Source organism: Xenopus tropicalis, chromosome 3 (assembly GCF_000004195.4).
Source record: "Xenopus tropicalis strain Nigerian chromosome 3, UCB_Xtro_10.0, whole genome shotgun sequence".
Classification (NCBI taxonomy): Eukaryota; Metazoa; Chordata; class Amphibia; order Anura; family Pipidae; genus Xenopus; species Xenopus tropicalis.
This window is the reverse complement of record NC_030679.2, coordinates 105,392,736-105,520,693: the sequence shown is the minus strand read 5'-3', so window position 1 is coordinate 105,520,693 and position 127,958 is coordinate 105,392,736. Positions and strand designations below refer to the sequence as shown.

At 38.7% G+C, this 127,958-nt stretch overlaps 5 protein-coding genes across 12 annotated transcripts; 3 read left to right on the top strand and 2 right to left on the bottom strand.

The window, feature by feature from the left end:
* Positions 1-15,682: 15,682 nt before the first annotated feature.
* Positions 15,683-44,928, top strand: hdgfl3 (HDGF like 3). 2 transcript variants are annotated; one of them, XM_012958473.3, is made up of 7 exons: positions 15,683-16,187; positions 28,339-28,415; positions 30,030-30,168; positions 32,328-32,486; positions 32,903-33,046; positions 37,223-37,309; positions 43,229-44,928. In XM_012958473.3, the coding sequence occupies exons 1-6, from the start codon at positions 16,104-16,106 to the stop codon at positions 37,280-37,282; spliced, it is 663 nt and encodes a 220-aa protein (XP_012813927.1). In that variant the 5' UTR covers positions 15,683-16,103; the 3' UTR covers positions 37,283-37,309; positions 43,229-44,928.
* Positions 44,929-45,314: 386 nt separating this feature from the next.
* On the bottom strand, positions 45,315-113,345 carry tm6sf1 (transmembrane 6 superfamily member 1). Of its 3 annotated transcripts, none has more exons than XM_031898089.1 (10): positions 113,262-113,345; positions 54,101-54,204; positions 52,944-53,041; positions 50,243-50,346; positions 49,388-49,470; positions 47,512-47,633; positions 46,706-46,810; positions 46,403-46,495; positions 46,110-46,229; positions 45,315-45,952 (listed from the first exon to the last, which is right to left on the bottom strand). In XM_031898089.1, the coding sequence occupies exons 3-10, from the start codon at positions 52,962-52,964 to the stop codon at positions 45,761-45,763; spliced, it is 840 nt and encodes a 279-aa protein (XP_031753949.1). In that variant the 5' UTR covers positions 52,965-53,041; positions 54,101-54,204; positions 113,262-113,345; the 3' UTR covers positions 45,315-45,760. The 3 variants fall into 3 exon arrangements, with proteins under 3 accessions (XP_031753949.1, XP_031753950.1, NP_001072826.1); NM_001079358.1 differs by lacking the exon at positions 113,262-113,345 and adding an exon at positions 62,774-63,084 and having other exon boundaries at positions 45,327-45,952; XM_031898090.1 differs by lacking the exons at positions 50,243-50,346; positions 54,101-54,204; positions 113,262-113,345 and having other exon boundaries at positions 52,944-53,021.
* On the top strand, positions 65,811-105,317 carry btbd1 (BTB (POZ) domain containing 1). 3 transcript variants are annotated; one of them, XM_031897678.1, is made up of 9 exons: positions 65,811-65,986; positions 95,724-96,125; positions 98,549-98,705; positions 99,632-99,737; positions 102,433-102,630; positions 102,966-103,158; positions 104,129-104,216; positions 104,315-104,461; positions 105,058-105,317. In XM_031897678.1, the coding sequence occupies exons 2-9, from the start codon at positions 95,731-95,733 to the stop codon at positions 105,214-105,216; spliced, it is 1,443 nt and encodes a 480-aa protein (XP_031753538.1). In that variant the 5' UTR covers positions 65,811-65,986; positions 95,724-95,730; the 3' UTR covers positions 105,217-105,317. The 3 variants fall into 3 exon arrangements, with proteins under 3 accessions (XP_031753538.1, NP_001123674.1, XP_017947438.1); XM_018091949.2 differs by lacking the exon at positions 65,811-65,986 and adding an exon at positions 94,852-94,943; NM_001130202.1 differs by lacking the exon at positions 95,724-96,125.
* A 131-nt stretch (positions 113,346-113,476) lies between the features above and the next one.
* c15orf40 (chromosome 15 open reading frame 40) lies at positions 113,477-117,073 on the top strand. Of its 2 annotated transcripts, XM_012958825.3 has the most exons (5): positions 113,477-113,628; positions 113,786-113,987; positions 115,148-115,274; positions 115,392-115,519; positions 115,834-117,073. In XM_012958825.3, exons 2-5 carry the CDS (start codon positions 113,910-113,912, stop codon positions 115,927-115,929), a joined length of 429 nt encoding a protein of 142 aa, XP_012814279.1. In that variant the 5' UTR covers positions 113,477-113,628; positions 113,786-113,909; the 3' UTR covers positions 115,930-117,073.
* On the bottom strand, positions 116,897-123,924 carry ramac (RNA guanine-7 methyltransferase activating subunit). 2 transcript variants are annotated; one of them, XM_012959161.3, is made up of 3 exons: positions 123,408-123,924; positions 119,960-120,128; positions 116,897-119,352 (listed from the first exon to the last, which is right to left on the bottom strand). In XM_012959161.3, exons 2-3 carry the CDS (start codon positions 120,115-120,117, stop codon positions 119,160-119,162), a joined length of 351 nt encoding a protein of 116 aa, XP_012814615.1. In that variant the 5' UTR covers positions 120,118-120,128; positions 123,408-123,924; the 3' UTR covers positions 116,897-119,159. The 2 variants fall into 2 exon arrangements, with proteins under 2 accessions (XP_012814615.1, NP_001037960.1); NM_001044495.1 differs by having other exon boundaries at positions 119,061-119,352; positions 123,648-123,866.
* Between the last annotated feature and the right edge of the window lie 4,034 nt (positions 123,925-127,958).

Genomic DNA, 127,958 nt, shown 5'->3' with positions numbered 1-127,958 from the left:
AGTGGATGGTGGAAATTACTGCTAGATAAAGAGCTGCAGGTTTGACTGACACAATGGGGTCCCAAACAGAGCTCTTTGAGGGATTTTACAAATGGGTGTTTTTACACGTGTTCCCATTCAGTATTTTTCTTTTTTTTTTTTTTTTTTTTTGCACTTCACCTCAACACAAAGCCCTTTTCTACTGTGCCTGAACCCACAGCACTGGACGCTGTCTTTTGCATTGTATCTTACCTGTATTCAGAAGTGTTGGTGCAGTGCCATGTACAATAGATGGGCTTTATTAACTCATGTGTTGCTGTGTTAACAAAGCCATCGGATTGGAGAACATGTGTGGAAACCCTAGTTTATGGGCCCTAACCCAGTTCCCTCCAACTTTAAAAATAGTCCTATGTGCTCTGCCTTTGTGAAAGTATTGAAAAAGAATGTTTTCTGTTCTAAATGAATTCCTGAATTGTGTTAACCTTTATTTTGTAACTGTCCCTTATTGAAAAAGGTTTTCTCTTTTTTTTTTTTTTTTTTTGTGGCCCATCAGAATATTTATTCTGACATTCTGTTTTCAAGGCTGTCAAAAGTTTGTCATTGTTTATCAAATAGCTGGAAAAAAACATTTGTACATTCAAATTTTTTTTTTTTTTGCTTAATAAAATACAAACATCTGTATTGATTTTACTGTCCTGTTCCATTCTTTTTAAAATCATTTAGAAAATAAAAATGGAAGGATGTGGTTTTTTTTTTTTTGTATACAGGTATGGGATCTGTTATCCATTTTAATCAAATTATTCATAATTTTATAACACATTTCCTTTTTTCTCTGTATTAATAAAACAGGACCTTGTAATCGATCCCAACTAAGATATAATTAATCCTTATTGGATGCAAAACAATTCTGTTGGGTTTAATTCATGTTTTTTATTGGGTTTTTTTTTTTTTTTTAGTAGACTTAGGGCAGTGACACACGATGAGATTAGTCGCCGCACGACATATCTCCTCACAATGCCATCCCACTGGCTAGAATGTAAATTGGGGGTGGGATGGCATCACCAAAGTTGCCTTGAAAGGAAACTTCGGGCGACTTCGGCAAATCGCGGCGCCGCGTATGCCATCCCACCAGAGATTTACATTCTAGCCGGTGGAATGGCATTGCACGCTGACTAATCTCCCTGTGTGTCACTGCCCTTAAGGTATGGAGATCCAAATTATGGAAAGACCCCTTATACGGAATACCCTTGGTCCCGAGCATTCTGGATAATGGGTCCTATACCTGTACCAGTGCCTGCAATGTTTGCTATACTGCTCCCTGCAAACACAGCCTTGTGGATCCCAGTAGTCTTAATTCAGGATATTTTTCTTCTATAGCCAGAATCCAAATGCTTTTTGTATGTTATCCATAGCCTTTGAACCCCAAGGTAAAATACAACAAATTTTTTTGGAAATCTTTTTCCCTTTGATTTATTTATTTATTTTAATTATTGGAGATATCATTTTGTTGAAACCGTTGTTCAGATGCTGAGGTATTACCTGTAATATGATTTAAAATCACCTAACAAGTTCAGTTGCTATTTGAATCTTGATCTATCATTTTTATTTTCTGTTTTATCTCCAAGAACCTTGAGGTTTGCGGTTTTATAGGTTATAATAGCCTGTTCTACCAGGCAAGGTAAATATTGTGATGGCAGCCCCTTGGTTCCTGCCTTCTCCAATGTTTGTGGTATCCCTATGGATGTTATAAAATTACGCCTGGGTTGTACTCGTAGTTTTCAAGATAATTTTTATGGCTTTAATGAACTGGAAACAGCAGTGCCACCCACTGTTCACTTTGCCTGACTGGACACAGTCATCAGTTTTAGTGATATGCAAACATTTTTTGCCCTGATAAAAATGCCCATAGACTCCAATGGCTGCAAAAAATTATGGAAAAAGTCACCACGAAAAAATGCCCATTAGCTTCAATGCTTTTGTGAATTTGTGCAGAGCCACAAGATTTTTAACCAAAACTGGACAAATTCGCTGATCGCTATTTCGAAAGAGGCATTCTCAAACTGTTGCCACAAAAGAAGCATAGAACTATCAATAATGTCATTGTAGCATTAGCTTTAACTGGAACAAGTAGCCCGAGCCCAAACTATATATAAGAAAAAAATTCTTCTCAAGCAACAGCGCTGGATTTCTGATGAGGGCGCCCATAGACCACCTCCCCCCCCCCCCCCCCCCCCCCACAGAATCGTGCGCATGTGCTTCCTTGTAGCTTACCAATGGAGTACTGGGGAAAGGATGCGCTGAAGTTGCCACCCCTAAATTTATGCCGCCCTGTGCCTGGGCCTTTGTGGCCTCACCACAAATCCAGACCTGTCAACCAATTTTACAGCTGCCCTTATCAGGTAGCATTCTCTTGGCATCTCTCAAACATAGCTATGTAGTGTACTTCTACAAATATTCTATAGGTTTGTTTGTAAACCCAGATCAGCGTCCCTCTACAAGGTTTAGAAATGTTATATGCCATCATAACCATTGTAATAAAATGCTGCAAAACTTTGTGTTTCTTGTTATTTTAATTGATGTCAATGTGAATATTCATATCTTCATTACTTTTTTTTTGTTTGTTCTGATTTATTAAATCCGAATTCTGTAAAACAGATGGTGTTGAAAAGAAATAAATGCACCCAATAGGACCCACCATTGAGGGTGGCAGGTGTCATACAACTGTAAACAGATATATTGTATATTTTTGATAAATTTTACTGGAGAAAATACAAAAACTTATATTCATGCTGGTAAATTCTGTTGCCTCAAGGGCATTATGTTTATTCATAGACAAATACTGGAAGTATGTGTTTGAGAAGTCTAAGCCAATGATTTTTTCCATTTTTGATGAATTACTGGGTTCTGACGGTATCTTTGACTTATTTATAGCTAAAAGATTTTACACTAATAGCTGACAATTCTATTTCCTCTCTTGTATTGGGGAACCAATGAGAAAATAACTTATTTGCAATACAGAGAAATGGAGTCTGATCCTGCAGCATGTGCTTGGCAATGAATCTAGCCTGGGATTCACACAAGTAGCTGCATGCATGCTGAAACCCACCCACATACCATTTAGTGCATCTGCATAAAGCTACAGGATTAGCCTTCGTCACGTGTCAGTACTTCAGGTCTCATAGAACCAGTTTTCTTCCCTCCTAGATCACCTAACTCTTATATAAATATGAATCAGTTGAATCTGATTAGTCCCAGCTAATAATACATTCCATGGCACAATGTTTAGGTAATGTACTGGCAATGGATTTATATGAAGCCCCCCTGACACTTCTTTTATCTGGGACAGGTACCCTCTGTGGGAGAACACTATGCCTTATGTACCATCTTAACACACGACTTGTTCTGTGTTTAACCTATTAACTTAAAATTGAACCACCTGTTATCATATTGCTAGCAACTTTGCAATTGGTCTTCATTTATTCAATTATTTTTAGAGTTTAAGAATTATTTGCCTTCTTTTTATACATCTTGCCAGCTTTCAAATGTGGGTCACTGGCCCCGGTAACTTGCTTTGTGAGCTTACAATTTTATTTTAACTGTTACTTTTTGTATTCCTTCTATTTTCATTCATTTCAGCCCCCCTCCTATTCATATTCCAGTCTCTCATTCACCCCACTGCCTGGTTGCTAAAGTAAACAAGAGCCTAGCAAACAGAAAGCTGTTGAAATTCCAGACTGGAGAGCCGCTAAACAAAAAAAAAAGCTAAATAACTGATAAACCACAAATGAAAAATGGAAACCAGTGGCAAATTGTCTCAAAATGTCACTCTCTTTGTCATACTAAAAGTTAATTCAAAGGTGAACATCCCCTTTAAACCACCAAAGCATCCTACATCTTTTACTGTTTAGGCCTGTAGAGACCCATGGGGTTAACGCACCCTGTGGTCTTAGGCTGATGCCAGACGTGGCGTAGGGCTGATATTTTCGGCAAGCGGAAAAATGCTTGACGAAAATACAGCCCTACGCCTGCTACTTGTGCCTGCACCCGAGCGTATCTCATTCATTCAGGTGCAGGCACATGTAGGAGGCGTAGGGCAGAATTTTCAGCAAGCGCTTTTCCGCTTGCCGAAAAAATCCACCCTATGCCTCATCTGGCATCAGACTTAGCCCTACACTTCCTGGTCTGCTGAGCGAATGTTATGTTTCAACTTGGATATTTACATCTGTGCAATTATTGGCCCTTAGATAGGATAACCACACTGTGCACACTGTAATATAGTGTTATGCAAGGCATGGGCACTTCCTCTTTGGCCTTCCTCTCATCAACAGAAGGTGGTGCACATTGAGCCTGGGACCCAACTAGGCCCAGAAGCCTGTGCCCTAGAGGAAGCCATCCATCTAGTGATTCTAAGTCAGGGAGCAGGGACCCCGTGAGTGAGGTGAAGTCAATTGCAGGTAATACTCTGTCACAGCACGCTCTAGGAGTGTGGCTTAGTTCAGGGTTATTTAGCAAGAGCAGCTGTGCGCTCCAACAAAGGAGAATTTAGTGGGTTTAGTACACTGCCTTATTGTAGGGACCCCAGTTCAGACATAGGATTCGGGCTATTTCTAAACCCTGAACCACTGTTGGGTGTAGGGATCCGGTCCAGTAAAGGTAGACGCCCTTGGGACTCCTGTCTATTATCCTACATCTGTCTCCACCGTGGTGCTACACTGTTCTGCTACCTTGGGACTGCATTTGACATTTGTGCTATTCTACCTTAGTGCTGTGAGTATTAACCCTGCATATGCTGTGTACCATCAATAAACCAAGTTCTAGTTCAATGCAAAAGAACCTCTGGCGTCCATAATTACATTATATACGTCTTTGGCAGTGGAGAGTTGCAGCAACATCTCATAAGTGCATTTCTTCCATTTTGGGAAGGCCCAGCCTGAGTGTTTGAGTCACGTGTGCCCGTGCTCATACCCACTAGCTGGAATTTGCAAATACTGGCCAAAATAGGGGTACAGGCCCATACACCTGTTTCACCACATTAAGATGGAAGGAGGTGCAATACCAGTCCATCTAACCCCGAATATGCAATCGGTGTAGTTTTTAAAACAAAATCAGGTACATTTAGGGATTCTGTGGGTGGGATATTAAGAGGACTTGATGTCTTTCTTTTACAGGTGATTTCTAGGCATTATGTTCCCTGACTGCACATGTGGTACAGCTACTGATACACCTACAGGATTACACTAATGACCTGACTGGATGGGATTGTTTTCTTTGTAAAAATTATATCCATGGCAAACTATGTGGTTGAATTTCAGAAGGAAGCCTCCATCACTTTATACATTGCAACATCTGCATGGCTATATTCAGATCTTATGAGTAAGGTTGCCTGGCACGCTGGATATGATCCTGTTAACACCTGGGGACATTTTCCCCATGAAAATTTAACAAGATTTTACGGCTTGTGCTGCCAACTGCTTGTGCGATAGCAGGAGGCAGGTGCAACCAAAAGAGGGTAATTCAACCAATAAACATCCCTGTTGTCCCTGCTCTGTAGGGAACAGCTGGCTTCATTACTAGATCACTGAGACTAAATAGTGTGGGGTCAGCCAGAGGAATGTTCACCATGACGGCACCGTCATCCAACCCTGGAAGATGGCTCTGTACAAAACCTGGCTATGGGTTAACTCATTGCCCTGTTCATGTCCTTTGCCTTTTATATTTCATTGTAAATGATATATATACAGTATATATATAATCATTTTTTTTTTTTTTTAATAAAAACTTTCCTCTTTAAAGTATGTTTCATCTTTGATTCTGAACTGCTAGAGTTTCACTGCTCTAGAAATACTTTGTTTTCTCTGATCAGCAACCGTTTTACCCCCTATAAACGTTTTTATTCAGTTTTACTGTAGTCCACTTTTGTAAATAAACTTGTGGGGATTACCTATACAGTGCTGACTGTGTATGGCCAAGAAATATCAGTGTGGAGGTGGCATCCTCAACGAGCATGTCTAGGGTGGCAGTACAATTTAGCCCTGTAAGTAAAGAAGGAATTTTGCCTTAGGGCTGTAGCACACGGGGAGATTAGTTGCCCGTGACAAATCTCCCTTGTCACGGGCGACTATTCTCCCCGATATGACATCCCACCGGCGAAAATGTAAATCACTGGTGGGATGTCATACGCGGCGCCGTCGATTTGCCGGAATCGGCAAAATTATCTCGAGAGGCAACTTCCGCGATTGCGGCGCTGCGTATGCCATCCCACCAGCAATTTAAATTCTCGCCAGTGGGATGTCATATCGGGGAGATTAGTCGCCCGTGACAAGGGAGATTTGTCGCGGGGCGATTAATCTCCCTGTGTGCCACAGCCCTTAAAGGAACAGTGAACCCAAAAAATGTTTCATGGCACACAGGTTTTATAGTGAATAATAGATAAGCTCAGTAAAATACCATTATGCTGTATCTGTTATCTGCTATGTACCCTTCGACTTTTCTCCTTTTTTTCCAGCTTAAATGGCTGCCCCCATGGCTACACAGCAGCTTTGTTTATATAAACTATAGTATTCTTTCTGAAGCAAAAGCACAACTTTTACCAGTGCAGGACAACAGTATATTATATTTTAATTGTTTGATACACTTTTGGTGGTACTGTCCCTTTAAAGATCTGTAGTTAATACTTTTTTTAAATGTATAAGTGAAATCATTGGTGTTGCACTGGTGTCCAAGTTAGTGTAATGGGATCTTAAATGAAAAGGATTAAAGGAGAAGGAAAGGCAAAGTCACTTGGGGGTGCCAAAATGTTAAGCACCCCCAAGTGACTTTAACCTCTTACCTTGTACCCCGGGCTGGTGCCCCTGTTCGGAGAAAATAGCACCAGCCCGGGGTAGCTGGAGCGCAGCACTTCCTCCTTCCGCCGTCAACTTCCTAAACTGCCGGTGGCCGGGCATGCACAGTAGAGCGAAAAAGCCGACTTAAATGTTTAAGTTCGGCTTTTCACTCTACTGCGCATGCGCGCGAAGCGAAGCCGGAAGGAGGAAGTGCCGACAGCTACCCCGGGCTGGTGCTGTTTTCTCCTGACAGCGGCACCAGCCCGGGGTAAAAGGTAGGCGGTTAAAGTCACTTGGGGGTGCTTAACATTTTGGCACCCCCAAGTGACTTTACCTTTCTTTTTCCTTTAAAAGACCAGAAAAGCCTAATTTATTGGAGAATGTCAATATGTTAGGTGCGCTAGGGTTGCAATCTTTTCCATGGCCCCTTACTGGCCGATGACATGAGGGTAGGAGGTGGACTGAGACGGGGTAGGGCTGTGGGCAGAGGGGGCAGGGCTTCTTAACTGGAGGGGTGTGCAGGCTGGAAGAGGTAATGCAAGGCATGAAGGGGTTAGTGCGGGTGGAATTGGAAACATTAGAGATTCCAAATTTACCAGCAAGTACATTGCCAGACACTGAAATATCCAGGCCCAGATTTGTGGCAATGCACTTAAATTTGCTCATATACGGAGCATGGGGGACAGGATTCGCAGAAAACTTCAGCACACCTCATCCCGAGTGCCCTGTATGTGAGGTGTAAGGATGTGCGCTATCCTAAGAATGGAGGGGGCGGAGTATGGGGGCGGCCTCTAGGCACCTGAAAGACAAAACCAGCGCTGGAAATACCGGCCAGGTGACAACTCTGTTTGGTGCCCACTAGTAAAAAGTTCTTCCTCAGGCTGGAACCAACTTTCAGAAAATCTTTCCAAAGATGTCATTTTTCAGGGATCCCTTACATGAGCTTAGTTTTTTGCATGGGCAGAATACTAAAATATTTTCTCATCCTTTAATTTCACCCTGGATAACACTGATCCATTTCCTTTAGTCCTTTAATACATGCAGTACACAAGCATTACCTATGCAGAGATAATGCCAAGATTGCCTGATGGGCTTGCTCCTGTGCTGTTCCCTTGCACATTATTATTATTAACACATATTTATTTATATAAAGTGTTCTGCAGATCTGTACAATAACTGGTTGTGTACATACAAAAACAACTAGTAATCAATACAAGAGGTAAAGAGGGCCTTGCCCAAAAGAGCTTGCACATTCTCAGACAATATACTCCCCAACTGAAGTTCATAAAAAAGAAATACAGCAAATACTGTTTTTTTTAACTTAAAGAATAGGAAGAGCCCAACTTTTATTCCTTTTGCTCATGTGAAAAGGGAGATGTTTATAGGTGTATACTGCTCTGTTCTCTGAGAGGGCCACATAGTTATACAGGAACAAAGAAGGAGAGATGGGGATGGATAAAAGGCTTAGCTGAAGGGCTGCAGACTGCATGCCTCTATCATTTGTCACTGAACTGCAGCTCCCCAATGTAATAACAGCTGTATATACATATATTCCAAAGTACTGGTTTTACAATAAAACATGAATTTTGTTATTTTACCAAGAAGCCCTTCATACTCAGGTCCCAGATAAAATACCCTTACACCCATTAAAACTGGTCCTGTGGGTTCCTATTGCAACCTTTCACAGCATACAAATATCTCTCAGGTAACTTTTTGCTATAGGTTTTTAATGGAACAAAATGTTGATTATTAAAAAATAGAGGCCTCTAGTGGTTGATTGTTATTAAAGCAATAATTTGTTTTTGACATTTTAAACCCAGTTAACTTTTAGTATACGATATAGAGTAATATCCTGAAACAATTTACAATTGATGTTTTTTTCATTATTTCAATTTTTGTATAGCAGCTCTCCAGTTTGGAGTTTCAACAGCTATTTGGTTGCTAGGATCCAAATTACCATAGCAACCAGGAAGTGGTTTAAATTAGAGATTGGTATATGAAAAGTAGTGGACCTGAACAGATAAATAAGTTATAAAAATTAGCAATAACAATAAAACTGTAGCCTCACACAGCAATAGTTTTTTTGGCTGCTGGGGTCAGTGACCCCATTTGAAAGCTACAAAGAGTTTGAAGAAGCAGGCAAGTAAATCAGAAACAATAGGAATTGGCCATTCTGTAACATACTAAAAGTTAAATTAAAGGTGAACCCCGCAAGATCTGTTTCCTCTATAGTTTTTGAAACTGTAGTGCCCGGCCCCCACCCTGTTTGTGTCCCCCACTCCCCAGCCACTCTCCTACCTAAATGTGAGTGGGTGGCACAAGCTGGTGGGAAGCAGGGAAAGTGAGTGGGGGCAGGTGGGTTGCTGGTGCTGTACACACTAGGCCCTTTTGGTGTGAGGTAGTTACGCCACTGATAACAGATACCGTGTTTGAAAGGGATTAGTACTTACTCTGTTGTAATTAGAATGGATGTTGGCTGAGGGCCCCATGAAAAGTTGATCTGACAAAAGAAGGAGTGTGGGACTAGATACCAGACCAAGATTCAAAGCGCCCAATGGGTCTAATAAATAGTGACAGCATCCTACAGCAGCCACTACGGCATTTGCCAGAATCTACAGCTTGCAAGTCCGGGCCTGCTGTATACTGAAGAGGGCATCGGGAATTTTTCATAGTGTCTGATGAAGCCACATGCCAGCTACAGACACTATTACAGGATACCATATAGCAATAATGGCCAGAACAATTATATTTCAGTTGAGCCTTGTACTAAATTTCAACAAAGCAGATACTTCACAGCCACCCTGGCTTTTAGCTAATGTGCTTATAGAACTAGGTTTCAGCCCTTCCACATACTATTAGGGAGGAGCTGGATAAAAGTGAGCACTTTTGTGCGACAGTGATACCTGAGACATAATGGTATAGTATCAGTGATGGGTGTATATACTGTATGTTTAAGGCAGACCTCATGCAACAAAAGAGAAACAAAGTACACACTATTGCAAAGGGAAGAAGGAGTAAAAAGAAAGTTTATTAGTTTTAAGAGAAAAATATAGAGAAGTTTATTATGTAAACCCCAGTTGGACTGTGCTGAGAAATGAATAGCATAATGCCTAAACCAAGGCTCTTGGGTGTTTTCCGAGACATAGCTGACTTGTTAGGTCAATGCCACACAGGTCTGCCTCTGCCACACAGCCGTGGCCTTAACACCCCTGTTCTTCTGCCTTTGAGTGCTCCTAATGCCCAAGCCAGTGTTTTTACACTGAAGTCCATATGTCTCTATGTGCATCAACCAGACACTCACCATTAAACAACAATGGGAGCAGTAACAGGAAGGCACAGGCTCCTGTTTTTCAGTAGGATGAAAGCAGCAGGCAAAATGCCCCATTTGCCATGACCCTTAAACTAAGACTTTCTTTCTTCTTTGTCAAAGAATTTGAGCTAATCCTTTGCTCTCAGTATTCCTAAACCTCAGGCACTAATGGCTCATATATAACATATATGTATATATATATATAAATATTGTGCATTACCAAAGCAACCACCCAAAGCATCTCTTGAATTCTTTACCTAAATACCAGATGTTGAGGGTGGTATGTATCGATAGTGACATTGAGCCCATGATCTTGAAATTATGGGTAACTAATTATTAGCAAGAGGATATCCCCAGAAGTTAGTTAATGATACCAAAAATTGAGTCCAAAGTTTAGATTGCAAGGCTGTACTGTTTGAACATAGTGAAAATTCAAACAGAAAAAATAAAGGTGTCACTAATGATATTTACAATGTCAGCAAATATGGTGTCCAGACAGGTCACATGTGCCAATATGTATTAAATCACTGACCAATTGTATCTAGCGATGACAATCTAACCAAAAAATGACCAAATAAACCTAAGTTTAAATAAATAAGTTTTATAATGGAGAAAATATTAAAAAAATGTATCAGTATTGAAAAATTAACAAATGGAAGAATTTAGGGGTTTTACCAATGTACTTTCTTGTACCACTGTCAGGTCCTCGCTTTAACCAGAAGCCAGAAATCTAAAGTAAAATGTAAGCCCTTCTGATACATTAGATAAATATGTGAAAGTGCAGAAGCAATACTTCCTAATCCAACGCCCCGGTGTAGAAATGTGGTGGATGTGTGATGTGTAGTAGCTTGATAGCAGGAAGCAGTTTTACCCTTCCACAAACGGGAAAGAAATATGTCATTCTAAAGGTCGATAACGCTTATCACATGCTTTTTTGCATTAAAAAGCATGCGATAATGAAGTCCCGATTCATCAAAGTCATTTTGCATGCGTTAGTCTGTGCGAATATTAACACCTACTTGGGGCAGGCGGTGCTTAAAGAAAATTGTGGTTCCTGAGCTTTTAGCAACACAACATGGACTTTACAGTGGGATTTTTTCAAGTATGTGTTGGCCCTAGAGTGATGCATCCTTCACTTTTCAAGGAAACGGTCATTTTCAGAACAGTAGTTTTCCGAAAGTAATGGTTACGTGCGTAATATTGTGCGCTAATATAGCTAATATATCGCGCGCGTCGGGAAATAACACAAAAAAAACGCTCATCATAAGTTAAATAACACAAAAAACATAGCTTCTTAATTATTACACGTGTCCTTTTAGTGAATCTAGCGTTAAGTCGCAAAAAATAAGAAGCGATAAAATTTTTAACGCATGCTATAAATAGTGCTCGTTTTATCGACCTTTAGTGAATCGGCCCCTATATGTCTTAATAGAATAACAATATGTTACAATGAATATCTGTCATTTCTGATACTTAGTATACAATTTGTATAAATTTCACAGATCCCATGGCCGGAATGTATAAGAATGGGCTATTATCACTTTCACTGTGCACCAGTGACACCATGTGGTGAGAATTATATTACATGTAATATGTTATTTAATAATGAAGTTTAATGACATCACATTTGGGGACAGTTTTGAAATAGGGAAGTACTGGGTATAAATACACTTAGTGTACTTCTGTCATTTATCCTTGAGAAAGGCTCTAAAGTGGGGCACAGACGCAATTAATAAAAACTATTTGATCACTTCAGATTGCCAGTCCTTTTGAAATTTTTTTTATACCATTTTGACCCTGCATGGGCATATATATATATATATATATATATATATAGTACACAGAGAGGAGCACACTCTACACAAGTCCAAATGCTCTTGGTGCAGGTCAATAACAAAAATATAATAGAAAGAGTGCCGCACACACAGGGACTATATATATATATTTACAGGCAAACTAAACATAATGAACAAATACAAAGGGTGAAGATATGAGATTGACATCTCCTGGCCAGATAGAGTTGTGTTCTCCCACAAGCTAACTTTATATTGCTGATTTGCAAAGTGGTTTGATGTGGTTCATGGGTGCAAGTATGTTTTATAATGGAGAAAATATAAAAAAAAGTATCAGTATTGAAAAATTAACAAATGGAAGAATTTAGGGGTTTTACCAATGTACTTTCTTGTACCACTGTCGGGTCCTCGCTTTAACCAGAAGCCAGAGCCACAGATACTTATCCACTAGGGGAAAACTGACACCTAGTGATCACAAACAATGCATGTTCACATACATAATGACACCAACCCTAAGGGCAGTGGCACACGGGGAGATTAGTCGCCCACGATAAATCTTTACTACCGCAGGCCAGTAAAGGTGTCACCAATTATATTTACAATGTCAGCAAATATGGTGTCCAGACAGGTCACATGTGCCAATATGTATTAAATCACTGACCAATTGTATCTAGCGATGACAATCTAACCAAAAAATGACCAAATAAACCTAAGTTTAAATAAATAAGTTTTATAATGGAGAAAATCTAAAAAAAATGTATCAGTATTGAAAAATTAACAAATGGAAGAATTTAGGGGTTTTACCAATGTACTTTCTTGTACCACTGTCGCGTCCTCGCTTTAACCAGAAGCCAGAAATCTCCACAGGCAAAATCGTAAATCGCCAGTGGGATGGCATACGCATCGCTTCGGTTGCCTGAAGTTGCCTTGCAAGGAATCTCGAGGCGACTATGGGAAACCGAAGTGATGGGTATGCCATCCCACCGCGATTTACTTTCTTGCTTGTGGGATGGCATTTTGGGAAGATTAGTTGCCCGCGTAGTGAAGATTTATCTCCCCGTGTGCCACTACCCTAAAACACAAACCTTTTTTGATCCTTTGTCTTGGAAATCATGAAATTTACTCACATAAAAGTACCATCATACCAAAGCTGCGCAGTCTACATCTCTGGGATGCTAACTGATGTTGGCAAAAGATGCAATGGCACTCAGGGGCTGCAAACGGGACAAGCCCTTTAAATCAAACTTTATTGCGGTAGTGCAATACTCAATGGATCCCTGTCTTTTTTTCACTTAAATTACTATGTTGAAAACAAATTTACATAGTGACAAATAGAGTTGCCACCTGACTGGTATTTTACCTGCCTGGCTAGTGAATGTTTTCATGAAACTGCAGCTACATTTTGCAAAAAGTTTCACCATGAGAATCCGTTGCACAAAATAAAGTGCACAAAAAAAAACAACTGACTCCAAAGCATTTTGCATGAAAAATGCCTATGGACCTCAATGTATTTTGTGCAGAAAAAAAAGTCCCCATCTCCTTCAATGTATGTTGTGTGGAAATAACCCAGCAAAAAAAAAAACGCCTGTTAATTTCTATGCATTTTATGTGTTAAAAATGCTCATTGACTTCAATTCATTTTACAAGTTTTTGTCGGGTTTCGCAATTTTTGCAATGGCTTTAAGAATTTTCTAATACATTGAAAAGGAGCATATGATTATTTCCTTCCATCCATATCTCTATTAGTTGCTACAGTCAAAGATAAAACTCATTTAACTGCAGCGCTGCTGAGTTGTGTATCTCTGCCCATACTGAATATGGTGTCTGGTATGCTTCCTAGATCAGTTTTATAAAAGCACTTGGTAGTCTGGTTTACTATTTCTTATTTATTTGGCCCTCATTTTATTTGCTGTTATATCCAGAGGCCACAAGATGGTGCTATGAGACAGTTTCCTCCTAGCCCTCTGCAATTTCTCATGCCTGAATCAGGAAAATAAAAATAAAAAAATAAGATTTACTGTGTAAACAGCAGGCCCCACAGTCACAGGGGCACCCAGACCGCGGGGTCTGTTGTACCGTGGTCCCCCCTCTCCAGCCCTTCTCCTACCTTTAAATATAGCAGCGCGGTTGGGCGATGCAACACGAGAGGACCAGGTTGGTGGGGGGTTGGGGGAGAAGGGACTGGTTGTCCCTTTACCTAGACTATGTATTAGAGCTAACTGTATGTATGTATATTTTTATTTATATAGCACTACTAATGCATGCAGTGCTGTACAGCAGAGTAAAACATTAATAAACAAATAGGGGGTCATTACAATGATAGATCAATAAATACAAAGTACAATAAAGAATATAAATAAATAAAGTATAGTTGACAGAAAGACAAAAGGATGACAGTCCCTGCCCCACAGAGCTTACAATCTAAATGGGAGGGTAACTTACAAACAGAAATAGGAGGATATTATTGCTGCTGGTTACTGTGGGTGACAATATAAGTGCCAGTTCCCAGTTCAGCTGCTATGCGAGTGCCCCAAGAGGTAGTCTTTGAGCTTAGTTCTGAAGAGACTAAGGGGGGATTCTCCTAATCATCTGTTCAAAAACAAACATTTGATTGGTTGCTAGGGGTTACTGCTCCTGGGCAAAGTTAATGCCTTTTATTGCATATGAGGGTATATGTATATTAATGTTGCTATTATATTGTTATCTTTTATAGTCTAGTTATATTTTATAGTTGAAGATAAGGGACAGAAACAAAAGGTCATGGTTTGGTACAATGGATAATTGGGAATGTAAGATTCATGACATACAACTTGATTTCATGTAAAACATATAATGTTAGCAGCTGACATTGAGTTTCATGGGACTGTAATATTCCATAGAGCTCTAAGGGTAAAGACACACGGAGCTCTGCTAAAACACATGTAAAGACAATTATCAGTAGATGACCAGGTTTACTGAAAACAGAGGCTCATGTAGACTAGGGACTGTCAAAAAGCCAATCACAGTCATTATTTGGCAGCCCCAAGTACTTTTTGAATGCTTTTGTTCTTTTTAAATGTGGCTCACGGGTCAAAAAAGGTTGGGGACCACTGTTCTAAACAAAAGGAGTACCCCCACCCCAAATGCTGTATTAGAGCTAATTGATTATATTTAGAGAAATTCTTATTTCGGTATAATGAAGATTATATCATATTTATATTCTTGTGATAGTTCCCCTAGGACTACACAGAGGCCCAAACAGCCCCCACCAACCCTAAAAATAGTGACTGACTATGACAACTTACAGCAGCCCCACAGATTGTCCAGTTGTCCACCCATATATACTCAGTCAGATTGTGTTTGGCCTTATTATCGGGTCATTAAATTCCCTAAGAGTGCAAAAGAAATGTGAATGGTTACCCCTAGGGAAAGCAGCCTTTAGGGCATTAGCACTATACCTGGTATAGTCACAGTATGAGGCCATGATTCTAAGCAGTGATTGGTGAGCCTCAGGCACCCATAATAACCAAAATGTACAGACTCAGTTGAGTTTGTGAGACGCCTCGCCATGATAATCTCATACTGAGGATAATTTTATGTTTATTTGAAAGCCAAGTCTCAGGTTAGTTACCATCTTTTTTTATAAAGAGTCATTTTTTATTATTCTAGTGGAAAAGTAATAATAATTAATGCAAAGAAAGAACGTTAATGATATAAAGTTAATCTCAGGGAAGCCGCCTCCTCATTACTTTTGTTATCTATCCCCCACAGACATAGGAAAAATCTGTAAGAAGCACGGGGCTCTTTGCAGGACTGAGGCATACGTAAACCGAAAGAACAAGCTGAACGATACACTATTACCTACTCTTAACTAAATCCCAAGCTGCACTGAATATATTTGTGTTAGGTCGCTGCCCGCCTTAAAATGAAGCACAGAGAAGTCACGTTGTGAGAGATCCAGTGCTGGGTATAGAGAGGGAGCTGTGTTCGCGGAAAGGACCAGGGCATCCTCTGTTCAAGCTCCCTGAGACAAAGGCCTCTTCGGGAAACCTCAGTGTTTGGAAGTGGAATCACAAAAAAGGAGGTGGTGCCCGGGCCTTCCTGCCCCCTGTGGTCGTTTTAGGCTCCGCACGTCCCCCCATTTCTCCGGCTGCTGCCGCAGAGCGGAGGGGGGCGGAGGAGAGGGCAGCTACGTGTGTGTCGTTGTGAGGGAACAAGATGGCTCGGCCCAGGCCCCGGGATTACAAAGCAGGAGAGCTGGTCTTTGCCAAGATGAAAGGCTACCCGCACTGGCCTGCCAGGGTAAGTGAGCGCTGGGCACGGCAGCAGTTCTGGGAAGGGGGGTGTCAGTGTGTAGGGAGGCAAAGCGCATGGAGGATACTGGTGAGAGGCTTCAGAGCTGGGCAGGGTATGGGGCTGTGATGGAGGCTAGCCCATATTGTACATTACATTGCGCCCAGGCGGTGGGGAGATTGTATGCGAGCTGCTACTGATGGGCCCATAGGTGGATGAGAGACATGGGTGCCTCACTCCTCTCTGTATCTTCTGTATCCTCACTCCTCTCTGTATCCTCACTCCTCTCTGTATCTTCTGTATCCTCACTCCTCTCTGTATCCTCACTCCTCTCTGTATCTTCTGTATCCTCACTCCTCTCTGTATCTTCTGTATCCTCACTCCTCTCTGTATCCTCACTCCTCTCTGTATCTTCTGTATCCTCACTCCTCTCTGTATCTTCTGTATCCTCACTCCTCTCTGTATCCTCACTCCTCTCTGTATCCTCACTCCTCTCTGTATCTTCTGTATCCTCACTCCTCTCTGTATCCTCACTCCTCTCTGTATCTTCTGTATCCTCACTCCTCTCTGTATCTTCTGTATCCTCACTCCTCTCTGTATCTTCTGTATCCTCACTCCTCTCTGTATCCTCACTCCTCTCTGTATCTTCTGTATCCTCACTCCTCTCTGTATCTTCTGTATCCTCACTCCTCTCTGTATCTTCTGTATCCTCACTCCTCTCTGTATCCTCACTCCTCTCTGTATCTTCTGTATCCTCACTCCTCTCTGTATCTTCTGTATCCTCACTCCTCTCTGTATCCTCACTCCTCTCTGTATCTTCTGTATCCTCACTCCTCTCTGTATCTTCTGTATCCTCACTCCTCTCTGTATCCTCACTCCTCTCTGTATCTTCTGTATCCTCACTCCTCTCTGTATCTTCTGTATCCTCACTCCTCTCTGTATCCTCACTCCTCTCTGTATCCTCACTCCTCTCTATATCTTCTGTATCCTCACTCCTCTCTGTATCCTCACTCCTCTCTGTATCTTCTGTATCCTCACTCCTCTCTGTATCTTCTGTATCCTCACTCCTCTCTGTATCTTCTGTATCCTCACTCCTCTCTGTATCCTCACTCCTCTCTGTATCCTCACTCCTCTCTGTATCCTCACTCCTCTCTGTATCCTCACTCCTCTCTGTATCTTCTGTATCCTCACTCCTCTCTGTATCCTCACTCCTCTCTGTATCTTCTGTATCCTCACTCCTCTCTGTATCTTCTGTATCCTCACTCCTCTCTGTATCTTCTGTATCCTCACTCCTCTCTGTATCCTCACTCCTCTCTGTATCTTCTGTATCCTCACTCCTCTCTGTATCCTCACTCCTCTCTGTATCTTCTGTATCCTCACTCCTTCTCTCTGTATCTTCTGTATCCTCACTCCTCTCTGTATCTTCTGTATCCTCACTCCTCTCTGTATCTTCTGTATCCTCACTCCTCTCTGTATCTTCTGTATCCTCACTCCTCTCTGTATCTTCTGTATCCTCACTCCTCTCTGTATCTTCTGTATCCTCACTCCTCTCTGTATCTTCTGTATCCTCACTCCTCTCTGTATCCTCACTCCTCTCTGTATCTTCTGTATCCTCACTCCTCTCTGTATCTTCTGTATCCTCACTCCTCTCAGTATCTTCTGTATCCTCACTCCTCTCTGTATCTTCTGTATCCTCACTCCTCTCTGTATCTTCTGTATCCTCACTCCTCTCTGTATCCTCACTCCTCTCTGTATCTTCTGTATCCTCACTCCTCTCTGTATCCTCACTCCTCTCTGTATCTTCTGTATCCTCACTCCTCTCTGTATCTTCTGTATCCTCACTCCTCTCTGTATCTTCTGTATCCTCACTCCTCTCTGTATCCTCACACCTCTCTGTATCCTCACTCCTCTCTGTATCCTCACTCCTCTCTGTATCCTCACTCCTCTCTGTATCTTCTGTATCCTCACTCCTCTCTGTATCTTCTGTATCCTCACTCCTTCTCTCTGTATCTTCTGTATCCTCACTCCTCTCTGTATCTTCTGTATCCTCACTCCTCTCAGTATCTTCTGTATCCTCACTCCTCTCTGTATCTTCTGTATCCTCACTCCTCTCTGTATCTTCTGTATCCTCACTCCTCTCTGTATCCTCACTCCTCTCTGTATCTTCTGTATCCTCACTCCTCTCTGTATCTTCTGTATCCTCACTCCTCTCTGTATCTTCTGTATCCTCACTCCTCTCTGTATCCTCACTCCTCTCTGTATCCTCACTCCTCTCTGTATCCTCACTCCTCTCTGTATCTTCTGTATCCTCACTCCTCTCTGTATCCTCACTCCTCTCTGTATCTTCTGTATCCTCACTCCTTCTCTCTGTATCTTCTGTATCCTCACTCCTCTCTGTATCTTCTGTATCCTCACTCCTCTCTGTATCTTCTGTATCCTCACTCCTCTCTGTATCTTCTGTATCCTCACTCCTCTCTGTATCTTCTGTATCCTCACTCCTCTCTGTATCCTCACTCCTCTCTGTATCCTCACTCCTCTCTGTATCCTCACTCCTCTCTGTATCCTCACTCCTCTCTGTATCTTCTGTATCCTCACTCCTCTCTGTATCCTCACTCCTCTCTGTATCTTCTGTATCCTCACTCCTTCTCTCTGTATCTTCTGTATCCTCACTCCTCTCTGTATCTTCTGTATCCTCACTCCTCTCTGTATCTTCTGTATCCTCACTCCTCTCTGTATCTTCTGTATCCTCACTCCTTCTCTCTGTATCTTCTGTATCCTCACTCCTCTCTGTATCTTCTGTATCCTCACTCCTCTCTGTATCTTCTGTATACTCACTCCTCTCTGTATCTTCTGTATCCTCACTCCTTCTCTCTGTATCTTCTGTATCCTCACTCCTCTCTGTATCTTCTGTATCCTCACTCCTCTCTGTATCTTCTGTATCCTCACTCCTCTCTGTATCTTCTGTATCCTCATTCCTTCTCTCTGTATCTTCTGTATCCTCACTCCTCTCTGTATCTTCTGTATCCTCACTCCTCTCTGTATCTTCTGTATCCTCACTCCTCTCTGTATCTTCTGTATCCTCACTCCTCTCTGTATCTTCTGTATCCTCACTCCTCTCAGTATCTTCTGTATCCTCACTCCTCTCTGTATCTTCTGTATCCTCACTCCTTCTCTCTGTATCCTCACTCCTCTCAGTATCTTCTGTATCCTCACTCCTCTCTGTATCTTCTGTATCCTCACTCCTTCTCTCTGTATCCTCACTCCTCTCTGTATCTTCTGTATCCTCACTCCTCTCTGTATCTTCTGTATACTCACTCCTCTCTGTATCTTCTGTATCCTCACTCCTCTCTGTATCTTCTGTATCTTTTTTGTCTCCTCACTCCTTCTCTCTGTATCCTCACTCCTCTCTGTATCTTCTGTATCCTCACTCCTCTCTGTATCTTCTGTATACTCACTCCTCTCTGTATCTTCTGTATCCTCACTCCTCTCTGTATCTTCTGTATCCTCACTTCTTCTCTCTGTATCTTCTGTATCCTCACTCCTCTCTGTATCTTCTGTATCCTCACTCCTTCTCTCTGTATCTTCTGTATCCTCACTCCTTCTCTCTGTATCTTCTGTATCCTCACTCCTTTCTGTATCTTCTGTATCCTCACTCCTCTCTGTATCTTCTGTATCCTCACTTCTTCTCTCTGTATCTTCTGTATCCTCACTCCTCTCTGTATCTTTTGTATCCTCACTCCTTCTCTCTGTATCTTCTGTATCCTCACTCCTCTCTGTATCTTCTGTATCCTCACTCCTCTCTGTATCTTCTGTATCCTCACTCCTCTCTGTATCTTCTGTATCCTCACTCCTCTCTGTATCTTCTGTATCCTCACTCCTCTCTGTGTCTTCTGTATCCTCACTCCTCTCTGTATCTTCTGTATCCTCACTCCTCTCTGTGTCTTCTGTATCCTCACTCCTCTCTGTATCTTCTGTATCCTCACTCCTTCTCTCTGTATCCTCACTCCTCTCTGTATCCTCACAAATCAAATCAAATCAAATGAGCTTTATTGGCAGGACCAAATACATTTAGCATTGCCAAAGCAGGTATAGGTTGTAATGGGTGGGGTTAGGGGGTCAGTATATGGGAATGGGGGGGGGTTTAAGGGGTGGGGACATGGGGTCAGTATATGGGGACAGGGGAAAGTCCTGTCTCTCTCAGTCTATGACAGTCAGTTACATATTGTGCTGCCATTGTTGCTGTTGGTGCCTCTTCTCCCAGTAGGATGCAGAGTTTTCTCTTTTCTTCTATAGATGGAAAGTCTGGGATGTGATGGGAGAGTCTCTGGCAGTGGGTCTCTAATTGCTGAGTATTTGGGGCAGTGTAGCAGGAAGTGGGTCTCATCCTCTACTGCCCCCTGGTCACATCGCTTGCACAGCCGGCTCTCTCTGGGCCTGTAGGTCTGACGGTGCCGACCCAGTTCAATCTCCAGGCTGTGGGCACTCAGTCTGTACTGGCTCAGGATCTGTCTGTCTTTGGGGTTCTGTAGCCTGTATCCTCACTCCTCTCTGTATCCTCACTCCTTCTCTCTGTATCCTCACCCCTCTCTGTATCCTCACTCCTCTCTGTATCCTCACCCCTCTCTGTATCCTCACTCCTCTCTGTATCCTCACTCCTCTCTGTATCCTCACTCCTCTCTGTATCCTCACTCCTCTCTGTATCCTCACTCCTTCTCTCTGTATCCTCACCCCTCTCTGTATCCTCACTCCTTCTCTCTGTATCCTCACTCCTCTCTGTATCCTCACTCCTTCTCTCTGTATCCTCACTCCTTCTCTCTGTATCCTCACTCCTTCTCTCTGTATCCTCACTCCTCTCTGTATCCTCACTCCTCTATGTATCCTCACTCCTTCTCTCTGTATCCTCACTCCTCTCTGTATCCTCACCCCTCTCTGTATCCTCACTCCTCTCTGTATCCTCACCCCTCTCTGTATCCTCACTCCTCTCTGTATCCTCACTCCTCTCTGTATCCTCACTCCTCTCTGTATCCTCACTCCTTCTCTCTGTATCCTCACCCCTCTCTGTATCCTCACTCCTTCTCTCTGTATCCTCACTCCTCTCTGTATCCTCACTCCTTCTCTCTGTATCCTCACTCCTCTCTGTATCCTCACTGCTCTCTGTATCCTCACTCCTTCTCTCTGTATCCTCACTCCTCTCTGTATCCTCACTCCTTCTCTCTGTATCCTCACTCCTTCTCTCTGTATCCTCTTTCCTCTCAGTATCCTCACTCCTTCTCTCTGTATCCTCACTCCTCTCTGTATCCTCACTCCTTCTCTCTGTATCCTCACTCCTTCTCTCTGTATCCTCTTTCCTCTCAGTATCCTCACTCCTTCTCTCTGTATCCTCTTTCCTCTCAGTATCCTCACTCCTTCTCTCTGTATCCTCACTCCTCTCTGTATCCTCACTCCTCTCTGTATCCTCACTCCTTCTCTCTGTATCCTCACCCCTCTCTGTATCCTCACTCCTTTCTGTATCCTCACTCCTTTTCTCTGTATCCTCACTCCTCTCTGTATCCTCACTCCTTCTCTCTGTATCATCACTCCTCTCAGTATCCTCACTCCTTCTCTCTGTATCCTCACTCTTTCTCTCTGTATCCTCACTCCTCTCAGTATCCTCACTCCTCTCTGTATCCTCACTCCTTCTCTCTGTGTCCTCACTCCTTCTCTCTGTATCCTCACTCCTCTCAGTATCCTCACTCCTTCTCTCTGTATCCTCACTCCTTCTCTCTGTATCCTCACTCCTTCTCTCTGTATCCTCACTCCTTCTCTCTGTATCCTCACTCCTTCTCTCTGTATCCTCACTCCTCTCTGTATCCTCACTCCTCTATGTATCCTCACTCCTTCTCTCTGTATCCTCACTCCTCTCTGTATCCTCACTCCTCTCTGTATCCTCACTCCTCTCTGTATCCTCACTCCTCTCTGTATCCTCACTCCTTCTCTCTGTATCCTCACTCCTCTCTGTATCCTCACTCCTTCTCTCTGTATCCTCACTCCTTCTCTCTGTATCCTCTTTCCTCTCAGTATGCTCACTCCTTCTCTCTGTATCCTCACTCCTCTCTGTATCCTCACTCCTCTCTGTATCCTCACTCCTTCTCTCTGTATCCTCTTTCCTCTCAGTATCCTCACTCCTTCTCTCTGTATCCTCACTCCTCTCTGTATCCTCACTCCTCTCTGTATCCTCACTCCTTTTCTCTGTATCCTCACTCCTCTCTGTATCCTCACCCCTCTCTGTATCCTCACTCCTTTCTGTATCCTCACTCCTTTTCTCTGTATCCTCACTCCTCTCTGTATCCTCACTCCTTCTCTCTGTATCATCACTCCTCTCAGTATCCTCACTCCTTCTCTCTGTATCCTCACTCTTTCTCTCTGTATCCTCACTCCTCTCAGTATCCTCACTCCTCTCTGTATCCTCACTCCTTCTCTCTGTGTCCTCACTCCTTCTCTCTGTATCCTCACTCCTCTCAGTATCCTCACTCCTTCTCTCTGTATCCTCACTCCTCTCAGTATCTTCTGTATCATCACTCCTCTCAGTATCTTCTGTATCCTCACTCCTCTCAGTATCTTCTGTATCCTCACTCCTCTCAGTATCTTCTGTATCCTCACTCCTCTCAGTATCTTCTGTATCCTCGCTCCTCTCAGTATCTTCTGTACCGTCACTCCTTCTCTCAGCATCCTTACTCCTCTCAGTATCTTCACTCCTTATTTCAGTACCCTGACTCCTTTTCTCTGTATCCACACTCCTGTCAGTATCCTCACTTCTTCTCTCACTATCCTTCCTCCTATCAGTATTTTCACTCCTTCCTCCTGTCAACATTCTCACTCCTAACAGTATTTTCTCTATCATCACCCTCTCAGCATCATTACTCCTCTTAGTATCTTCACTGCTCTCAGTATCCTCATTCTTCTCACAGCATCCTTATTCCTCTCAGTATCTTCACTCCTCTCAGTATCCTCACTCCTTCTCTCAGTATCCTTACTCCTCTCAGTATCCTCATTACTTCTTTCATTATCCTTCCTTCTCTCAGTATCCTCACTCCATTTCTCAGCATCCTTATTCCTCCCAGTATCTTCACTCCTCCTCTCAGTATCCTCACTCCTTCTCTCAGCATCCTCACTCCTTCTTTCTGTACCAGCACCCTTACTCCTGTCAGTATCCTCACTCCTCCCTGTATCCTCAATACTTCTCTCAGCACCCTTACTCCAGTCATTATCCTCACTAATTCTCTCTGTATCCACACTCCTATCAGCATCCTCACTCCTCTCAGTATCCTCATTACTTCACTCAGCACCCTTACTCCTGTTACCATCCTCACTCCTTCTCTCAGTATCCTCATTACTTCACTCAGCACCCTTAATCCAGTCATTATCCTCACTAATTCTCTCTGTATCCACACTCCTATCAGCATCCTCACTCCTTCTCTCAGTATCCTCATTACTTCACTCAGCACCCTTACTCCTGTCACCACCCTCAATCCTTCTCTCAGTATCCTCACTCCTTCTCTCTGTTTCCTCACTACTTCTCTGAGCACCCTTACTTCGGTCATTATCCTCACTCCTTCTCTCTGTATCCACACTCCTCTCAGCATCCTCACTCCTTCTCTCTGTATCCTCAATACTTCTCTCAGTACCCCTTACTCCTGTCAGTATTCTCACTCCTTCTCTCTGTATCCTCATTTCTTCTCTCAGAGTCCTTACTTATCTCAGCATCCTTACTCCTCTCAGCATCCTTACTCCTGCCAGTATCCTCACTCCCTTTCTCTGTATCCTTACTCATCTCAGCATCCCTACTCCTTATCTCAATACTTCTCTCTGTACCCACACTCCTCTCAGTATCCTCACTCTTTCTCTCAGTATCTTCACTTGTTCTCTCAGTATCCTCACTCCCTCTCTCAGCATCCTCACTCCTGTATATACACATAAAGACGACTCAGTGATTGGACTTGTGAGGCAGAGAGTAGGGGGAGCAGGTGACTGCGTGGCTTCCTGTGTGACTGAAGCCTCTGTGTTCCAGTGGAAGTGCTTTTCTGCTCCAGCCATCTTTGTATTGTTACCTAAATACAGTAACCAAAGAGGAAATTAGCATTCAGCAAAATGCCAGAGGGAGGAAGGATCATTCCTCAAATCTGTGCTGCCGAGTATAACTGGGATGAGCTTTATTGTGATGTACATGCTGAAAGCCATTTTTATAGGAGCTCTTCCTGTCCAGCTGGGGGGATGCACAATCAGCCCCCATACACATGCTAAACTGCATCTCCCCCTGCCTCAAGCATTGCCTCTGCCTTATTTCCACAATTTGTTGAATCCTCTCCTTTTGGAAAATGTTTAATGCACAACCCCAGTGGGTAGTAGGAAAATCCTCTCTTCCTATAGTCATATATGCTGGGGAAACAGTATTCTGATTATGCTCTGGATTCATTCTAACTGAAAGCTCATGGCCAGATTCTTTTCATGTTAGCTTTGGCAAACACAGTGCTCTCCCTCCCATCCCTTGTCTCATATGTTTTTATTTTACATCCACAGAGGTAAAGGAATTTTGCAGTAATTGAAATAATTTTTCTTAATAATAGAATATATTTGTGAGCATGGATATAATACTTTATATGTGTATACAATATATATATAGAGAGAGAGAGTACTGCACGCTCAGTGACTTGGTGCAAAAGAAAAAAAGTTTATTGAAAAAACTCCAACGTTTCAAGTACAAACAGTACATTTGTGTATGTGTTTATATGTATGAATATACAGAGTAAATATGCCTGGGTGTGTTATGGTGACCCTGTATATTATGATTTTTTCTTATGCTAGGTACTTTTGTCAAAATGCACTTCTTGCACTTCTGTATAGTTGCATATGCTGCTGCACCTAGGAGCTATTGCTACCATCTAACCGGGCAGAAGCTTCCCTTCATGCCCAGCATCAATAGGCACAGTACACTTGCACCTAAAGGATCTGCCACTCACACACTGAACTCCGGAAATAAGGCTTGGTGGACTTCTGAGTAATTATAACTAAATGTATGCGCAGTTGCATTCATTTTAAGGTAGGCTCAGTGCAAGCAGATCTCACCCTTGTGGTCACAATGACTCTGGAATTCTGTGGAAAAAAACACTGCATTGAGGGGAAAAAAACATGGGGCCTGATTCACTAAAGTTTATCGCACGCTTTTTTGCGGTAAAAAAGACGCGACAATTAGCGCGCGATTCACTACAGCATTACCGCATGCGATAAGTCGCATTTTCGCATGCGGTATTTCTCGCGCTAGTTTTACCGCATACGTTCATTTCCGTGCTGAAAAGAATATGATCGCATGATTCACTATAACTTTTGCGCGCTAAATATCGCATTCGGCTATGCGAAAATTAACACCTACTACAGGCAGGCGAAAAATTATACAAAAGTACAGTAAATGATTTTTTGCAATAAAATATGGACTTACAGTGTTATTTATTCAAGTATGTGTTTCCCCTAGAGTGACGCAGCCGCCAGTTTGCAGGGAAATGGTCATTGGCGTGTATGGCTAACATGGCGTGCGTTCATTTGCGCGACTATTTCTATTTGGCTACAAGTGATGAAATGTTTCGCCAGGCATGGATTCGCAGCAAATTTTTGGAGGTGCGTTGAATTTTTTTGCGGCGGATTTTTTCATGTGTTTCGCAAAACAATCTGCCAATGGCAAAACGCCTGAAAAAATTTGCCACGCAAAAATTCACCGCACATACAAAAATTTATACAAGCGTCAAAAAATAATAGTCACAGCAACAATTTTTTTGCCGTTTCGTGGATCTTTCGAAAGATTTACTAATTTTCACTAAAGATAACCAGAACACATTTGCTCATCACTAGTGGCTACTATTTATAAGCATCTACTATTTATATGCTACCATTTATATGCTACCATTTATATGTGGCTAATATTTATATACACCATTTATATGCGGCGACAATTTTTATACACTATTTCTAAGCTACCATTCATATGCGGTGACTATTCACGGGCGTAATTTAGCACATGTACCAGCAAATACCGCATTGAAATAGTCTTCGCGAGTTAAATAACGCATGCAATATCGCGCGTAAAAAAGCGCGAGTATGCTTATAGTGAATCGTGCGAAAAATCGCCAAAATTAAGACGCGGTAAAATTTTTAACGCACGTTATAAATAGCGCACGTTAAATCGCACTTTAGTGAATCAGGCCCATGGTGTTTGAAATTATAATGTGCTCACTGCACTTGCTAACGTAAATGAACCCTTCAGTGTGTAGATTTTACCTTGCTTAAGCAACCACTATCTATCTGGCAGGCTAGCCACACATTTACTTTTCACCTCCCATTGGCTTCCTAATGTACAAACAGTAAAGGGGGCTGGTCTAGGGTTCACCACATAAAAAAACGGGGTAACTTTTTTACTCATCTTTCTTAGAGCAACTTCCACTGGAACTTACATGGGGTCTGAAGCATGTAATATAACGGCTTTAAATTTGGCATTCAGATTAAAGAATAAGTAAACTTTTTTTTTCTATTAATAAAATGACTCTAAACAGCTTTCCAGAATTGCCTACCTTTGTCCCTCTGTTCTTTCTGTCCTGGTTCCTGAGTTACAAGCTGCTCGATTCCTCTCCTTCCTTGTTCAGAGTGAAGCACTTCCTGTTTAGGTGTCTTATTACCTCGACTATCTGTAGTCGAAGTGGAGAGCCTTCTGCGCATGCCTGGAAGCAGCAGGAGCCAGTCTTTGCATTAGCAGGGTTTTTTTTCTTGATGAGAGAGCTGAAGATGAAGTGGCGGCGAGGCTTCACTCTGAACAAGGAAGGAGAGGAATCAAACTGCTTGTAACTGAGGAACCAGGTCAGAAAGAACAGAGTGACAAAGGTAGGCAATTCTGGAGGCTGTTTAGAATAATTTTACTGACAGAAAAAAAAGGTTTACTTATTCTTTAAACACACCTTGATAAATTTTTCCATTTATTTACACAGCTTTGTACACCGGTTTTTACAGCGGATTTCATTTTTCACAGCAAGAGGCCCCTTAATGTCATGTCAAAGCTTTTGTATTCAGTTCAGTATTTTAGTCAATATTCTGTCAGCATGGGATGTAGATGTACGGAGAAAGTGTGAGTAAGGAAGTAGGCCAGTTAGGGGTGCATTATGAGACATCTCAGTATCAGACTTGCTTACAATTGCAGGTGAGTACCAATTCCTTTGTGCTAGGAAGCATTTACATTCTGGCTGGTGCGAATCATGTTGAAAAGGACTAGTCAGCAATCATTATATTAGGGATGCACCGAATCCTGGATTCGGTTCGGGCCAAATCCAGCGTTTTTTTTGAAGGATTCATTTTCGGCCGAATAAATGGTCCGGGCCGAACTGAATCCTAATTAGCATAAATTAGCATATGCTAAGTAGTATTCAGAAGGGTTGAATGGTAGGGGGAAAAAATTTCAACACGCGCAGCAATTTTTAACCCTTCCTGATCCTAATTAGCATATGCTAATTTGAATTCGGGTTGGGATTCGGCAGAATCCGTTGGGGTGGGTTCGGCTGAACCCAAAAAAGTGGGTTCGGTGCATCCCTACATATTATATTAAAGAAGGAAAACTGTTGGATATATACTTCATGAAATGCTCATCCTGGATTAAAAATGATCATAATTAAGGCAAAATTAGTAGATATCCAATATCAGTGCATTATGGCCTTCTGTATTGGCAAATTGCACCAAACCAGGTTGCCAGTTCCATTACAATCACAGATGAACATGCAATTCAGTTGAATTCCAAGACATATCTATGTGGCTACCAGGTCCGAACTGGGATTCAGAATAGGCCCTGGCATTTCAACAACCCCCACCAGCCCAATATAGTGACTATGGCATCTTATAGCAGCCCCTCTGCCAGAATCCACAGATTGCCAGTCCGGGCATGGTGGCTGCAGCTTTTATGATCTACCTATTTAAGATATGAATAATTATTATAGATCAGCAGCAATTTATAAAGCTAATTTTAATACATGTATCCATTTATTGGATGCATGTAATACTGTTTGCGCTATATACATTTAATAAACAATGTGCACTTTCAATTCAGCAGCACAATGCCATTTAAACAAATGTAAACACATTTTATTTTAAACAGATTGATGAACTCCCTGAAGGAGCTGTGAAACCACCAGCAAACAAGTTCCCAATTTTCTTCTTTGGCACCCATGAAACGTTAGTATTTTTTTTAAATATGCCATTTTTAGTTATACATGTTTTTACACTTAATAAAATTATTAGCATTATGATTATATGTGCATTGATTACCAATCATTAGGATCCAAAATTTAAAGGGATAGCATTGTCCCTATGTGAAACATGCTGCTTAAAGTTAATGTAGACTAGCTAACTTAACAGGGATGTGTTTGTGGGACAGTGTTTACCGTATAACTTTACTTCCAGTAGTAATTTATTAACACCGGGCATTGACTGATTACTAACACTGGGCAGTTATACATGGAACCTAAAAAAAAACTCATCACTGACTGGTTTACTGCCCAGATACATATTTGTCCTGCCATTTTATGAGCCTTACTCGTTTCTTGACACAACCAGTGCAGGTTAATGACCTGTATTGTGGACATTCCAAACATTTTAACTCCTATATATATTCCAAGGGTGTCCGTTTTGTTGCACCCCTGATCACAGGCTTTTGCTTTCCAACATGTGTTTCTCAAAAGGCTCCCTTTATGGTCCAACACATTCTTATAGCAAACAGGGCATTTTGATGCCTGTGGGAAATGGTAGCAACAAAACATTGAAAATACCCTTCCATTGTAAATTATTTTAATTGATGCAAGTACACCAATGAAATCATGTAATTATGCAGAAATGTGGTAATCAGTAAGCATGAGCCCCAATACTACTAAGTTAGCAGGGTCTTCCAGCCCAAGATTCCTCATTTATTAGCCCACAAGTCACCTGGACCCCCTGGGTTGATGGACCCTTTTAGCAAGTAGATATGGGCCCCAGCAGAAAGAAAATTCCTTTGCACACATAGGTATACCCTGATCCACACCTTCACCCCCATTGTGCTAAACCCTTGACCATAATCTGCCCAAACCCTACCCCCCTGCTGGCCCCCCCACTTTGAGGCCAGTGATTCACATTTTATTTCTTGGTAACCCCCCATAACTACAGGTTGGCTTCAATTTCACAAAGGCAACAACATCCCATTGCCCTAAAGCCTTGTCACAGCTACAAACCTTTTTAGCAGTTTTTAAATACAGTAGATTCAGTAGAACAGTAGAACAGCTTATCAGTATGTTCTGTCAAGGTACAGGTATAGGATCTGTTATCTGGAACCCCGTTACCCAGGAAGGCCAGCTCCCATAAACTCCATTATAATCAAAAAATTGAAATTGAAAATTATTTCCTTTTTTTTTGTAATCATAAACAGTGCTTGTACTTGATCCCATCTAAGATATAAACCTTATTGGAGGCAAACAATCCAATTGTGTTAATTAACAGTTTATTTAATGTTAAAATTATTTTTTTAGTATAATTTATATTAGTATAATTAAAACTGGACAAAGACAAAAATTATGCAGTTAAAAAAAAAGTGTATTGTATTTATGAAAAACTAATCTCAAGCAGGACAAGCCTTATCAGGATAACCCCAGGTCCGGAACATTCTGGATAACAGGTCCCTTACCTGTATTATTCATATAAACTAATATAAATGGTTATTTACAACTATTATGCCAGTTTTAGATATGCTTTGTAAATTACTTTGATCTGACAAATGTAACAATCTCAAGGTAACTTCTATCTCTTATTTTTCTGCAGTGCATTTTTGGGCCCTAAGGATCTTTTCCCTTACAAGGAATATAAAGAAAAGTTTGGGAAATCAAACAAGAGGAAAGGATTTAATGAAGGTTTATGGGAAATAGAAAATAATCCTGGTGTGAAGTTTACTGGATATCAGGTAAAAAAAACAATTAAGAAGGAGATGAGGAAAAAGCATACAGTGCACCTTGCTCATGCTCTAGCTTAAGCAAGTTGTCAGTGGCTCACACAGGATATAGTAGTTAAATGTTTAGTAAAGATAGCGTTAACAATATGTGTTGTATAATAATGTGACCAGGGCTTGTTGGAATTTAGCTTACGGTATGGTGACCAGATCACTTGAAAATTAAGGGACATGAATAGACAATTCAGCCAGCAGGGCTGAACTGATTGCAGTTTAATTAAATTGCAATCTGTGATGCCCTGCAGCATGTATTTATTAGATGTGTCCCTGAATTTTCAGTTGATCTGGTTACCCTAGCTTAAGGTATTTAGAGAGTTTAGTTGAGTTTAAGGGGTTCTAAATTCAAAAATGAAATGTTTGTTTGCAGGTTCTCCTTTAAAAAAGAAAGTCTTCAATATACATTCATTAAAAAATCCATACAATCTGATTAATGAATCCACTACTTACCCAATCTGTAAATCTTTTAAGAGCAATTGGTTGCACAGCTGTGATATCATCAGCACTACTCTGTGCTCTGGTGACATGAAAGCAGGGTTTGTATGTTTTTGGTTCTCACAAAAGTTAACTTGGTCAGAAACAACTCTGCATGCTGCTTTCCTGCCGTACAGATAACAGAGAAGCGTTAATGTTTGGAAGTACAACCTGCAGTTGTCTAACAATTTGTGCAGAGTAGTCAAAGAGAGTGGAGCAAATAGGGGTGAATTTCTGAAAGAATAGTACATTTTTTTATCGAAACCATATAGATTTCTAAATGATTGTATATTGATGACAGCTTTATTTTTTAACATAGAACCATTAAACAGACTTTTCATTTTTTACATTAGAACACCCTTTTTATTTTAGCCAGGCCACTCTTTGTGCTTTTTAGTCAGGCCAATCCTCCAGCTTTATTCCCTTCCATTTGCTTTTTATTTGCTTCAGATAGGGTTTGGGCTAGGCAGGTTTCATTTGGAGAAAAGTTTGAATTTAAGTGACATGCGTATTTTTCATCTACCATCCAGTTCATAGGCCAGTTTGGTCTAAGAAAGCAAAATTGACAGCCAGTATCTGCAGGCTTCAAGAGTCTGCAATTTTAATTAAGAGTTCAAGTTTAATTAAACTTAAACATGTATTTATGGGTTTAAGTTTCGTTTTATTCAAAATGAAATATAATCTATCACCACTGCTGTAAAGTGTCTTTGTATACTCATAGAGGGGTTGTTCACCTTTTAGTTACATTTTACGGTGGTGTAGAGAGTGCTATTCTAAGACAATCTGGTCCCGTCTTCATTTTTTTATTATTTATAGTTTTTTAGTTATTTTACTTTTTGTTCTGTGACTCACCAGTTTTGAGTTTCAGCATCTGTTTGGTTGCTGTGGTCCAAATTACCTTAGCAACCAGGGAGTGGTTTGAATGAGAGACTGAAATATGAATAGGAAAGGACCTGAACAGAAAGGTAAGTTATAAAAACTAAAAATAGCAAAAGAACTGTAGCTTCACCGAGTAACAGTTTTTTAGCTGCTGGGGTCAAAGTTGCTTAGAATTGGCCATTTTATAACATACTAAAAGTTAACTTAAAGGAGAAGGAAAGGCTAAATCACTTGGGGGTGCCAAAATGTTAGTGTTAGTGTTTATCCTGGGCTGGTGCCCCTGTTAGGAGAGAACAGCACCAGCCCGGGGTAGCAGTGATCGCTTCCTTCTTTCTGTTTCACGCACGCAAGCATGTGCAGTAGAGTGAAAAGCCGAACTTTAACAACAACGTTGGCTTTTTACTCTACTGCGCATGTGCCTGCCCAGGGATTTTGCCGGCAGAAGAAAGAGGAAGGAGGAAGCGCTCGCTACAGGTACCCCAGGCTGGTGCTGTTCTCTCCTAACAGGGGAACCAGCCCAGGGTACAAGGTAAGTCACTTGGCACCCCCAAGTGACTTAGCCTTCCCTTCTCCTTTAAAGGTGAACAACCCATTTTAATTCATAGGCCGCTGATTCCAATGTAGTATTTATATGGATGCCTATGCATGGCTAAAGTAGGTGTCTAAGCTAATCTCTGACAGAGACCAGCTGTGATCCCTCTGAGAGATGCAGAGTAAAGAAACAGAAGGGGCTGGTAGGCTAGTGCACTTTCTCTGTGTTAAAGGCTATACAGCAGCAGAGCTCCTCAGAAACCGAGGGAGAAGGAGGCAATGCAGCTGATGGCAGCAGTGAAGAAGAGGGAGACCGTGTGGAAGAAGACGGAAAAGGCAAAAGAAAGAATGAGAAAGCAGGTTCCAAGAGGAAGAAGTCCTATGCTTCAAAGGTTATCTAACTCTACATAATATATAATTGGGTCAAGTGGTTTATTAGAATAAATGTAAAGGTTAGGCATATATCCTCACAACAAATTCTCATAAAACGCTTCTGGCTTGTATTTTGACATTGCAGTTTTATTTTTTGATTATGGGGTAAAAGGGGTGAAGGCAGTGGCACTGAGAGGGGTCCAGCAGTTTCCTATTATACTACATATCCTGACTTTAATATATGTCAGAGGATTCAGTATTAGTCATAAATCAAATAATTAAGGGATCATTAAATCAATGAAATTGTATTGGACTGCTTTGAAAATTTTCCATTTTATTCTCAATGATAGCAATAGGCAGGGTAGTAGGAGGGTAGAATTGTTTTTGTTCAGCTTTATCATCGCTTTTAACATTTTTATTTATTTCATTACTTTAGAAATCATCCAAGCTGTCTCGGAAATCTTCAGCAGACGATGGGGAAAAAGACAGTAAAGATGAAATGAATAAGAGTGGTTCAGAGGCAGGCGATGTGGACAACGATACAAGAAATGCTTCAGAAGTGCAGAAAAGCAGTGCGGGGGTATGAATGAAAATGTTTTGTTGTAATTGCTACAGTTACTCTCTGAAGCTATAGTCACTCCATTAGTAACAGATTTTGTCTAAGACGTAATTTGAGGAGTCAACAAACATGCATTATGCGGTAGAATCTCCACACCAATCAAATTGGCTTAAGGCTACAGTATGCTCACTGTTCTGATTGATCATCTCGGGAGAAATCGCAGCAAACAAAATTCCCTGAACCTCTGGCTTACAGTTTATATGCATGGGAGTGCACTAAGTTTGGCACACAAAAGTGAGCACTGGACAGGTAACTGTGGTAAACGTGAATGTTCACATTCTGTCATTCCCTCCATCCAGTTGCATCCCATCCATAGAACATAAAGGGGCTACCAGATGTTCAGAGCATTTTGATTGCCACAGTTTTCTCTTCAGAGGTCTTTCTCATTGTATAAAACAGCACTGAATGGTTTAGTATCTAAAATAAAATAAGTTCATGTTGCAATTGAAGTTTCATATTATGCAAGATATGTGAAATGATATCCAGTTTGCATGTTGGTAGCCAAAACCAAATGTATGCAAATATGTTCATCCTGTTGTATGATATGAATGTGAGTTGGAAAGGGAAAGTAAATTGATAGTAAATTCCACACAATTGTTATATTTTCCTAGACTTGTTTCAATACAGAGCTCAAAGGAGCTAATTCTTGGGTGCATGTTTATAAAAGTAACAGTTACATTTAAAACTTTTTTTCAAGAATAGTATGTATGTATGTATAACTTTATTTATAAAGCGCCACAAGGGTACGCAGCGCTGTACAGTCTTACAGAATACAAAATTACACATAGGGAGGACAAGTGTTATAATAAATAAATACAATAAATATATATAAATGCACAGGGAATAAGTGCCATGTGGTATGAGACACAGTGGGAAGGAGGTCCCTGCCCCGTAGAGCTTAGTGTTTGTGTAACATACAGGCACAAATTGGAAAGAAAGAGTGCATCAGGTATGGGCATTTGCCCTTAAGCGCAGGACTAGGCAAAATAATGTTTTAGTGCTTAAGGATTAACCTGTTATTTCTCACATTGTGCATAACATAAGAATATATATATATATATATATATATATATATATATATATGTCAGATTAACTAAGCCATTTTATTCCCGTAATGTAAGTTGTGATGGCTGGTTAGGGCAGCTACAGTGCAGTTTCATTAGAAATTAATTTAAATTGAAAAAGCATGTCCAGAATGGAAATGACTGCAGATAAACTTTGTTATAGTAGAAAGGGTAATAGACATTTGCTGGCTTAGTTTTATTATATAATTTTGTACAGTTTAGTGGAAACCTCAGGGAGCTGTTCTCATTTTGCAGCATTCCTATTATGGCCCTGTTAGCTGACCATGGCATACAAATGCTTTAAACACCCCCTCCTCCTCACCTAAGCCTCACCACCTATCACCTTCTTGTTTTAGGGTGTTATAAGTGAATAGAAAATGAGGCATAATTGTAGCCAGGGAGTCTGAGATGGAAGAAGTGGCAATATAGGAGTGGCTTAAACTGCAACCTTAGCTTTATAGAGATGAGGGTAATCAAAGCAACATCATACTTACACATCTTAATGTTCCTTTACAAATGGGAAATAAAAACAAAGTTATATTGGCCCTTCAACTACTTCCTGTTGATCTTCAGTGTTCCAGTTGCAAAGCATGTTTATCCAAAAAATGGCACCTGTTCTGGTGCTGATCAAAAGATCTGGGGCCAATGCATCTGGATCCAACATTTTAGATGATGAACAATGTACTGAATATAACTTTGGTACTAAGATATTTTGTATGTGCACCCTATGTGGCATTTTCAGAAATCGGTGCCTGAAAATAAATCACAAACCCATGTTTTTTAAATGTTATTATTACAAAGTTTCTCTATATTATAATGTTATCAAATATAAATGACTATAGGTAACACTAAACAGCCTAAAGAAAAAAACATCAGTGTAAATACAAATGTGATAGTGATATGAATATAAAAAAGGCACCACGTTGTTGTGCATCTTTCAGTGTGGCCTTTCTGATAAGTCCAGTTTATTTTTAAACATTGCTGGCCACTTCACACTGACTGTAGGCAGGCATGTATTGGGCAACAGCCAGCTGAGTCCCTGTCAAGGTACGTAACGCTCCAGGGCACAAATATAGTTACTGGATTCAGGAATGCCAGAGACAAAGGTACAAACAATTAAAATTAGATGCACTTAGTTATAAGATTGATATGCACCAGGTATTTAAGGAGGTGACTGTAGTGTTGCCACCAAATACTGTTCCAACAAAAAGTTTTTTTTTTGCTCTGATTTACTTCAGGCATAAATAAACTATTGCAATAACAACAGATATAAACACATTGAGTACAACTATAGAAAACATTAAAAAAAATCACCCTCATTATGTAGGCAGTGATATAATATAAGGTGCTTGAGTAAAATTTGAGATAAAAATGTACAAATGTACACATTTATTGGAGCTCCCATAGATCCTTTCCTTGACTGTCACCCTACAAATAAAACTGCTGACAACTGTTGGCTCTCCTGCACAGCCTGGGCAACCAATCAGCAGAGGAAATTATATGTTCTGGGGAAATTATACTTTTATTTTTAAATAATTTCTGCCACTTTGGGCATAAGTGTATGTGGCCATTGCACAGATAAGGGCCCTTTCGAATTATATGATTCCATAGCCTGCTTCTATTCTTTTATCACAACAGGGTTACTTTTATTTTTCCTTAAGAAACCCCCTTTGTATACGTGTTCTGTCATATTTTTTGGATTGTTAATGTAGTAAAGGTGAGAAATATTCCCGTGTTCTGTTTGCGTGTGAATCTTTTGTGTTGTTGGCAGATGGTGTTTCTTTAGGTTCTCAGACAGAAATACACAAGATGCTAAATTGATCTGTTATTGATTCTGGCATTATATGTTTTGTATTTTTTAAGCTAAGTAATAGAAGAGTAATCTTATACAAGAAATGACTATTTTAGTTATTGTTAAAGTAGAATGACTCTATCAAAGTTTGGCCACTAGAGGGCTCTGTTTCATTACAGACTTTTGTTATAAATAAGGTGTATTTTGTAAGTGACAAATACATTTGCCTGGAAATATGTTTAGTGGTCCCAAACTTTCCTCTTTCAAAGTTTTGTGGTTATATTGTAACCTTTTACTGCAATCAGTTAGATCATAATCTTGTTTTCAAGATGTAGTGAGTAAGGTCCCTTTTTAAATAAAGTCAGGAGTCTGTCTAGACTCTAGAGTCATACATGCCATAGAATTATTTAGGATTTAGAATATAGATGACTACAGCTTTGAAGACAAAGGGGAAGCGAGTCATAGATCTGAGGAGGTACAGCCTAATGTGCTTTAAGTTCTTTGGAACAAAGGTATTTTATAATCATAGCAGAATATTTATATCTTTTAGTTAAAGTATGGATCTTTAGGGCAACAAACAACATAGGACCTGGATCAGGTTCTCTGATGCTTGTATTTGAGAACCTCAGACAAACAGTGTGAAGCACTTGTGTCACTCCTACTAACTATAAGTTATAAATACAAGTATAAGTACAAAAAAGGCATGTTTTCTTGTAAATAAAGCTGACCATACACTGGGCAATCCGCTGAGTTGGTTAAGCAGAGCTTTGGCTGCCCATGTGGTGGAGTAAATCGGCCCCATCTGTGGCTGATGGCTAAATTGGGTCTGTGCAAACCTGTCAGTAGAGGACCGCATCAATGGCTCGTGTACTCCTTATGTGACAGAATTTTACAGGCAGCCCAATCGATGTCTGGCTGAGCCCCAACCAGATATTGGCTGGGATGGCTGACATGGCCAATAACCTGCCAAACCAGTCAGGAGCTACCAAGTCAGCATTAGGGAGAATTGTAGGCCTGTAGGTCCAGGAATTTCTGGTGCAGTGGCACCTTCAGACTTGTCCTTATTATGTGTATTCTTAGTAGTTCTGTCCAGAACAATGTGGTGTATTTTCAAACCTTCTTTTTGTATTACTGTAATGTTTATGATGTCTTATAACAAGTTTTGCAATGTTTAACTGGAAAACCAATGCAGCAAAAGTATTTCCATATTGAAAGTACAGCTTCAAACACTGTCCAGCTAAGAGCAACGTTTTATATGGTTGTTCTGTGATTTTCCCGCAGAATGTTTATGCAAGAGTTGGGGGCCGTAAGAAATGCACAGATCCTAAAGAGAAATTATAAATCTTAGTGGCACACAGGCAAGATTTGGTGAGCATACAGCTACAAATGAATTGTCAGCATCAAATGAACTGTGAGACACTGTAGCAAAATGTCATATGTTGTGTCAGATTTCTCAGGTGCTCTCACACCACTAAAGCACTGGATAAAACTTACTTTCTCACACAATGATCACAAAAGGTAAGTTTGTGTGCTTCTAATTCCAGTGGCATAAGGCTGCTTTTCGTGGGAAGCAGCATAGCAGCTGTGTGCCCTCATACTATTAAAATAATGTTTATCCAGCAATTTACTTGCCCTGTAAAGATATGGCCTTTTCTTAGCAGTTTTTCAGTTGGTCTTCATTTATTATTTTTTTTCTTTCCTGTTCTGCCTCCTACCAGATTGCAATTTAAAATGCTAATGGATTGTTAGGGTTTACTAATTTCAGGAGCCAGAAAACCATTGTTCTGTGAGTCTCCAGTTTTATTGGTGTTACTTTTACTGATTATCTTTCAAGTCATCTTCAAGCCTCTCATTTAAATCATTGCCTGAAATCCAAAAAATAGGAAAAAAGCTTCAGCAGGTTTGCTGCAAAACATCACCACTACCCACAATAAATGTTTGCAGCAAACCTGCTGAAGCTTTTTTCCTATTTTTTGGATTTCTACAATTGTATTTGGTTCTAGCACAGAGCAACAACTAGGAGCTAAAGCTTTTTTTCGTAAGTATTTTATACAAAGTTCACCAATCATTTTTTAATTTTAAATCATTGCCTGGTTGCTAAGGCAAATTGGACCCTAGCAACCAGATAGCTCCTGAAATTCCAAACTAATCTGCTGTTGAACAAAAATATAAAAAAATGAAGACCAATTGCAAACTGTCTACATCATACTAAGAGTTAATTCAAAAGTGAATTACCCCTTTAATTCAGGTATGCTTTCAAACTTTTCCAGCCAGTTAAAAATGGATCTGCCATTTCTGTAAGATGTTATGTACAAAGGTTACTACAACTGCTATACTGTGTATACTGTGTTACTAGAAGGATTTCTTGCAATACCTTTCTTTGTCCTCATTGGAAGCTGGCAAATCTGTTTCATAGGCTGCAACAAAACAGAGATACCAGCAATCATATGAGCTAAGGGCAAACCCCTCATGCTTGCAATGAAAGCCATTTATTCACCAGAAACTGCCGACCCTTGGTTTTGCAGGCTACATTATCCCTTAGGTGGCACGCTTGGTATTGAAAATACTATTATGTTTCCATTATCTTAAGCCCTGTTATAAAATGAATTCACGATATTATAAATTATATTTGCCTTAGCAGAGCAAAACTGCAGAATTTGTGGACAGCAGCAGTCACTATAGTCTTAAGCAGAATGTTCTGTAGCAGTTGACGTCTATGAATTGTTTTGTTGCCTTTACCATAGCCATGTCAAGTTATGTGGCAAAAGATTGATGTCTTCACACAGTATGTTATGCCTTCCTGCTAATTACCTAAATTAAAAATTAAAATTTGCATTTTTTTTGTGCTAAAACTCACAAATTATAATGCAGATTTGCTGCAGTCTAGTTTCCGTCTTAATATGGTCAAGTTTTTTTTATCCAATGTTTTTAATAAATAAGCACACATTTGAGCTTGGTAAGTTTTTGAGTTTACTGGTATTTATATTACAAAAAAGTAAAAATTCACAAATTTTAGGACTCCCTAGTCGAAATTCTGTTCTTTTCTTTCATATAGGCTAGTGAATCCGTCCTAGGCTGCATCTATCAAAGGTAGAAAAGTGTTTCAAGTTCTCATGCAGGCAGACTTACTAAAACTTTTCATTTCCATAAATATCAGGCATTTATCAAAAAATTTGAACTGAAAAATCATGTGTGGGGAAAAGACTTTTTCATCTTGTTGCAAGATAACTTTTTCTACTGTCGCACAAAAGCCAGCATCAAAAATCAAAAAACCTTTCAAAATTTGAAGCAAGGAAACATTTTCCAGTGAATGGAAGCGACATCTGCCATTAACTTCTACATGATCTCGACAGGGTTTAGATGGAGTATCTTTGGATTCGGAATTGTTGCAGTTTGGTCTCATTATAAATCTCGGAAATCATAACTTTTGTTTTTCCGCTTTTCTTATAGAATATAGTAGTTTACAATGTAGAAAACAATATGGCTCAGTAATGGGTGACTCCTGGGGGGCAGTATCCATTGCAGTCTCTCAGCCTGTTGAAATACCAGTCTATGTGCTCCCATGGTAAGTGGGTTGTTCCATACAAGTTTGGTATCATAACATGTAGTGTTATGAAAAGAATAAATTGTTAGTTGCTGTGTTGATCTAGGTAAAGAGGCTAAGTAACTGGACAATGTGAAAAACAATTGGTTGTGATTTGTTCTCTGTGTACCATAGTTTCCAGCCAGTCCATATGAAAAATATAGTGTAGCTTTTATGTCCAGGTCTAAAGATGGCGGTTCTGTTGCAAGTCATTAGTATAAGATGTGAGCAGCTGCCACTAGTTGTTCTGCTAGAGCTAATTCTGGTTTTATGAGATAATTTACTAATAATTTGCTAAAGAGCACCCAATTTATTGTCACTTGTAGTTTCCCTATTAGGTGGATCCAATAATTACTAACCTGTAACATATGTAATTCCATTTCCTGGTTAGAAGTAGGAAATTGCATAGAATGGCTATGAAGTTGAGGACATGCCTGTCCATCTGGCTAAAATCTTTCTGCAAATATAGGGCCCTATTAATTTTGGAAACCTTGAGCCGGACTTCTTAATATGGCTATAAATTCTAGAGGTGTAGACAGCAGAGCACCAGCAGACCACTGGTCACTTGCCACTAGAACTAAATAGAAAAATGATTTTGAACAGCATCACAATTCTTAAATATATTTAAATTGCCTTTATTGCAGAGTTTAGGGCATTACAGCAACATTTCAAGCCCTATTAGGCCCTTTATCAAGCTTGAGTCCCCCAGTTGTAGTATCTGCGGGGTTGCCATCTCTGTTCCCCCATACCTATATGATGGACATAGCTATCGCCCCCTGCACTGCTTCTCTTGCCTCACATTCCTTGTATCCATATACTTTTGTGCTGGTGGGAAGGCAGAAAAGCACCATCCTTAAGTACAGGGAGGAAATGAATAAAAATGGCAGTGTGAAGAAGCAGTGTGTTTGTCTGCAACCATTTTAAAGAGGTAATGAAGTTATTGGAGCTCAGTTATTTTCATACGTGTATTGCATAGGTGTCTGAATGCAAAAGTAAAGTTCTGCTTTATATCATTTGACTCTTTTGTACTTTGTTGCTCTTTTTGGAATATGTAGATGAATAGGTAAATAAAGCATTAGAGATATTTTACATTTTCCCCAGAGTATGGCTAAAGAGAAGTACTAAGCAGTCTACACATGGGACTACAGGATTATGTTATCCTGCAAGGATGGCTGTTTGTACATATCCAACTATGTGGCCTCAGAGAATGAGTTAGGTCCAAGCATTTTTGGGTCTGGCAATGAAGGGATATATGCTACAATTTCATCCCTGACAAGTAATTTTTATATAGGCCGGTCAGATCCGAAAAACCTGTACATCTTGGCCAGCATTACATTCCAGTGTTAACATCAGTATGAATAGCTAAGGCCGTGAGACTAATCTGCCAGAACAGAAAAATATGCAGAAACGCTGATGGGTCCTTGTTCTTCCTTTAAGTCCTTGTGGTAAAACTACAGTACTGAATCATGAACTGGTTCATACAATGAGATCTTGCCAATTACCAAACATTTGTGGAACAGTTTAGTTTGGCTTCAACAAGAGAAAAATATTGTGACCTTTATTTGGGAATGTATTAATCTACCCATGTTGGTTGTTTTTTGGTAGAAAATACATCATGGTACAGGGTGCAACCATTTTGCGCTGTAAGCTAGACAGATCAAGACTTGAGAAAGAACAGATATGATTGGAGCAGAGGCAGCCAAAGGATACTGTGTTTATAAGCAAAAGTGGTTATTTGAGGAGACGCACCAACCAAATGACTTTGAGGATTTTGCCTCACACTCTGATCTGTTATTCAGGTTTTCAGTCTGTAGCAAACTACATAGCTTTTGATTGAGCCTTCATGCTAACTCCGTGGCCAAGCTGCTACTGTGGGTGGAATCCTACAGCCTGCATAGAGGAGGCATCAGAGCTAGCGCTAGGTTTGTTTAGTATAGGCAAGCTACACAGCTACACATCAGGGTCAGAGGCAAAGGTCGGCATATGCCAGGGTCAGAGGCAAAAGTCAAGGTAGATAGAATTCTTTTTATAAATAGGAACAAAGTTCATTGAGAACTCTGAACTCAAATGTGGAACAAATGTGTCAGGCCAGTGGAAATAAATGAAGAGTAGGGTAACCAGATCACTTGAAAATTATGGGATGCACTTAGAAATTGCAGATTGAAGGGTTGAACTAATTGCAGTTTAATGTAAATGCAATCAATGCTGCCCTGCAACATGCATTTATTAGTCATGTCCCTGAATTTTCAAGTGAACTGGTGAGCTGAATCCTCATAGTGATATTGCTCTGGCGTCTCTCCCTATTCTTGATGCAAGTTTGTTTTTAAAACCCATGTTTTTGATGAATACCTTCTCTAATTATCATCACCTATAGTTATTTAGCAGTTTATTTGTTTTATTCTCCATTAATAGTGCAGGTGCAAAGGCCAGAAATAAATGGTAACTTGCATCCATCCCAACGCTACACACAAATGCACCAACTCCACTGTAATTCTGCCTTGTGCAAAAACTCCAGTCGCTTCCCTTTTGCTGAATAATACGGTGTGCATGGCTGCAAGGGATCTTCCTTTGTGCACTTTGGTCACACTAACACTGGTTTCAGCACCACAATTCACACTGCTGTTGACAAAACGGAAACATGTCTTGCCCCTGATTTACTAGTGTGGATGCAAATTCCCATCCTTATACGTAAATCACGTAGGAGTAGTGTCACACAACACAGGTATCCTCAATTTTGCTGTAATTCTGCAAAATAAACCTGGCAATTTAGTATCTGTTTTTGCACATTGCCTTTGTGATAGTAAATGTGTGTAAAGAATACTCCATGATGGCTCCAATTATGTTATATATTAAGGGTAGAACAATCCAGTGGACTAACTATGGAATACATTTATTCCATCACTCTCAGTCCTTAGTTCAGATGGAGCCCCCAGATCTTTGCCGCCCTAGGCCCAGGCCACAAATCCAGGCCTGCATTTAATAAGCACTAGATTAGCAAATCCAAAATATTTTTACTTCGCCCTGCAGTTTTAATGAGGCAATATGTTCAGTCTATGCATTCCTCAGTCTTTACTGTCAAACGAGATTAGACTGTGTGTATTCCAAAACCAAATGTGTTTAATTGCTACAGTAAAGTTGCCCATAGCTAGTTATCAGCTCTTACCCTTCATTTAGTAATTTGGAGTAGACTGATCAAAACTAATTGGTGATTGGTTGCTATTAGTAACTGCACTGGTGCAGTTTACCTGCTATGTTACTAAAATAATAGATTTAAAGTAAGATGCTTGGACTAATTTAGTAACATAGCAGGTAAAAATGATTTATAAAACATTGTCCTGTGTATTTCTTGAAAACAGTTGTGCTGGACAGAATTTACCACCATATTCTATTACATGTACAGGTACCCAGGCCCGGACTGGGATTCAAAATAGGGCCTGGCATCTCAGGTACCCAGAGGCTCAAACAGCCCCAATAGACAGTGACAGTCTATGGCATCTTACAGCAGCCCCTCTAGCATTTGCCAGAACCCACAGGTTGCCAGTCTGGGCCTGCAGGTACCGGAACAAAAGTTGGATTGCCCAAGTTAATCTCTTTCTTATTATGTTGTTAGATGTGAACTTCTAGTGCAGTCATGTTGATTGCCTTGCTTGTACCAAGGCATGTTCCACTTACCTTCTGCTAACTTTGATTCTTTCTATTTTCAGACTTAACAAGGTACTTCATACTGTGGGAAGAGAGGTCTGAATTTCGCTGTGTAGTATTCTTGGATTTGATATAACTCAACGCATTTCATTGTTGCCATCAAGAGATTGTCAGTTTGTATGCATATTACCATGTTCTCTCTGTTGTGTTTGCTGGCATCAGGAGTCCCACCTCTTTCATTTCACATCGTTCTGTTGCATGAAGTTGCCCTTTTACAAGAGAAGCACTTACATAATTCCACAGCCTTTGATATGGAAACATTTTTGAACCACTAAGATCACTGAACAACTCATCTAACAATGGCCCAATCATTAACCCCTGTTTCCAGGGGGCCCATATCAACTTATTTCCTACTAAAGTGAGCCAACAATTACAATGTAAATTACATGTGATGCGTGTGCCTGATATGCCTCAGTGATAATACCATATGAATACTGTATATATTTATATATATTACAATGATGGGCAGAAAAATAACATGGGTTTACAGGGCAAGCAAACAATGTTACAAAGGCCAAAATGGTACAAAAATGTTCTTCTACATATCTTCTATATATCTGGCTGTAACTTTAAATGTCTCTAGTTCTTGGTTTGTCACTATTTCTTTTCTTCTTACCAACACAAAGTAGGTTGAAGGCTCATAGGGTGCTTTCTTGGCCCATATATTTTAGCCAACAGTGAAGCACCAGAAACACCCCTGCCACCTCCCATAAACTATAATGCACCTTTTAAGGCTAAGAATTGTTGGTATTGGGGCAGTCAGGTGGTTCACATGACAGTCAGTGAGAGGCAGCATCACTGCTTTTATGTTGGCTGAAACACACCATCGAAGAAAAAGCCCCATGTGCCTTCAGCCTTAGGTTGTGGCTGTGTTTGGGGGCAGATAGACAGGTTTTTGGGACAGAGCAAATCCTGTCCCTAATATTACAGAGTTGTGTATTGTAGACAGTTTGGTGTTATTTGCTAAACATTCACTTTTGTACATTTTCATTTCAATTTTAAAGGCAGCTAAAGTGCTATGAGGAAGGAGAAAGCTTTTTACATATAATACATACCAACTATAGGAATATATGCTTGTAACAATGCATACCTAACTAACTGAAACAAGGGGAAGAAGCTAAAAAAGGCTATTTGATATGCTAATGGACAAGATACGTAGAGAATGTTTTCTCAGTTACATTATTCTTACTATTATTGCTTACTGAGCACTTTCTTTCTTCATACAATTATGTATATGCCTACTTAAAAAGCCTTAACCCTTCCGCTGCCTGAGGGTTCTGTAACCGTTGCAGGCAGCTCTGACAGTGAAGGGATTGTGAGATGCGTTTTTTTTATTATCAGGCTTAAAATAACGATAGGCTGAAATAGACTAAGAAACCATTCCAAACCATTATTCCTGTGAACGATATTGTTGCTATCGTGATAATAGATTTTATTTATTTTTATGCAAATGTTTTGGTGAACATATTTGTTTTTTTTCAGTATGTAATCTCCTTCTGTTCAGCTCATATGTTAAAGAACCATTTCCAGTGTTTGTAGTTGCAATGCATTACCCTAGAAATTTGTACCGTTGGTTTTTTATACAGTGCGTTATATCTGGATGTGTATTGGACTTAAGGATAAGAATTTTGAAAGAAGAAACCGGTCGCATTAGACTTCATTTATGTATGTAACTCAAATATTAAAGCAAAATGTTCTGTAAGCCTTGGGGTTGCCATTCATTACACACTGAATCTGAAAGCACATATGACTTTCTTACATCTTAAAAACATCACGGTTCAGTACAAAGACCATCCATTTTTTCATGACAAGCATTAAACACAGTGATGGGGTTTGCCTACTAGGACAACCCCCAAAACAGGGGTGCTGCTATCCAGTTGTACCGAAAATTTTACTTCACCTGTCCAAAGTTATTGGGAGTTGTAGTACAACTACCATTCCCAGAGAGACATTCCTAAAGGATACTCCCATTCCCCCATTGTTACAATTAGTTTTGTAAGCTTTAGTTAAAAAACACCATCCTTTGAACGGTTCATTAAAAAACAGTTCATTCTAAAAAAAAAAAAAGGGGGGTGGAAAGAAGGCGACTTTAAAAAAAAGCAACATTTACTTTTTATTTTAACAAGTGCATACAAAAATATCCATAGGAAGTCACATCATGTGGCATTATATTATTACAAACAGAAGTACTAGAGAAAAAATTGAAACAATCAATATGGCGATTCACTATTAACAGCCCTTGGTTGCATGTATTTACCCAGAAAATGGCTATATGCACGTACGTGTGCATAGGGTAAAGCCAATGTATTGGAAGTTTTGCCTTATTACTCTCATCATTTATTTAGTTAATGAACTGGGCTTCATCCACCTAAAAACGCACACATAGTAAGATGCTCTCTGAATTTTCCTACCTATAGTCCCAAATCAGTCACAGATTATAGTACTGTACACTTTTATACAAATTTTTGTCTAATTTCATCTTCTGCCATGTCCATCAGGCTTTAGCATGTTGTTCAGCACAGACCACAAGGTGTTCATTTATCTTTGGCCCCTGACTTTGCCTTCAGAAAGAATTCCGGCTTATTTACACACCTGTGGGCCAGCAGCTGAGAACCAAGGCCATAAAGTATATTTGCCGTGAAGAAGAAGATCCTAGCCTCGTCTGGAACTCTATAGATATAAGGAGTCCTGGCATGAAGAGAAGCCCCAATGTGGGAGAACTGTGCCTGTACAAATACAAAAAGACTCCACTGATGTAGAGACATGCTAGTTGAATTTATGCTAGCTTATTTTTACAACACTTTTAGAAATATGCCCCTTATAATTAAAGTGCTTAAGAAACTTTGAATGCAGTTATGGATAAGTTAAGCCAAAGAACATTACCTGAGCTATTCCACCGGCGCTTATAAGGGATAGGTCTGGCATCCATGTACATTCAGGGACCAGGAGCCCATAAAGCAGGATAAGATTATATGGCACACAGTAAAACATGAGCACCAGCATCTGCAATACACATACTATGATTAAGCACATCACTTTGTGGGCATACTATGCTAAAAAAGTGCTAAATGTTACCAGTGCAGCAACCAATTGGATATTTGCATTCATTATCTAATTATTAACTGTGCAAAGCCTTAGGAAAAAAGGCTTCCAGCCTTATTATATAAATTGTTTACCTGGAGCCTGGGGTAGGCAGAAGGATCTTTGATATATGGCTCTTGGAGCTGAATATAGAATCGACAGGGATCAGCGGGGCAATCTAAAGCAATCTGAAGACAAAAGGAAAAAATGGGGTTTGGATAAATTAGGTTTAGCAAAATAGTGTCTCTCAACCAGCAGCTACTTATAGAGGATGCTGGGGGTTGAAGAGCGGCAAATTTCAAGGGTTGGTGCTACAGTAACGGTGCTAAACAAAATGAGGCCTAGAAAATGATCACATGACGCATGAGTTTCATGGGCAAACAATCTTAGTAACTCACCATCCCTCTAAATATACAAAAGAGAGTTGCCAGAATAAGGTACAGGGCTAAGAGCAAATCAGATGGTCTTCGATATATACTTTTGTGCTGAATGTTTTGTATCTCCTACAAGAAAAGTTAAAACACACACACATGAAGCATTGAAAAGAAATCCTAAAAAATGCATGTCTGTTTTATATACATATAAGGTACGCTTACGTTTTTTTATATTTAGATTCCCGTTTCCATGAACGATTTAAAAAAATGTTTAGATGGTTTACTTTGCCTTGGAAATACTGTTGATTTGTATGGAAGCAATTTCTCCCTACATGATTGGACAGGGAATAAATCCTCAGCAGTCACTTTGGAATACTGACTCCAAGATCATTGCAGTCCCCCCTGAATATAACATGGCAGAAGGCAAAGGCCGGACTGCATCTACCTTTAAATTGGCTTCAAAACGAATATCATCTCATCTGCATCAGTCACTGACTCAAGTGAAATGTGAGGAGCTTTGGCTTTACAAGAAGAGCAGCACGCTAATTTTGCAGCCTTTCCACAATTGGATAATGAAGATGTCTGAATCAAACATCAATATGGGGATTAGACTTCTGATGACTTTCCCCTTTCATCCTACAACCCATAATCCTCTAGCCCTGCATGTGGGATTTAAACATGGCCCCTACAGACTGCAGTTTCCCTTCTGTAGATTTATTTACATGGGACCCCAAGGCTCCTGGGCCTGGCTCAGCTTCTAACTTGCACAATCAGTTCCAATAATGCTGCCCAGTGAATGTTTCAGTAAATGAGCCATAGAAACAGTTTACCTTGGAAGAATAGTTGGGGGTAACTGACGGCTGCTTGTAGATTTTAAATCCCGCCCAGAGTGGAAGGCAAAGATATGGTAAGTTAAGGAGAAGAGCAGAACATACTCGTGTCCCATACTTTCCTATGGTCAAGAGCAGAAGGATCACTTTACAGATACACAGCAAAAATAAAAGGAATAGATAAAATGAAGCAATTCTATCTTATGTGCAATAAAATACATTAATTCATAAGGGAAAATGTCACATGATCTCAAAACATCTTGTGTACATAGTTGGACTGGCTTGGCAGGGTACTAGGGAACAGGGCGACAAGTGCTCTGTTAGTGTTGCAGAAGTGATACCAAAGTTTGTGGATCACAAAGGGTTTGGGTTTGCATTGGGAGATGGGCATAGTCAGTTTATTTCCCAGTGGGACCCTCCTATTACTCTTTTATTTCCACCATAGAGCCATATTAGAGCGACAACACTTAACACAAGTGTTAGGAGTTCAGAAGGACAGTTATTTCTAGGCAATGTCTAGGTTGTTTTAAGGCAACAGTGCCCACTGAGACACACAGATACTTGCCAGTTGTTTATACTCTTTAACCTTGTCCGCTCTGCTAATGTATGCTTCTCTATTGATTTATCTGCACTGTCTTTAGAAGGCTTTGTATCTGTAATTTGAAATTCACCACTTGAAAAATAACCCCTTATCTGTTGAGGCTAAGCAGAAAATGTGGACCCACTGGTGGAGGGCAAACATAAGCCAGTTGTGTTCTTTGTAGTGCAACTGTCTTTCTCCTGTGGAAACTCAGAACTTCAACAATGTAGGACATGAATTATGCAGCAAATAGCACATTGCAGGTGTTTATGGCACAACATAAAACAATGTCATGCACTTTAATAAAGATGGTCACCACTTTGAGATAAAAATATCACAGAGCAACATTGCAGCATAGGATGTATTATTCAGGTTTTGTAAATCTAGAGCCTGTCCCATTTTGTATCATATGAAGGTCATTTGTTCTAGACTGTCAGTGCCCTTAACCACTTTGCCCTTTGGGTAGCCCCAGGAAAGTTTATAAATAGTATGGTAGGTGGGTTAAGAAAATAAGGTTTTCCAGACAACTAACATCATATATTCCAGAGTTCTTCATGGAGTTCATGTAATCACCTTACAAGTGGGTAATTAGTCCTGCCGTTGCTTCGTCAGTAGGTACAGAACCCGTGCTGGCTGTATATCATAGCACTGTATGCTTCGACTTAACAGCCTTCCTCATGTATGCACCTGAGGAAGGCAGTTAATCTGAAACATGTAGTGCTATGATTACACTGATATGATACACTATGATACACTAATGTGAGCTCTCTGGGTCATTTGTATCTAAAGGATTTACCCAATCTCATATGTTGTAGCACTGCTGTACCAAACACCCCAGAAATAGTTTGTACAATATGCCAGAAGCTGGCAAGTGTATCCATAAACAAATAATATATATTTCTAAGCTATGCTGCATATATGATATTATCACATTATGCCAACATTCACATTACTGTGTCACTGCTCCACCATGGCTTCACAGCAGCCACATTTGGCAATGGAACAATCTTTAAATAGCCAGCATTATTTCAGCTCAGTGCTCAGTTATATGACTCTACCCAACTGAGGTCCTGGGAGCCATTCTGATGAGCGGTAACCACACCTCCCTGCTGCCAACTACACCTGTTAGCTGTGTGACTGTCATTTTAGCTCAGTGGGCTGTCTCTCCTGCCCAACCTCAGCCACTACTGCAAGTCTTTCCGAAAAAGCCTGTCTTGCTAACACTCTTTGACATGTACTCTGTCTTTAATTTTCTAGCACTTTTCTATTTATTTATTTATTTATTTTGTTACTTACCCACAATATTTCCAGGAATAAATACTATTGTGCTCATCAGAATCGAACCAACCCAGTAAAGTCCAATTGTCCTGTAGTTTTGACTGTAACAAAAAATATTTAAATATAAAACATACAAAAGTTGTCCATTAAAATCTTGTTGTCTAATACTTCCCTGCCAAAAATAAACCTGATTCTTATTGGATACAATAAAACCCTGGTCAAAATACTCATGATGGACATGAGCTCAGGATAATGAGTGTAACTGTCCCATTACACACCAACCTTTCCCTTCTGTCATCTTGACAGTCGTATGCCAGCTGATAAAGAAAGGAGATTATTATTACTGTTCCACTAGGTAGAGAAGTAAGACTGTCCTCTCATATAGTACTATGCACCTTGCTGGCAGGTTGTCACAGGGGTGGGATGTGAACTTCCCTTGATGCTCAAGGAAGAAGTTACAGGGGATGCAAGGAGCTCCAGAGCCTGTGCTTAATGAATAACTGGTGCAGTTAAATACAGCTTTTGCCCTCTACATATATACTGTGTGTGTGTCTGCTCTTCTGACGCATTAAACTTAAGAAGCAGAATATGCAAAAATTCCATGTGTGGCCTCCAAAGTTATAGTCTCCAGCTATGTATGTCCGTCAGCAACCACTACTCAGCATATCCATCCCATATGGATATAACTGGTAAAATAAATTGAGCTACAGGGGCCACCTTAGGTCTCATGGTGTGGGTTGGATGTGGTTGCAATCCCTTTAACCCCTGCAGCTATGCAAATAAAGGGCCAAACCCCATTTTAAAAAAAAAAAACAGCTTATATACTGGGTATAGACTGAACTGTAACTGTGCAAAATGACAAAACTCACTTACTCCCATGCAATAGCTACCACCATGAGGAGATACATCAAGTAATGGGCAGTGCCATCCCAGTAACAGATCATGTGCCCATAGGCCGTGTTCAGGTAAGGCTCACTCTGAGGAAAGAGCATTTCTCAGCATTAAAGTATAAAAAGAAATTAAGAGTTAAGAAAGTGATGACACAAAGTAATCATGTTGAAAGAAGAGGAGGGAAGAAGGTGATCCATATTTTAAAAATAAAAGGAATACATATTTGTTTATATGCTTGCCAGACCGTCAGTGTTATTTGCTGCTCTTTTGTTTTATTACCAATATATATGGTATTCACATCAATGTATAGGTTACATGCATGGAGTTCTTACTTCTGTAGCATTTAGTTCTACACAAATGATTGCATCTTCTACAACAGATATAAAAAAGTGCAATATGGATAGGGTTCACCAATAACACCACATACAAGGGTAAGGACATACAGTAATTCAGGGGATTAACTAAGATATAGAAAATCACTAAGTGTTTGGGGCATCAAAGGACCTTCTACAGATCTGGCCCCAGAAGTGATCCTCCAGTAGCTGCAGCACTGTGTACATCCTGTGTCTTTCAAATTAAAGACAAGCAAAATAAATATGTGTATAAATGTAATATACAATAACTAGTCCACTTGAGCTGTCAATACTCATAAAGACCTGCTCATTTGATTGTTTGGCCCTTGGAGCCAATGATCAGATCATAAACAGGCAGTCAGATGAGGGATTGAATCAGTGTGCAGATGCAGTTCTCGATCCAACGGGAAAATCAAACCTGCCCAATTGATAAGATATTGGCCAAGTGACCCATTAGAGGGACCCATACTTGGGCAGATAAGGTGCTGAATCAGTCTGAAGGGGCCAAATTGGCAGCTTAAATCTGCCCATATATGACCACTGTCTCTTAGGCCAGAGCCTGCAGAAAACAGTAAATGGAGCTACTGCTGGCATCTTTGGAGGCACCACAGTGCACAGTTTTATCTAAACATGGGCAATGTACTGAGAGCTCAGACATTACCATCCAGCAACAATCTAGCATTAAACTTAACTGATCATTAAACTAGGAAGGTATAAAAATGTGTTTTGGAAATAAACAAGAACTTGATAATATGTACAACTCTTTGGTTTCTTCGATGGGTACACAGGCTAGTTTATTCAACAGAACACACTGCTCCAGCTCCAGCATGATGAGATCCAGTGTTGGGGAGCCACACAAGCATAAAAAAGGGATGCCAAATAAGGGTTGTGATTGGCTATTAGGTAGCCTCACGAGGACTGCCAGCAGGGGGCTCTGCATGTGCTTCCAAAACTTGTCTTTAAACTATAGATTTAAAATGGGCACCTACTTTGAGGCCACTGGGCGCAACATCAATAGAGAGGTGAGTAACATGTTGTTCAGGGACTTGAGCCACTGGCTGGGGATCACTGATATAGATTGTGTAAATGATTATATCAATTTATTATTTTACCCAGCAGCATTAATCTGTACCTAATCTGTGCCAAACCGCCCAAAGTACAAAACTATTTTCCATTCAGCATTAATCTACTAAGAGATTGTCAGATTTATTTTCTGCCCACAAAAGGCTCAACAATTAAAGCTGGAAGTTGGATTAAAATATTTTCCTTTAGACGGAATAAAGTGACATTGGCACAAACAGTTTAGAAGCAGAAATATATGATTTCCATGTAAGGATGCACAATCTTTGGGTTTCTTTTGCTAGGCAGCCGCACTAGGGAAGGTTATGGGAGAACTTCTATCTATATACTGATATAAGGCAATGGGAAGCTAAGACCGATTGTAACCTTCATTGTCCTTCAGCAATGCAAGTAGGAATGCATTTTAAGTAAATCTTATGGTTTGTCTTGCAGTAGAAAGCAGGAGACCATAGCTTATTGCGTGCACAGAAAGTTGGAGGACATATTCTGTTTTCCCACTGACAGACCATCTTTAGATTCCCATATCCCTTATCACCTTCCACCATCTACCACCATCAGAAACATGGTGCTAGTACAACAAGGGCATTTAAGAGCCAGGATTTACAAAGCCCAAGTACAACAACACTAATGACTGTCCTGTAAAACCAATAACTTCAGCTAAAAGTAACTTTAACACAAATGACAATTTAATGCAACCAAGGCCACATTATGTCAAATGTTTATGTATGTGTATTTGTATTTATATAGTGTTATGTATATACTAAACACTGTAAATGAAAAGCCTTAATAGAAGAGGTAGAGAACAATACAGAAATATATATATAATATATATAAAATTCCATTCAGGATTAAGTGCCCAGTGATACACAAGAAGGAAGGGGGTCACCTTCTTACAGACACAAATAGGAGGGTAATAAGTGCAGCCATTTACAGTGGTCAAGGCACTGAATCATAAATGCCATTACAGAATAAGATGTTATGCCAGTGCACCCATGAGATAGCCATTGGGTTTAGTTATGGGTGCCTCTCTATGGAAGAATTCAGGAATAGAATCTCAGAGGGAAAGAGCAATAAAGCAGAAAGGAATACAGCAGTGGAAATGGGCGGTAAGACAAAGCTGTGGCTCTCGAAGGAATGGGGGAGTCCACCAGGAATGTATGGAGACATGAATAAAGAAATGTTCTGAGAAGCAGAGAAATAAAGAGGAGTCTGATCTTTCAGGTAGAAAGAGAAACCACAGAACCTCTTACCTCTTTTAAATAATGAGTCATGAATCCATCAATAATGCCATCCTGCTCAAGGCCTATGATAAGGCCAATTACGCTGGTGAATGCAAACACTGCATAAACTGTAGGGGGGGAGAAAACAGTTTCCATAAAAAATATAATTCGGAGGCCCACATTAATGCATCATTTGAATTTATATAATGTTGAATAATATAATAGTAGAATTCACTGAGGCATTGAATGAACATAAGGCTGCAGGGTACAAGCTTTTAGACAGGTCATGACGATTTATATTATCCATATATTATAAAATAGTGTGTATATTACTTATAATGAACACATTTCATTAAGTCATGTGACATAATTGAGATCACTAAGCACCAATTATACATTACTGAATCACCAAGCACTCTTGATAAAGATACATTTTATGGCCTCTGGATTGAGCCTAGGGTTTTAAACCTTTAGGTCACTGCTAACTAGGGTTTATGATAACCTTGTTGGATGCTTTTAACTGGAAATGCATATTTCATTTTGAAAATATAGTTCTGTTGCATGAAATATGCATGGATAGCACAAAAGCCAGAGGTAACTTGTAAAATATGTCTTTATAAATTAATGCAATGTCATGTCATCCTTTATAATTGCGCTTCTCAATGTCATTTGTGCAATATGATTTCATGAAACTTAAAAGCACTAATATATCCTAAGTATATGTCAGGTCATAGCCTTAATAATACAGTCACCCCCACCCCCCCCCCACACACACAGGAAACACCCTCTGGGCAACCAATTTGTCCCCTTTCTCTGTACTTTACAGCCAAATTTTTGCTGCTGTACTTGGACTCCTGCCATTGCCCTATAATGTGGATAATGACACTTCAGCAACAAGCAAAGCTATCCAGGTGATACCAAGAGGTAGAACAATGCCCTGAAATACCTGCCATTGCTTTACACTTTAGGAGAAGCCAACACTTTGGGAGAAGGCAACATACTGCCTGGTACTGATGGTAGAATGGTTAAAAAGTGACATTATATGGATGAATTCACTGGGGAAACAGCAGGCAAATAGATAACCCATACCAGCTTATCAGGTTCAAAAGCATATATTTAATATACATATATAAAGAGAAAATATAAGTAATGGCTGTAGATAATCCATTATTAATTCATAGGCATACCATAAAATAAAGGGTCTTTTGGTGGCTTCTGAATGACCAGTAGACGTGCTAATATCGCAATCACCAACAGAATCCCAGCACCACCTGCAGCAACGGGCCAGGAGCTGAAAACACAGCATTCATCGATTAGTAACAATGTTATCGCTATGTCTAAGAACCAGAGCTAAAGCAGAAACAATTCTTGCAACAACACTTATTATCCTGACCCAGTCAGAACTGCAAATACAGCGCAAACCAAAATAGGTCCACTCCTTTTGTGTTCCTTTAGCTGCTCAGCATCTGTTCATCATTCAATAAGTAGGCTGGAATTTAATACAGATATTATGTTTTCTTTCAAACAGGTAATATATAAATGCTTCCTGATGACTGGTTGTTACAGGTTACTGGTGAAATGTATTACATAAACCCACTAAAGTATCTTATGGTTTGGTCGTAACACTCTTGCCTAATGAGACAGTGAGAAAAGAGTTAATCCTAATTATCCTATTATCCAGATTCGAATGATATGGCACTCTGATACAGGAAATAAGATAAACTTCAGCAGCTTTTCAGAATCCATAGCAGAACCTGCTGTTTGCCATGGTGTTTAATTGGAAGTGCTTGCTAGATTATTTTATACAGTACTGGTTCTGGATTTTTAGTTACGACTAAAGCTGGCCATACACGCACCGATACTATCATGCGAAATATCGTTTCGTACGATATTCGGTGCGTGTATGGCATGTTGGCGAGTCGATATCTCAGGAAGCTGCTGATATCGGACGACTCGCCGATCGGCCAGGTTAGAAAATTTTGATCGGGCGCCATAGAAGGCGCCTGAGCAAAATCTGCCGTCAGGGCTGAATCGGCAGAAGGAGGTAGAAATCCTATTGTTTATACCTCCTTATCTGCTGTTTCAGCCCTGACTGTGTGTGGCGGATCTGACGATGTTTCGTGCGACCCATGAAAATATTCCCTTCTGATCTACCATGTTACTGTACTACATGAAACAGTAATATAATAATCACAGCACAAGTCCATACAAGTCAGTAGTAAATTAACATGGTTACTGCACGCAATGCAAATTAGTGAATAATTAAGGGTCCCTAGATTGTAAATGTGTGTGTAAAGGTGGCCATACACGCACCGATATTATCGTACGAAACCTCGTTTCGTACGATAATCGGTGCGTGTATGGCATGTCAGCGAGCCGACCGATATCGCAGGAAGCTGCTGATATCGGTCGACTCGCCGATCGGCCAGGTTAGAAAATTTTGATCGGGCGCCATAGAAGGCGCCTGACCAAAATTCTCCCTTCAGAGCTGAATCGGCAGAAGGAGGTAGAAATCCTATTGTTTCTACCTCCTTACCTGCCGATTCAGCCCTGAATGGTGTGTGGCGGATCTGACGATGTTTCGTGCGACCGACGGTCGTACGAAACATCGTGAGATCGCCACGTGTATGGCCAGCTTTATGGAGGAGTAATATTCTTGATCCACTTTTCTATTGGGCAGTAATCCTTATAGCAATTTAGCCAATCAGAGAACAGCATTAGTAGTCACTTGGGTCATCATTTGCTCTTAGTTGGGCAAAGGAAGTTGAAATCACCACTCCCATATCTAAATGTTGAATTGCTTAGTGTTATTTATCATCTTTTAGCGTCACTTTGATTTCTGAGGGTGAAGTGAATAGGACAGGGGACTTCAGTGGCAAAAACATAAGAATGCAACACTAAAGTAAATATATTATTATAATATATTACTATAGTTCTTACAGGTTATTGGGCATACGTATAACACTGAGCTCTTTGGAAGCGGGAGGCCAGTAGCTTTTATCTCTTCTCCCCCTGCTAAGATGACCATAGCTCAGGCCTTTTCATATTTACTTTAAAAGTAGCACCCCAGGAATAGTTATTATGGTTGTTGCCTTATATAGGGCTGGGGAACTTGCTATATTAGCAAATCTACTTCCATGCTGTCAGTCATGACACCCCTTCTCTCAATATTTTTTCTACATTCACTGCCAGTATTCAAATATCATCTTTCATTTGGCAGAAATACCACTTGTTTTTCACTTCACTGTAACTAATTTGTATATTTTAATTTATATTCTTCAGAAAATGGAAGTATGCCTGGCAGTCAACAGAAATGTCTTTGATACCTGTGCTGTTAGAAATGATGTTTGCCTACAAGATAAATATCATCTGCTGTACAATTTATTACATTTTCCTATTGCTAAAATGGAAAGTTCCATCATTATTACATGACCAGCTGATGGGGAGGAGGGGTGAACACAGCGCACCAATGGCTTATGTATGAAAGCGACATTGTTAGTGGCAATATAAAGACAAGGTTTAGTAATAGGAGTGTATTGTTCCCTTAAGTTCTAAGATAATTTGGATGACTAAATGAATCTCAGTTTTTGGAATCCATTTGAATAGTGTTCTTTGTTTTTTCACCCCTGGATCAACAACAGGGTATTGGGAAGCAGTTGAACTGGAGGGACTGGTATCTATTTTCAAACGTCTTAGCAATGTTATTCAAAGATCATATTTAATTTGGCTTTCTCCATGCCCCCAAGGTAAAAAAAACAGTTTAGAAACTGTTGTAATGATGTAAAGTTACCAGATTGTGCAAAAAAAAATAAATAAAAATCAAAGGGACTACAACAATTGCATTCAGTTTAATTTCACTGCAGCCCAGCAACTGGCAACAGGGGGTATAAAATCAGTAGATGCAGAACTTTGCTTAGCATAGTTTAATGCCGATATTCCTTATAGGTTCAGCCCGCATACCTACAGACCTCTACAACAAGCAAACATGGGGGGGGGTACCAGGATAAAAGGGTAGAGGTATATTAGCCAAAAAAAGGCTAAAACCAATTGTAGTTAAAATAAAAACTTAAAACTCTTGCTCAAACAATTTCCTGCCTTGGACACAAAACATGTTTCTGTGTGTTTTTTGGGCAATCATAGCCCATGCAAAGGGCTCTTATTCATGTTAGTAGGAAGGGATGCACTGTGAATAGCAGTCCTTTGTATATGAGGTCTGGGTAACAGGGTGAAACAACTAATATAAAATGAAATAGGTGTAAGGGTTTGTTTACCTTTATTAGCCAACCAAGATGATAATCACAGCACACTCACAAACCTTATCAGTTCCTTTGGAAAGTTATTAGTTTTGAATCAGGAACTGATACCCAGATACCAATTCTCACAATGCCTTAAAGGAGAAGGAAAGGCTAAGTCACTTGGGGGTGCCAAAATGTTAGGCACCCCCAAGTGACTTAAATTGCCTACCTTTTACCCTGGGCTGGTGCCCCTGTTAGGAGAGAACAGCACCAGCCCGGGGTACCTGTAGCGATCGCTTCCTCCTTCCTGCTCCGTTTTGCAAGGACTACACGACAGGCGCATGCGCAGTAGAGTGAAAAGCCGACTTCTCTGTTAAAGTATGGTTTTTCACTCTACTGCACATGCGCGCACGAGTGAAGACGGAAAGAAGAAGCGCTGCAGCTACCCCGGGCTGATGCTGTTCTCTCCGAACAGGGGCACCAGCCCGGGGTAAAAGGTAGGCGATTTAAGTCAATTGGGGGTGCCTAACATTTTCGAGGAGGGAGCAGGAGAGAGCAGAACAAGAAATAGACCTTTCTGATAAAGCTTACTTAGTTTTTACCTTTCTTTCTCCTTTAAACTGGCCATACATGTACAATACTAATGTAGGAAACCTCGCTTCGTACGATGTTCAGTGCGTGTATGGCGGATCGAGGTGATCAATATCGCAAAGGCTGCGAATATCAGTCGTCTCGTTAAAAGATTTTGATAGGGCGTCATTGAAGGTGCCCGAGCAAAATCTATGTTTAGGGTTGAATCGGCAGGTAGAGGTAGGATCCCTTTTGTTTCTACCTCCATATGTGGTGATTCAGCCCCGAATGTCACTGGGGGAAATTAATGATTGTTATTGCTACGTGTATGGTCACCTTTACATGTTCTCTAAATAAGAGACCTGTGACGAAAGCACCATAAGCGTCATGGTTTCCGTTCCCAGGGCAGGGAGTTTTTACTGCCATTCTGCTCCCTGAAAGCACCACAAAACATCAGAGAATGAATTTGCTAAGTGCAGGATGCAAAGTGTAAAAAACAGGTGCAAATTGCCATGTTTGTTACACATTTGCATCCTGCCAGGCACTTTGCTGCCTGCATTCTGCAATGCTATTTTTAAGAGGGATGGGTGGGGGTTGCATATAGGTGTCCCTCCCACTACCCATTTCTTAACATGCACAGGCACCAGTGGGCACATCATGCTGCAGAATGATATCCCTTCCTTACCCTGTCTTGTGCCCAATATGTAATTTAAACTCCTCCTTAGAGAACAAAACAAATCTGTCACGTTCAGCATCCAAAACAATTCCCAAGTATTATTTTGAACTGAATTCATATAGGTTGGAAATAAATAAAATGTACAGGTTTCAGTAAAGTCCTATGCTAGCTGTGATCGAGAGGGTATTTGAGGCCAGCTTCATAAACCACATGTCATAAGATACATTGCAGATAACCCTCATTAATCCTCATGAATTGATGATTAAGTATATGATTCAAGTGCAACCAAGGCATCCCTTCTCAAGGGAAAAATGAAAACATTTAAATGTCATAACAAAGGTCAGAGCAAAAATAACTCTCCAAATTTTTTATAGCATCCAAGTTCTAAAAAGCTTTGTCTAACATGTTACAAATGCATGGTCTTGGTGTTCATCCCTGAAAAAAAATACATGTATAGGATGGGTTTTCCATGTTTTTAATCATATAAAGTCTATATTAAAAACATTTAAACATTAAATACACCCAATAGGGTTGGTTCACCTCCAATATTGATTTACGCAACTTAGTTAGAATCAAGTACAAGGTGCTGTTTTATTATTACAGAGAAAAAGGAAATCAATTTAAAAAATTTGTATTATTTGCCTAAAATAGACCCTATAGGATATGGCTTTTGGGTAATTTGCAGCTTTCTGAATACTAGGTTTCCGGATAAGGGACTAAAATAGATTCCGAACTACTTCCTGTGGATAAGACAGTGTTAGCATCAAAGGAGAACCCTGTGCATTGGCAACAATCATGGGTCCCATCAGAATAAAGGCAGGAGACCTATAACTGGCCTTGAGTTGTAATCAGTTACTGCTTTTTGCTTGATTTTGGCTATTATATAGACCAGGGATTCCCAACCTTTCTTACTCGTGAGCCACAGTCAAATGTAAAAAGACTTGGAAAGAAACACAAGCATCATACAAGTTCATGGAGGTGCCAAATAAGGGCTAAGATTGGCTATTAGGCAGCATCTATGCACACTATCAGCTTACAGGGAGCTTTATTTGGTAATAAATCTTGTTTTTATTCAACCAAAACTTGCCACCAAGTCAGGAATTCAAAAATAACTAGTTTGGGGGCACTGAGCGCAACAACCAAGGGGTTGGGGAGCAACATGTTGCCCCTGAGCCACTGGTTGGGGATCACTGATATAGACAATGAAGGAGAGTTCAACCTGCCCAATATAATTCACTTGTTGAAGTTTTGGGTGCTTACCCGTAATCCGGTAGCACACTAAAAATCTGATGAACTGTAAAGGTGTTTATTTAGCCCATATACACATGTACAAAGGGAAATGTTTCGGGCCCCCCCTGGGCCCTTTATCAAGTGATGTCATTTTGAGTATTATGGCATTTTTCTCTTGTGACTCTGATAAACCTGTCCTGTAGGGCTTAATCAGAAGGTGAATTTCAAATGTCATTAAATCAAACTCTTTGAAAATCTCTGAATCAAACACATTGAAAGTGTTTTAGCAGATCAGGTTCAAACAGGACTTCTTGCAGGTTGCGTCAGCGGGTCCAATATAAAGTAACAGATTATAAAAACTCATATACAATAGAACATACATTTCTTTATTTATGTGAATTGGGAATGAATTGTAAAAAGCCAGAAGGCACAGTGCCTTGAAGTTCATTTGTTTTTATAGTATGTTGTGTTTTTTTCAACCATTTATCAGAGCAGTAGTACTTTTCAAGGTAGAATGACAGCATTTGCTTGATTTTATGAGCCGTGAGACTATGTACAGTACTCTGACAGATCTGCCTCCGAGAGTGAAGCTACAAAGGCATTTTTACACACACTTTGGCAATGTATCAAGTTACAAGACTTAGGGAGCCTTAGGGAGTGGTGCTCACCACAGACAAACTACATGAACAACATTTTGTTTGTGTGCTCTGTCCCTGAGAAGGTAGTGATGAAATAGTGATTTTCTACCTCTTCAAAAACATTAAGCTATAAATATATATTTAAGTGCCCCTTTAGGAGCCATTCATACTACAGACTGTCTTCTGATTCAGTTGGACTGATTTGGACAGCATAGAAATTCTAAATCAGGATCCAACTCAAAACTGTGTGATATCAGTGAAACTTTTGTTAAAAACATTAAGAAATTGACATAAAGGTAAATTGCATCCTACTAACTGAAAATCAGACGCACAGTCAATATTAATGCAACCTCACAGAGATAAATGGGAATCTGATTTTCCATCCAATAGCTTTGATTGGTTGAACTTTATAGCACTGGTCAATATTTCTATGTAATGTGTATGTTAAGATGTATGTGTTCTTCTGTACAACACTAATCTTGCATTGAATTACCTTCAGTATGGGGTATCTTCATTCATTCTGCTTTACAATATATCACTGATTAACTTCGATTCGATTTATTTTATTCATACACCAAAGAAATGTTGCAATCGTTAGTTTTGTATTTAAATAAGATTCTGGGTCTCTTTATTAATAGCCAGGAAGAAATTGCTCTAGAAAAAAACTTAAATCTGAATATTTACTAAGGTACAGTTTTTCCTATTGTCTCTTTTTCTGGCACTTAAAATCCGCACACACAAAGACCAAAATATTTCCCATATATACAAGCTACATAGCTCATTCACCTTTATATATTTATGTGTCTATTAAAGTGCAAAAAGAAAACATGGCACCAGAAAACACACATGTCTGTGAATGTGTGTTTTACTGCTGGGATTTCTTTTTAAATACGTCTGGGGGTGGTCTTTACGGCTAAACAGATTTTGATTATTGCTAGGGTCAGGTAAAATATTTGCAGCATTCTCCAATGGCTGCTGCTGCAAAGTCTTTTTGGTAAGGTTACTGGTAAGTTTTTGATCTACACTGCCAGCTTATGGGCAACAATATGCAGAAATCACATGGGCACTCAAACTTGAGTGAGTCCAGTACAGGTATGGGATCCCTTATCCGGAAACCCATTATGCAGAAAGTTCCGAATTACGGAAAGGCCATCTCCCATAGACTCTATTATAAGCAAATAATTCTAATTTTTAAAAACGATTTCCTTTTTCTCTGTAATAATAAAACAGTACCTTGTACTTGGTCCCAACTAAGATATAATTAATCCAAGCCTACTGGGTTTATTCAATATTTAAATGATTTTTAGCAGACTTAAGTTATGGAGATACAAATTAAGGAAAGATCCCTTATCCAGAAAACCCCAGGTCCCGAGCATTCTGGATAATAGGTCCCATACCTGTACTTGTCTATGATCTGTCAGCAGTGTGGTCAGGGGGGCAGTCACCAATTCTGCTTGGAAGGCAGCATCTGACCAGAGCTAACTATATCAGATAAGGCAATGCCTGTTGACTGTGTAACACCAGCATAGGAGAAAGCTGATCATTCCTGATATTCTGCTACTGACAACTGTCTCAGAAAAAAATCATAGTTCTAAAAATCCAACTCATGTGCAATGTTATGTTTTTTTGCAACTGTCAGTAAAATTGGCTTTTGGGCCATTCTGCAATGTAAACCCCCAACTACTTACCTCTTTGCCTTCAAGGGCAGATTGGCTCACCAGCACTGTACTATTCTGCACTAGGAGACATAAATCTTACAATATGTAAAAGACATTATTTACTGGCAAAGCTGGTGAGCATAAATGAACTGCAATATCCATCAAATGTAAGATGTAGCAATAAAAAATAATAGCCTAACTAATGGCATATTTTCTGTTTTTCATATTTTTAAAACCTAACTTCCTAGAAATGACTATACTTTAGCAAGATTACTACTTTTAAAAACATTTAGGGGACAGCTTCTTGATTATTGGCAGATACCAATTTCTCTTAAGAAGCACTGCTGGCGCAGCAAATAGCCACCTGCAGAACCTGCTTTCCAATGGAGCACATGTAACTTTAAGAGCCAAACTCCAGAATTCTATTCATATTCACCTAACAGCCATTTGAAAGCTAAAGAAAAACACAATAATAGCTAACTGCTGTGAAACCAAAGAAGAGGCGCATGTCCAGGCATAGGGATAACTGCACATGCCCAGTGCCCTGGGCATCAACTCAGTCAAGGAGACAGGGAGAGGTGAAATAGTGATGTGTGAGGTTTGGTATAGTGTTCAAATCAAAGTCTGCATTAATTCTGCATCAATTATTGTGCCCTGATGATACAACTATTTTTATGTTACCTTGTCCTTTAAAAAGATAAACAATAGAAATTAGAGAGCTTAAACTGTAAAATACAAATATAACTAACTGCAATGTACGACACAGTACACAGATCCATCTATCCCTAAAGTGATTTCTCGGTATGAAATCTCTATGTGAAATCAGTGCAGGGGTATCGTGACAGCCACTTACCTATTGAAAGCAAAGAAGAAGTTGAAGGTATAGGTAGCAGGGATGGCTGTGAGAGAGAGAATGAAAACTCCAGTAGCAGCGGGGGCACTCATTATCACCTTTCTGGCTCCTTCAGAAGGTCCCAAGCATCTCCAGATTTTGTTTGATGGGGTTCCGAATCAGATGCAGGTTAGCATTCAGGGAATCTCAGTCTCGCAGGCTGTTTGGCATTGCTGGCAAAGTGTTAGGAGCTGCTAAGTTTCTTGTCAACTGTGCTCTGCCTGACCCAGAGCTTGCTGGAGAGTACACACAAGGTTACAATGGGAGCCGAGTATTGCTGCAGGCACAGGAGTCTGCCCTTGTTCTTGCAGAGACACAGCTGACATCTGTTTTCACAACTGCTTCAGATTCCTATAGTGAGTTCCTGGCTCAGCCCCGTTCCAATACAACACATCCATTGAGCTGTGACCTCGCATAATTGAGGATATCAGGAGCCAATCAGCAACTGATTCTCTTACAAAAACAACCCTCCACTGTAGAGTGGGTGTTGATTCACATGGTAACCTGCTCTCCCTTGACAATGGTATTTGCTTTGCCAGCTCTACTTTTAGCATAATGAATTAAGTGGCTAAAAATAATTGATATTCTTTCCTGTTCATTATTTCAACCTTCCCAGTTGCCTTCTTGGTAAATGCACAGTCCCTTTATAAAATCATTCTCCCTTTTTACCAGCAAACTACTTTTAAAACATGGACCTTGTACCCCCAAGAAGATGGTCTTGTGGCAAGGTTACTGTAATCCATATCCTGCATTTATAAGGTTGCCACATCATTATAATGTAAACAAGCCCTACTGTCCCTTCATTAACAAGTACAACAAGTATCGCAATGGGGCACTTTTGCTGTAGGGCACAACAGGGTAACAAAAATTGTCCCACTGATTTAAAAAGCACCTCTGTGCAGGGTCAGCTACAATCTGCACCTCATGTCAGCACCTGCAGGAGTAAAGCTGGCAATACACACACCGATAAAATCATATAAAATGCAGTTTCGTGAGATTTTTGAACCGTGTGGGCTCCAAATTGTCCCGAAAATTTTCATACCATGGTGATCGGTCGTTTAGTTGATCGGACAGGTTAGAAAATCTCAGTCAGATGATAAAATCTGTGAATGTATTGTGTATTGGACAATATCCTTGGGGGGCCTACAATGCATTTCCAGGAAGTCACTTTTTGGTGTCTTCCAACTATTTCATGTTCAGAACATCGATTTATTATTATTAGGGCTTTATCCTACAATTTCAGTCTGAAAGTTAGTTTCAGATCATTTCATTTAAATGTACGATCAATATCTGAATGATCGTTGGAAGAAGACTAACATCTGAAAGTGTATGGCCACCTTAATGCTGCCCTGTCTGTATGGCAGATGGTAAGAATAGGGTCCTGCTGCAACCTGCACCTGTTGTTGCTCCCTTACTTGCGTGTCTATTCTCATTGGGGGGGTGCGGATCTCTGCACTTATTTTTTTATGACATGCATCAATACTTCTATATGCAGGACAGGGCACACAAGGCAAAAAAAACATGGCAGATTGCCCAATCTTTTGCCCTGAACATAATACATTATAAAGTTATGTCAGTATAAATGAGCTATTGCATTACTGGTGTTTCTGCTATTTTACATTTGCAAAGGACTGTAATAATACAATAACAAAAACAATAACTATTGTTTTGATGTTAAATACTCACCCAGCACACAATAAGCACCCAATGTACAATTTAAAATATACTAGATAGATAGATAGATAGATAGATAGACATAAAGACAGACAGACATATAGACAGAAAGATACATAGACATATAGATAGATAGATAGATAGATAGATAGATAGATAGATAGATAGATAGATGATAGATAGATAGATAGATAGATAGATAGATAGATTTAAGTGGATAGCATTTAAGTGGAAATTGCACTAGTGCAAACCATACCAACCATGGAGGAATTAATTCACAATTAGTTCACATCAGCTTTTTGCAGTTAGGATGTAAAGACTAAATGCAATTCAAAAATGACCAAAGGATGGTGTTACATGACAACCCCCAGCATCTTACTGACAGCAGAAGACTGTATTTGGGATGCTAAGAGAGAGAGGTTTCCCATGCCTAATTTGTAAACTAACAGCTACTTCAGGGCTATGGGTTACTGCACAGGTGCAGGTTTGCATCTGCGACTAAATCCAGTTGTACCTAAATCTGTTTGTTTCTTATTCCAGGTTTATAATGGAAAAAAGACAAAACTTTAACTTGAGCCAAATTCTTCCAAATCCCACTGACTCCTAAGCCATTTCCTTCCTTCCTTCCTTCCTTCTTTGGTCTCCAGGCAAGCCAAACCCTGCCATTTAAGAAACATGCTTGAAAGAAAAATACATTAAATAAAAATGGTAAAATAAAAGATTATATAACAAAAACCAGGTTTCATTGCTACTTTATTTACAGATCATTTAAGTTTTGTCATTCAGGCATGTGTTCAGCTGTGAGAAAAGGAAAGCTTTTATTCTGAATGAAAAGATATGCAATAGACTGAAGAGTAGATTAATGGTAAAGTGTTGTCAAGAACAAATATTTCCAAGAACAAATACTGTATTTCTCATTGCAAGCCAGGATCAGACTAGGGGGTGCAGGGCCCACCAGGGCAGCACCCCAGGGGCCCCTGCACCTCCCAACCTCCTCCCCTGAGAGCATGTACAGTATAGTTACTTTCAGGTGCGCCAGGGGAAGGAGAACAGCAGCCGACTGGTGCTCCAGGGATTAGGTCTGGGACGGTGGGGCCCACCGGGTTTTTTCCTGGTGCCCCGGCAGCTCAGTCTGACCCTGTATCAAGTCATGGATGATGGCCAGCAGCTCTCAGCAGCTTGCACTGTAGAATGCCAGCAGATCTGCAGGTAGAGTCACTCAGCAGGGAACTGTACTCTCTTTCCCTGGATGAAAGCAGAGCTGTGATTGGCTGACCACATCCTACTGCGCTTCTGTGCAGGAAGTGTTAGAACATGCCAACTACTTATTTGAGAAAGGCAGTGGATCAGAGAGGATCTGTGGGAGCTCCAATAAAAACTCTCTGACAGTACATCAAATAAGCCAAGTGACAGTTAATGACAGTTTAGACCGTTAGGACCGTTAGTGCTCACCACTCATGGACAGTGCAGCAGAGAGGATCGATGGGAGCTCCAATAAAGGTTGGTTTTTAATGTTAGCAATCATTGTAGCCTAGATTGAAATTAGTCTAAAAGCACTGTCAAATCTTTGACACTATAACATGTAATGCATTAGCAGATAAATAGCAATCAGATATACAGCTCAGTATTGACTTCAATTTGAGTTGGACTGTTAGTATCCTAATAACCAGTGGGCTCATTTTCAGGCTAATAGACCCCAGCTTTTCTTATCTAACTTTCTGCTGAATGCTAATTGCTTGCATTTCTGATATATAGCAAAGAGGACTAGGGAAAGAGAGCTTGTATCTGCCACTAAGCTATTTCTTACTTTTAAAATAATGGTAAAAAGATCATCAGAAACTTAGCAGAATAATACCTATAAAGCAATGGAAACTAAGCTCACACACTCCACATGTTGAACTGAACAAAAAATGTTGCTTATGTCCTACTACAGATATATAAATATATATATGTGCATTTTTTTTAAACAACTATTCATTCTCTTTCTGACAGTACACCAAGTGATAGTTTAGCCTGCTTTTTAATGTTTAGAAGAATGGTAAATATTTTAGACCATAACAAATGTACATAAAACATTAGCAGTAACAGAAATATAGTCAGGTGACTGAGTACTGATTTCAGTTGCAACTGAAATCTCTAACAGCACACCCCTGCTTTTCAAATTGGTTGAATCCGTTAGCATTGAGTCTCATGATATTACAATGCCAGGCAGCTGCAGCTCTTACAGAGACAAGGCAGATAAGTCCTGACACAGCACTGCTCATCTCTCCAGCACAGGATTTTGCAGCCTGTTAACCAGTTTAGCCAGCAAAAGTGAAAAATGCAATTGAGCTACTAGCAGAAATGTGTCAGATTCTGGTAAGGAGATCTTTAGATATTAGAGAAGTTCAACATAACCATAGATAACCATTGTTACACCTGTAGGCTGTACAGATTAACTTTGTCTTCATCTTTTTTATAGAAATGGTTAAAATATTGCAACAAGTTTTAGATGACCTTGAAACAATTTTCTAGCTAACAGTCTCTACATTTTCTGTTCCTCAGAGCCCCCCGCACATGCACATACACACTTTTTATTATATCATTTTTATCTTTATTTTTTCAAGATACGTATATAAGTAACCCAGAGGGGTTGTGAAATTAAGACATTAAGGAATCATTGTTTATTGAGAATAAAGATTACAAATGGATTACAAATGGATTACAAATGGATTACAAATGGATTACAAATGTTTACGTGGTTTTGTCTGTAATATTATATATGTCTGTTGCTGTTACTGTTGCCTGAGTCAGTTTACAACTATAATGCTACAAAAGCAATATTACAATTATCAACATAGTTATACTGCAAAAAGAGTAATAATAAATATATTAAAGTTTCCAGGCTCAAGGAATGATATACCCCATTTCGCAAGGCCACACAGAGAACTGGCTCCGCTCCTCTATACTTTTTAGGCAGGTGGAGAGAAGCAAATCCCTTCTCTTTTGTATATCCGGGTATCTGCACTGAAAACTACAGCTTTTGTCTGAGTGTTGGTACATGGAGGAAAACAACAGGAGGATTACAAGATGGAGTGGAAAATTACTGAAATTACATGCACCTTTTGCTACAGGTACACCAAATGGAATGTAATTTTGCCCAAGGAATACAATACATATAATAATACATCATAGATGCAATATGCAATTTATTCAATTTCTGGAATACATCGATTTTTAATCTCAAGAATGGAGCAAATGACCATGTCCTGAAGATAAGAAATCATGGCAAGTATCATATGGATTTCTATTATGCCAGGAATACAGTGCTAAACCCATACTTCTTAGGAATACAGTATATCAACCTATGTCCCAGGAATACAGTGCAACTCAGGCAAGGAATACAATGCAGTGTCCCTACTAGCCCAGAAATATAATGTGCAACCTTCCAGGGCTATGGAGTACAAAACAATTCTAATTGCAGGAGTACAAGGTGGAAAGTTGTGTTGTCCATGAAATACAGAGCATATCTACGAGTATGTGGAAAACAAAACTAATTTGTGGATATACAAAGTCGTATCCAACAGGATAACAGTGCAAGGAATAAATCATGGTATCATATTTATTACTATTATGCCAGAAATACAGTGCAAATTCCATACTTTTTAGGAATACAGAAAGTCTGCCTATTTCCCAGGAATACAAAGTATAACATTAGAACCCACTGGATTACAATACAGAGCTTCCTAAGTAGGGTATACTAGGAATTCGATACTGACCTGAAAATATCATGAATCCATGAAAGGAATATAATCTAGAGATTAATACCCCAGGAATACAAATCAGAGCTTTTACATAGAATTACAATGCACAGCCTAACAGGGCCATGAAAAGCAAAATTACCCTAACTGCAGGAATACAAAATAAAATGTTATTTTCTACAAAAAATATGTAGAATACAGTGGAGATTCTTATGATGCCCAAGGATTACAATAAGAAATACAAAACAGTAGATTAAAGTGAAGACTGTCACGTGAAAAGTAAGAAATCATGGTAAGTGAATTATTTGTTCCAACGGATATTAAGCGTAAATGCAGTGTTTTTATGCAAAAAAGTCATATCTCCTATTTAACATCAGGAATACAATACAGGCTTAAAACTCAGCAATCCAAGTTGTGTGACTGCAATAATAATAATAGACTTCCACCCTCACCATGCACAACCATAGGAAACAAAACAATTCTAACTGCAGGAATACAAAGTGGAATGTCATGCTGTCAAAGGAAAACAATGTATATCTTAAAATATGTGGAATACAGTGGGAAATCATATAATGCCTATGGATTACCATAAACACTGAAAAATCTCAGAATACAAAAGTAAGGGTCTTCTTTCTCAGGGATACAAAGCCGTTTCTTATTGGATTACAGTGCAGGTACAAAGCTGTTTTTGATTAGATTGCAGTGCAGATTATAATTTAAGAAGTAGGAAAACATGGTATGTATAACTATATTTTTGTATTAAACACTAAGAATACAATGCAGGCATTAAAAATCAAGAATCCATGTAAGTCAATGGAACACCAAGCAAAGCCTCACACCCTCAAGGAATACAACATGGAGTGGCACATTGACAAAATTACATGCACCTCTAGCTACTAGCACTAAAACTGGAAAGTCATTTTGCCCAAGGAATACAATACATGTTTGAATGCATAATGGAAAAAAGATGCTATCTATTTAATTTCAGGAATATAAACAGTAGGTTTTTAATTTAAAAAATGAAGCAAAGAACCTTGAAGTGAAGACATAAAATCATGGTCGGTATCATATGGATTTCTACTATGCCAGGAATACAATGCAAAACCCATACTTAATAGGAATACAGTACATCAACCCATGTCCCAGGAATACAAAGTGTAAACTTATAACCTACTGGACTACAATATGAAACTTCTTAGGAAGGGAATCAATTAATGCTGATCTAAATATATTAAGAATCCCACGAATATTTGAAACTCAGGCAAGGAATACAATGTAGTGTCCTTACTAGCCCAGAAATATCATGTGCAACCTTCAAGGGTCATGGAATACAAACAATACTAATTGCAGAAAAAAAAGGCAGAAAGTGATATTGTCCAAGGAATAAAATAAACATCTGAAAATTGATGCCCCTCTACCTCCAGGCACACCAACTGGAAAGCCATTTTAACCAAGGAGTACAAAGCATCTTTGAATACATAATGGATACAACAGAATCTATTCAATTTCCGGAATACAAATAGTAAGTTTATAATCTCAAGAGGACAGCGGGCAACCTTATAGTAACATAGTAAGTTGGGTTGAAAAAAGACATATGTCCATCAAGTTCAACCATAATGCCTATATATAACCTGCCTAACTACTAGTTGATCCAGAGGAAGGCAAAAAACCCCATCTTATAACGAAGGAATAAAATCATTTTAAGTATCATCTGGATTTCTATTACGCCAGGAATACAATGCAAACCTCATACTTTTTAGAAATACAGTACCCATTGGATTACAATACAGTGCCTCTTATGAAAGGTATTAAATCATTTTCTATTATGCTAGGAATACAATGCTGATCTGAAAATATCAAGAATCAAATGAAGATCCAAACACCATGCAAAGAATACAATCCAGAGTTTATTACCCCAGGAATACAATGCAGACTTCTTACTAGCCCAAAACATACTAAGCACAGCAATGGGATACAAAATAACCCTAATTGCAGGAATACAAAGTGGAATGTCATGCTGTCTAAGGAACACAATGTATATCTTAAAATATGTGGAATACAGTGGGAAATCATATAATGCCTATGGATTACAATGAACATTGGAAAATCCCAGAAAGTAAAAGTAAGGGTCTTCTTTCTCAGGGATACAAAGCCATTTCTTATTGGATTACAGTGCAGGTACAAAGGTGTCTGATTGGATTACAGTGCAGATTATAATTTGAGAAGTAGGAAATAATGGTATTTATAAATATTTTTTTGTGTTAAACACCAGGAATACAATGCAGGCATAACAAATCAGGTATCCAAGGTGAGTCCTTGTCATGGAATACAAAACAATACTAGATGCAGAAATACAAGGTAGAAAGTGATATTGTCAGAGCAATAAAATAAAAATCTGAAAATTGATGCCCCTCTACCTCCAGGCACACCAACTGGAAAGCCATTTTAACCAAGGAATACAAAGCATCTTTGAATACATAATGGATACAACATAATCTATTCAATTTCCGGAATACAAATAGTAAATTTATAATCTCAAGAGGACAGCGGGCAACCTTATAACGAAGGAATTTAATCATTGTAAGTATCATATGGATTTCTATTACGCCAGGAATACAATGCAAACCTCATACTTTTTAGGAATACAGTACCCATTGGATTACAATACAGAGCCTCTTATGAAAGGTATCAAATCATTTTCTATTATGCTAGGAATACAATGCTGATCTGAAAATATCAAGAATCAAATGAAGATCCAAACACCATGCAAAGAATACAATCCAGAGTTTATTACCTCAGGAATACAATGCAGACTTCTTACTAGCCCAAAACATACTAAGCACAGCAATGGGATACAAAATAACCCTAATTGCACGAATACAAAGTGGAATGTCATGCTGTCTAAGGAACACAATGTATATCTTAAAATATGTGGAATACAGTGGGAAATCATATAATGCCTATGGATTACAATGAACATTGGAAAATCCCAGAAAGTAAAAGTAAGGGTCTTCTTTCTCAGGGATACAAAGCCATTTCTTATTGGATTACAGTGCAGGTACAAAGGTGTCTGATTGGATTACAGTGCAGATTATAATTTGAGAAGTAGGAAATAATGGTATGTATAAATATTTTTTTGTGTTAAACACCAGGAATACAATGCAGGCATAACAAATCAGGAATCCAAGGTGAGTCCTTGTCATGGAATACAAAACAATACTAGTTGCAGAAATACAAGGTAGAAAGTGATATTGTCAGAGCAATAAAATAAACATCTGAAAATTGATGCCCCTCTACCTCCAGGCACACCAACTGGAAAGCCATTTTAACCAAGGAATACAAAGCATCTTTGAATACATAATGGATACAACAGAATCTATTCAATATCCGGAATACAAATAGTAAGTTTATAATCTCAAGAGGACAGCGGGCAACCATATAACGAAGGAATAAAATCATTGTAAGTATCATATGGATTTCTATTACGCCAGGAATACAATGCAAACCTCATACTTTTTAGGAATACAGTACCCATTGGATTATAATACAGTGCCTCTTATGAAAGGTATGAAATCATTTTCTATTATGCTAGGAATACAATGCTGATCTGAAAATATCAAGAATCAAATGAAGATCCAAACACCATGCAAAGAATACAATCCAGAGTTTATTACCCCAGGAATACAATGCAGACTTCTTACTAGCCCAAAACATACTAAGCACAGCAATGGGATACAAAATAACCTTAATTGCAGGAATACAAAGTGGAATGTCATGCTGTCTAAGGAACACAATGTATTTCTTAAAATATGTGGAATACAGTGGGAAATCATATAATGCCTATGGATTACAATGAACATTGGAAAATCCCAGAAAGTAAAAGTAAGGGTCTTCTTTCTCTGGGATACAAAGCCATTTCTTATTGGATTACAGTGCAGGTACAAAGGTGTCTGATTGGATTACAGTGCAGATTATAATTTGAGAAGTAGGAAATAATGGTATGTATAAATATTTTTTAGTGTTAAACACCAGGAATACAATGCAGGCATAACAAATCAGGTATCCAAGGTGAGTCCTTGTCATGGAATACAAAACAATACTAGATGCAGAAATACAAGGCAGAAAGTGATATTGTCCAAGGAATAAAATAAACATCTGAAAATTGATGCCCCTCTACCTCCAGGCACACCAACTGGAAAGCCATTTTAACCAAGGAGTACAAAGCATCTTTAAATACATAATGGATACAACAGAATCTATTCAATTTCCGGAATACAAATAGTAAGTTTATAATCTCAAGAGGACAGTGGGCAACCTTATAACGAAGGAATTAAATCATTGTAAGTATCATATGGATTTCTATTATGCCAGGAATACAATGCAAACCTCATGCTTTTTAGGAATACAGTACCCATTGGATTACAATACAGAGCCACTTATGAAAGGTATCAAATCATTTTCTATTATACTCGGAATACAATGCTGATCTGAAAATATCAAGAATCAAATGAAGATCCAAACACCATGCAAAGAATACAATCCAGAGTTTATTACCCCAGGAATACAATGCAGACTTCTTACTAGCCCAAAACATACTAAGCACAGCAATGGGATACAAAATAACCCTAATTGCAGGAATATAAAGTGGAATGTCATGCTGTCTAAGAAACACAATGTATATCTTAAAATATGTGGAATACCGTGGTAAATCATATAATGCCTATGGATTACAATGAACATTGGAAAATCCCAGAAAGTAAAAGTAAGGGTCTTCTTTCTCAGGGATACAAAGCCATTTCTTATTGGATTACAGTGCAGGTACAAAGGTGTCTGATTGGATTACAGTGCAGATTATAATTTGAGAAGTAGGAAATAATGGTATGTATAAATATTTTTTTGTGTTAAACACCAGGAATACAATGCAGGCATAACAAATCAGGTATCCAAGGTGAGTCCTTGTCATGGAATACAAAACAATACTAGATGCAGAAATACAAGGCAGAAAGTGATATTGTCCAAGGAATAAAATAAACATCTGAAAATTGATGCCCCTCTACCTCCAGGCACACCAACTGGAAAGCCATTTTAACCAAGGAACACAAAGCATCTTTGAATACATAATGGATACAACTGAATCTATTCAATTTCCGGAATACAAATAGTAAATTTATAATCTCAAGAGGACAGCGGGCAACCTTATAACGAAGGAATAAAATCATTGTAAGTATCATATGGATTTCTATTACGCCAGGAATACAATGCAAACCTCATACTTTTTAGGAATACAGTACCCATTGGATTACAATACAGAGCCTCTTATGAAAGGTATCAAATCATTTTCTATTATGCTAGGAATACAATGCTGATCTGAAAATATCAAGAATCAAATGAAGATCCAAACACCATGCAAAGAATACAATCCAGAGTTTATTACCTCAGGAATACAATGCAGACTTCTTACTAGCCCAAAACATACTAAGCACAGCAATGGGATACAAAATAACCCTAATTGCACGAATACAAAGTGGAATGTCATGCTGTCTAAGGAACACAATGTATATCTTAAAATATGTGGAATACAGTGGGAAATCATATAATGCCTAGGGATTACAATGAACATTGGAAAATCCCAGAAAGTAAAAGTAAGGGTCTTCTTTCTCAGGGATACAAAGCCATTTCTTATTGGATTACAGTGCAGGTACAAAGGTGTCTGATTGGATTACAGTGCAGATTATAATTTGAGAAGTAGGAAATAATGGTATGTATAAATATTTTTTTGTGTTAAACACCAGGAATACAATGCAGGCATAACAAATCAGGAATCCAAGGTGAGTCCTTGTCATGGAATACAAAACAATACTTGTTGCAGAAATACAAGGTAGAAAGTGATATTGTCAGAGCAATAAAATAAACATCTGAAAATTGATGCCCCTCTACCTCCAGGCACACCAACTGGAAAGCCATTTTAACCAAGGAATACAAAGCATCTTTGAATACATAATGGATACAACAGAATCTATTCAATATCCGGAATACAAATAGTAAGTTTATAATCTCAAGAGGACAGCGGGCAACCATATAACGAAGGAATAAAATCATTGTAAGTATCATATGGATTTCTATTACGCCAGGAATACAATGCAAACCTCATACTTTTTAGGAATACAGTACCCATTGGATTATAATACAGTGCCTCTTATGAAAGGTATCAAATCATTTTCTATTATGCTAGGAATACAATGCTGATCTGAAAATATCAAGAATCAAATGAAGATCCAAACACCATGCAAAGAATACAATCCAGAGTTTATTACCCCAGGAATACAATGCAGACTTCTTACTAGCCCAAAACATACTAAGCACAGCAATGGGATACAAAATAACCCTAATTGCAGGAATACAAAGTGGAATGTCATGCTGTCTAAGGAACACAATGTATATCTTAAAATATGTGGAATACAGTGGGAAATCATATAATGCCTATGGATTACAATGAACATTGGAAAATCCCAGAAAGTAAAAGTAAGGGTCTTCTTTCTCAGGGATACAAAGCCATTTCTTATTGGATTACAGTGCAGGTACAAAGGTGTCTGATTGGATTACAGTGCAGATTATAATTTGAGAAGTAGGAAATAATGGTATGTATAAATATTTTTTTGTGTTAAACACCAGGAATACAATGCAGGCATAACAAATCAGGTATCCAAGGTGAGTCCTTGTCATGGAATACAAAACAATACTAGTTGCAGAAATACAAGGTAGAAAATGATATTGTCCAAGGAATAAACATCTGAAAATTGATGCCCCTCTACCTCCAGGCACACCAACTGGAAAGCCATTTTAACCAAGGAATACAAAGCATCTTTGAATACATAATGGATACAACAGAATCTATACAATTTCCGGAATAGAAATAGTAAGTTTATAATCTCAAGAGGACAGCGGGCAACCTTATAACGAAGGAATAAAATCATTGTAAGTATCATATGGATTTCTATTACGCCAGGAATACAATGCAAACCTCATACTTTTTAGGAATACAGTACCCATTGGATTATAATACAGTGCCTCTTATGAAAGGTATGAAATCATTTTCTATTATGCTAGGAATACAATGCTGATCTGAAAATATCAAGAATCAAATGAAGATCCAAACACCATGCAAAGAATACAATCCAGAGTTTATTACCCCAGGAATACAATGCAGACTTCTTACTAGCCCAAAACATACTAAGCACAGCAATGGGATACAAAATAACCCTAATTGCACAAATACAAAGTGGAATGTCATGCTGTCTAAGGAACACAATGTATATCTTAAAATATGTGGAATACCGAGGGAAATCATATAATGCCTATGGATTACAATGAAAATTGGAAAATCCCAGAAAGTAAAAGTAAGGGTCTTCTTTCTCAGGGATACAGAGCCATTTCTTATTGGATTACAGTGCAGGTACAAAGGTGTCTGATTGGATTACAGTGCAGATTATAATTTGAGAAGTAGGAAATAATGGTATGTATAAATATTTTTTTGTGTTAAACACCAGGAATACAATGCAGGCATAACAAATCAGGTATCCAATGTGAGTCCTTGTCATGGAATACAAAACAATACTAGATGCAGAAATATAAGGAAGAAAGTGATATTGTCCAAGGAATAAAATAAACATCTGAAAATTGATGCCCCTCTACCTCCAGGCACACCAACTGGAAAGCCATTTTAACCAAGGAATACAAAGCATCTTTGAATACATAATGGATACAACAGAATCTATTCAATATCCGGAATACAAATAGTAAGTTTAAAATCTCAAGAGGACAGCGGGCAACCTTATAACGAAGGAATTAAATCATTGTAAGTATCATATGGATTTCTATTACGCCAGGAATACAATGCAAACCTCATACTTTTTAGGAATACAGTACCCATTGGATTACAATACAAAGCCTCTTATGAAAGGTATCAAATCATTTTCTATTATGCTAGGAATACAATGCTGATCTGAAAATATCAAGAATCAAATGAAGATCCAAACACCATGCAAAGAATACAATCCAGAGTTTATTACCCCAGGAATACAATGCAGACTTCTTACTAGCCCAAAACATACTAAGCACAGCAATGGGATACAAAATAACCCTAATTGCACGAATACAAAGTGGAATGTCATGCTGTCTAAGGAACACAATGTATATCTTAAAATATGTGGAATACAGTGGGAAATCATATAATGCCTATGGATTACAATGAACATTGGAAAATCCCAGAAAGTAAAAGTAAGGGTCTTCTTTCTCAGGGATACAAAGCCATTTCTTATTGGATTACAGTGCAGGTACAAAGGTGTCTGATTGGATTACAGTGCAGATTATAATTTGAGAAGTAGGAAATAATGGTATGTATAAATATTTTTTTGTGTTAAACACCAGGAATACAATGCAGGCATAACAAATCAGGTATCCAAGGTGAGTCCTTGTCATGGAATACAAAACAATACTAGTTGCAGAAATACAAGGTAGAAAGTGATATTGTCCAAGGAATAAAATAAACATCTGAAAATTGATGCCCCTCTACCTCCAGGCACACCAACTGGAAAGCCATTTTAACCAAGGAGTACAAAGCATCTTTAAATACATAATGGATACAACAGAATCTATTCAATTTCCGGAATACAAATAGTAAATTTATAGTCTCAAAAGGACAGCGGGCAACCTTATAACGAAGGAATAAAATCATTGTAAGTATCATATGGATTTCTATTACGCCAGGAATACAATGCAAACCTCATACTTTTTAGGAATACAGTACCCATTGGATTACAATACAGAGCCTCTTATGAAAGGTATCAAATCATTTTCTATTATGCTAGGAATACAATGCTGATCTGAAAATATCAAGAATCAAATGAAGATCCAAACACCATGCAAAGAATACAATCCAGAGTTTATTACCCCAGGAATACAATGCAGACTTCTTACTAGCCCAAAACATACTAAGCACAGCAATGGGATACAAAATAACCTTAATTGCAGGAAAACAAAGTGGAATGTCACGCTATCTAAGGAACACAATGTATATCTTAAAATATGTGGAATACAGTGGGAAATCATATAATGCCTATGGATTACAATGAACATTGGAAAATCCCAGAAAGTAAAAGTAAGGGTCTTCTTTCTCAGGGATACAAAGCCATTTCTTATTGGATTACAGTGCACGTACAAAGGTGTCTGATTGGATTACAGTGCAGATTATAATTTGTGAAGTAGGAAATAATGGTATGTATAAATATTTTTTTGTGTTAAACACCAGGAATACAATGCAGGCATAACAAATCAGGTATCCAAGGTGAGTCCTTGTCATGGAATACAAAACAATACTAGATGCGGAAATACAAGGTAGAAAGTGATATTGTCCAAGGAATAAACATCTGAAAATTGATGCCCCTCTACCTCCAGGCACACCAACTGGAAAGCCATTTTAACCAAGGAGTACAAAGCATCTTTGAATACATAATGGATACAACAGAATCTATTCAATTTCCGGAATACAAATAGTAAGTTTATAATTTCAAGAGGACAGTGGGCAACCTTATAACGAAGGAATTTAATCATTGAAAGTATCATATGGATTTCTATTACGCCAGGAATACAATGCAAACCTCATACTTTTTAGGAATACAGTACCCATTGGATTACAATACAGAGCCTCTTATGAAAGGTATCAAATCATTTTCTATTATGCTAGGAATACAATGCTGATCTGAAAATATCAAGAATCAAATGAAGATCCAAACACCATGCAAAGAATACAATCCAGAGTTTATTACCCCAGGAATACAATGCAGACTTCTTACTAGCCCAAAACATACTAAGCACAGCAATGGGATACAAAATAACCCTAATTGCACAAATACAAAGTGGAATGTCATGCTGTCTAAGGAACACAATGAATATCTTAAAATATGTGGAATACAGTGGGAAATCATATAATGCCTATGGATTACAATGAACATTGGAAAATCCCAGAAAGTAAAAGTAAGGGTCTTCTTTCTCAGGGATACAAAGCCATTTCTTATTGGATTACAGTGCAGGTACAAAGGTGTCTGATTGGATTACAGTGCAGATTATAATTTGAGAAGTAGGAAATAATGGTATGTATAAATATTTTTTTGTGTTAAACACCAGGAATACAATGCAGGCATAACAAATCAGGTATCCAAGGTGAGTCCTTGTCATGGAATACAAAACAATACTAGATGCAGAAATTCAAGGTAGAAAGTGATATTGTCCAAGGAATAAAATAAACATCTGAAAATTGATGCCCCTCTACCTCCAGGCACACCAACTGGAAAGTCATTTTAACCAAGGAATACAAAGCATCTTTGAATACATAATGGATACAACAGAATCTATTCAATTTCCGGAATACAAATAGTAAATTTATAATCTCAAGAGGACAGCGGGCAACCTTATAACGAAGGAATAAAATCATTGTAAGTATCATATGGATTTCTATTACGCCAGGAATACAATGCAAACCTCATACTTTTTAGGAATACAGTACCCATTGGATTATAATACAGTGCCTCTTATGAAAGGTATCAAATCATTTTCTATTATGCTAGGAATACAATGCTGATCTGAAAATATCAAGAATCAAATGAAGATCCAAACACCATGCAAAGAATACAATCCAGAGTTTATTACCCCAGGAATACAATGCAGACTTCTTACTAGCCCAAAACATACTAAGCACAGCAATGGGATACAAAATAACCCTAATTGCACGAATACAAAGTGGAATGTCATGCTGTCTAAGGAACACAATGTATATCTTAAAATATGTGGAATACCGAGGGAAATCAAATAATGCCTATGGATTACAATGAAAATTGGAAAATCCCAGAAAGTAAAAGTAAGGGTCTTCTTTCTCAGGGATACAGAGCCATTTCTTATTGGATTACAGTGCAGGTACAAAGGTGTCTGATTGGATTACAGTGCAGATTATAATTTGAGAAGTAGGAAATAATGGTATGTATAAATATTTTTTTGTGTTAAACACCAGGAATACAATGCAGGCATAACAAATCAGGTATCCAATGTGAGTCCTTGTCATGGAATACAAAACAATACTAGATGAAGAAATACAAGGTAGAAAGTGATATTGTCCAAGGAATAAAATAAACATCTGAAAATGGATGCCCCTCTACCTCCAGGCACACCAACTGGAAAGCCATTTTAACCAAGGAATACAAAGCATCTTTGAATACATAATGGATACAACAGAATCTATTCAATTTCCGGAATACAAATAGTAAGTTTATAATCTCAAGAGGACAGCGGGCAACCTTATAACGAAGGAATTAAATCATTGTAAGTATCATATGGATTTCTATTACGCCAGGAATACAATGCAAACCTCATACTTTTTAGGAATACAGTACCCATTGGATTACAATACAGAGCCACTTATGAAAGGTATCAAATCATTTTCTATTATGCTAGGAATACAATGCTGATCTAAAAATATCAAGAATCAAATGAAGATCCAAACACCATGCAAAGAATACAATCCAGAGTTTATTACCCCAGGAATACAATGCAGACTTCTTACTAGCCCAAAACATACTAAGCACAGCAATGGGATACAAAATAACCCTAATTGCAGGAATACAAAGTGGAATGTCATGCTGTCTAAGGAACACAATGTATATCTTAAAATTTGTGGAATACCGTGGGAAATCATATAATGCCTATGGATTACAATGAACATTGGAAAATCCCAGAAAGTAAAAGTAAGGGTCTTCTTTCTCAGGGATACAAAGCCATTTCTTATTGGATTACAGTGCAGGTACAAAGGTGTCTGATTGGATTACAGTGCAGATTATAATTTGAGAAGTAGGAAATAATGGTATGTATAAATATTTTTTTGTGTTAAACACCAGGAATACAATGCAGGCATAACAAATCAGGTATCCAAGGTGAGTCCTTGTCATGGAATACAAAACAATACTAGATGCAGAAATACAAGGTAGAAAGTGATATTGTCAGAGCAATAAAATAAACATCTGAAAATTGATGCCCCTCTACCTCCAGGCACACCAACTGGAAAGCCATTTTAACCAAGGAATACAAAGCATCTTTGAATACATAATGGATACAACAGAATCTATTCAATTTCCGGAATACAAATAGTAAATTAATAATCTCAAGAGGACAGCGGGCAACCTTATAACGAAGGAATAAAATCATTGTAAGTATCATATGGATTTCTATTACGCCAGGAATACAATGCAAACCTCATACTTTTTAGGAATACAGTACCCATTGGATTACAATACAGAGCCTCTTATGAAAGGTATCAAATCATTTTCTATTATGCTAGGAATACAATGCTGATCTGAAAATATCAAGAATCAAATGAAGATCCAAACACCATGCAAAGAATACAATCCAGAGTTTATTACCCCAGGAATACAATGCAGACTTCTTACTAACCCAAAACATACTAAGCACAGCAATGGGATACAAAATAACCTTAATTGCAGGAATACAAAGTGGAATGTCATGCTGTCTAAGGAACACAATGTATTTCTTAAAATATGTGGAATACAGTGGGAAATCATATAATGCCTATGGATTACAATGAACATTGGAAAATCCCAGAAAGTAAAAGTAAGGGTCTTCTTTCTCAGGGATACAAAGCCATTTCTTATTGGATTACAGTGCAGGTACAAAGGTGTCTGATTGGATTACAGTGCAGATTATAATTTGAGAAGTAGGAAATAATGGTATGTATAAATATTTTTTAGTGTTAAACACCAGGAATACAATGCAGGCATAACAAATCAGGTATCCAAGGTGAGTCCTTGTCATGGAATACAAAACAATACTAGTTGCAGAAATACAAGGTAGAAAATGATATTGTCCAAGGAATAAACATCTGAAAATTGATGCCCCTCTACCTCCAGGCACACCAACTGGAAAGCCATTTTAACCAAGGAATACAAAGCATCTTTGAATACATAATGGATACAACAGAATCTATTCAATTTCCGCAATACAAATAGTAAATTTATAATCTCAAGAGGACAGCGGGCAACCTTATAACGAAGGAATAAAATCATTGTAAGTATCATATGGATTTCTATTACGCCAGGAATACAATGCAAACCTCTTACTTTTTAGAAATACAGTACCCATTGGATTACAATACAGAGCCTCTTATGAAAGGTATCAAATCATTTTCTATTATGCTAGGAATACAATGCTGATCTGAAAATATCAAGAATCAAATGAAGATCCAAACACCATGCAAAGAATACAATCCAGAGTTTATTACCCCAGGAATACAATGCAGACTTCTTACTAGCCCAAAACATACTAAGCACAGCAATGGGATACAAAATAACCCTAATTGCACAAATACAAAGTGGAATGTCATGCTGTCTAAGGAACACAATGAATATCTTAAAATATGTGGAATACAGTGGGAAATCATATAATGCCTATGGATTACAATGAACATTGGAAAATCCCAGAAAGTAAAAGTAAGGGTCTTCTTTCTCAGGGATACAAAGCCATTTCTTATTGGATTACAGTGCAGGTACAAAGGTGTCTGATTGGATTACAGTGCAGATTAAAATTTGAGAAGTAGGAAATAATGGTATGTATAAATATTTTTTTGTGTTAAACACCAGGAATACAATGCAGGCATAACAAATCAGGTATCCAAGGTGAGTCCTTGTCATGGAATACAAAACAATACTAGTTGCAGAAATACAAGGTAGAAAGTGATATTGTCCAAGGAATAAAATAAACATCTGAAATTTGATGCCCCTCTACCTCCAGGCACACCAACTGGAAAGCCATTTTAACCAAGGAGTACAAAGCATCTTTGAATACATAATAGATACAACAGAATCTATTCAATTTCCGGAATACAAATAGTAAGTTTATAATTTCAAGAGGACAGCAGGCAACCTTATAACGAAGGAATTTAATCATTGAAAGTATCATATGGATTTCTATTACGCCAGGAATACAATGCAAACCTCATACTTTTTAGGAATACAGTACCCATTGGATTACAATACAGAGCCTCTTATGAAAGGTATCAAATCATTTTCTATTATGCTAGGAATACAATGCTGATCTGAAAATATCAAGAATCAAATGAAGATCCAAACACCATGCAAAGAATACAATCCAGAGTTTATTACCCCAGGAATACAATGCAGACTTCTTACTAGCCCAAAACATACTAAGCACAGCAATGGGATACAAAATAACCCTAATTGCACAAATACAAAGTGGAATGTCATGCTATCTAAGGAACACAATGAATATCTTAAAATATGTGGAATACAGTGGGAAATCATATAATGCCTATGGATTACAATGAACATTGGAAAATCCCAGAAAGTAAAAGTAAGGGTCTTCTTTCTCAGGGATACAAAGCCATTTCTTATTGGATTACAGTGCAGGTACAAAGGTGTCTGATTGGATTACAGTGCAGATTATAATTTGAGAAGTAGGAAATAATGGTATGTATAAATATTTTTTTGTGTTAAACACCAGGAATACAATGCAGGCATAACAAATCAGGAATCCAAGGTGAGTCCTTGTCATGGAATACAAAACAATACTAGTTGCAGAAATACAAGGTAGAAAGTGATATTGTCAGAGCAATAAAATAAACATCTGAAAATTGATGCCCCTCTACCTCCAGGCACACCAACTGGAAAGCCATTTTAACCAAGGAATACAAAGCATCTTTGAATACATAATGGATACAACAGAATCTATTCAATATCCGGAATACAAATAGTAAGTTTATAATCTCAAGAGGACAGCGGGCAACCATATAACGAAGGAATAAAATCATTGTAAGTATCATATGGATTTCTATTACGCCAGGAATACAATGCAAACCTCATACTTTTTAGGAATACAGTACCCATTGGATTATAATACAGTGCCTCTTATGAAAGGTATCAAATCATTTTCTATTATGCTAGGAATACAATGCTGATCTGAAAATATCAAGAATCAAATGAAGATCCAAACACCATGCAAAGAATACAATCCAGAGTTTATTACCCCAGGAATACAATGCAGACTTCTTACTAGCCCAAAACATACTAAGCACAGCAATGGGATACAAAATAACCCTAATTGCACGAATACAAAGTGGAATGTCATGCTGTCTAAGGAACACAATGTATATCTTAAAATATGTGGAATACAGTGGGAAATCATATAATGCCTATGGATTACAATGAACATTGGAAAATCCCAGAAAGTAAAAGTAAGGGTCTTCTTTCTCAGGGATACAAAGCCATTTCTTATTGGATTACAGTGCAGGTACAAAGGTGTCTGATTGGATTACAGTGCAGATTATAATTTGAGAAGTAGGAAATAATGGTATGTATAAATATTTTTTTGTGTTAAACACCAGGAATACAATGCAGGCATAACAAATCAGGAATCCAAGGTGAGTCCTTGTCATGGAATACAAAACAATACTAGTTGCAGAAATACAAGGTAGAAAGTGATATTGTCCAAGGAATAAAATAAACATCTGAAAATTGATGCCCCTCTACCTCCAGGCACACCAACTGGAAAGCCATTTTAACCAAGGAGTACAAAGCATCTTTGAATACATAATGGATACAACAGAATCTATTCAATATCCGGAATACAAATAGTAAATTTATAATCTCAAGAGGACAGCGGGCAAGCATATAACGAAGGAATAAAATCATTGTAAGTATCATATGGATTTCTATTACGCCAGGAATATAATGCAAACCTCTTACTTTTTAGGAATACAGTACCCATTGGATTACAATACAGAGCCTCTTATGAAAGGTATCAAATCATTTTCTATTATGCTAGGAATACAATGCTGATCTGAAAATATCAAGAATCAAATGAAGATCCAAACACCATGCAAAGAATACAATCCAGAGTTTATTACCCCAGGAATACAATGCAGACTTCTTACTAGCCCAAAACATACTAAGCACAGCAATGGGATACAAAATAACCTTAATTGCAGGAATACAAAGTGGAATGTCATGCTGTCTAAGGAACATAATGTATATCTTAAAATATGTGGAATACAGTGGGAAATCATATAATGCCTATGGATTACAATGAACATTGGAAAATCCCAGAAAGTAAAAGTAAGGGTCTTCTTTCTCAGGGATACAAAGCCATTTCTTATTGGATTACAGTGCAGGTACAAAGGTGTCTGATTGGATTACAGTGCAGATTATAATTTGAGAAGTAGGAAATAATGGTATGTATAAATATTTTTTTGTGTTAAACACCAGGAATACAATGCAGGCATAACAAATCAGGTATCCAAGGTGAGTCCTTGTCATGGAATACAAAACAATACTAGTTGCAGAAATACAAGGTAGAAAGTGATATTGTCCAAGGAATAAAATAAACATCTGAAAATTGATGCCCCTCTACCTCCAGGCACACCAACTGGAAAGCCATTTTAACCAAGGAGTACAAAGCATCTTTAAATACATAATGGATACAACAGAATCTATTCAATTTCCGGAATACAAATAGTAAATTTATAATCTCAAAAGGACAGCGGGCAACCTTATAACGAAGGAATAAAATCATTGTAAGTATCATATGGATTTCTATTACGCCAGGAATACAATGCAAACCTCTTACTTTTTAGGAATACAGTACCCATTGGATTACAATACAGAGCCTCTTATGAAAGGTATCAAATCATTTTCTATTATGCTAGGAATACAATGCTGATCTGAAAATATCAAGAATCAAATGAAGATCCAAACACCATGCAAAGAATACAATCCAGAGTTTATTACCCCAGGAATACAATGCAGACTTCTTACTAGCCCAAAACATACTAAGCACAGCAATGGGATACAAAATAACCTTAATTGCAGGAATACAAAGTGGAATGTCATGCTGTCTAAGGAACACAATGTATATCTTAAAATATGTGGAATACAGTGGGAAATCATATAATGCCTATGGATTACAATGAACATTGGAAAATCCCAGAAAGTAAAAGTAAGGGTCTTCTTTCTCAGGGATACAAAGCCATTTCTTATTGGATTACAGTGCACGTACAAAGGTGTCTGATTGGATTACAGTGCAGATTATAATTTGTGAAGTAGGAAATAATGGTATGTATAAATATTTTTTTGTGTTAAACACCAGGAATACAATGCAGGCATAACAAATCAGGTATCCAAGGTGAGTCCTTGTCATGGAATACAAAACAATACTAGATGCGGAAATACAAGGTAGAAAGTGATATTGTCCAAGGAATAAAATAAACATCTGAAAATTGATGCCCCTCTACCTCCAGGCACACCAACTGGAAAGCCATTTTAACCAAGGAGTACAAAGCATCTTTGAATACATAATGGATACAACAGAATCTATTCAATTTCCGGAATACAAATAGTAAGTTTATAATTTCAAGAGGACAGCGGGCAACCTTATAACGAAGGAATTTAATCATTGAAAGTATGATATGGATTTCTATTACGCCAGGAATACAATGCAAACCTCATACTTTTTAGGAATACAGTACCCATTGGATTATAATACAGTGCCTCTTATGAAAGGTATCAAATCATTTTCTATTATGCTAGGAATACAATGCTGATCTGAAAATATCAAGAATCAAATGAAGATCCAAACACCATGCAAAGAATACAATCCAGAGTTTATTACCCCAGGAATACAATGCAGACTTCTTACTAGCCCAAAACATACTAAGCACAGCAATGGGATACAAAATAACCCTAATTGCACGAATACAAAGTGGAATGTCATGCTGTCTAAGGAACACAATGTATATCTTAAAATATGTGGAATACAGTGGGAAATCATATAATGCCTATGGATTACAATGAACATTGGAAAATCCCAGAAAGTAAAAGTAAGGGTCTTCTTTCTCAGGGATACAAAGCCATTTCTTATTGGATTACAGTGCAGGTACAAAGGTGTCTGATTGGATTACAGTGCAGATTATAATTTGAGAAGTAGGAAATAATGGTATGTATAAATATTTTTTTGTGTTAAACACCAGGAATACAATGCAGGCATAACAAATCAGGAATCCAAGGTGAGTCCTTGTCATGGAATACAAAACAATACTAGTTGCAGAAATACAAGGTAGAAAGTGATATTGTCCAAGGAATAAAATAAACATCTGAAAATTGATGCCCCTCTACCTCCAGGCACACCAACTGGAAAGCCATTTTAACCAAGGAATACAAAGCATCTTTGAATACATAATGGATACAACAGAATCTATTCAATATCCGGAATAGAAATAGTAAGTTTATAATCTCAAGAGGACAGCGGGCAACCATATAACGAAGGAATAAAATCATTGTAAGTATCATATGGATTTCTATTACGCCAGGAATACAATGCAAACCTCATACTTTTTAGGAATACAGTACCCATTGGATTACAATACAGAGCCTCTTATGAAAGGTATCAAATCATTTTCTATTATGCTAGGAATACAATGCTGATCTGAAAATATCAAGAATCAAATGAAGATCCAAACACCATGCAAAGAATACAATCCAGAGTTTATTACCCCAGGAATACAATGCAGACTTCTTACTAGCCCAAAACATACTAAGCACAGCAATGGGATACAAAATAACCCTAATTGCAGGAATACAAAGTGGAATGTCATGCTGTCTAAGGAACACAATGTATATCTTAAAATATGTGGAATACAGTGGGAAATCATATAATGCCTATGGATTACAATGAACATTGGAAAATCCCAGAAAGTAAAAGTAAGGGTCTTCTTTCTCAGGGATACAAAGCCATTTCTTATTGGATTACAGTGCAGGTACAAAGGTGTCTGATTGGATTACAGTGCAGATTATAATTTGAGAAGTAGGAAATAATGGTATGTATAAATATTTTTTTGTGTTAAACACCAGGAATACAATGCAGGCATAACAAATCAGGTATCCAAGGTGAGTCCTTGTCATGGAATACAAAACAATACTAGTTGCAGAAATACAAGGTAGAAAGTGATATTGTCCAAGGAATAAACATCTGAAAATTGATGCCCCTCTACCTCCAGGCACACCAACTGGAAAGCCATTTTAACCAAGGAATACAAAGCATCTTTGAATACATAATGGATACAACAGAATCTATTCAATTTCCGGAATACAAATAGTAAATTTATAATCTCAAGAGGACAGCGGGCAACCTTATAACGAAGGAATAAAATCATTGTAAGTATCATATGGATTTCTATTACGCCAGGAATATAATGCAAACCTCTTACTTTTTAGGAATACAGTACCCATTGGATTACAATACAGAGCCTCTTATGAAAGGTATCAAATCATTTTCTATTATGCTTGGAATACAATGCTGATCTGAAAATATCAAGAATCAAATGAAGATCCAAACACCATGCAAAGAATACAATCCAGAGTTTATTACCCCAGGAATACAATGCAGACTTCTTACTAGCCCAAAACATACTAAGCACAGCAATGGGATACAAAATAACCTTAATTGCAGGAATACAAAGTGGAATGTCATGCTGTCTAAGGAACACAATGTATATCTTAAAATATGTGGAATACAGTGGGAAATCATATAATGCCTATGGATTACAATGAACATTGGAAAATCCCAGAAAGTAAAAGTAAGGGTCTTCTTTCTCAGGGATACAAAGCCATTTCTTATTGGATTACAGTGCAGGTACAAAGGTGTCTGATTGGATTACAGTGCAGATTATAATTTGAGAAGTAGGAAATAATGGTATGTATAAATATTTTTTTGTGTTAAACACCAGGAATACAATGCAGGCATAACAAATCAGGTATCCAAGGTGAGTCCTTGTCATGGAATACAAAACAATACTAGATGCAGAAATACAAGGCAGAAAGTGATATTGTCCAAGGAATAAAATAAACATCTGAAAATTGATGCCCCTCTACCTCCAGGCACACCAACTGGAAAGCCATTTTAACCAAGGAATACAAAGCATCTTTGAATACATAATGGATACAACAGAATCTATTCAATATCCGGAATACAAATAGTAAGTTTAAAATCTCAAGAGGACAGCGGGCAACCTTATAACGAAGGAATTAAATCATTGTAAGTATCATATGGATTTCTATTACGCCAGGAATACAATGCAAACCTCATACTTTTTAGGAATACAGTACCCATTGGATTACAATACAAAGCCTCTTATGAAAGGTATCAAATCATTTTCTATTATGCTAGGAATACAATGCTGATCTGAAAATATCAAGAATCAAATGAAGATCCAAACACCATGCAAAGAATACAATCCAGAGTTTATTACCCCAGGAATACAATGCAGACTTCTTACTAGCCCAAAACATACTAAGCACAGCAATGGGATACAAAATAACCCTAATTGCAGGAATACAAAGTGGAATGTCATGCTGTCTAAGGAACACAATGTATATCTTAAAATATGTGGAATACAGTGGGAAATCATATAATGCCTATGGATTACAATGAACATTGGAAAATCCCAGAAAGTAAAAGTAAGGGTCTTCTTTCTCAGGGATACAAAGCCATTTCTTATTGGATTACAGTGCAGGTACAAAGGTGTCTGATTGGATTACAGTGCAGATTATAATTTGAGAAGTAGGAAATAATGGTATGTATAAATATTTTTTTGTGTTAAACACCAGGAATACAATGCAGGCATAACAAATCAGGTATCCAAGGTGAGTCCTTGTCATGGAATACAAAACAATACTAGTTGCAGAAATACAAGGTAGAAAATGATATTGTCCAAGGAATAAACATCTGAAAATTGATGCCCCTCTACCTCCAGGCACACCAACTGAAAAGCCATTTTAACCAAGGAATACAAAGCATCTTTGAATACATAATGGATACAACAGAATCTATTCAATTTCCGGAATACAAATAGTAAATTTATAATCTCAAGAGGACAGCGGGCAACCTTATAACGAAGGAATAAAATCATTGTAAGTATCATATGGATTTCTATTACGCCAGGAATATAATGCAAACCTCTTACTTTTTAGGAATACAGTACCCATTGGATTACAATACAGAGCCTCTTATGAAAGGTATCAAATCATTTTCTATTATGCTAGGAATACAATGCTGATCTGAAAATATCAAGAATCAAATGAAGATCCAAACACCATGCAAAGAATACAATCCAGAGTTTATTACCCCAGGAATACAATGCAGACTTCTTACTAGCCCAAAACATACTAAGCACAGCAATGGGATACAAAATAACCCTAATTGCAGGAATACAAAGTGGAATGTCATGCTGTCTAAGGAACACAATGTATATCTTAAAATATGTGGAATACAGTGGGAAATCATATAATGCCTATGGATTACAATGAACATTGGAAAATCCCAGAAAGTAAAAGTAAGGGTCTTCTTTCTCAGGGATATAAAGCCATTTCTTATTGGATTACAGTGCAGGTACAAAGGTGTCTGATTGGATTACAGTGCAGATTATAATTTGAGAAGTAGGAAATAATGGTATGTATAAATATTTTTTTGTGTTAAACACCAGGAATACAATGCAGGCATAACAAATCAGGTATCCAAGGTGAGTCAATGGAACACCAAGCAAAGCCTCACACCCTCAAGGGATACAATGATAAAATGATCAGAGGAATACAACATGGAGTGGCAAATTGCTCAAATCCTCTAGCTACTGACAAAAAAAATGGAATGTTATTTTCCTCAAGCAATACAGTACATGTTTGAATACATAATGGATACAATCTGCAATTTATTTAATTTCAGGAATACAAATAGTAGGTTTATAATCTAAAGAGGGCAACTGACAAACTTATAATGATGGAAAAAAATCATTGTAAGTATCATATGGATTTCTATTATGCCAGGAATACAATGCAAACCTCATACCTTTTAGGAATACAGTACATCAACCCATGTCCAGGAATACAAAATATAACATTATAACACATTGGATTACAAAAAGTTAAAAAATCGGGAATCCAAATTTGGTCACCGGAAAACCAAGCATAGCCTAATACCCCATGGCCTATATCCAAGGAATACTAAGCCTATATCCTAGGAATACAAAAAGTAAAAAAAATCAGGAATCCAAGGTGGGTCACTAGAACACCAATCAAAGCCTCACACTCTTACGGAATACAATTATAAAATGATTAGAGGAATACAATATGGAATGGCAAATTGACCAAATTACATGAACCTCTAGCTACTGGCAAAAAATGGAATGCATTTTGCCCAAGGAATACAATACATGTTTGAATACATAATGGATCCAATATGCAATTTATTTAATTTTTTCAGGAATACAAACAGTAGGTTTATAATTTCAAGAATGGAGCAAACAACCTTGCAATGAAGACATAAAATCATGGCAGGTATCATATGGATTTCTATTATGCCAGGAATACAATGCAAAACCCATACTTCTTAGGAATACAGTACATCAACCCATGTCCCAGGAATACAAAGTATAACCCTATATCCTACTGGATTACAATATGAATTTATGAAGGGTATGAAATCATTTTTTTATTACTCTATAAATATAACGCTGAACTGAAAATATCAAGGATCCCTTGAAGATCTAAAACTCAGGAAAGGAATACAATGCAGCGTCTGTACCAGCCCAGAAATATCACGTGCAACCATTCAGGGTCATGGAATACAAATCAATACTAGTTGCAGAAATTCAAGGTAGAAAGTGATTTTGTCCAAGGAATAAAATAAACATCTGAAAATTGATGCCCCTCTACCTCCAGGCACACCAACTGGAAAGCAATTTTAACCAAGGAATACAAAGCATCTTTGAATACATAATGGATACAACAGAATCTATTCAATTTCAGGAATACAAATAGTAAGTTTATAATCTCAAGAGGACAGCAGGCAACCTTATAGTAACATAGTAACATAGTAACATAGTAAGTTGGGTTGAAAAAAGACATATGTCCATCAAGTTCAACCATAATGCCTATATATAACCTGCCTAACTACTAGTTGGGCCAGAGGAAGGCAAAAAACCCCATCTTATAACGAAGGAATTAAATCATTGTAAGTATCATATGGATTTCTATTATGCCAGGAATACAATGCAAACCTCATACTTTTTAGGAATACAGTACCCATTGGATTACAATACAGAGCCTCTTATGAAAGGTATCAAATCATTTTCTATTATGCTAGGAATACAATGCTGATCTGAAAATATCAAGAATCAAATGAAGATCCAAACACCATGCAAAGAATACAATCCAGAGTTTATTACCCCAGGAATACAATGCAGACTTCTTACTAGCCCAAAACATACTAAGCACAGCAATGGGATACAAAATAACCCTAATTGCAGGAATACAAAGTGGAATGTCATGCTGTCTAAGGAACACAATGTATATCTTAAAATATGTGGAATACAGTGGGAAATCATATAATGCCTATGGATTACAATGAACATTGGAAAATCCCAGAAAGTAAAAGTAAGGGTCTTCTTTCTCAGGGATACAAAGCCATTTCTTATTGGATTACAGTGCAGGTACAAAGGTGTCTGATTGGATTACAGTGCAGATTATAATTTGAGAAGTAGGAAATAATGGTATGTATAAATATTTTTTTGTATTAAACACCAGGAATACAATGCAGGCATAAAAAATCAGGAATCCAAGGTGAGTCAATGGAACACCAAGCAAAGCCTCACACCCTCAAGGAATGATAAAATGATCAGAGGAATACAACATGGAGTGGCAAATTGCCCAAATCCTCTAGCTACTGGCATAAAAAAAATTGAATGTCATTTTGCTCAAGCAATACAGTACATGTTTGAATACATAATGGATACAATCTGCAATTTATTTAATTCCAGGAATACAAATAGTAGGTTTATAATCTCAAGAGGCCAACAGACAAATTTATAATGATGGAAAAAAAAGTCTCGTATGGATTTCTGTTATGCCAGGAATACATCAACCCAAACCTCATACTTTTTAGGAATAAAGTACATCAACCCATGTCCCAGAAATACAAAGTATAACATTATAACACACTGGATTACAAAAAGATAAAAAATCAGGAATCCAAATTGGGTCACCGGAGTACCATGCATAGCCTAATACCCCCTGGCCTATATCCCAGGAATACAAAAAGTTCAAAAATCAGAAATCCAAACTGGGTCACCGGAATACCAAGCATAGCCTAATACCCCCCTGGTGGGTAACTAGAACACCAATAAAAGCCTCACACCCTCAAGGAATACAATGATAAAATGATCAGAGGAATACAATATGGGGCGGAAAATTTACCAAATTACATGCACCTCAAGCCACTGGCACAAAAAATAGAATGTCATTTTGCCCAAGGAATACAATACATGTTTGAATACATAATGGTTTCAATATGCAATTTTTTTTATTTTTTCAGGAATACAAACAGTAGGTTTATAATTTCAAGAATGGAGCAAACAACCTTGCAATGAAGACTTAAAATTATGGTCGGTATCATATGGATTTCTATTATGCCAGGAATACAATGCAAAACCCATGTTCCAGGAATACAAAGAGTAACCCTATATCCTACTGGATTACAATATGAATTTATGAAGGGTATGAAATCATTTTTTTATTACTCTATAAATATAATGCTAATCTAAAAATATTAAGAATCCCATGAAGATTTTTAACTCTGGCAAGGAATACAATGTAGTGTCCGTACTAGCCCAGAAATATCATGTGCAACCTTCCAGTGTCATGGAATACAAAACAATACTAGATGCAGAAATACAAGGCAATACAAGTGATATTGTCCAAGGAATAAAATAAATATCTGAAAATTGATGCCCCTCTCCGTCCAGGCACACCAACTGGAAAGCCATTTTAACCAAGGAATACAAAGCATCTTTGTATACATAATGGACACAAACAAAATCTATTCAATTTCAGGAATATAAATAGTAAGTTTATAATCTCAAGAGGGCAATAGACAAACTTATAATGAGGGAATAAAATCATTTTAACTATCATATGGATTTTTATTACGCCAGGAATACAATGTAAACCACATACTTTTTAGGAATGCAGTCCATCAACCAAGGGCCCTAGGCAACCCGGCGTGGTGTGCGATGCAAAGCGGTGCGACGCAAAACTCAACGCGTACTAGGGGTAGGCAGGAGAGCCTCCTTCTTGGTGCCACCCAATTGTTGCGCCCTAGGCAGCTGCCTCTTCTGCCTACCCCTAGTTCCGGCCTTGCTAGGAATATAATGTTGATCTAAAATTTTAAAGAATTAAATGGAGATCTACACACCATGCAAAGGATAAAATCCAAAGTTTACTACCTCAGGAATACAATGCAGACTCCTTACTGGCCCAAAACATACCAAGCACAGTCATGGGATACAAAACATTGCTAATTGCAGGAATACAAAGTGGAATGTCACATTGTCTAAAGAACACAATGTACATCTTGAAATACGTAGAATACAGTGGGGAGTCTCATGATGCCTGCTGATTACCAAAAACATTTAAAAAACCCAAAATACAAAAGTAAAGGTTTTCTTTCTCAGGAATACAAAGCTGCATCTCATGGTATAAATCATTTTTTAACACCAGGAATACAATACAGGCATAAAAAATCATGAATCCAAGGGGGGGGGGGGGTCAATGGAATACCAAGCATAGCTTCACACCTTCAAGAAATATAATGACAAAGTGATCAGAGGAATAAAAGATGGGATAGAAAATTTCCCAAATTACATGATGCACCAATAAAAGGTGAATTGCAGACTGAAATACTGTTGTTTTCTGCATTAAGTTGTGCAATACCAAGCATAGCCTCACACTCAAGGAATACCATAAGAAAAGGATCTGAGGAAGACAAGATGGAAAGGTAAATTGCCCAGATTACATGATGCAACTCTAATACAAAGTGGAAATCCATTTATCCCAAAGGAATACAAAACATATTGGAATATAGAATTGATACAATATAGAGATCAATTTTAGGAGTACAAAGGTAGGTTTATAATCTTCAAGACTGCAAAGAGGAGCCTTATAATGAAATGTTGTACAAAGGTGAACAACCCCTTTAAGAGGCAGTGACAACCACTGTAACCTGCAGCACTTCATAACATTCTAAGGACTTGAAATGTATTTATATTTTATTAAATATTATTAAATATATTGTGTGAACTCTGTCTGTTCTATTAATGTGTTGTTCTGCACTACAAGGTGGATCATAAATGAACAAATGTATGTAAGTGTATTTCAGTGACACTGTTAAGTGCCTTTGTGTTCCAGCCTAGGGTGTCCCAGGCTAACAGCTGGTCCTTAAGCATCAGCAACATACTGTATCTGCAGTAAATCTTATCCACCCCTCTCCGGCACATTCCAACATTCTAAGCAGGAGAGGGGAGTACAGGTAAGCCTCATGTAGAATTAGAAAGATTTATAACCAGCAATGGCATATACTTATTACCCATATGTGTAAAGCAATATATTAGCCACACTGAATAAAGACTGGGAATGGCACAGATAGCTATGTCCTTGGGAAGAAATTATAAATAACATTTCATACCCTCCCAAGCTCGAGTCATCCAAGATCCCTACAAGTTACTGTCGCCTGAGAACGTCAGAATGTACCAGCAAGACTCAAGGGTAAGGACTCCAATGAGCAAATAATCAGCTTCACGGGGTAGAACAGTGTTCATTTGTGTGGCCAGCCAGTGTTCCTGATACTTTCTGTCACACATAAGGCCCTGGGGGAAGGGTTTCTGATTTAACACGAGGGATGTTTTTATTCTATCACCTTCAGTGCTTTGCAAAGTTCAGTGAATGGGTTGCATGGAAACTTGACTGTTTATTATGTGACTGAGCTTCAGAGCTAAGTGTGGGGACAATAACTAACTCTGGTCTTTACTGAACCCACTTTAATTAAGGGAAACAGATTAAATTATTTTATCATATTAATATTCATATAAATATTGTTTATGTGGTGCTATTTCTAAATTATCTACACTGTGTGTAATTTGTGAGTAAAGGCTATAATTTGAGCAATGAATTATTTAATGGTGAAACAGGATAAACAGAAAGAAATTAATTCTGTATTCCTGTATTAAGTAATATAATTTAAATGACAATTTAATGACAATTATGAATACTCTGTGAAAATGATCATCACTAAATATTTTCCTTTTTCATTCGATAGTTATATGTGTGAATGTGTTGTCTGAAATGTCTTTAAAAAGATACAATCTACCTCCCAGCAACCCACTGACAGACTTCTGGGAGTCGTAGTACAAAAACAACACCTGGAGGACTGTAGCCTAGTCATTCTTACTTTAAACCTATAAAAATTAACCCTGGGAATTTCTTCTCTAGCTCTGTGGGCACTTAATAATTCTCCTCCAAACTAGTTATTGATTCCTATCGCCGCAGATACCCGATGGCTAAAGCAGGAAGCAATTCTGTACTAGAGGACAAAGGGTGCACCAACTTGTCTATCAGAGATGCGCAGAAGAATATAGAGGAAGCAACTGATGCCTCCTGTGCATCTCCAACACTGCCTCAGAATTTGAACCGTGAACCCTTGTACAACTGGCAGGCTACCAAACGTTCACTGAAGGAGAGGTTTACTTTTTTGTTCAACAATGAGCTACTTAGTGACGTCAAGTTTGTGGTGGGAAAGGACAGGCAGGCCCAAAAGATCCCTTCCCATAAATTTGTTTTGGCCACTGGGAGTGCCGTGTTTGATGCCATGTTCAATGGGGGAATGGCCACAACTTCAACCGAGATTGAGCTACCAGATGTAGAGCCTGCAGCTTTCTTGGCCCTCCTAAGGTACCTCTTATTATTCTGAAATGAGTACCAGGAACCTTTTGTGGCCTGTATGACAACCAATAGATTAAAATGCATGCATGCTTAACCATCTGCCACAAAGGGTTTAATGATGTAAATAAACAATACGCATGAAGATATCGTCTGTAGCCCCCCCTTTAATATACAGTATACCAATGCAGCATGTAGAGCAATGGAATAGTCTGCATAGAGTAAGACAGACCAAGCTGGCTGTATATTTGAGTACTAACTAGCACCTAACTCAAAATAGAACATCTTTTATTCCAGCATGAAGGGAGCCAAATCCTATTAGTCTTGGTGAGTCACAGAGTGTTTAGGCTCATCCTCTGCAGTCATCTGCTTGCTTGACATATCCAGGCTAGTCATCTGAAAAACAAAAATTGCCTATTCCCCTAGCACTATAAATTAAAAGCTCTGTATATAATTATAAATATATAGAGGATGCTAAGCAAACACACATGCACACCTATAAAACAACTCACTCAATTTGTACCACAGCATTAGAATTTTTAATTGTGCATTCATTTAACATATGTGGAGCCTCGGGAGCAATGCTAACTCTAGCACAGGATCACTTTAAGGAACAGTTCTCTAAAAATAACCATTACACAACAACAGCAGGGCAAGACCTTCCGGATGGGGTGAAGAGGAGGAATAGTTTGCTATTTTTGATTTGTACCGCACAAACATGTTAAAATATATATATAGGTTAATAGTCTCCTGCAAAATGTTTTTCTAATTCCAACGCTGTTCTTAGGGGTTGTTGGTATTTATGTATATACAGCGTGAGTGTAATAATTTTAGTGTTTGTGTGTGTATACAGTAATTATGTTGCAGTAGTTATGTTCTGTCTTTCTATCTACTTGGCTAGCTATCTGTCCATATATATACACACACATATGTGAATATTTTTGGTTTTTACACTGACCCTTAGGGCCAGGCTAAGACATATTCTTAATTGGTCAGGAACTGGTGATCCATAAATCCTAGCACTCCGGACAATGATATACAAACTTGCAAGGTGTGTTAGCTGCTGTGACAAGGTGTGCCAGTTCTGCACAAGATGACTTGTGGATCATTTCCCACTAAATCTTAACTTCTGTACTGGACAATCTGCTTACAGGAACATGAGATATGATATGAGATATGAGGCTTGCATGATTTTTAAAACACTTTCACATGTGCAGAGGTTCTAAAACTGTTTACTGTCACACACATCCCTTACTGAGTAGTGAAAATCATTGATCCCCTGGCAATCCCTTCAGGCTGCTTAACACTGCCAGTGAAAGAAAGCACTATGATGTCACTCATTGCACATAGCTACTTATAAGCCAGTGCAGTCTGTAGCACATATCGTGAAGGGAAAGCTCAGTTTTAAATTAACATAATAAGTTATAGATACACTTATTCTAAGCAAATGTTCAGCTGGTCTTTATATTTTATGTTGTATTTATTTTTTTTTAATTTTATTGCTTATCTTTTTACTTATGCTTACTCATAATTATATTACATTGTTATTTCTAATTGTTTTCTGGTGGCTTAATTAAGATTAATTAAGGTAATTAAGACTTAGCAACCAGATAGAAGTTAAAACTGCAAGCCTGACAGCTTAAATCAATTTATAGCATGATGTAGATAGCAAATTCCAATGGTAATAATTATTCTTTAATGGATTTTTTCAGTTTGCTTTTTGTTCTTAAAGGTGAACTTCTCCTTTATTTCATATTGAGCAGTATAGATGTGGATGTTATATTTACCTGGTTATAAAGATCAATAGCTGATACTACCATGTGTTACCATGCATAATATTTAATGATGCACAAAAGGCAGCATTCCCTCATATGAATAATGCATTGTACAAGGATATATATTCAAATATGAGGCACCATCAAATTATACTTTCATAATACAAGAAAGCCACAATTATCCTGTAAATTGTATTCTTATAATAAACAAGAGCCATGAATATCTCTAAATGATATCCTTATAAATGATGCTCAGTGATCAGGTCATAAGTAATAATTAAATTTCTGGCATCAGGCTAGGGGATTTTATTTTTTTTCTGTGTGTGTGTCTGTGCTTTTTTTATATACAGTATATAGCAGTTGGGCTCTTTTTGGGAAGACAAAGCCAATGGCTGAAACCAAGGAAAGGTTGTCACTGAAGTTCACCAAAAGCATAACATAAAAAAACACAACAATAACAGCACAACACAGACTGCAACTTGCTACAAGCTACATGATGGGGAAAAATGTTCACAAGTGTCAAAGTTTAATGTGTGCTAACGTTTAAATAGGGCACCAGAATCACTATGATCTCTGCCTTTATGGATGACTGATATATATGCAGTTTGTCTTTTCCTAGTTGCGAGATTTATTACACACACATTTTGCTTCATATGTCAGGTTCCTATATTCAGATGAAGTGCAGATTGGACCAGAGACAGTAATGACCACACTCTATACTGCAAAGAAATATGCGGTGCCTGCACTAGAGGCTCACTGTGTAGACTTCCTCACAAAACATCTGAGGGCAGATAATGCCTTTCTGCTACTGACCCAGGTAAGTGTGTGCTGGGCTGACTAATTACTTACAGAGAGCTATCACAGGCAATCACCTACACTATTTACATGCAAGAACTGACAGATGTACAGAAGACATGATTTTCCCATTACTATTTCAGATGAAATATCTTCATTACAGGGTCAGACTGGGCCGCTGGGACACTGGGAAAAAACCCCGGTGTTGGCCCTGTAATCCTATTTAAAGAACAGGGATTGGGCTGCAGGTCACACACAGTGCCTGGTACACTAGGGCATTAAAAGATAACTTAGACAGGTACAGTTTTAGCAACACAATTACCATCCAGCTGCCCTCTATAAATATGACCATTGTTTTCTGCATGTTGAAGGTGTATCTGCCCAAACTGAAAATGCACCACAGCAACACATATGTCTAATAGGACCACTGTGTACATACATTAGGCAAGTGCCAGTCATGCTCAATGCACTGTAATAGAGAAAAGAGAAACATGCTGGGTTCATGCAGGATTAAAGCAAATAAGCTATTGAATGTTTGGTTCATACCAAAAACGTCTATTAAAATGTTATCCTTGGTCTTTTTAGTATGTTCCCCAACTGATGCTTTATTAAAGGCAAGTATGTTTATACAATTAACTAAATCTATATATCAAGCTTTTCTGTTGTGCGGAGTTTCCAGGCTTAGAATAGTATCAAGTGACCAGGAACATTTGCAGGCATTCACATAGCTAGAATATCTTTCCCAGAACAAAATTGACTTTAGCTCTTTAGATATTTGGCTGGCACTTACAAGCAAAACAACTCTGTCACATGTTACATACCCAAAGTACAGTTAGGATCATTACTGGCCAGTGGCCAAAAGCAAAGTTTTTTCTGAAACTGGCCCAAATCTATGTATACCAGCTGCTGCTCAGTTTCAGCGTCTTAACTTTTTCCTGTTACCCACAGGCCCGATTGTTTGATGAACCCCAACTGGCTAGTCTATGTTTGGACACAATAGACAAGAACACAGTGGATGCAATCAATGCTGAGGGCTTTACTGATATTGATATAAGTGAGTTTTGAAAAGTTCTACTTCCATCACTGAGCAAAACGATTGTTACAATTTCAGCCTCTCTAAAATGGGTAGCAGATTAGGATGTCCTGACTACATATCACTTTGGCATTACATTTTTTTATTAATATATATATATATATATATATATATATATCAGTCCTGATGGTGTCTGCACTCCAAGGCTTTTAGTATTCTGTGGGGTGCACAGCCAAAATCTGAGTATTTAGCATGAAATAATCCATGGCCGGCACACCCTTAAAATTCAAAAATTTTTTATTGAAAACTCATTGTTTAAAAACCAACGTTTCGGTCCTCATTAGGACCTTTATCAAGGATAAAAAGGATATCCTTGATAAAGGTCCTAATGAGGACCGAAACGTTGGTTTTTAAACAATGAGTTTTCAATAAAAATTTTTTGAATTTTAAGGGTGTGCCGGCCATGGATTATTTCATGCTATATATATATATATATATATATATATATATATATATACAGAAAAAAACAGAGCACACCCTAATAGTAATCAACTGCCCTGGGTGCTTGCAAAAAACATGTATAAAGCAAGACAGTGAGCCGCACACACAGGGACTATTGTGTTATTAATGAAAAAAATCCAACGTTTCGAGCACCAACTGTGCTCTTCCTCAGGGTTTGTCCCTGAGGAAGAGCACAGTTGGTGCTCGAAACGTTGGATTTTTTTCATTAATAAAAATTTTTTTGTTTTCTAACTAAGTCCCTGTGTGTGCGGCTCACTGTCTTGCTTTATATATATATATATATATATATCCAAATGGTGTCCGCACTCCAAGGCTCAATATTCTGTGGGGTGCTTAGCCAAAATTATGTATGCATAGAAAATAATCATCTGTGGCCAGCACACCCTTCAATGTTTCATCAAAAAATTTTTTATTGCAGATATATTGTTAAAACCAACGTTTCGGTCCTTGTTAGGACCTTTCTCAAGGATCCTTGAAACATTGAAGGGTGTGCTGGCCACAGATGATTATTTTATATATATATATATATATATATATATATATATATATATATATATATATATAGACTAATGGTGGCCACACACGTGGCGATTTGCAATCTAAAGATCGTTAAATCCGCCACTAACCTTCAGGGCTGAAACGGCAGATAAGGAGAAACAATAGGATTTCTACCTCCTTCTGCTGATTCAGCCCTGAGGACAGATTTTGCTCAGGCGCCTTCTATGGCGCCCAATCAAAATCTTTTAACCTGGCCGATCGGCGAGTCGACTGATATCAGCAGCCTCCTGCGATATCGGTCGATTCGTCGGCTTGCCATACACACACCGAATATCGTACGAAACGAGGTTTCGTACAATATTATCGGTGTGTGTATGGCCAGCTTTAGACTGTGTCACTTGAAGAGGAGTGTCTAAATTGTCTCTTGGATTGAGGTGCCTCATTCGTGGCATCACTTCCACAACTTGTTGAGCAAACTCCCCTGTTCATTGTTGGGAGTTACATTTACATTTTCTGCCTAGTGGATAAAAGGTGTAAGGACTTGTCAGGATGTTAGTTTTATTAAATGACAGCACAAGTTGCCATTATATCTAATCTATATCTATCTATCAGTTTAATTGTAGCCCTGCTCATAGGCACTATGGAGTAGCTATAGTGGGATGCAATGGTCGCATATACATCTGACTTACTTTCTTTGTCCCATATTTACCCATGCAAAGAGCACAAATATGTGGGGGTCCATGAGGGTCAGGGCTCTGTCAGTAACTGCAGTTGCTAGAACATAAAGATGGCCAGGAGTGTACCGATTTTCACTTCTTGTATGCTGGCTAAACCATTACAACTGATATTTATCTTGATTTTTGGTTATTTTACTAATCGGACAGGTTTAAAAGGGACGTTTACGTTCATGTTAACTTTTAATGTGTCATTAAATGTTCTGTTCTAAAGCTGGCCACACACGTGGCGATTTTCCACTGACATTCAGGGCTGAATCGTCAGATATGGAGGTAGAAACAATAGGATTTCTACCTCCTTCTGCCGATTCAGCCTTGAACATAGATTTTGCTCAGGCGCCTTTAATGGCGTCCGATCAAAATGTTTTAACCTGCCCGATCGGCAAGTCGTCCGATACCTGTGGCCTTCTACACAATATTATCGGTGCGTGTATGGCCAGCTTTAGTAACTTTTCTTTGCTAATTGTTATTACTTATGTTTCTTTTTAGTTCCCCTACTATTTATAGTCCAGTCTATCATTCAAGCTATTGCCTGGTTGCTAGGATAAATTGGACCTGAACAACTTGATAGCTGTTGAAATTTCAAACTGGAGAGCTGCTGAACAAAAAGTTAAATAATTAAAAAACATGGAAAATAAAAAAAATGTCTATACCATACTATAAGTTAAGTCAAAGGAGAACTACCCCTTTAAAAATCTTATCTGCCAGCTACCCATGTTGGATAATAAATGGTGCAAAAGATGAGGAGGTGAATCTGATATGGTGGCTGACTAGTAGCTGTAAGTGCTATGAACAAACCAATTCACCAATGATTTAGATTTTTTTTAAGAATATATGGCCTTCCTGTAACTGAGAATCTGCATATTTATAACTCAGAATTTTCTGGACGGTTACACTTTTTTTGTCAAACCATATGGAATTCACTGTGACTGTATTAAATGATTAGTTGCATCTTTCCTCAGACACATTGTGCGCAGTCTTACAGCGAGACACCCTGAGCATTCGGGAGAGCCATCTCTTTGGTGCGGCCGTTCGTTGGGCAGAGGCTGAATGTCAGAGGCAGCAACTTCCTGTCAGCACAGAAAACAAAATGAAGGTTCTAGGAAAGGCGCTGCCCTTGATCCGTTTCCCTCTAATGACAGTAGAGGAGTTTGCAGCAGGTAATTTAGTGACTGGGAGTGCATCACTGTGATGCTTGGAGTTAAATGTTTAACTATATCTGAAGAGTTACAGGCTTCCTATATATGTATTAGTGGTGCAAGAACCAAGGATGGATATACTCGTATGGCCTAATATAGTACAATATGTATTTCTTATACCACTTGGCCAACATTATAAAGCATGTTGTCTAATTTATTAAGCATCACTAAATGTACTTTTGTGAAATGCAGCTACCTGGTGATAACTGCGGGTGATGGTATAAAGAATGAGCACTGTATTTCCACACCAACTTGCCCACTACAGTGGTATTTTTGTTTTATATTTGTCATGGCAGGTCCTGCTCAGTCTGGAATTTTGTCAGACCGGGAAGTGGTAAACCTCTTTCTACATTTTACAGTAAATCCTAAGCCTCATGTAGACTATACTGATCGCCCACGATGTTGTCTCCGTGGAAGAGAATGCAGCATTACCAGATTCCAGCAAGTGGAAAGCCGATGGGGATACAGTGGAACAAGCGACAGGGTCAGGTGATACTACAGACAACAATTCCCCATGCTTGACAGTCCTTATTGGGATTTCTTATTATAGGGGATTTCTATAAAATGGGTAGCCTCTGAAGGCAACACAAATGCCTTATGATACAAATTATATACCAGTTTCATTTATATAATTATTACTATTCTATTGTTTGTAAAGCACAAACATAGTGCTGGGCAGTATACCGCCATATACCGAATACCGTTTTTTAAAAAAAAACTGATATTCATTTTTTAAATACCCCCATACCGGTGAAGATCGGGTTGCGCCCCGTGTGTACATGACGTCAGTACGCACGGGGCGCCGGTGCGTACTGACATCATGTACGCACGGGGCGCAACCCGAAGCGGCACGGGCCGCATCGCTGGCCTGGAGCTGGCCAACTTGCTGTATGGGGGGTGGTGCTTATAAATAATAATCCTAATTATAAGGGGAAAGGGGGGGGAAAGCTTCCTGCTTAGCTGGTCACACAGTGACGTTCTAAGACACTGGATTTACATGGAAGCATCTTGGCTTGCTTGTGTTTCCTCTATAGGGTGAATGATCTCAGTCTGGGCAATGCTCCCATAGTTCTGACACTACAAAACACTTGCCCATCTGTTACCAAAATTTAAAGCATACGTGTTTGCCCACATTAATGGCATTATTGATTTCTGGTTGCTGCTCATAAGCCCATCCAGTCTCACCCAGTCATATATTTATTTATACTGTATGTAAAGCCTGCTTGCACTTTTAATTTATACATATGATGCTTTATTTAAAGGTTAGAGAATTCTAAAATTATATAACAGTTCAATTTTCTTAAAGAAGAAAAAAGGTTACCTACAGTTCTTGTATTTTATGTTCAGGTGTAGTTGACATATATATTTTTAGAGAATATCAAGAACAGTGTGTATTTAAGGCAAGGGTGAATAAAACTGTATGCCTTAATGAAAATTTTGTGTGTGTTTCATTGCCCAGATTTACAGTAAGCAGAAGGATAACTGTTGTGGGCTTTGGGCTTTATGGCTCTATCCATGGCCCTACAGACTACCAAGTCAATATACAGGTATAGAGTGTTCTTACACTTTGTATTAATTTCCTTTAAATTATGTTTCTATCTGTAATCTTTTATGTTGCCTTTTCTGTTATCATCTCTTCATTCAGATAGTTGAATATGAAAAGAACCAAATTGTGGGGCAGAACGATACTGGCTTTAGCTGTGACGGGACTGCGAATATATTTAGGGTTATGTTCAAAGAGTCTGTAGAAATTCTGCCTAACGTCTGCTACACCGCCTGTGCCACACTGAAGGTAGCAAATAAACAGCAAATCTTGATATTAAGTTGCCTTCATATAAAAAATTGAAGGGGATCTGAATTGTAGGAATTATAGGAACATAGAGGCTCTGCTATTTTTAAGCTGCTTGGTGAAAATAGATTTTATATACTGTTTATTGTTTATACAAAGGAATATTACTGTTTATACAAAGGAATATTATGTTGCATAGCAATTCTTAGATGCTGAGATATTATAATTGCAGAAATCTGCATCAAATGCAAATAGGTTTACTATCTGTGTGCCACAGTAGCCTTCTGAGTTTGTGAAATCTGCTATGGCAGTGTTTTGGCACGGCATTCTTGTGTCTGGCTACTGCCACCTGCTGCCAAATAAATACAAATGCAGCTCTTTACACTAACCCTCTGACAGCCTGCACAGAAACCCTAGTAACACTGCTATGATTGTAGTGTAGTGAGGCATCCACATGAAAGATCATATGTAACTATGATTTATTAGAAAGAGCAAGTTACTTTGGCTATAATCACCCTAAAGCTTTACCTTTAAACAAGGGTTTCACTTTATCATAACCACAATTCCAGTTTATGTGACATTTACCCTTTATGTTTCAGGGCCCAGACTCTCACTATGGCACAAAGGGACTAAAGAAAGTCATCCATGAACTTCCAAACACAAGCAAAACCTGCTTTTATTTCTTCAGCTCTCCGGGTAACAATAATGGCACTTCAGTGGAAGATGGACAGATCCCAGAGATTATCTTTTACACATGAACACATAACAGAGTACCATAAAGAGTAACATACTGAAACAACTCAAGCAGAAACATAGCATACATTCTTTCATAAATTAAAAATTTGTTTTATTTAAAATATTCCACAGTTGCCATTTGTGTTCTGTCCAGCTTGCTTTTCACAAGGCTAAAGGTCAAAGTGGCAAGGAGAGTTGTCTTAGGACACAGGGACATGGAGCACTTCTGGGTGCTTTGTCACCCAGGTGATTATTGGCTCCATGGGCAGTCAACAAAAGTTTCCAAATCGATCCCCAATCATTTAAACACCAATCATTTGCAATTGCACTCAACAATCATCTGACACATTAATGCATCCGTTTGCCAATGTGTGCACTTTAAGTCTGTTTTTGGAATTGCTATAGAATAAATTATGTGTAGGAAGATTTCCTATGCCCCCCCAACTACTTCAGTGGTCCATAAAGGATGTGTTGAAGCAATTCATGTTACCCTTCATTCCAGTACCAATGGATTTAATGCTCTTACCACCCATGTACTGGGCAGTGGTCCCCAACCAGTGGTTCGTGAGCAACATGTTGCTCTCCAACCCCTTGGATGTTGCTCCCAGTGGCCTCAAAGCAGGTGCTTATTTTTGAATTCCTGGCTTTGAGGCAAGTTTTGGTTGCATAAAAACCAGATATACTGCCAAACAGAACATTCTGTAGGTTTCTAGTCCATATAGGGGCTAGCAAATAGCCAATAACAGTCCTTATTTGGCACCCACAGGAACATGTATTATGCCTGTGTTGCTCCCCAAGTCTTTTTACATTTGAATGTGGCTCACGGGTAAAAAAAGGTTGGGGATCCCTGGTTTAGAGCATACCTCCCAACATTTCATTACGAGAAAGAGGGACAAAAATATATGACGCGGGTAGTGCGGCAAAATTTTTTTTGCCCATGCCTGCTTTGTGACCACGCCCCCACATGCCACACCCACTTTACATGCCCCAGATGTGCCAGTATAATCACTGAATAAAAAGAGTAAATGACATATTAACTTCAAACGTGCCAGTATGTGGGACTACATTAAATTGATAATGGGCATATTAACCCCAGACATCCCAGTAAAATTACTAAATAAAACTGATAAAGGGCATATTAACTTCAGACATGCCAACAGTTCTGTGCATTTGCCAAAGTTATAAACAGGGCCAATTCCAGTGGTACATAAATCTGTTATTTCCTTCTATTCTTTATCAGTTGAAAGCAATACAATATTAATGTGCCACTAAGGTAGCCATATTAACAAGGCCAGCCTAAGGTTCCCAAACTTATAAGGGCCCTTTTTAAATGTCTGCAATATTTTGTGAATGGATCAGCGATACCTCTGTCTTCTCCTGCAAGCTTTGCTCTGCCAGAGATTCCCAGGAGTGAGAGATATTTGTAAGGGGTGGAAAGGTGAAACTGTGCAGCACACAAATAAAGACAGCAGCCTCTTCTGCCTGATAAAAGACAGAGCGCACTCCCAGCCCCTGACCCAGTGAGCAGGAGAGGAATGCACGCCAATGCCAATAGTTGACCCTTGACCCTTGCACCCTTGTCACAAATGCTCCTCCCAGGACAATTAAACATCAAGGTAAATCTGTGAGCTTGAGGTAGCAGGGGAGATTCAAGAGTTAAGGGGGCGGGCTTCTTTTCCAGAGCAGAGCAGGCACAGCAATCAATTAAATGGCGATGCTGAGAAGCGGGACATCTAACAATGAATCTGGGACAGCGGGCAGTGCCATAAATATCGGCTAAAAGCGGGACGGTTGGGGGGTATGGTTTAGAGCCCAGCTGCAGGCACTGCAGTAAGTCCCAGAATCCATCACTTCTTAATGAAAGAAGGTATGCATGGAGTTGCATGACACTGTGAACATAAGGGGCAGGCTGGAGTGGCAATCTGTAAATTCTGCACAAAAAGGCATGGGGGTTGTGGGATCACACCAAGGCTAAGTAGAGTGGAAGTGCGACTAGGGTTGCCAGCTCAGTTTTCCAAATTAAGAAATCTGGACGGAACTCTGCAGTGAATGATGTGAAAGTTACTGTGAGGAGTCACTATTCTGTTTTGGAGTTTGTGACATCCTTCTTCTTGTGACCACAGTGATGGTTTGGCACTCCAGACTAGAGTCTGGCTGCTTGATTCTTCAGTTGGCTCTTCGGTAAAGACTTTTGGTTTTCTCCTCCGGTACTTCGCTTGCATGGACTGATTCCTGGTTTGACTTGGCACGTTCCTCGGACTAGGCTTCTTTCCTCATCCCTGCTGGCTTCCTCGCTCTCCACACATCCACCTCACATGCTACTGAACGGTCTTCATGAGTTACTAACTTGTAAAAGATTTCCCTTGCTGCCTGCCTGCTTCTACAAACTTAAGTTTAAAATGCTGGTTGTTTCCCTGCTAAGACTGTGCTGTTAATCCTTACTGGCTGTGCTACTCTATCTGCCAATCAGTATAAGACTGTGTTGTTACTCCTTGCTGGCTGTGCTACTCTATATGCAACTTAGTATAGACTGTGCTGTGAAACCCGTTCTGACTGTGTTGTTAAATTTCCTGGGTGCGCTACTTAACCAGCAACTCAGGACAAACCGCTACAGTTATTAGTATTCTTCCATTGCCTTCAGGGCCGGAACTAGGGGTAGGCAGAAGAGGCAGCTGCCTAGGGCGCAATGATTGGGGGGCACCAGGCAGGAGCCTCTCCTGCGAACCCCTAGCCCGCGCTCCTTTGTCATTGCCCCCGCCGCTTGTCATTACGCGGACTGGGGGGGGTAATTCCTGCGTGGTAACATAGCAGTTGAATCAGGCCCAGATTTGTGCAGAGGCCACAAAGGCCCGGGCCTAGGGCGGCATGCCACCCCATTGCACCAAAATTTTGAAATGTAGCTCCCATATGGCGCAATGGGGACCTCTCCCCATTGCTCCGTATGCGAGTGTAAACTTTCGCACATGCGCGCATGCTGGCGGGGGGGAGTTGCTGTTCCCACATGCATGGCGGGGGGGGACCAATGGGGGCGGCCCCGGGGCACTCATATATAAAATCCGGCGCTGAGCTGAAAAAAGAGATCATAGTATGAATAGAAAGCTACTAGGAGAATAAAGAGCTTGATTAAGGAGAGGAATACAAATAGTTTAGAGAATGGGCCCATGATTTAAAGTTTTCTAGTGGGCCCCTGCCAACACTGCAGGTCATATTTTTCATGGCCTGGAAACTCCCTGTATGACTGCATCCCCTGGCAAAAAGTGTCTCCTGGCATAGGCGGATTACAATGAAGACCTTGAAAGGCTAGGCCTCCTCAAACCTAAGGTAAATTCTTACCAGCTGTAAAAATACTCACCCCATACTACAAAATAAAAACATTTTAGTAGCAAAAAGGACATTTCACAGGGTGAATTTGTTTTCCTGTGTTATATACATTTAGGGGCACATTTACTAATCCACGAACGTCCGAAAAGCGCCCGAATGCGTTTTTTTCGTAATGAACGGTATTTCGCGATTTTTTCGTAAATTGTCGCGACTTTTTTGTAGCCATTACGACTTGCTCGTAAATTCTCGCAACTTTTTCATAGCCATTACTACTTGCTCGTAAATTGTAGTGACTTTTTCGTAGCCGTCATGCCGAATATGAAAGTTTCGGATTCATTCAAGCTTCAGTATTGTGACTTTCCTTGGGTCAGGTTGGAGCTGCAGAGTGCCATTGAGTCCTATGGGAGGCTTCCGTTTACGAGCGCTCAATACGAAAAAGTCGCGACAATATACGAGCAAGTCGTAATGGCTATGAAAGAGTCGCGACAATTTACGAGCAAGTCGTAATGGCTACAAAAAAGTCGCGACAATTTACGAAAAATTGCAAAATGTTCGTTTCCAATCCGATTTTTTCCCATTCGGGATTCGGATTCGTGGATTAATAAATCAGCCCCTTACAGTCATGTTGACGTGCTGTGCTTGTTTTCATTCTGGCATGGTGGTTCAACGGTGACCTGACGCAGTTCATTTGGGCTGCTATGCTCTGATTGCAAATGCAGGACAGCTTTATAGGCAGCTGAAAGATTAAAGGAAAACTAACACTAAAATTTTTTAAGTTAAAAATCTATTCTACTCTGCTCCAATAATTGCCCTATCCTACAAACCATTTAGTATTTTGAATGCTTTATTAAAAAATACCTGCTAAAACTTGGCTTCCGGTCATTTGAAATAAGGCGATACGGCAAAGGAAGGAGCAGCATCCACTATGCGACGATCGATTGATCGAGCCTAGCCTTGCTTCTGTATAGGAAGGAGTCAGGCTAGGCTCAATCAATCAATCGTTGCATAGTGGATTCTTGCCCTGCAACGCGGTATCGCCTTATTTCAAATGACCAGAAGCCAAGTTTTAGCAGGTATTTTCTAATAAAGCATTCTAAATACTAAAAGGCTTGCAGGATAGGGCAATTATTGGAGTAGGGTAGAATAGATATTTTGCTTAAAAATTTTTAGTGTTACTTTTCCTTTAAAGGAACTTCCCTATGGCATAGGTGAGTACAGGGAAATGTCTAGGTGCAATAGAATCAAGAGAAATGCAAGAACCGAGGTAAGGCTAATGCCAGACGAGGTGTAGGGGGCATATTTTCAGCAAGCAGAAAAACGCTTGCCGAAAATACCGCCCTACGCCTCCTACATGTGCCTGCACCGGAATGCATGGAATACGCTTGGGTGCAGGCACATGTAGCCGAAATCTGCATAAAAACACTAGACTTTGCATTCTTATACGGTTTTATGCGTATTTCGGCTACTTGTGCCTGCACCCGAGCGTATCTTATTCATTCTGGGGCAGGCACAGGTAGGATGCATTTACAGTAGAGGGGCGTATTCTTGGCTTGAGATACTGAATTAACGAGAGGAGAGTGGGGAAATGTTATAAAAGATGACAAACTGTCAAGGATGGCTGAAGAATGACTGAATTTGGGAGATGTGTTAGTTCGTCACATTATTCTTTACTTTCACAAACCCTTACATGCTGAAAATGTGTGATATTCAAGGAATACAATTTTTCTCATTATATAAAGTGCATTTATCTCTGTTACACGGACTCGTTGATCCATTGCGCTGCAGCCTACGGATGTATTTGCGCCAACTGCAGGTTGATTAGTAAGTTTGGTAAAGAGAGGAACACAACAAAGCAAGGGGGGTAGGGGGGAGGCTGGATCGAGCAGAGCGTGCAGAGGCAGGATTCAGTCAAGCTGTATAGTTAGGTTAAAGTAGATTTATTGATCACAATAAAAAGCCTAATGCATTTCATATGAATATACTTCTTCAGGGGTGTTACCAGACAGAGTCCCTGTCCCCATTAAATTATGACATCAATTAATTATGAAAATTATTTAAAACTCATTAAAATTTTAGAGGACCCATTAGACCAAGAAACCATAATTTACACAGTAGGGATAATGGAGCAAGAAGATCGCTCAATCAAGAACAAGGGTGGAAACAAGGGCCATTATCAAAGGATTTTCCAATTGGAAAATCAAGGGACAAGGAGAAAAGATAGTACAGACGGAGGGAAGGCAGTGTCGAAGTTGGGACACCAAACAAAAAAAGAAAGATTTTAAGAGAAGAAAAAGAGGAACAAGGGTGGAGGGGGTTTAAATCGAGAAAGATTGGACAGAAGCAAATGTGGATCCCAATGTAGGCATATATAATTTGACAGATAAATCCCTCACTACACATCAGGCACAAGTCCTACAGAAAGGTCTCAAATATGCCCCTAGCAATAAATTGAACAAATTTCAGACCTATATTGATATACATAAATTCATTAAAAAGTTAAGCCTCAAAAAATATTTTGCTACTAGATATATAGCAATTCCTGTATCCAAGGGCACATATAAACAAACAGAATTAAAGCTGAAATCCACTTTCAACCCCTCTTTTGCCAAAAGTCATTATATCTAATACTAGACGATCTAGAAAAAATACAAGATAATAAGAAATTGAAGCCGAATTTAACGGTCTTAGAGAAGAAAGCTTTAAAGGAGTTACAGGAAGATAAATCCATTGTGATGAAACCGGCTGATAAGGGAGGTGGGATTGTGATTATGAGTAGAGAAAAATATTTAGAGGAGATCAAAAAACAGCTGAGTGATACAAATACTTACGTGAAGTTAAAAAAAATCCAACGAAAGACTACCAAGTAATATTGCATAACTCCTTGAAAAAGGGGAAAGAGGAAGGTATTTTAACCAAAAATGAATTTACCTATTTAAAAGTTAATTCCCAAGGACACCGGTTATCTATATCCTTCCAAAAATCCATAAGGATTTAATAAATCCTCCAGGCAGTCCAATAATCTCAGGCTGTGCTTCACTCACTTCAAACTTGTCTGAATATATTGACCACTATTTACAAACATATGTAAAAAACTTACCCAAATATTTAAAGGACACCATTGAAACAAAAAAAAAAATCCCATGGAAGCAAAATTACATATTGGGAACATGTGATGTAACTTCCCTCTATATGGTAATAGATCATCAGCAAGGAGTGGTAAACATTTTCTAGACAAAGATAAATCATTGAACAACAAACAAAAGGAATTTATAATGGAGGAAATTGAGTTTATAAAAATTACTTTTGGTTTGAAGGGGATTATTTTTTACAAGTAAAAGGTACTTGATGGGCACTAGATTTGTGCGAAGCTACGCAAACCTGTTTATAGGGTATTGGGGAGAGCAAGTAATTAACCCATATATGACAAACAATTCAGGTTTGGTGGCTTGGAAGTTATATTGATGATTGCCTATTTATCTGGGAAGGAACATGAAAAAATCAGAAGAAAGGAATATCATCATATAAATCAAATGTAACACGTGAGGAGTTCAAAATTAAGGACACTATAAACGTGCAATAGTAAAAATGTAGTCTAATTGTTGGAATGCCCTTGCGGGCTACAATATGTAGGGAGGACAAGCAGAAATTTAAAAATCCAGATAAGAGAACACATCAGAAATATAAAGACTGGTTTGGCCACTCATAGTGTCTCTGCACATTTTAAAATTGCACTTAACTGTGATCCCTCATCCCTATCTTTTATGGGGTTCTGCCAAAAAAAGATTCAATGGAGGGGAGGAGATATAATTAAGGCCATATCCAGGGAAGAAACCTTTTGGATTCACAAACTAAAAACATTGACACCAAAAGGGTTAAATATTGATATAGACTTGCAATGTTTCCTAAGGGATTGATATGATACTGCAACTTTAATAATACGGTTTTAAGCATTTTGTATTTATGACATTTTATATAAAAATATTTTACTATGCATTTCAGAAGTTCCCACTGATTTCCAGGGATACTGCGCAAAAGTGCGGGTGGGAGGGCTTTATTTTACCCTAAAATGCTTAGAATGGAAAAGTATTCATACATGCACTTCTGTGAGGGGTTCATCCATTTGTGTTTGTGATAAATTAGCTTAAAGGTTAAATAAATTAGCTTAAAGTTCACCTTTAACTTTTAATATGATGTAGACATTGATAGTATGCAACACTTTGCAATTGGTCCTCTTATTTTTAATGGTTTTTCAGCTATTTAGCTTTTTGTTCAGTAGCTCTCCATTTGGTATTTCAGAAGCTATCTGGTTGCTAGGGTCTTATTTACCCTAGCAACCAGGTAGTGGTTTAAACAAGAGAGTGAATATGAATAGTTAAGGGGCCTGCATGGAAAAATAATTAATAAAAAACAACAATAATAATAAAACTGTAGCCTCACAGAGCAATACTTTTTATTCAGGCCCTGGCACTATAACACAGGCACTGATACACAACATTTGCTCCACTGTAACTAACTAAAAAATGAACAAAACAATGACAAAAGTAAAAACAAATAGTAAGTGCAAAAAAAACAACAACAATGAGCTTTTTTAGGGGGAAAGAGTTAAATTACCATCCATCTGTTAGGATAGGTAATGGGCATATTATCAATGTCAGGTGACAAAAAAACAATTTAACAATTTAATTTCAAGTAGTGATTCGGCCTTTAGAACTGTATAGTACCTGTGCATTGTACCTGTGCATTGTACCTGTGTATAGCGCCTGTGGGAGTGGGATGAAATCTGCAGCCAAAGTTAAGAGTTGGTTCTTAAGCAAAGTTTACCTGCAGATTCTTTTCAGTCTTCATTTCTGCACTGCTTTCGGTTTATAATATCTCCCAAGCCCCGTCTACATCTGTGCCCTGATTGGTCAATTTTACTGTCTGTCAAGAAAGCTGTGCTCTAATTGGAGAATCCAATCGATCCTGCCTCCCCCCCCACCCCCTTTGCTTTGTTGAGTTCCTCTCACACAGAAAGGAAAGGACAGCATGATTGGCTAGAGAGAGCCACGTGGTTGCTTGGGGAATTCAGGACGGGAAGGAGCAGCAAACAGTGTGAAAAAAGAATCCAAGACAGGGTGAGTATTGAAACAGAGAGAGGAGAGATACAAGGCTTGTCTTCACATATTATGAGGCGCATATATGAAATGTCTACTTTGTAAGTAGAATACTGTGAGCGGCTGTATGCTGTTTTGATTTTACTACACCGTTGTGCGTTTTCTGTCCCAATTACAGAGTGCTGCTCAGACGTGGAGGAACGGGCTCCAGAATAGTTTCGCTTCTAGCGGGCTTTGCATGCCGGGACTGACTTACAGCTCACTTCGGCCAGTACGGGTTGGCCCGGCCTCTGCACAGGGGAATGTATGGGAACCCCACTGGAGCCTTGAATACGCGATTTATTTGTGTGACCGCCCGAACTCTCGCTATGCCTAAGAAGGTGCTGAACGGCTGGCCCGGTTACTTTTACTGTTTATAGGACTTGTATTGGCGTAGAGATAAGCTGCTGTCATTAGGTGCTATTTGTACCTCATTTCCTGCAGTGACCCCTATGTTTCACTGTGCGGCCCTGTTGGCTGTCTTTTTTGTCCCCATAACCCAAAAGTGATGGACAGTGTAGTACCCCTGTAGTAGTGGGCGCCTTGGCATGTTATGTATGAGGTGGGGGGCACACTATTGATTATTTTATAGGGGACATAATGTTAAAAACAATAGTGTAAATGAATTGTAGTCATCTAAATATAGAAGGAATGTGCTTTAGTGTTTCAGGCCGATTTATTAAACAGTTTTCCAAAAACCCCACTAGTCCTGCCCATCTGTTCCACTGCCTCTTTTCCCAGGCTGTGCATGGGGCAAACTGTACTGTAGGATAAGAACCAATCGGCAGCTAGGCTTACCTGATAGGGGACTGAAGCCTGTCCTTGCTTGTGTGACTGCAGGGCTGCGATTGGCTATCCCCCTACTACTGTGCTTTTGGCAGGGACCCTTAGGACAGGCCAACCCCTCATTTGAAACCCAGACAGGGACCATAGCAGATCTATAGGGAGCTCCAATAAAGGGGCCATTTTTATAGATAGTAATTTTTTAGCCCAGAGTAAAACCAGCACCATATATATTATTCATAATTGCAAGATTGGAGTTTTTTTCCCCCCCCACTTTATTCTTTATGTTGAGCACTAGGTAGGCTGCCTTGCACAGGTCATTTTCACTTGAAATGTGACAATATGCATTTGCAGATAACTAACCTGTGGAGGGTGACCTGCAGCACCTACAATTAACTAGAGTTGTAACCCATAAGTAGTAACATTTCTCTTAGTATTAATGTAGTTAATACAGTAAAGGTAAGCGTGGGGGGCAGCATAAGAGGAGCCGCCTCAGGTGGCTAAAACGCCCCTGCTTTTAAGTACAGCTCTTTGTACTTCATTCTGCCTTGTGTTTAAGTAAAGTTAAATTACACTGATTTTCATTCAATCAAAATAAATATACAGAGCTGCTTTAGTTCTGGATGAATCCCATAACCTTACAGTTAGATGCATGGAGCATGACATTGTGCCTAACCTTTTACTTGATAGGTACTAATTGGAGTGTAATTATCTGCAGGGAAAAGGGCTCAAGAAAGATGCATCTCCAGTGGTTCCTGTTACTGGACCGGTTTCAAGAGACAAAACTGGATCAGTTATCATCAGTATACATGCCAAGCCAGGGGCTAAACAAAACGCTATAACAGGTAAACAATGTTTACTATCTAATATTTTTGTATACATTTTATATTTTTACATGCTAGGGTTTTCAGCTTTAATTTAATGAGGAAACTAGTGAAAAATATGTATACACTCTGTTCTAGATGTGACAGCGGATGCTGTGGGCGTTGCTATTGCAGCTCCTCCGACAGAAGGGGAAGCAAATGCAGAGCTATGCCGATATCTTTCAAAGGTTCTGGTACTAAAGAAGAGTGAAGTTTCCTTGGATAAGGTTTGTTTAGTACCTTGCAGCAATCCCTGGACCAACCGAATTTACACTCTAATTCTTCAAATTAATACAAAATACACAATCTATACAATATATGTACTGGATGAACCCTTTGCTGGCAGTCTTACACTGTATTTTACAAAACAGAAATAGAGAATGCAATGAAGCAAAGTATCAGCTGGGGAGCTTACCCCATTTATTATGCCAAATGTACCACAAAAAAAAGTTTTGTGGTACATTGCTTACACCCAAATAGAAACTAGAATTATTTGTTGGTGTGGCCCTAATTTTTTTTGTGTGTGTGTTTTTCCTTACAGGGTGGAAAATCTAGAGAAAAAGTTGTAAAAATTTCAGCATCCATAACCCCAGAAGTTGTTTTGGAAAAGTTAAAGGAAGCAGCTGGACAGTCATAGTGAATGTTATGCCCATCATTCCATTTGTTTAGTGAACTCTGTTTACATAAGAAACATCAGCTTGAAATAATGCTTTGAGCAGGGGGAAAAATTGCCACTGCCCGGGTGTTACACATCGAGACTTTTCTGTTTTCACCAAGCCCTGACTTGGGAATAAGCAGTTTCGTTTTTGTAATATGGAAATGTTACAAAAGCATTAGAGAAATACTAAGACTTAGGGGCAGATTCATCAAAGAGTTCAAATCCCGAAATGAGTACAATTCGGATTAGATACGATAATTTCTGATGATCGGAAATGTTTCGAAAATGCTTACGATATTGTATTGGTGAGCCGAAAGTCACAAAATTTTCGTATACGAACGATTGTAAACGGCGGGAAAACCTTGCTGACTTTGATCCTTCTGTGCATGTTTTTGGAAGCCTCCTATAGGACTCAATGGCACTCTGCAGCTCCGACCTGGCCCAAGGAAAGTCACGATACCGAAGCTTGAATGAATCCGAAACTTTTGTACTCGTTGCAACAAATACGATTGTTGCGTAAATTGACGCACAGTACGAAAACGTTGCGCAAATTAGCAAAAATATACACAGTATGAAACTTCGGAAGCAATCGTACTTTGATAAATGAGCCCCTTAATGTTTATCCATGGGGATGACTGTTTTGTTTTTCAGTATCCAGTAATGCACAACTGCAGCCGATTATAATCAAGGAGCTGCAGCTTCAAAATCTCTGCTGTGTGAAGCGGTCAGTGAAAAGGCTGGTATCTCTTGGACATAGACTGTTCAAATTAGTAGGCAAGCCACCAAATGCCAGTCCAAGTCAAGCGCCTGTTAAGAATGAAAGTTCCAGCAACAATCAATCTTACCCTGAAATTGGCTGTTACCATAGGCTTGGCAATTCGTCTTTCCAGATGCAGTTTAGGTGCGCACCATTCTAATACCTCTACCAGCAAAAGAAAGCCTTCTCTGTGATAAAGCAAGATCATTTATTGACTGCCCAGTTTATGTACAAAATGACATCTGTTCGGCAGGCATAATTTATTAGGAATATTACTAGAAACAGAAGATGACATTGAGACTATGTAATAATTGTAATATTTTATCTTACATAAAGTGTACCACTTTGCTGGCTTTTGAAAATTTACACTGAATTCTTTGAGTGGATTTATTATCTAAATTGAGCCTAAACATCTTCAGTACCTATAAAGTGTAAGTTTTGTTTAAATTTGCACAATGCAAACTAAATTTCCTACATGTGACAATATACTGCCATACAACAGTTTGACAGATTTTTCACAAGAACTAGCACAAACCTTTTATAACTTCAGGTATAAATCTGAAAACTGAGAAAAAAGGGGGAAAACACAAGCAAAAAATTGTTGTAAACAGCAAATTCTAATTGTTAACAATTAGATGCAAAAAAAAAAAAAAAAAATTCTAACAGCCAAATAAATGTCCATCATACGCTTGAACCTTCCACTCCCATGCATGTGTATACATACACTTACAGTAGCAGTTGGCAAGTGAAGCCCTTTAAGTCACACTTGTAAATGTGTGATATTTTGCTTGTGCTTGCTAAAGGCGTATGCACATATCAAGGAAAGAAAAATATGGACACCCAACACTAACCATAGGACATTTTTAAGAAAAGGAATTCATAATAAAGGATAGGAAAGTAGTAATCACTGGGTGGGTAGGGAGCCAATTTATTATACATCCCCCACCCCACTGAATAGCCGATTTTTTTTCTCACCCCCACCTGGTGCTCCACTTCTTTAAACATACCAAACAAGGTTACTTTTCCATCTTTAATTCCCATTGATCTATTTCCTATGTCCTGGACTGTGTGCTTGTGCAGTATTGCACCACTGAAATCAGCACATGGGTACAATAACAAACAGGACATTTTACTATACCTCATATTTGCACAGTCTGGGACATCCACAAGCTTTTTTTTTTGCAGAAGAGACGCACCATCCTGGGGGAGAATATAAGCGATTTGTTTTCTGTGGGGCTAACAAAAAATTAGGACCCCAATTCCCCAGTGAAAGTGTTTTTTTTTCTGTACACTTTCAATTAAAGGGGTTGTTCACCTTTGTACAACATTTACAATTCTAACCGTTCACATTAATAGAACAATCTTTGCCATATAGTTAAACAAAAAATGTGCAGATTTGTGTTATGCAGAATCTGTTAGCCTTTGCCATTGCAAGGGAGAAATTAACCAATGACCTTTCAATTTATGCAACTGGTTAGCGTGCACAAGCAACCAATGAACTGGTCCAATAGGAAAAAAAATAAGGGCAAAGCCTGGATGTGATGATGTATACATATAAGTTGTCAGTGTGTCAGGTAGGTTACTCCTATCCCTTCAGAAAACTGATGAGAGACAGAAGGACTGATTTAAGTATAAAAGTAGCTTTTACACTGGTGTTTTTACTTTTTTTTTTTTTTTTTTAATGAAAAATTGATTTTCTAACAAGATGAGAGTATTGTTTTAAAAATATTTGGACATTGAAGGTGAACAACCCCTTTAAAAGTGAACCATATATGTTTAAATTTGGTCTGCCTGAACATGTCGCATCTGGGGTCACTTTTGATCTGTCCAAACCAAAAGTTGTACCTGCTGTCAGTTATTCAGCAGCTAAATCAGGTCTTCTCCAGTGATGATGGGTCGAGTGGTCAGACCAAATGAACAGAACAAAAGCATGGCCAGATGTGTATCAAAATCTATGGCCACCATTACTCAAAAATATGTTAAAACATTCTTTACAGAAAATGAAGCTAAACTAGGCAGTAGTACTATAAGAGTATATATAAGTTTTGTTCTGCAATTTAAACTGGAATTCAGGATCCTACTTACCCTTGCAACCAGACAACGGCTTGAATTACAGACTACAAGATAAAATGGAAAGGGTGCAAATCTAGCCTTCAGATTCATCTGCTTTCTGTTTGCCGGGGTTAGTGACCACAGCTACCAGATACCAAATTAAATTTCACTGCAGCTCTGGCTTCCCCAAACCCCATGTGAGACAAATAGGTCTGGGCGCCGTCTCTTGGAGATTGTGCCTGTGATTTTGTTGCTGACTATTTTATAAAACAGATTTCATTGTAATTATAATTGTATTGTAATTATGCACAAAAGTCAAAACAAAAATGTGTTTTGTGAAAATGCAAAGTCTTAATTTGTACAGATATAAAAAATATCCCGAAGCTGAATACCAATTTCACTAATATCGATCTGAGTGAAACCTTTGGTTGCTAGGATTGTGTGTGTAGTGTCCTTGTTGGTAGTTATGCCGGTCTTGTCTGTATTGGTTATAGCTGTTTCCCCAACCTCCCCTTCCGTATGACTGATTGTAGCTATTGCTAGACCAGTTTTGTCTTCCATCCCATCCTCTATGATGTCGATTATCACGATACCTGCAAATAAAAGTAGTGGGCTTAGAAGCAGAAAAAATGCAAATGATATAAATATTAATAAACTATATATAGGAACAGAGAGAAGCACACCCATAACTACAAGATTAACGGACCCAGGTTCTGGAAAAAAATCTGTATATTATATAATACTGTATAATAAAAAGGTACTGCACTCATAGGAACACAAAAAATATATATCTATATTTCTAAACCACCTTGACATTATCAGCACACACTATGAAAGCAGTAGATCCTGTATGTTAACCAAAACTGTTCATAAACACATCGTGAAAGCACTCTTGGGAATTTGCAACAAAAACATCTTCAATTAAAAAACAAAATAACGCAGTGGACATTAATGTTTTGAACCCCTCAAGGTTCAGCTTTCATGATGTGTTAAATATATTTTTTTTTCCTTTTAGGAAAGGAATTAAAAGAATTAACCACTTTAAAATTTGTGGCATTTAACTTGGCAATATAACCATCTCTCCAATAGACAGTCTACTAATACAGAATGTATTTTAATAAATTAAGGTACAATATATACAGCCAAGACAGTATAAAAAGTGATACTTTATAACATAGCAAAAACACAAGACACGGTTACCTATCTGTATTTCTTTGATTGCCCATTTTCCAGTCTTCTACAATTGGTGGTTGATCTTGTTCTCTTTTCAGATATTCCTGGTATTCCTTGTCATTGGCTGTAAACCGCTGCTCAAACATCTTTTCATAAAGTTCCTGAGCTCCAAGTGCTTCAGCCATCCTGAATGAAACTGCAGAAATGAACACATGTATCCTGAGTTAGGAATGGTCACATGAATTAGTATTCTAATAACTCATTCACTGCTTTTGGAAAAAGGCAACATTAAACATATAATTTATAAATAAGCTGAAGCTACTGCATAAATATTTAGGATGTGAATGTGCACAATATTAAGAATATTGTCAGTTTGAGATCTGTATTTTTAAGCAGCCTAAAAACACAGCAAGAAGTGCCCCCAAAGACTTGTTTTAAATTCACATGACAAGTGCTTGGGCCTGCGCTTGGCAGAAAGAAAAAGAACAGAACAAGGGAGTGAATGTGATTATCACAATGACTAGGTTGAGGTTCATGATTGGAACCTGACAGGTTCATGAATGTTTTCCTGATGAATTGGGGTAGAGCCTCACAAAACGTGTTGGAAGCCAGGAGCAGCCAGCATCTTCTCTTTTGATATTTTACTGCTTGCACTATTATCAACTTTGTGAGTAAACAACTATTATAAATATTTATACATCATTAAAAATGATCATGCATGATGGTATATTTTATTGTTTTTTCACACACTGATTAAATGGGTTGCCATTGCTGAAATGCTGAGGGATCAAGTTGTCTTTTGAAAAGCAAGGAAAGACAACACCCAAAAATGCTTAATTTACTGTGAGTTCATTAAAAAAAAATATACTTTGAATATATGTTTTGATTTTTCAAAAGAAATCCCGGAGTTGCTGGTCTTTTTTATACTATTGGAACCCTTTTGTATGTTATGTAGCAGTGTGCCATCCTTTGTGTATATATATATTATATATATAGAAGCAAATTGTACACAAATAGGTAAAGGAAAAATATTTACTCCTAAACTCAGCACTAACAGAAAAATGCCCTTTTTATTTGCATATGAATTGAGGTTTTCAATTCTGCATGTGTTCCATGAAAAAAAGGTCTGAAATTTCTATGGGTGGGTACAGCAATCTTTGTATTACTAGCTGTACTGTTACTTGCCATCATTCTGTTCATCTTGATGGATTGCCCCACAAAATAACTTAAAATACAGAAACACTTATGGAATAAATAATTTGGACTATAATTAGATTGCAGTGATTATGTTATAACAGCGGGGGGCAGCAGTAAAGCATTACTGAACTAAGCAACTTTACGAAAAGATTAATTCAAAAATTTGCCATGAATTGTTGAGTATTAACATGAATTATACTGTTTGAAGTCGAAACTAATTAAAGAAGTGTTATATTTGGTCTTACTGTTGTGTTTTTAATCTATTCTTAAAGTTTTGCTTTCTCACCAATATAACATGTAAGAAGATGCTATGTGTTCAGCCATCTTCCAACCAGAAAACAGATTGCTATTTTAGCTTTATAACTTAAATTTTGTCCTTTACATAAACGCCTCTCTTGTCTAGTATTTTATGTAATATTGTATGGCACAGCTAAAGCTAACAAGAGAAGTTAAACAATATAAAAACCTCACTAAACTGAAGACAAATAGCACCATGCCCTACTTTTGTGTCTGGATAACATTCTTGTAGAAGCAGCAGCTTAAATCAAAATATCTAGACGCTCAGCTTTTTTGCTATTCATTTTAATGTACTTTGCAGAGTCTAGGGTGGTGTAATAGCTGTACTATTATTTAGTAACTCAAGGGTTCAACTTTTTATCAGTAGGCAAACTGGAACTTTAAAGGTGGCCATACACGTGGCGATCCAACGATGTTTCGTACGACCATCGGTCGCACGAAACATCGTAAGATCCGCCACACACCATTCAGGGCTGAATCGGCAGGTAAGGAGGTAGAAACAATAGGATTTCTACCTCCTTCTGCCGATTCAGCTCTGAAGGGAGAATTTTGGTCAGGCGCCTTCTATGGCGCCCGATCAAAATTTTCAAACTTGTCCGATCGGCGAGTCGTCCGATATCGGCAGCTTCCTGCGATATCGGTCGACTCGCCGACATGCCATACACGCACCGATTATCGTACGAAACGAGGTTTCGTACGATAATATCGGTGCGTGTATGGCCACCTTAAAGCTGGCCATACACGCACCGATACTATCGTACGAAACCTCGTTTCGTACGATATTCGGTGCGTGTATGGCATGTCGGCGAGTCGACCGATATCGCAGGAAGCTGCTGATATCGGACGACTCGCCGATCGGCCAGGTTAGAAAATTTTGATCGGGCGCCATAGAAGGCGCCTGACCAAAATCTGCCGTCAGGGCTGAATCGGCAGAAGGAGGTAGAAATCCTATTGTTTCTACCTCCTTATCTGCTGTTTCAGCCCTGACGGTGTGTGGCGGATCTGACGATGTTTCGTGCGACCGATGGTCGCACGAAACATCGTTAGATCGCCACGTGTATGGCCACCTTAACACTCAAAAGGGAAACATAAGGGATTTACAAACATGGAACCTCAAGTTCCAAGCATTCTGAATAGCAGTCCCCATACCTAGTCCAAACCCAGTTAATTCCCCCATTAACCAAAGGTGGGACTTTCAGCCCTATCCTTTTTTGCAGATTTGTTTGTGTCTGAAAGGGTGTTGGCCAATACCAGAGAGCAGTTATCCATCTAAATTAAATGATGTTTAGCAGACTTAAGGTATGGTGATCCAAATTACAGAAAGGTCTGTTATCCAGAAAACCCCAGGTCTCAAGCATTCTTGATTATACATCCAATACTATATAAAACTCAGGAAAACTGGATAACCACCTCTACTCCAGCTGTGTCCTCTTCAGACTTCAACATGAATAGTAAAATGCATGCAGTGTAGAACCACCCTATTGTTCTCTGATGAGCCCTAGCCATGCCTATATTACATAAAGTTACAGATATTGTAAAGGCGGGAATTGGTGGTTGGTATAAAGTATTTCATGCAAAATTAGTCCTTTTAAATTCATAGTTAGGTACTTGCCATATTTTATAGTGTCTACAAACTTAGATTGTAGCTTGGAATTACAGCTGGGTTAGCACTTGTTTATTGCACCCACACATTTCATCTGTCTGTTCACTGACATGCTACAAGAATATAAAAATGGAGAGCGCCTCCCACTCACAAAGAGACCAAGGTATGTTGAATATAGTGAGCATGCAGGATCATTGCAGACAGTTAAAAAAATCATGTGGAGAGTAGCTCGATTGCACCACTTAATCCCATATATCAAACTGTGAACAGTGTAAATTAAAACTTATTATCTTAAAATAAAAATACATTAAAATAAAGAGGGGGAGGCACTGGCTAATAATCAGCTTCAGCAGGTTTATGAAAAAACGTCTTACTCACCGAGATTACAGAGGTATAATATGACTTTGCTGTTGGCTCCTGTAACTATTTGGCCCGCTGCTCGCAGTAGCGGTAGGTAGCGCCACGTTTAATAAATCGGGGCTCGGCGGCGCAAACATGCAGATTCCACCACGTTAAGAGAATTAGCGTGCGGGAAAACGCAGCTATGAATTCTCTCCTAAGCGCTATTTACAAACTGTGCCGCCAAATAACATGAGATGAAAAGAGACAGCACATTACCGGCAGAACTGGACTGCAGCAGATCTCTTGCAGATGGGCAGACGTAGGCTCCCGCAGCCGCTCTTTCTACCAGCTCCGCAGTATAGTCAGCCTGGGCACTTCCACAACCCACCAATGCACCGCTACAGAACAGAGCAAAACTCACAGCGAGTCCCGGGAACACGTAGGAAACTAACTGGTAGCCTAGAAGCTGTAGTAGCCCTTTTGTCCCATACACTGCAGCATAAGACTGCACTTCCTGCACGTACGATGCGTCACATCCGCTCCTTTAGCCAGCGCTTAAGAAAGACGAGGGATTTATGGGAGGTGTGTGAGACGTGTTTGATTTTTGTAAGAGGTTTTGTAAAGGGAAGTGTTGCTCTGGTCATAAGAGAGGGTTCTGCGTTGTTGTGTATAAAGAAATTGAAAATCTTGTTATTTACCAGGATTTGGTTTCTGTCCTGGATTATGGAAATAAATCTATGAAAGGGTTTCTCCTTACAGGCTGGACTGATTGCAGTATTTTTCATGTAATCAGTGTTGCTCTGCAACAAGTATTTATTAGACATGTCTCATTTTTCAAGTGATCTGGTCACCATAATGTGTGATAGTATTTTTGTTTTTTCCGTTGCTACTGCATGGTAGTGAGCACCATAGGGACAAAAGCAATACAAGAGGGTGGGCAAAAAAGCCATTTCTAATGTATGTATATCTTTATTTATAAAGCGCTACTTATGTACGCAGCGCTGTACAGTAGAATTCATTAATACAGACGGGGTTAAAGATAATGGATAAATACCAAAGATAATGGATAAATACAAAGTACAACAATAAATACAAGGTGCAGTTGCAATAAGAGTCAGAAACACAAGATGAAGGAGGTCCCTGCCCCGTAGAGCTTACAATCTATATAAGAGCTTACAATCTATTTCTAATCAGAAACTGTAGCCTTAAGTATAGAATGTAGCCATATAACTAGAACACATCTCAAACATGTGGGGAGAAGCAATAGTGTGCGAGGAAGACCACGTGACTGCCTGGCAATTATCTTCTGATGATACCTGGGCTTCAAAGGTCCACACTGTCATAGCCTGACCAGAATGTGCCATTGTGTTTCCTGGAACAGGTGGTGTGTGCCTGTTGTATGCTGTATGAGTACAATCAGTAATTCATGTAGCAATGGTACTCTTGGTAGGCTGAGTACACTGCTTTTTCTGATATGGTCATTGAAATAGTGGTTTGAAAAAAACAATTTTCATTTGCATGACATCAGAATAAATGAATTACTTCAATAGAATGGCTTCAGAACACGACTCCTCATTGGTATATAAGCAATTAGTTGGTAACTATTATTTACTTAATTCCACCATTTTCAGGGCCCCCTATTTGGGAATAGGACATTTTTTATAAAAATGTACTGAAACTACTTATTAGTGAGTGCCCCCCTGTGCCCTGTGCAGAGCTGTCAACTTTTGAGTTAAGGTGATTGGGGGGGAATGCGCCAGCACGCTTCCTGAAGTGACGTCATGCGCATGTGCAAAATCGCAGCTGGGTTGAAAAATTCTACCCATGCATCCACAAATGCATCAAATGACGTCACCAAACGCTTACTGCCCATGAGCACCCAGAATTCGCTGCAGGACTTTGGGAGATTTTGGAAAAAATCGGGAGAATACTGCTGGGGGACAAGAGACCTGGGGAGAGACACCAAAATCGGGTAACTTCCAGACAAATTGGGGGGTTGACAGCTCTGCCTGTGTCTCCATGGCCCTCCAGCAGTCATAGTGCCTACTTTCTCTATGGTTACACCCTTGTCTATAGCTCTTTCCCAATTTTATAATCCCTGCCAGATAAGAATGTATAATGCTGTACAGGTACACTCCCCAAACATGACCCATAACTATTGATGTCACAAACTGTAGCAAAAACCCATGTGTTACTAGCCTGAGGCTAGACTCACATTACTCTTTGGTATTTCTGACTGCAATATAAAATAGAACTTTTCTGGTATCTGTGCCATAATATTTGTGTATTTTATGCAAGGTATGGATTTTGTGCACTTACAGTAAGTCTGTGCTTCTTTTCGAATCGTCTGTGTGCACAGTGAAGTTACTTTAATTCCCAGCAATGCTGTAATGTATGTGGCTTTGTAAACTCTGCAGCATTTGTCTGCTAAATAATATCAGTTAAACTTGCATATAAGACCTTTAAATTGAATAGAATTACTGCAAAATAGTCTCTCTGAGTATTACAATTTGCAGAGCTTTTGGTATGGTTCCTTTGTGTTCCTTTCTTCAGTGGGTGTCCTATATCTTGACACATTGTGATGAATTGCAGCACATGGACATTTTAGCTGTGCACTTTAACTCTTTCCACAGTTCAGTGCAAGGACCAGCTAAATGCCAGGAAACAGAATATAAACTCTGATTCTTGTTTGATCAGGGATTATAATTTTGGCATTTTGCATTGGGGCCCCTTGGAAAAAATTCCATAAGACATATTTTAATACACCTCATCAGTCATTCCCCTTATGGTTGGACTGCTAACTTTGGATGCATATGAATTGTTATGGCTATCTTTTTAATTACTACAAAATCAAAGCATTGCCTGCGTATTTGGTGTGGTAAAAAGGTAAATTGACCCCCAGGAAACCATATATTTTTGGAGAGTGCGCATTCTGACATAATACATTAGAGGGGATTATAGGCAGTTGGGGGATGTTCTTTTTTCCCATAAAAACAATCAGCGCACCAGAGGCCACCCCTATAGATTAGAGGAACAGAGCTTCCATTTGAAGCAGCGTAGGTGGTTTTTCACGGTGAGGGCAGTGAGGTTGTGGAATGCCCTTCCTAGTGATGTGGTAATGGCAGACTCTGTTAATGCCTTTAAGAGGGGCCTGGATGAGTTTTTGAACAAGCAGAATATCCAAGGCTATTGTGATACTAATATCTACAGTTAGTATTACTGGTTGTATATATATAGTTTATGTATGTGAGTGTATAGATTGGTTAGTATAGGTTGTGTGCTGGGTTTACTCGGATGGGTTGAACTTGATGGACAATGGTCTTTTTTCAACCCTATGTAACTATGTAACTATGTAATATCAATAAATATATACCACTTTAAACAACCAGTCTGCAAAGCTATACTAAAGTGTTTTTTTCAGAAATGACTGAAAATCACCTAATATCTTGTACTCAACAACCTCAAATGTGTCACTAAGCAAAGCACTAAAAAAACCCAGTATGGATAGATTATCAAAGTACTGTAGGTAAGAACTGCATACAAATTGTCATGCTTGTCACTGCATTTTGATCAAAATGTTGCCTATGTTTTATGCATAGTAGAAAAAGAGTAGGTTGACCCCAAAACACCATATATTTTTTGAAAGTACATATACTTTTCTATTACAAGCTCTACTACATTTCTAAATAACACCTCAAAGTTTACATTTTACACCAGGGATCCCCAACCTTTTAGGGTGAAGACACACAGAGCTAGTAGCAGCTACTTGTGGCTACTAAAATAGACAATGCTGATCATTAACTGATAATTGTCTGTCCGTGGGTTTTAGCAGAGGCAATTCTCAGTATTTTCTATGGCAGGGTATTTTCTAGAGTTTAGTAGCTGTGAAAAAGTAGCTGCAACTAGTAGCTCTATGTGTCTTCACCCTAATACCTGTGAGCCACATTCGAACAACACAAGCATGAAAAAAGTGGCAATGAGAGCTATAATTTGCTATTTGATAGCCCCTATGTTAATTGGAAGCCTACAGAATGCTTTGTTTGGCAATTACACTGGGTTTCTATCCAGAAATTCAAAAATAAGCACTTACTTTAAAGGAAACACTAATTTTTTTTACGTAAAAAATCTATTCTACCCTGCTTCAATAATTTCCCTATCCTGCACACCATTTATTATTTTGAATGCTTTATTAGAAAATACCTTCTAAAACTTTGCATCCTGTCATTTCAAATACGGCGATATGGTGATCTTCCCCCTGCACAATTCACTATGCGACGATCGACATTTCCTCCTAGCCTTCCTTCTGTACAGGCAAACAATTGACTCATAGTCGGGCAGTGACCGTCAAATCGCCGTATTTGAAATGACCGAATGCAAAGTTTTAGAAGGTATTTTCTAATAAAGCATTCAAAATAATGCGGTGTGCAGGATAGGGCACCCCCAAGTGACTTAGTCTTTCCTTGTCCTTTAAACCTATGTGCACCACTAATCTGTGCACAGTACAATCTATATGGTTGCCCCAAGGTGATTTTGAGTTAACCTCAACCTTAAAAGGATACTGTCATGATTTGTATGGTATATTACACT

What these genes read in the sequence shown, in the direction of transcription:
- c15orf40 (XM_012958825.3), top strand. Translation starts at nt 113,910, where the DNA reads ATGTATGGGAACCCCACTGGAGCCTTGAATACGCGATTTATTTGTGTG. An exon ending in CTCTCGCTATGCCTAAGAAG is followed by an intron (nt 113,988 to 115,147) that starts GTGCTGAACGGC and finishes AATTATCTGCAG; the next exon opens with GGAAAAGGGCTCAAGAAAGA. An exon ending in TAAACAAAACGCTATAACAG is followed by an intron (nt 115,275 to 115,391) that starts GTAAACAATGTT and finishes ACTCTGTTCTAG; the next exon opens with ATGTGACAGCGGATGCTGTG.
- hdgfl3 (XM_012958473.3), top strand. Translation starts at nt 16,104, where the DNA reads ATGGCTCGGCCCAGGCCCCGGGATTACAAAGCAGGAGAGCTGGTCTTT. An exon ending in ACCCGCACTGGCCTGCCAGG is followed by an intron (nt 16,188 to 28,338) that starts GTAAGTGAGCGC and finishes TATTTTAAACAG; the next exon opens with ATTGATGAACTCCCTGAAGG. An exon ending in TGAAGTTTACTGGATATCAG is followed by an intron (nt 30,169 to 32,327) that starts GTAAAAAAAACA and finishes TCTGTGTTAAAG; the next exon opens with GCTATACAGCAGCAGAGCTC.
- ramac (XM_012959161.3), bottom strand. Translation starts at nt 120,117, where the DNA reads ATGGCTGAAGCACTTGGAGCTCAGGAACTTTATGAAAAGATGTTTGAG. An exon ending in AATCAAAGAAATACAGATAG is followed by an intron (nt 119,353 to 119,959) that starts GTAACCGTGTCT and finishes TTTTATTTGCAG; the next exon opens with GTATCGTGATAATCGACATC.
- tm6sf1 (NM_001079358.1), bottom strand. Translation starts at nt 62,865, where the DNA reads ATGAGTGCCCCCGCTGCTACTGGAGTTTTCATTCTCTCTCTCACAGCC. An exon ending in GTGGTAGCTATTGCATGGGA is followed by an intron (nt 49,471 to 50,242) that starts GTAAGTGAGTTT and finishes TTTTTGTTACAG; the next exon opens with TCAAAACTACAGGACAATTG. An exon ending in TATTCCTGGAAATATTGTGG is followed by an intron (nt 47,634 to 49,387) that starts GTAAGTAACAAA and finishes TCTTGACCATAG; the next exon opens with GAAAGTATGGGACACGAGTA.
- btbd1 (XM_031897678.1), top strand. Translation starts at nt 95,731, where the DNA reads ATGGCTAAAGCAGGAAGCAATTCTGTACTAGAGGACAAAGGGTGCACC. An exon ending in CTTTACTGATATTGATATAA is followed by an intron (nt 99,738 to 102,432) that starts GTGAGTTTTGAA and finishes ATCTTTCCTCAG; the next exon opens with ACACATTGTGCGCAGTCTTA. An exon ending in ACTACCAAGTCAATATACAG is followed by an intron (nt 104,217 to 104,314) that starts GTATAGAGTGTT and finishes CTCTTCATTCAG; the next exon opens with ATAGTTGAATATGAAAAGAA.